The 114,802-nt window shown below is 38.7% G+C and overlaps 2 protein-coding genes across 10 annotated transcripts; one reads left to right on the forward strand and one right to left on the reverse strand.

Moving 5' to 3' along the window:
• Positions 1-11,485: 11,485 nt before the first annotated feature.
• LOC135698735 (uncharacterized) lies at positions 11,486-109,029 on the forward strand. 9 transcript variants are annotated; one of them, XM_065218826.1, is made up of 18 exons: positions 13,287-13,556; positions 50,261-50,353; positions 50,428-50,654; positions 50,719-50,865; positions 51,035-51,118; positions 80,524-80,735; positions 89,206-89,374; positions 90,622-90,668; positions 90,732-91,522; positions 91,688-91,749; positions 91,943-95,623; positions 95,683-95,962; positions 96,021-96,126; positions 106,267-107,073; positions 107,131-107,319; positions 107,941-107,955; positions 108,261-108,511; positions 108,572-109,029. In XM_065218826.1, exons 1-18 carry the CDS (start codon positions 13,447-13,449, stop codon positions 108,702-108,704), a joined length of 7,404 nt encoding a protein of 2,467 aa, XP_065074898.1. In that variant the 5' UTR covers positions 13,287-13,446; the 3' UTR covers positions 108,705-109,029. The 9 variants fall into 9 exon arrangements, 8 of the variants coding, with proteins under 8 accessions (XP_065074898.1, XP_065074900.1, XP_065074902.1 ...); XM_065218828.1 differs by having other exon boundaries at positions 13,297-13,556; positions 90,735-91,522; XM_065218834.1 differs by having other exon boundaries at positions 13,309-13,556; positions 95,513-95,623.
• Positions 109,030-111,647: 2,618 nt separating this feature from the next.
• Positions 111,648-112,763, reverse strand: LOC135698705 (queuosine 5'-phosphate N-glycosylase/hydrolase-like). The gene is made up of 2 exons (XM_065218784.1): positions 112,652-112,763; positions 111,648-112,593 (listed from the first exon to the last, which is right to left on the reverse strand). Exons 1-2 carry the CDS (start codon positions 112,748-112,750, stop codon positions 111,679-111,681), a joined length of 1,014 nt encoding a protein of 337 aa, XP_065074856.1. The 5' UTR covers positions 112,751-112,763; the 3' UTR covers positions 111,648-111,678.
• Between the last annotated feature and the right edge of the window lie 2,039 nt (positions 112,764-114,802).

The following is a 114,802-nucleotide window of genomic DNA, read 5'->3' on the forward strand; positions in this document are numbered from 1 at the left end:
GACCGGAAATAGATGTCAGATGCCATTTTGTAATCCAAGATGGCGGCCATCGGGTCAAGAAAAACTGTCAAATACTCTACAATATGAGTATTTCCGGAAAGGGAACGACGTGTAGAGGCCGAAAATCGATGCCAGATGCCATTTTGAAATTCAAGATTACGGCCATTGGTTCAATAAAAACTGTCAAATACCCTACAATATGAGTATTTCCGGACGTGTAGAGGCCGGAAACCGATGCAAGGCTCCATTTTAAAAACCAAGATGGCGGCCATCGGTTTTAAGAAAAACTGTCAAATATCCTACAATGTGGGAATTTCCGAAAAGGGACGACGTGTAAAGGTCAGATATACATTCCAGACGCTATTTTGGGATCCAATATGGCGGCAACATGTTTTCCATAAATAAGGCTTACCAAGCATATTGCGTATAATTTATTGTGTATAGCGTATCATTGAGCAAGATCGCAACATAACGTGGAAAATTCCGCAAAACAATAAAATGCTTTGCTACAGATTTATTCCACATTTTATTTTCTCTTTCGATAACAAAGAACCAACCAGCGCTGTCATGTTTTATGCATTCTAGTCACTCTCGTTCTTCCACACCGTGAGATGGGTCTCGACTTCCCTTAGCAAATCTTGCATTTTTGCACTCCGTTCCGTTCAACATTGCTGTCCAATGTGTAGAAACTTTCGACCTCGGATAGTTGATTTAGTTTTAACTCGATTTCTGCCGCACCAGGTGGTGGATGAAAATATCAACCATATTCACTGTAGAGTGGTCCAGGAATAAATCTGTAGTTTACGATAGAAAAAACAAAACAATTAAAAGCGTTTTATTGTTTTGAGGAATTTTCCACGTTATGTTGTGATCTTGCTCAGTGATACGCTATACACAATAAATTATACGCAATATTCTTGGTTAGCCTTATATATGGAAAACATGTTTTTTTAACTAGTTCGTTTATTTGGAAGGCTCAATCACGTTAGCTTTACGGAGCCGATACTTCATTGTTCTTTGTTTGTAACAACATTCACTTAATTCTATGTCTAGTAGGAGTTGGGCCGAATACTCGCGGCTTACTCGAGGTAAGAGAGGTACATTGTCGAAGGATAGGATCAGTGGAGGAGCTTGGGGGAAGGTTTCGTTGTCTCATCAGAGCGTTGTCACCAGTATGAACGGTAGTGCGGTTCTAGTTTCGTCTGGAGTTCGATTGGCTATGGTGACAATGGAAAACATGTTGCCGCCATATTGGATTCCAAAATAGCGTCTGGAATCTATATCTGGCCTCTACACTTCGTCCATTTTCGGAAATTCCCACATTGTAGTGTATTTGACAGTTTTTCTTAAACTGATGGCCGCCATCCTGGATTTCAAAATGGCATCTGGCATCGATTTCCGGCCTCTACACGTCGTTTCCTTTCCGGAAATACTCATATTGTAGAGTATTTGACAGTTTTTCTTGACCCGATGGCCACCATCTTGGATTCCAAAATGTCGTCTGGCATCTATTTCCGGCCTCTACACGTCGTCTCCTTCCAAAAATATCCATATTGTAGGGTATTTGACAGTTTTTCTTGAACCTATCGTCGCCATCTTGGATTACAAAATGGCATCTGACATCGATTTCCGGTCTCTACACGTCATCTCCTATCCGAAAATACCCATGTTGTTGGGTATTTGACAGTTTTTCTTGAAACGATGGCAACCATCTTGGATTCCAAAATGGCGTCTGACATCGATTTTCGGCCTCTACACGTCGATCCCTATCTGGAAATACCCATATGGTAGGGTATTTGACAGTTTTTCTTGACACGATGGTCGCCATCTTGGATTCCAAAATGGCGTCTGGCATCGAATTCTGGCATCTACACGTCGTTCCCTCTCTGGAAATACCCGTATTATAGGGTATTTGACAGTTTTTCTTGACCCGATGGCCGCCATCTTGGATTCCAAAATGACGTCTGGCATCGATTTCCGGCCTCTACACGTCGTCCCCTTTCCAAAAATATCTATATTGTAGGGTATTTGACAGTTTTTCTTGAACCGATGGCCGCCATCTTGGATTCCAAAATGGCATCTGACATCAATTTCCGGCCTCTACACGTCATCTCTTTTCCGGTTCCTGTTCTAACATTGCACAGCAACATCCTATATGGAAAAGTTTGGAGACATTACATATTAAGGAAGTTCATGTGTACACTAGAGCCGCGTAGTGTGAGAGTTCTGAAATAATATGACGATCATCCGAAAGGACTTAGTCACCTGAACAACTTTGCTGAAAACAGCAACTTTCTATATGGCCAGGCTCTCGATATACAGTTTATATAGGAATTGCACATGCACACTAGCGCCGCGTAGTGAGCGTGTTTTGAACTAATATGGCCACCATCCAAAAGGACTTGATCACCTGCACAACTTTGCTGAAAACAGCAACTTTCTATATGGCCAGGCTCTCGAGATACAGTTTATATAGGAATTGCACATGCACACTAGCGCTGCGTAGTGACAGAGTTCTGAACTAATATGGCCACCATCCAAAAGGACTTGATCACCTGCACAACTTTGCTGAAAACAGCAACTTTCTATATGGCCAGGCTCTCGAGATACAGTTTATATAGGAATTGCACATGCACACTAGCGCTGCGTAGTGAGAGAGTTCTGAACTAATATGGCCACCGTCCGAAAGGACTTGATCACCTGAACAACTTTGCTGAAGACAGTAACTTTCTATATGGTCAGGATCACGAAATACTCTATGTTGGAAATATGATCCATATATTATAGCGCCCGTCATAAGTAACATAAAAGTGAAGCGCCTCTAGCGGCGTAGTTCCCAATTTAACCTGAATCCAATGGCACAGGCTTGTTGGTCTAACCCAGTACAGCAACTTTGTCGAAGACAGTATAGCTTTATGTATTGAAACAAATGAGATAATCCACTACAGCCCCCATTAGTGAAAATCCCATAAGCTGTGGGTATCCTTATTCGCGGATAGCCCGGCAATAAGGATCCGGCAATAAGAGATACCGGCAATAAGGAATCCGGCAATAAGGATTCCTGACTGTAGTTGTGTTAGTAATTTGGGTTTAATTTTAGATCTGAATTTATAATTCATTGTGGTAAGTGATGCAATCAGCAAAAACAGCCGAGTGTTTTTATTTAAATCTAATGGGGATAGAGTGAAAGTATAGTGAAACGAAAACCACTAAGCTACTGAGCCTCGTCTTCTAAACCCTGATAAAAATATTATCGACAATGTATGGCTTTGTTATCGGTTGCTTAACTTGGTATTGTTTCCAATATCCTAAATAACAGTTATTTTTATAGGGAACCTTACCGCCTAAAAAAACGATTTGAATTTTCTAAAAATTTTGGAAAAATATATTGGAAATCTAAAACAGAAATAACTTTCTTCTCCAATTCTAAAGAAAATTGAAGTGTAAAAACAGTTTTTTCTATCCTGAATCCTGATGAATGTGGGCGTTTTAGTGGAACCTGTATAAAGAAAGAGAGAAGGATTAGTAATTTCCATTTAATTCCACTACCGCATTTTTGTCAAGGATAAGAAAATAAGGTAGTGGAATTTAATATAAATTACTAATGTTGCTCTCAATGTTTCTAAGTCATCATAGCAAAAAGTTTTACTCGAAAATCCTAATAACTGTTATTTAGGTTAATGCATTTTTTTTTTGATCTTTATTTAAGATATTTTTAAGCCATAGGCTAGTTCATCTCTAGAAGGTTAATGTATTTTGGTTGGACCTATTTATGACATTTTTACACTGCCTCTAAATGAAACCGTGTTTTTTTTCTATGAATGGAACATATGGACATGAAAAATGTTTGTTTGGTGAAAAAGTCTACCTTTCTAGTTTCTAATTATATTGAAGAATGAATAATTTACTCAAAATTTGATTTTATTGAACGTTAGTAATGAATTTGAATCATGGTTGGACCTAAAAATACATCATGGTTGGACCTATTATTTAAAGTTACATTTGTACGCTTGGGAGCCCCCAGGGTCGAGTGCCGAAATGGAGACGAACCACCCCAGGGCTGGAAGTCTCCTTAATAAAGATATAAAAAAAGTGTCATAAACCAATCGACACAGTTTGACGACATCGGAAAATTGTTTTGGTATCCGTGTGTATGTATGTATGTATGTATGTATGTATGTATGTGTGGTGTGTGTGCGTGTCTTTGTAACGAAAAATGTGTCCTGATGAATGTGGGCGTCTTAGTGGAATACCTGTATAATGAGAGAGAGAAGGATTAGTATTTTCCATTTAATTCCACTACTTTATTTGCTTATCCTTGACAGATACGCGTATTTCGTCTACAATGTGCAGACTTCTTCAGTGTCTTGTACTAATAGTCGAGTATTAGTACAAGACACTGAAGAAGTCTGCACATTGTAGACGAAATACGCGTATCTGTCAAGGATAAGCAAATAAAGTAGTGGAATTAAATGGAAAATACTAATCCTTCTCTCTCTCATTATAACGAAAAATGTATTAAAACATGTTTCTCGGCAACCACTAAACCAAATTGATCAATTTAGATGTTCAAGTTTTGAACCCACCACAGCATGCTTTTGGCGCTACAGTATATTAACGACCAAATGTAAAATAATGTGGTAGCAACATCATACACACTTAGAAAAAATCACAGACTTCGGTAATTCATTTACCGAATTCTCAACAGCTGAACGGTCGGTAATATTTTCGGTAATCGAGAACATTGCCGAAAATCTGTAAACTGGATCAGCTAAATTAGCTGTAAAATTTACCGAACGACCGGTAACGTTTACCGTTGTGCATTGCTTGATTTGTAGTCGACTTTACCGGAGAACTGTAATTTTGAGGATGGTATGCAAATTGAAAATTACCGAGAGATCTGTAATTTTTTAAAAAGGTCACCGACTCAACTGTAATTTGCTTTAATATTGTTTCAAGGTGGCGGTCACTGCAACCCATGCAAAAAAATTTCTGCAGTCGTGATCAATAAGTTAGTGTTGCAAATTGCACCACCAATGAACAAAACCGTTGGCGACGATCTGAAAACTTAAGTTTTTGTCGGAAAGATTCGGCGCTACACTGAAAACAAGGAAGCATTGGAAGAAGATTCCAAATGCTGTTTTCAGATCGTCGCCAACGGGAATGGAACTTGGGCCGACAGAAAAAAAAAACAAGCAGCAACATCGGCCATCTGTAATCGGTATTTATTTAGATAACGAAAGTTAATAATTTCACCTTTTTTTATTTTTCACAAGCACGAACGCTTTTAATGTCGATCGAAAATAAGAATATGGTGGATTTGACGTTTACCTAGACCGTTACCGAACTCAGTAATAGAACGCTTTGTTTACCGAAACTTCAGTATAATATTTCACCGAAGTCAGTGATGAAGCTGATTTACAGACCTGCCGGTAAAAATGTTTACCGTTTTCAGTAAATTAAAATAAAATTACCGAAATTCGGTCATTTCATTTACAGCTTTCAGCAATAAAGCGAGAAAATACCGAAACATCTGTAATTTTTAGCATTACCGATCTAAGACGGTAATTTTTTTACCGAACTCAGGGGCTCTGTTTAAGTGTGTAGTTCTGTCAAAACCTCAGCATTTTCATTGATCCATTGGACGCAACAGACGCCAAATGAAAGGTTTTATGGTCACATAGAGCACTTTTGAAGACTGCACATTGTAAAGGGCGAACACGAAATTATTGCAACACATTTAGTTTGCTCTCAAATTTGTCATTTGCATTGTCATTGTCATTTGCATCCTTTACTTTCTCCTTGGTCTTTCATCCCGCTTCATCATGACCCAATAGCCCAGCACGCTTTTAGAATAGTGACAGGAACTAAGTTCGATCAAAACAATGGTTTTTCACTTTGCTCCCTTAAAAATGGCAGCAGTCGTTTTTGGAGGCATTCATTTTTGTAAATTTCACCATTGATGGTGCCCTTTGTGATGAATATTTTACTACTGTTTTCCACAGGGTTCAGATAGCCTACCAAATAAGACATTTTGATGGTAATTTCGACATTTTATTTTTCTTGAAAGGATCATCCACTTAGAACTTATCTTTTCCGGTGTAAAACTCTTGTCCTGGTATTTGTTGAAAGTCAGCTTAGACGTATTTTTCATCATCCATCACACAGAAATTGTATCTGTTCAACATTTCCGTGTAGAGCTTCCTTGCGCTTCCAGTTTGCTGGCGTTCATCGCAGTTTCGGAAGTTTTGAATCTTGAATGCTCTTGCCTTGACCTTCTGCACGTGACTTTGCAAAACACTGACTTTTTTGGCAATATTACGTGTTGATATGTTGGGATTTCGGGTGAAATTACCCTTCACCTTTCCCTCCGCCTTCCTACATGCTGCTCACGGTTTTGTTTGCTCCGTGCTTGTGATCCAATGTCAACCGGTTTTTAAACTTGTTTATAACTCTTACTTGATATGCAGTATTTTTCCTAAAGCACTATGAGACAGCTCCAGATTTTCCATGTGAGCGTGCAATATTGTTTCACGCGTCTTCACTTGACTCACTTCCATTTTCTTCTTCTTCTTCTTCTTCTTTGCTTTTCAAGCTTATTGCATATCGCATATTAGCTTATTGCGTGCTCTCAACTTAGTGTTCTAGATGCACTTCCACAGTTATTAATTGAGAGCTTTCGATGTCTGTACCATTTTTGCATTGGTATAATTGTGTGGCAAGTCCAATCATACTTCTATGCCCAGGGAAGTCGAGAAATTTTCCAACCCGAAAAATTCCTAGACCGGACCGGGAATTGAACCCAGCCACCTCCAGCATGGTCTTGCTTTGTAGCTGCGCCTTTACCGTCTGAGCTAAGGGAGGCCCCACTTCCATATTAGCCGCATCGATACGCAATTTACAGGATGTATACAATACACTTCAAAAAGAAACTATGCAAAGTTTGATTAATTTCCGCCTAGTAGGAATAAAAATACAACCAGATGTAAGTGTTACAATAATTTCGTGCTCGCCCTTTGGTCGAAATACGTATCTGTCATAGGTACCAAAATTAATTAAGTGGAATTAAATGGAAGACATTCTTTTTTGCTTTTTTCACTTTGGAATATATTGTAGGAATTGTTAAACCGGTTCCGGAAATATGGCCGAAACATGCTACGGTTCATATGGGGCATTAGGCTATTTCCGACCTTAAACGAATAAAACTCATCATGTGACACCTCAAGTCAAATTAGAATTCAAAAACTAGTTCAATGGTAGTTATTTGGAGGGCCCCATTGGCTACACCTGGCCATGTTTCGAATTCTTATAAAATATTTGTATACCATTAAGAAAACCCTTTTCTTTACAGTAATGAACTTTTAGAAGAAGTTTCATGGAACATATGGACTAAATTAGTGTCGGTAAAAATAGGTCCAACCATGATTCATTTTTGGATAGGTCCAACCAAAATTCATTGTCCTCTTCGACCTTCCGTTTTTGTTAGAGTTCAACTTTTTTCATGATAAAATAGAAAAAAATGAAAGTGGTGTTGAGTACTTGGCACTGATGAAGTCTGCAAGTAGTAGACGAAATACGCGTATCTGTCAAAAGATAAGCAATTATAACGGAATTTAAAGGAAATAAACCAACCCACTGAAAGCTCTTCAGAAAAAAATGTTTTTACATTTAAATTTTCTCAAGAATCTAAGAAAAAACTGGTAAGCTTCCTGTTAAGGTTGTTAGTGTTTATGTTAAGAAGCATAACAGCTTTGATTGTGTCTCTGTCTTTTTCAAGTATCGATTATTAACTAGTTTTTAAATTTGAGAAAAACATATGCACCTCAATTTATTCAAATGTTATTATTCCATGTACCTTCATTTATTTGACATCCATTATCAATTTTTGTTGTTACTCTTCCCTTCATTCGTGAGATCGAAGCTCGCAGTGTGAAATAGCGACAATTGTTGAACAATGGAGAACGATTCATGTACACATGCTAAACCTACATTTTGTTTTCACTGAAATCAACCCGTGCATCTAAATAGCAAATAAAGTAAACCGCAAACGAGCAGAAACCATCTGTGGAACAGTGTCGTGAACATGAAAATCGTAAGTGTAAAAGTGAGACAAGAACTCTGTACAAAATTCACACCCTGCAACCCGCTTCCAAAAAACCCCACAACATTTCGCCTGAGGAGGAAAGCGCACCTCGTGTCGGCGTGAGCTTTCCGACCACAAAACTGTAGAAATCAGCTGCCCCTCACCCCGTATGGTTTGCGAAAACAGAACTGGGGAGTAACGAAATCAAACTAAAAAAAAGTCAGAAAATCGCAACCAATTTTCCCACGCTTATGGTCACGTGCTACTTCGGTTGAGATAAACATGTTAGCCTGGTGTCGAACAGTAGAGAGAAAACAGTAGTTTTCCACCGCACTAGCGCAGTAGGCTACAGAGGAAGGCCACCAAAAAACAAGCACCGCAAAGCATGTCTCGGATGATGACTTACCGTTGCTCGGCGTTGGTAACGAATGTGGCGTGTGTGTGAGGAAATTTCATGAGCCGTGACAATGCACTGAATTATTGTTCTCACCCCTCAGGTGATAATTGTAATCGAGCGTTCAATATTGTCTAACTACAGCCATCTATTTTTGGTGGCAGTCAATCAGGAAGTTTGATATGGGCTGACTGCCACCAAAAATTGATATAAAATATAAGGTATACCTTCGCGCTTGTCTGCTCGCGTGAATGAAACCGAAGGTTGCCACAGCAACCGCCAAAAGAAAAAAAAATCTCAGAACCAGTCAATGCCATCCAAGGAGGCTGTGGCGTAAAAGTTTCACCACTAGGATTGAGTTTTTTGTGTGCGTCTCTTTTGGTTGCCGGGCTAAAGTGGCTAAATTTAGAGCTTTCCCCTGAGAGGAAAAGACTCGAAAGACATTCAAGATCGCATGTTGCTTTGATAGTCAGTTGCAAGACGTAGGAGAAAAGAGAACTTTTCATAAGCTTTTAAGGCATCGGAAGGGGTCAGTTTTGGTTGGTTTGGTTGAGGAAGTGATTTCCGCTTCCGGAGAGGTTGACTTTGATACATAAGGAGGGTTATGGTTAAAGCACATGAAATCGAGATCCGATAGCCGTTTGCTTGGAGTTTCATGGGGTGCTTTTTGTGTTTCGACTGTTCTTCAATTTATGTAATTTTGATATATAGATGTTTGGTTTGTAGTGGATGATTTTTTTTAAGTTCTTTATCAAGGAGATTTTTAGCCTATGGCTAGTTTATCTCCGCTTGTAGTGGATATTATTGGAAAATTTAATATTTAACTTCCCAGGAATTAACCAAATATGTGTCTTCCCAAATACGACAATGGGACCATTACAGTAACCAAGAAACAGTTTTAGTTTTATTATAGTCTTGTAGACACTGATTTGTTCTTGAAAAATGCTTTAAGACTTCAATAAAACTTGCAATGTAACATGGGTATGATCCGAAAGGCTTTGTGAAGGAAGAAGTACAAAGGTTGCCCACACCTTTTACATGGACAAATTGATGGCAATGGCAATGATGGCAATGACAATTTTGGATATGTTAAGCGGCGCCAGTGGTGTAGTGGTAAGCGTGATTATCTCTCACTCCAGCAGGCCTGGGTTCAATCCCAGTCGGCGCTGCCACGATGTTCTGAGGCATAACATCTCTGATCACGCCTTTTTTCGGAAGGGAAGTAAAGCCGTTGGTCCCCGGTTCATGAGTTGATGGGTCGATACGTAGGGTCCAGGTGTGGAAGCTGCCTCCCTGGCGTCGGTAGCATTGTTGATCAGCACGGAAAATAAGTTCGACGGAAAACAAAACAGGGAAAATTCAAATTTTTGATAAGGCCTGTTAAAAAAAAAGGATAGACACCCTAATAAACATTTTTTTTTTATGTTCTTTATTAAGGAGATTTTTAGCCTATGGCTAGTTCATCTCCGAGACCCCTAATAAACATATACATATACAAAGCAAGTGACACTCTATTATTATTTTTGCATGATTTGTTTTCCGTCGATCTTGTTTTACGTACTGAGTACCGATGCTACCGATGCCAGCTCCCACCGATGACAGCTCCCACACCTGGATCCTACATATCGACCCATTTTCTCAAGGACCAGGGACCAACGGCTTTTGGCGTGATCGGAGATTTTATGCCTCAGAAAATCCCGGCGGCGCCGACTGGGATTGAACCCAGGCCTTTTGGGGTGAGAGGCAATCATACTTACCAGTACACAGCCGGTACCGATAAAGAAAAAAAAAATATTCAAAGTGGGCACACCTGTTTGAACAACGATTGCTGTCTGAATACGACGTCAGTGGATGACGATAAGAGCTTATTCATATTTTGCTTCCCTTATCTCACGGATATTATCCCCGATGAGTAGGTCTGATTATGTCCAATCGTGAGAGGAAGCTAAGTTCCGCTGAGATTTTTTTAAATTGCAAGGTTTTGCGTACAATAAAATATTTGATAACATTAAATATTTCTTAAAAATGTGTTTATACAATTTTTACAATATGTTACAAACAGTTCGATCAGGATCAATGGCGAAGGTAGCACTTTTAGCTCGTTAAAAGACCATAAAACTGTATGATAATAGCTGGAAGTGTTTAGCCCATAACTACAGCTGGAGTGTAGAATGGGCAATTGGGAAGAACAGCGCAAAACACACTACATGTACCGCAATTAATTAATTCGAGATAAACATTAACCCTCTCAAGGTTGAAACCGGCTCGCTCGGGTGTTGTAATAGACTACAAATAGCAGCCATAGAAATGGTTACCTTACACTACTAACTGTAGCTGTAGGAAGAGAGAGATGCAACTTAAGTACCGTCTAATCTGATGCTGGTACCCACTCTAGTGCACTCGCTAGGTGTTATTGTTTCTCCGACTTTCAGTTATTGAATCGAAATTCTCCCATGAAATCTGTGGTGTGCGGGGAAGGGTGTCTCGATTAGTAGAATGTAATAAATGGTTTAGGCATTTCTTTAAATATGATAACAACTATCATAATTAGAAAACAGTTTTGTTTCAAAAGATGACAAGGACAAAAACTAAACGTGTAATATCAAACGGTATACTATATTTCATATCACACAATAATTGACATGAAAATACTATTGTCCGAGACTTTTAAGATTAGCGATCATTTTTTGTACTGATTGAAGGTACCATTCCCTTTCGGATACCCCCCGCATCATAAGCCCGGATGAGCGAGAAAACTCGACCACAGCAGCAGCCACAGTGGCTGTAGCAAGTGTTTTGCTGCTGTTGTTGTAGATACTTCGTATTTCTCTTGATTGCTCCTCTAATTGCACGTTTAGACAGAGTGAGACAAGCGAACAATTCTTTACATCTTATTTTTCCGACGTCACCTGCCTGACGACGATGGATTGCGCGCCTTCATTCGATCGTCGTCTCGTCGGAGGTGGTAACGTTTTTTCGACCGTTTTGAATTATTACCCTAGCTCAAGATTTTGCAGATCGCGAGATTTTACTTGCAAGTCAGTGCTGTAAATCTCTTGCAGAAATCAGTGCTTCAACAGTTCACAGGTGCGAAGCTTATTCATAAACTGTGATTGGGTCACTTTAGGAACTGAAATCGCCCCAATATTACCAACGATTGTCATAAAGCTTAGTGCTAATTGGTCGAAACTGTGCGATGACAATAAATGCCGAGTGACACTCCAACAATACGAATCACGCTGGAGTCTTCGTCGTTCAGTCCGGTGGTCAAAGTAGGCCGAGCAGAAGAGAGAGGCACACATTTTTATTTATCTTCTGTTTTCATTGTCGGTTTTTTTTGTGTGTGTACTTTTGTTGCTGGTACACGTTTGCTGCATGGAAGACACACGGCGCTTTCAGTTGTTGTTCTGATATCCAAACTGTCATGACCGCAGTAAAGATAGTGAGTGTTGTTGGGAACGCAGAAGAAACGTAGTAGGCTGCTGCTGTTACGTTCCAGCTTGTGTCATCAGAGTGTCCACTGGGGAAGATAACGAGGATTCATGTGTTAGAAAAGTTTTCGCACTATGTGAGATTTGTACAAATGTAGGGAGATTTCGGATAAGTCGTGTTCCATGTTGTCTCATTAACTCAGCGGAAAAGTTGCTTCCTTGATCTAATGCTAGGGTAGTACAAATGCTAGGGTAGTACAAATTATCCAATTTGGTCCATACATCTTAATCGATTTCAAATTATCCACTATTGTCACATTAATTACCATAACATAAGCGTAAATGTCCTTTTTCAGATGTAACCAAATGAGCTCAAATAGATTTGAAAACGTATGCGCTGTTTTAAGCAATATGCATCGTTTGAACCACCCAAATGAGAAAGAAATCAAGGACGCTTGCTTACTTACAAGTATAACAATAAGTTTGCTTATTTTCATAGACACACACTACCAGTTGAATTCTATGATTTATTTTTAAAATTTATAAATTAGTTAATTTTATAACAGTGGAAAGTTGTGAGTTAATTTTGCGATCATTTATATACATTTCCATCAATCCATTTACCAAGACAAAATCCTTCTTGAAAGTAACCCCTCTGAGAAGTATGCCAAGGTCTCCGCTATTACATCTAATGAGACAAGAATTCAAACGTTCAGCAAAAGGGGGTGACTAATTGGAGGGGAAAAAGCGCAAAATAAGCAATCCGACGCGAGTGATGATGAACGGGCGAGAGATGCTGTAATGCTAGAAAAACCGCGTAGAATCGAAGATTGATGGTTCTTATGGGTGACGGATCGGAATTGCTACCACCGGCACCGGTGTGGCCATCAACAACGGGAGTGCATCAGAAGAAGCTTACTGCCAAAAAGCGACAACACTGGAAACTATTATAAAGTGAAATTGCTACAATTAACCTCGATATTCGTTTCGTCTGTGTTTTTATTTTATTTTCGTTCGTTGATGTTGTTTCGTGTTTCGCGTATTTTATCCGTTTAGGAGTGAATGCGCCGCCGCGACGTTGCAGCTAGCAGGCACGAACTGACCGCGCGAACGGTGTGAGACAATGTCATAATTGCTTGACAAATCAACTGTGACTGGGCGCTTGCTTAGCTCAAACGGCTCCACAGTAGTGCTTTAATCACTATTAACCGATAATAGCGATCCAATCGAAGTGTGATGAACGTGAGGAAATGTATGAACATAAACATACATTGTCGAAAGGTGACAGGCTCATTTGGTTGAAAACAGTGTTCAGCTTCAGTGCCTGTTGTTCGAATTTCTCGTCTACATTCTTAAATCGAATGCCCTTTCTATTTAATTGTTTCTAGATGAGCCAGGAAGTTTTCGAAATTATGCGCGTGCCAATAATTGACAGAAACATTCCAGTGGTCAGTGAATCGAAGTGATCGAAGGCAGCGTGTTGTGTTATTAAATCACAGCAAGCGGTTACCCACCAGCAGCAGCAGAATAAAATAAAAATGCTAATCGAGTTGGCTGAGTTTAGTCAGAAGCTCCAGGAGTACCGGACAATCTTGGAACGGTTGCGAACCAATCAAAAATCGTACCAACAAAGGCGGGAGCGACTGAGGTGAGTAACCAAGCAGATTATTATTGTGCAGTGTGATCGTAAATTACCGCAGGGAACCTGACTGTGTTCAATTAATGTGACTTCAAGCATGGCTTTAAATTTATTGCCTTATTTGAAAATGTTTTGCATCACTTGGCAGTTTTATGGATTTCAAATTTAACAGGAATTTAATTTGATAAAGTTAAGTAAAATTTATTGGAAGATGGATACGGTGGTTCAGTATAAATAAGTGTTTAACTAACAGATCCTTATCAATTATGAGGACGTGATTATCAATAAATTAGCCCACTAGACCGTTTGAAGGGACCGAAATAACCATCGACACATAGAAAAAGTGGTTACATATCGAGATATAAAACATCTATATATGGAGAATTGACTGTATTATGTAACCCAACCAGGAAATGCAAGATACTACTTGAAAATCTATTACACATTCCAGCCTATGACTGAAAGAAAGATAACCTAACCTCTATTACACATTTGCACAAAAGATATACAGAATTTGCAATGTTTCACCGCATGTATGATGCATGATGATGCATGACAGTAGTCTACCACTTGTTATAACACGGAAACTAACTCCGGCAGCTGTGGGTTTTCCTTACTTATTAGACTCGAACAAGCCTAATAATCTCTAATTGTCAATTTAGTGTTTTAGATGTAATTCCACAGTTTTTAATTGAGAGCTTTCGATGCTTGCATTAGTATAGCTAGTGTGGCAAATACAATCATACACACTAAGAAATACCTAATCTTACACGTGACGTAATCCATCTTTGACATAAAGGGTGAGACGTAAACAAACTTGTCATGTAAAATTAAGTGCTCCGAGACTGAAAAGTTTGAAAGTACGTTTGATTGAGCTGAATGTCCCGTCTATTATGACTAAATTTTATGTCAAAATTTACGCTAGAAGTCGAGAAATTTTCCAAGAAGTCCTAGACCGGACCGGGAATTGAATCCAGCAACCTTCAGCATGGTCTTCCTTTGTAGCTGCGCCTTTACCGACTGGGCGAAGGGAGGCCTCCGTTTATGACTATCAACGGAACAATATAAAGACTCATTTTATCAACATGATCTCACAATCGGTCAAAATACAACTCATGTAACAAGAGGATGCACCAAGGAATATTTCACACAATTTTCAATGTTTCACAGCATTAACATTTTCTGATATGTGATCGTCGGATGGTTTTTGAGATAGTTTTGCAAAATTAATATTGACTACAAAGTTTGTTTTGGGTTAGTTTTGGGGCCTCCCTTAGCTCAGTCGGTAAAGGCGCAGCTACAAAGCAAGACCATGCTGGAGGTGGCTGGGTTCAATTCCCGGTCCGGTCTAGGAATGTTTCGAGTTGGAAAATTTCTCGACTTTCCTGGGCATAGAAGTATGATTGTACTTGCCACACATATCGAAAGCTCTCAATTAATAACTGTGGAAGTGCATCTAGAACACTATGTTGAGAGCACGCAATAAGCTAATATGCGATATGCAATAAGCTTGAAATACGAAGAAAAAGAAGAAAAAGAAGAAGTTGGTTTTCTCCAATGCACTATGGCTAGAAAATCATCGTGTGAAGCGTATCGTTTCCTTTCCCTGGAACTAAGATTTTTCGGCAACACAATTTTAGTTTTCCAGGATTCCTGAATTTCACGGAAACAATTGGTTTTTATCAATAAAAAGATTATGTGTTGAAAATATAAACATATACAATATTACCTGCTCATAAAACTGGTTTCGTATTTAATTCCAACATAAGCAACATCATGAACACAATTTAGCTAGTTTTTGCTGATTCATTTTGGTGTTCAACTTACTTGAATTGTGAATTGAAAGTTCAGAAAGTATATCGATTGCGTACTTTTTCTATGTACCTATGTACCGAATTCCACACAGTCTTTTAAACCAGACCTTTTATTTTAATTAAATATTACATCCACAAAGAAACATAACAATTATCTAATCTAATCTAATCTAATCTCATACAAACGCAGCCAGTACAAGAAAGCATCCTGTAAATTTATTAGGTTAGATAACCCCTTACCATTTTACTTGTCAATATTGATGTTTGTAGCATATCTAAGATATAACACAATCATGCGTTATATTTGTCGCAAAGATGATTCTTGAAAATGATTCGAGTTTAAATAAAAATATTTAAGCAACGATGCATTTCTTGAAGCCATGGGGTGGGAGGATGCGTGGGCATATTTGAAAAAATCCATTCCCATATTCGTGAACGGCAGCCATGAACCATGAACGGTCCGCGCGTAACGGGTGTTCAACAAATTCAGTATTTTTTTATTAAAAACATAATGTTTATTCTTCAAAAAACGTCAATGAATATTGGAAAAGGGGCCCTGGTCAGCCGTACGACGCACTTAGTCGTGATGCTCTCACAAGAGCGGCACTGAAATCATTCTCTTTTTTATTGAACACCCGTTAGAAGGAAATGTACACCGTGAACTATAGTTCACGGCTCTTGTTCACGAATATGGGAACGGATTTTTTTGCGAGTACCGTACCAAACGCTCCAATCAACTTGGAAACAAAATAATTATGTTAGATGAACATGGACGACAGGGTCATCATATAATTTACGTAGCCTTTTGATCATATTTGATAATCAAGTGTCCGGGTTTGGTACATAATGGTACTTTTAAGCCACTTGTACTTATCATTTAGCGTCAACCAGTGCAGTCTTCATCAGTGTCATTCCCACTAAAGAACTTATCAAAACATAACATCCTTAAGTACTCATCCCCTAGGTAAAAAAGTCAAGATCACAGGTATACCAATGTGTTGAATCGGATCCTACCTAACTAATAAAAACCAAAGATTTAAGTAAAGTAAAGGAGAAAAATCTATACAACTCTCTAAAAAAGAAAATTGACTTTTTTATCTAGGGGATGAGTACTTAAGGAGGTTAGAATTTGATAAGTTCTTTAGTGAGAATGACACTGATGAAGACTGCACATTGTAGTCGAAATACGCATCTGTCATGGATACCAAAATTAATTAAGTGAAATTATATTGAAGATAATTTTTTTTTGCTGTTTTATTTAAGCATTCCGCGAACAACCCAATTTCATTACTTCATTATGATGGCTACCAAGCCTTTGAGATTTTCCTTATTAGAGAGTTAGCTTTTTTTCCCCTATTATCGAGCATTTTTGCCTAATAAAATTTGACCAAAAAGATCTTGAGTGCACTTTTCATCATTAATTGCTGAGGTCCTTCTGATGGTTGGTATATTTAAGTGATATCCCAAAACCTTTGCAGCGTAAAACAAGTGAAAGAAAATCTGTTTTCGGATGGGTTGATCTAAATTTTCAATCATTTAATGATACTGAATGATGCATATTGACGCAATTACGCGCATTCTAGTTATATATATCTAATCATTATCTGCTATATAAATTGTGACTTTGTAATACAATAGCTTAGATAAACAAAGCGGAACGGAATTTCATTCATTTTTTTTTCAGAAAGTGCTAGTTTTCCTCGTTAATTGTAACCAGCGGTTACAATTAAACGTAGCAGATGACTTTGTCACCTTGCGATTATTTTTTTATAAGGTGTTCCATCCCAATACAGAACCCTATTCCCTAAATATCACAATCATGTCTGACTCTCACTGTTTGTTGGCAGCGGTTTGAACCAGCGAAATATATCGTTTGCCGCTCCGCGGCGCCGTAAATATAAAGCATGACCACAAATGATGCCACGGAAGAAAGTGACACAAAGAACATCAAGTGACAAAGACTCGATGTTTCATAGCATGGGTTGATCGGCTCAGCCGTAGAATTGTTCGCTCTCTTCTGTCCGTGAACTCCGTAGGAAGTGGAAGTGCGCGCGTGTTCCTAAAATAAAAAATAAAAAGTTGATTTATATTTATGTGGTGTTATAAAGTTAATGGCAGTAGTTAAAATCATTTAAAAGGTAGTGAAAATTAAAAGTGATTAAAAGAAGGATATTGTAAAAATTAAAGCTAGGGTAAAGTAAAGTTAAAAAGAAAATATTTTCTAATCTCCATTAGGTTTACTGCTGATACTGCATTCAATAAGTTTTTCGTGTTATCCAACGTAGAAATTAGGAAAAAGGTAATTAAATTGTTAAATTATATAATGTAACCCCGGACAGCCTATTTTGTGACGTCATAGCACTAATGGGTTGGGTAGGTCCATTATCTGGGCCTTTTCTCCTATTCGGACAAGTTCCGAAACTCTCTTCCGCAGAAAGAGCCAAGAGGAGCCAAGGATAGTGGCACCGGACCATTCGGCGAGCGTTCAGACTAGTCGCCACTTTAGTCACCGATACCAGCCAGGCGATCCACGTTAGTCAGTGGTATCGGAATCGATTTCTTCACGGACAGGAAACCCCATCAGCGTCCAGGTCCACTATCCTCATCAGACATTCTTGGAAGAATCAGCGTGGAGCAGAAGATCCGCCATTGCTCTCGACGATCAAAAAGGCCACTCGAGAATAGACGAAGGACCGCCATCTTGTTGGCATCAAGCAAGTGGCATCATCCACATCGTAACAACGATTCGACGTCGGCGTTTTCATCAGCCTCACCGCCTCACAACCGGCGCTCTGAACGGTCGATTGCGCCGATTGATCCACGTTGCCACCGGTGCTTCTATCGGCGATCACCGGTTAATCGTAGACTCAACGGCGACCTCATCATCAGCTCCGACGGCAATTCACCAGCAATCGAGACAGCAGAAACAACGCCGAAATGTCAGCGATGTCATGCTGGTCGCTACAGCCGAATCATCGATGATCCTGCTACGAAGGTCGACCTACCCACCTACCAGAAAACCGCAAGTACCCAGTGCAAGTGCATGTGACGTCACCCTAGGTTAAAATAAAAACAGCTAAAATGTTATAAAAGGCGGCTATTTTTTAGAGAGTGCAGTCCTTTAAATTTATTCCACCATCTTTTCGTTTGTCCTCGTTTTCCCGGACCCGAAAGGGGTCTTCAGGCCTCGTCCGGGAGTTCATAGTGCAGAAATTGGAACTTCGTTGGCTTTTGAGCTTCCCCATGTGTTTTGTGTTATTCTTTTTCAGGTTCATCGTTTGTGGTTATTGCTTACTTTTAAACAACATATACGTTCCTGCTGTTAACAGGTGGCAGTTGGATGTGAGTGTGATATTTAGTTCCGTAGGCGACCCTTAGATTTTCCCCGAGTTAGTCTAGAGGCTTACATAATAATGAGAAAGAATGATGCCATTGAAATTAGCTATTCATATACAATGAATTTATTGAAAGATCAATTACAATTTTTCATTACATTCTTATAATTCTTCTTTGCATTTGAGGCTATCTAGCACTTAACAGGAACATTGCACATCTACCGGACTAATAAAAAAAAATATTGAAATAATAATTCACGAAAAAAAAAATTACACCCGGCTTCGAGGTTTTCAAATATTGATTGAGTTAAATTAATCTATCTCTAAAAATCCATGCATAAAACCCTGCTGTTTGCATACTATTTGAAACGGAAACTTCAGGACTTTGGATTGATTAGAATTTTTGGTGGTGTCATATTAGATTTTTTTTCTTCATATAAATGAGTCTTTCATAAGCTTATTTCCCATCAATTTAAAAACCAAGCACACCATTTGAAAGCTGAAGTTGTTTCCTATAAGAAACAAGTTTTATGTTGATTTTGGTACATTTCCAAGTCCAACTTATCCCAACAAACATTGAATCGAAGACTACAAATCAAGAAGACTGGCAATTGTTCTCTTCTCCCATACAAATGTCAAAAGACACTGATAACAGCGCCTCTGACAATCAAAGGTGGAACTTTGAAGCACAAGTGTTAGTGAGACTGCTCATAAACAGTGACTGTGTATGTGACCTAATGTCACCGAAACGAAAAATCATAACACGGTACTCGTTGTTGTTTTTGTTTTGCTCTACAAAATTTCACGGCAATTTGTATCCTAATCCCAGCAAGCCGGTGGTTTTCCAACTCCAAACCGAAATACTTGTCATGGTGGATCAAGTAGCGGATTGAAACTCGGATCGATACCTAGTGAAAGTAACTTTTACGTGTGAACGAGGAATCGAAATATTGTTTATTTCGCCTGTTGGAAGCAATCAATTATAAGGAATTGGCAGCTTCCATCACCATTGAGTGAACTACCGTCATTTGGAAGCTGCTGAAAATTCAAGGATTCTAAAAGAAGAAAAATCCAGTACCCCTATCACGTTCCGTTGGATCTAATGTTGGAAAAAATGAAAATGAAAGGTTCAAGGACTATAATCTCAAACGGTACGAAATTGATAGAGAATATATTTCCATTTTAGATGTTGTCAAAATAGTGATAGTGATCCTCTGTATGCTTTAACAATTCTTCGAATCGACCAACCCCTTCCAGAAAATGCCAGAGAATGATAACAACAGTGTCGGATTGGCCAGTTCAAATGGTCAGCGAGTACTGTTTCAAGCTGCCGAGCGTCAAAACTTAACCCCCTCCCTGGCGAAGTTCCAAAGTCGTGCGGAACGGGTATGCATTTTACTAATGCACCATACGAATGCTCAAAAATGCATCACTAAAGGGCTTAGGAAAAGTGGAAGATAATTCTGAGATAGCAAATTAATGATCGAGAAAGCTCCCACCATTATTGTAAATGGCATCATTGCCATAGTTTTAATTTTCAAAACAAATTTTATTACGCATCTGTTCAATTTCAGCTGGGATGCCACTCCAAGCTCAAAATAAGAGAAACAATCGCAACTACCTACTTGTGATGGTGATGGCAGAGAATTTGACTCCAAGCTCAATCTATTCTATTTCTACGGTTTGGTCTTTTTTCCTGTGTTATTACTTTAATTGAGCTTAACTTTAGGTAGAACTTTCAATACATGTTTGAGCTTATGCTAGTAATTTCAAAATATGTATTATTATTAGGTTAGGTTAGGTTCCTTTATTAAAGATATTTTCAGCCATTGGCTGGTTCGTCTCTGGCATTATTATTATTAATCGAGCAATTTCTATAAAACATAGCTCAAGTCAAAAAAAATATTTTCTCTTGTTGGAATAAGCAATCCCTGAGTATTGACGCCGTATGCCAACGATGGCAAACCCAATCAAGATGTTATGTGTTGCCATGCTTTTTTAAATAGCCGAAGATGGCCATGCCAATTGTTTCGTTATTTGTATTTACCCTCTACTTAGGCTGTGAACCATTTGCCGAGTTAAATTTAACTTGTGGTTAAAAGTGACATTTTGAAAGTTATTTTCTATGTTCGAAAATCCCCGTGCTGTCGATCGACCGGTTTTCGAGCCACGGTTGTCAAAATTTAACTTCTTGTCTGTCAGAAATAACCATGCTCGGATAGCAGGGTTAATCGATAACTTTCCATCTGTCAAATTTTAACCAAAAGTTAATCCACCAAATGGTTCAGAGCCTTAAAGTGTTGTACAATACAATATTGTATGGCTTCGCTCACCCTTTAAAAAAATATTAGCAAACCATGTTTCTGTTGACAACTTATCTAACCTACTTCGATCGATTTAAATTTTCCACCTTTTATCTCCAAACAAACGAAAAATATACGCCTACCTGTAGGCTAAAACGAACGAAATGCGAAGCACAAGGAACAGCCGGAAAACGCAGCGATATAAAATCGAGCTTTTACCGAGGGGTGGTAAATTCCACGCATGGGTTGATTCCACTTCATCACCCCTGAGATACAAGCACAACACCATGAATAATTTCGAACTGCGAAAATCAATGCTCCCCTCAAGAGGATGGCAAACTTGAAAGGATCTTGTCTGGGGGGTAGAGAGACTGGAGAAAAATATCTTATTGATGGCTCGTTTTTATCCACCTTTTCTCCTACTCTCAGTTGGATTTCGATGAATATAAATGAAGCTTTGATTGAGCTGTCTTAGGCTGAATAGGCGGAATGATGAACGCGCACTTTGATTTTACTTGTTGATGCTGAATTCTATAACTGAATTGAATATTTGAACTTCATGGAAATTCTGCACTTAACAGGAACATAAAATCTAAATGTGCGTCCTGATTCGTTGGCGAATGTGGGTTTCACGGTTCACAATTTTACATGACATGTTCGTTTTTTGTATCAGTCTTTAGGGTTTTTGATCTAATTTCCGTCCTACTAAGGACATCGCGCACTTTACCACGCTTTTTGGAAAGGGTTTGAACAAAACATGGAATGTTTTCATCAAAGATAACTTCTAAATTTATCCACCTTTCCATACGTACCGTTGGATTTGATAAAGAGTCAAACAATGTTGAGATATTATTAAAAATCTAACAATGCTTCTTGCTTCTAAATTCGTCCTACGCGTTTCAATTCCGTCCAAACGCATTGAAACGCCATTAGATTTCCTTCGTCCTATGGATAAACGGAGAAAAAGGGGATGCGCTAGGAGCGCTTCTTTTGTTTTGAGAACAATGAGCGTGAATATACATACAATGAGCTCTAATAGGATTTATGTTGTAGCTAATGAAATAACGCATCGGAACAAACGTATTATTGTTTTGTGCATTGTGAAATCATTGAAATTATTGATGATTTCTGCCCGATAGAACGGAAACGGGCGATTACGACGAAGTAGCGCTCTTCCCTATGTCAAAGATGAATTCGCGTTGACTAAAGACTGATACAAAAAACAAACATGTCATGTAAAATTAAGTGCTCCGAGACTGACAAGTTCGTTGCTCGATGAAAACTACATTTGATTCAGCTGATTTTCGTGTCTTTTATGATTGAATTTTAGGCTAAAATTAACGCTCGTATATGTCAGTCTCAGGGCACCTAAATTAACATGGTTTTTTTCCTCTAAGTGTGTAGGCGATTTCAACCGAGGTTGATAGCGTCGTTTTAATATTTTCTTCGTGATCAAAGTAAGTCTTAAATGATTGCTGCAGAGACTGAACATGCTATAAACGTCAAATTTGGCTCCTTTCACTCCCAACATTTGCGATTTTGCAACATTTGCTCTCGATTTTATTCCCCGGAGGGCAAGACCGTTTCTTGTTAACCCAACATTACATCACGGGGCCCAACATCTCTTTCTCGCTACTGCATTGAAAATAAATCTTTGACATAATAATCCATCATAAAGTGTGACACTCACCTGAACAGGACGGGTTTTTATTTTTATGAAAGTGTTTAATGATTGTATGATTGAATGACACATCGAAACTTCGCATAACGTGCCGTTCGCTACGCCAATGTGTTGCAAGAAAAGTTAAACTTCCTTTAGGAAAAAAAGAGGTCTTCTCGGTCACACTTGGCAACAATATATGATTTTAGGGGAGAGAAGAGCATGTTTGGAAACAACTTTTACTCCTCCGTCTCGGGCGGTCCGAGTGCCTCCTTATGAACATCGAAAACGGTGGAGGTGTGACACGCGAGTTTTGGTGAGATTGATTGGGAGCTGGTTTTCAAGTTGAATAAATAATCAATGAATTGAATGTAATTATATAATTGGGCTTTGTTAAATCCTGTTGGATGTGTTTTTGTTTTCGAATTTATGCTCCATTGTAGTTAATTTATTCATAGTTATTCAGCATCCGAAATGTCAAACACAAAATCGTTACACAACCACGTAAGGAGTCTATCTTATCAGATAAACTCGCTTGGTAGGCGCAGACATCCAAATATTTGTTGCGTGAAGATACATTTTCTAAAAGTCAGTGTACAACATTTCTGAATGATTATTTTGTTTATGTATCAAATGTTTTATCCTAAGTTGAACAAGTTTACAAGGTAAATAATACCAATAAAATACAGAAGCTTGTGTGGGCAATTTAGACACTCAAATTGTATCTATAAACATCAAATCTATCTCTGCTTTGTCGCAGCCAACTGCAATCAATAAGTCACCGGGACATAAATAACTCCTCCATCCATGCAGTGAGCCTTTTCCTTCCACTCTGAGATCGCAGTCAACCGGTCGGTAGTAAGAAGATAGGTAGGTATAGCAGTAGCCTTTGAGTGGGGGTCATTATGCGAATCAAGAGATGAGCTTTCTTTCAACGCTTGCTACCACCCAACAACGACTGCTGGACAACTGGTGAATGGATGTGAGAAAGCTTGTGTCGCATGTTGCCGCCACAGGTATTTTGCCTAGTTTGTTATAAGGTATTTCTTTTTTTCGGGTGCTGCACGCAAAATCATGGGATGTTGTCGCCGCCATCGTCATTTTAATCACATCTCTACGGACGGTGGACCCGTTTGCTCGAGGTGGATTGTCGAGGACGGTGGAAGCTGAAATCGGTTTTGTCAGTCGCGATATTTCCGCAGTCTCCGTACATTCGTCGCTTATCTTGAACCTGAGTTTGGCGAGTGAATTGTGTTTCTTGTCCACGAGATAAAGTAAATTAGAAAAAAGGAAGATCTTGGTGTAATCATTACGCGAATTGAGTGACACCCCGTTTCCAGGGTCGCGATATAAGTATCGTCGTTCTACACGAGTGTTTACTTAAAAATTATCTCGCGACTTTGCATCACAGTGTGTGTTGTTGAGCCGTTCGAGTATTGAACCGTTGTGACACGTGAGAACTGGGATAGCCTCTCATTTAAGACAGTTTATTAAGTTTGAGAATTCGCAGGAGTTCATACTATGTTTTCCTGATCCTGCTAGATAAGAATACCTTCTGTGTATTTTTATATAGTTCTGTGACGTTATAAGTGTATTGTTTGTTTTTTTGAATTTATTAACAGTGTTCAACGCTATCACCTTCGCCCGTCGTATGTAGTAGATTGCTGCACATGTGATAATTGACGACGACGGCGACGATGGTGGTGGCTAAGTGGTGAATTCCAGTAAAAACAGATAACAGTCAAGTCGTTTGCAACGGCTTGAGAAGGTGGTCTATTCTTGATTGGCTGTAAAGCTTGTGAAGTTGGTGAGCTAATTAATCTGAAAGGCCTAAAATACCGGCATGTCAATGCTGTTATTTGTTTTAAAATTGAAAGAAATACTTACCGGTAGTGCTATCGAACGCAACTTTGGAGAAGAAAATTCATATGAAAAGAAAATTTAGTGAATAATCTGTGGATTTGAAGCATTTCAGTTTATGTGTGCTATGGTCAGAAAAAGTCATTCGTCTGCATCTGCTCATTTAAAATGCAGCAGGCTACATATTTCCATAGCAAAGATGATCATCGTTTTCAGCAAACAATTAGATCATCTGACGAAAGAAGTCATCTTTGATCTAGGGTAACTGCCAGTGTTTTCGTCCAAAGACTTAATATGGTGAGAAACTTTGGACTCTGAAAACAGCTAAAATTTATCAAAGCTAGAGTTTTTTTTTTAACTAAAAGAGGTTTTGTCAACGCAATGCAATCATTGCATTGAACAAAACTGCAGAGCTAATCGTTTGATAAGAAAAACACGATATTCCATTGAGCTTTGCTTATCGCCGCTCATCGTTCATATCTATCCGATTTAAGGATTAAGCCGTTTGCCCTCAATCTTCCAGCATTATACCAAATCATTCACATTGTCGAATTGTTTACAGTTCATATGATTGGCTACATGGATAAGCTTTTGAATATACGCCGCTGTAGAGCCATTTTTTTGTATTTATCGAATTAATAGTGAAAGTACTTGTCACAAGCAAAGAAACAACTAAACCAAACAAGTAATTAGCATCCTCGCCAGCTCTATTAAGTGCGAATGTTTTTATTTCTGTTTGCTTCACCTCTTCTGACATTGCCTGAGAAACATAGAATAAATTAGCGTGCTACCTTTTTCTCACTTCACGATTCATCTATGATGGCCCTAATGGATGCCTCCGGCCGTTAGATATGGACGGAAAACCACACCAAGTCACTGTTGTTTTCAAATTGTGTAACTTTGGTTTTCTTACTTTCATCTCGGTGTTTGATCGGTGTGAAATTTAATGGATCCTACGAAGAGATGTTTCTAAATATAATATGATTGGCTTTTGACCCATTGACAAATGAAAACATAAGGGCATTGAGGTGCGATCTGAACACCTAGATAACACTTCCAAACAATAAAGGCAAAACGACGGAAGTCTAAAAAATTCGGGTTGCTTCATTTTGTGAGCTGTGAGAAATTTCGCCCACAAAATAATTGTTTATTGTTCTGTTTTCAGAGCCGAATTGTTATTTTCAATTGTTTTTTCTGCCCGAAAAAAATGCAAATATACTATCGCATGGCATTACATGTTTAAATTCATAACAATAACAATCACGTGTGTCGTAAAGTGTTAACCATGGGAAAACTGTGCTCACGAGTGATCAAATCCGCAGGTCCACCGATGAAGAAGTCCAATGTCGAAATCTTGCCTGAGCATAGCACAATTAAAGACCGTCAAGAGAAGTGTCAATGAGTTCCGGTGGAAATAAAACACTAACAACGATACATACCAGTAAAAGTGTGGTGACTTAATATCCCATCCGGTACGAAACACAAAACGACAAAATGTTCAACGAATTGAAGTTTACTCCGGGTGTCGGTTTTTCGCTGTTAATTGGAGCCGTTGGCAGCATCTACCTTATCGTGCAGAGCCGTAAATATTTTAGGTAAATATAAATGCTTTTTAAGTGATTATTAAATGTAGCAAGCGTTGATAGCAACAGCATCTTAAGGGGGTATTCCCGATCTTTTTTTTTTCAAAAAATCAAATTTTTTTTTTCACGTATTTTTGTACTTTAGACTATATACTTTCATCCCCCCAAGCCGTTTTCCGATCAGCGAATTCGGTGTCCAGGCATAGCTGACTAATGGTAAGAACCCCCAAATGGTTTTAACTAAAGTAAAAACTTTAAACGCGTTTTTCTCGAAACCACATTTTTTTATCGGGCGAAGATTTTTCTCAGAAACTATAAGAGATATTGACTTGAATCTTTGCGCATTTTGTTCCTTATTAAATTCTTTGGAGCTTCTCCCACTTTCAGCCAAAAATATTAACATTTAACATTGTTTGAAGCACCTTAAAGTTGCAAAAAAGCGGGCTAAAAATCGCCTGTTTTTTTATATGGCCGCCATTTTGTTAATTTGCAAGATTTTTTGCTGCCAACGGGAGAAGCTCCAGAGAATCTTATGCAGATTATTAATTTCATCACGAATCTGTTTCAGATGAAGCCGTTCCAGAGAAAAGTCTTCGCCCGTCCAGGCGTTTGCGGCGAACAGGGGTCTGTTTGTCGCCATTTTGTGACGTCAAGAATGTCTTTTTTTATGTCGAAAAAAATTTATTTGTAAACTTTAATGTTCAATAAACAAGAATCCCAAAGAGTTAGGCGCATTACTATTCATTTTCCTTGAAAAAAAAAATAATTGAAAAACAGGCCGAAAAAAGGCAAAAGATTGGGAATACCCCCTTAAAGGAAACATAACAATTCACAGCATGCTAGTTTTTCATTTTACCACACTTCTTTACTGAAGGTCTACTAGATGCATCTGTCATTGAGACATAATGTGGGATGTGGGTATGCTAATTAGCTCTTGTCAGCTTGTGCTGTGCAGAACCTCAGGCAATAATAAGCCACTGGGTCAAAATAACGTAAAATGCATGAGCTGGGTTGCCGTTGCCTGCGTTGAACGAGCGATATTGTGATCTCATATAATTAGGCCTGTACTATCACGTTCCATCCGCATTTATGGCGAAAATAATACAATTTTGTTATTAATTAGAGCATTCTAGAATTCAAAAGTATATTAGATTGTTAAACTTGCCCGCCCTACTAAACATAAACGATCTACTTTGGCCTGCGTTGGGAGTAAACATACTCCATTTCAGTCATATTGTACCTACCTTCGAGTAGGTCGTTTCGCATAGACAGCCTTATCATTATCATTACAGCTGATGCCGGCCCCACCACAGTCGGTTGGGTACGTCATAAATGTTTACGTCCTCTACCTAATGCCAGAAAAAGTAGATAGAAGACGATTCTAAGCTAATACGACTCATTCCAAGTAGGGTAAACGCTCCTATAGTTGCGGTACGTTAGAAGCGTTAGGTTCCTATAGTTGTGTATGGAGACTCCGTACATAACTATAGGAACCTAACGCTTCTAACGTACCGCAACTATAGGAGCGTTTCCCCTAGTTGCCTAGTTTTCAAAAAGCTACTCGTTTCACCGTGATGAACAGCAAAATTTTTGAAGCTGCGTTTGGGTAACGAAATGTGTGGGTGTCCGTGGGATTATTTAATTTTTTTCGACTGTTAAAAATCATCATTTTTTATTATTTCGTTTCTCTTTAATCTGCAGTGGTTTTCTTATATTGATGATGGCCCAACCATATATTGGTTTGCATTACTGGAACTTTTGAATTATCGAGATATTGAGATTTTTTTCCGTATCCTTTGTTTAGCGTAATTGACAGAGCTATCGTGGAGAAGGCGGAGCTGGACCGGGGACTATCAGCTCCGAAAATTGCGAAACAGATTGAAAGCGAGTTTTCCATTCTAATGACATCACAATCCGTACGAAAGTAGCTCTTAAGAAGCCATGGTTGTCCGCAAAAACATTAAAAAAAAGATTGAAGTGGGCCCAGGACCACATTTCATGGACCAGTGATGACTGGAATAAGGTGATCTGGTCAGACGAGACGAAAGTAATGCTATTTGGGTCACCATTGATACCATCAGACCATACCATCAGATACCATAAAATTTTGGTCCATGAAATGTGGTCCTGAGCCCACTTCAATCTTTTTTTGATATATATTGTGGACAACCATGGCTTCTTAAAAGCTACTCTGCCCTTAAGACTTTATGAAGACGATTTCGTACGAATTGTGATGTCAGTTGAATGGAAAACTCGCTTTCAATCTGGTTCGCAATTTTCGGAGCTGATAGTCCCCGGTCCAGCTCCGCCTTCGTCACGATAGCTCTGTCAATTAGGTCAGTTGTCTTTGAAGGACGCCCCAATCGCTTAGCTGGTGAGATAGAACCACGCTTTTTGTACATCTGCACAATTCTAGCGACCGTATCTTTGTGAAGCTGGACAATATCGGCAATATCACGGTAGCTTTTGCCAGTTTTGTGATGTTCAGTAATCAAATTTCGGATACTGATCGAAATTTGGTCTTTTTCGGGCATTTTGAAACAAATAACTTCCAATTTTGAACACAAAACTGAAATTTTGAGCACGAAAACTTCAAGAGCACTAAATGACAGATAGACACAATGTTTACATTCGATAAAGTTGCAGAATACACACTAAAACCATAGAGGTAACTCTAAGACCACTGGGTCCCGAAGAAAATCATTATTATTTTTGGCTCACTCAGTACCAGAACAACGGTCCCAAGCAGTCCCAAGCTATTTCACTCACCCCTGCATGTTCTGCATGAATCCACACACCCCTGATGTTATCTTTCAAACTTTCATAGCGAATCAAAACAAACATAGTGTAGTAATAGAATTTCAACTAGAATAGGGTACGTTAATCGTTTGCTTGGGACCAATAGGCTACTAAAGTGGTGAGCCAATTTAAAATCGTTAGTTTCGTATTGATTGTTGCTAAAACTCTGTAAAACACACTTAAATCATAGTATCCGTTTGGGGGTGGATAAACTTTTTTTGCGTAATTTTTTACCATTTTTCATCATTTATCACATGAAATCTCAAGAAAAGATATAAACGCCGTATTTTCAATGGCAATGTGATAAATAAACATAAATTGATAAATCATGGAGGAACACTCATAAAATTAAACTGATTTTCACCAGAAAAACAAAAAAATGTAAATTGGTAGGGGGGTGGATAAACTTTTTTGCATACTGTATGTATACCTACCTCAGTTTTTATTTCATAGGCCTTGCGTCGTATAAAGTTTAAGTTAAGTCGCAAAGAATGCAAACTTTCGACCTATTGGCGATGATGCATTGTTGTATTGTATTACAAATAAACTCGGATGAAGGTTTTTGAATCTGACATTGTTATAACAGATTAGATCGTAAATTATGTCTGAACAAATCGATTAAAATTAAGTGCCAAGTAACTCTTATATGGTTTCTACAGATAGCATAAGAATGTGCACACTCGATCGCTCAATCCCAAAAGACTATAAGAGCATTCCATCTTGTTGCAGTTCAAGTTGAAATTAATGCAAAACTAAAATCCAAATGAGATTTTCTCAACTGCTCTTCGAAAGACCATAAATGGTTACACCTGTTTGGAGGTGCCGTAGAATATAAACCGACTCAAGATCCAAGCATTAAGGTGTTTCGCTGTGAGATCCTTTTTCTCATAACCACTTCGAAACTTTAAGTTCACAAATATCAGCTCCCACGACACACACCACAATCAAACTTTTACTCTACGTATGCTGCACTGCTGCATACATGAAGTAGCAATTTCAGGTGAAATGGGACACTGATTTCCGAGATTTGTGTGAATGAAAATTCAAAGTTGAAGTGAATATATAGCTTTCGGGCGGCCATTTGTGAACCTTACAAGGGATCCCCTTAACATAATCAAATGTTTTCATCAACATCAAAATCTTTCCAAGTCCAAGTAGGCTTTTTGACGCGCATAATTTATGACTGATATAATACTTCAAACTTATAAATGCTTATATGGTGTAGTGGATTCAGTACTGGTTTCGAAGGTAAAGGCATCGAGACCAGCTGCAAGAAATGTTTTTTGTTTGTTTTATTTATTTATTTATTTATTTATTGCACTACGTCGTACATACTGATTTCTTAAAACTAATACTTGTTTAATCTAAACTTCTTATTCTATTACTAAACACATTTTTGGACAAAGTAAAATCAAACTCATTACAAACATCATTAAAGGAACGCAAACATGAATTAAAACAGATATTGAATCCAAAGTTAGTTCTGTTAGTATGTTCCATGGAATCCGTTCCAGGAATTCGGGACAGTCCACATTGCCGGTGATTAGGTCGAAGATGAACAGTTTATATGGATGATCGTATTTCTAATATTGAAATCGGCAAAATCGTTATTGGAAAGCCGCGGAGGCGAACAGGCCTCAGGCTGAAAGCCTCCATAATAAAGAAAACTTAACTTAACTTATTGGAAAGCCAGTATGTATGTATATGGCCTCCGCTTTAGAACATACAGTGGTGGTCTTTAAATTAGTTTCACGAGATGAACTACCCTACGGCTAAAAATCTAAAAAAAAGAACTTTAAATTAGCACAATAGGCCGATTTTCATACCAACTAGCAGACTTTGGCATGTTGCAACTATGTTTTATTATCATCAATTGAGCTGAAACTTTGACACAGAACTACAAATATGCTGAATTTTGCGTGTACGTAATATCAAATTATTGGAAGCGCTTGCCGGAAATTGACGGGCTGGTTGAAAATAGCCAGCTAACTAGCACATTTATAATTCGAAATTTCCGAAGTTTATTGTTTTGGAAATTTTTGACCGTAGCGTAAAACACTTTCTTAAGGGGGTAGTACACTTTGAACGTCCAAAAAGTAAGGCATTTTCGTTAATTTTTTTTAAGCGATAAAACACTCAGGGAGGGCAAATATATTATAACCCATTTATTAGTCATCCTTCGAACTACAATTTGTATTTTTTTGAACTCGATTGGCGTCCCCCCGTGGCCGGTGCACCAGGTCGCGCGGGCGTCCTCGCGCGGAAATCGGAAAACGGCGCGGGAAAATACTCCTTTCCATGTGATCCTGGAACATAAATCGAACAAAAATCCTGATTAGTAATGAAATTTGGGTTAGAAATACGCATTCCGATTTTTTTTAAATTAATTTTTTTCAAAAGTTGTGGCCTTAGTCCATTTTTTCACCCTAAAAATGCTTACAAAATCGTGGATTAAAAATCCATTTTTGACAAAATCGAAAATGTGGATACGTATTTCTAAGCAGAATTTAATTCTGAACAAGAAAACCTAGGCGATATCCAAATTTTATGATAACTGGTTAGAGTTATTTTCCACGCCAGTTTGAAAAACCCCGTTTCGAGATAAACGCGTTTAAAGATAAAATTGCTCTCTCAGCGCGCCGGTACATGTTTTAGGAAATCGCTTCGTAAAGCAGTAAGGAATATTCTGGCGGACTTAAAGTCTTTTCTAAATTAAAGTATACATCCCAAGAAACATTTTAAGCCAAAAAAAAATGCATTTTTTTTTTGAAAAATCAAAGTGTACTCCCCCCTTAAGCACACTGTCGTTTATTGGCAATATGGTTGAAAATTTAAAACTTTAACACTTCGGAAATTTCGAATTATAAATGTGCTAATTAGTTGGCCATTTTCAACAAGCCCGTTAATTTCCGGCAAGCGCTTCCAATAATTTGATATTACGTACACGCAAAATTTCAGCTCAATTGATGATAATAAAACATAGTTGCAACATGCCAAAGTCTGCTAGTTGGTATGAAAATCGACCTATTGTGCTAATTAACCATTGTATATAGCAAATCTGTACATGTTATTCGACTTGTTTGGTTTGTATATCACTGTGTATATCCGGAATTATACGGACCAAAATGTTGACTGAGATATTTGCAAACATGACAGCCACCTGCCAGTTCATTTCATAACCGCAACATATAATCTAATATAACCTAATCTAACAACAACACAAACAGTTCTTAAAAGCATCGCACGGAGATGAAAAACTACCCAAAGCTAAGTACTTTTCCCTCAATTCAGCTCAAAAAAATCAGCCCAATAACTCAAATTTGAGTAAATCGCATATAGTCGTTTCCATTCAACACCAGCAAAAAAACTAACTCTTAAGTATATTCTACCCAAAATTAAGTTTAATTTACGCAAATTTGAGAACATGAAATTTACTTGAAAGTATCTTATTGGGCTGAACTATATCGTTGAGTCTAATCTCTCGTACCTTTTTGACATCAATAACGAGTGCAAGTGCGAGGCTCAACTCAAAATTAAGTGAAAAGAGCAATGATGGATATACCTTGTCTATTTGATGCACATATAAAACATATAAAAACGGCCAGGCCCACTGTGCGCCATTTAAGGGGCAAGACGATTTGGAAACATCGAGTCTGTTTGAATGTAATATTTAAGCACGATGCTTTAGAATACAATCAATGAATAAAACGTGTATGTTGATAACAATAACGTGGTATTCGATAGAATGTTACAACATAGATTACTTTTACTTGTGTTTACTAAATCTTTTATGTTTTTAACTAATGCTTTGTATTTGAGATTTTTTAACGTTCTTTAACTAGGGATAAGAGAGTTTTTTTTTTTCTTTATTTGAGAGATTTTAGAGGGATAAGAGAGATAAAACTAACAATACGACAGCAAGATGTTACAAGTCGACGATAAACTGCATTTTCGATTAGCTTTCATAACTCTGGGAGATGGTTTAAATATAGGTCAATAACTTTCAGGAGAGGAAGGATCCTTCCCAGGTTTCCGGATGGGTACGACCTTAGCCGACTTCCAACATGAGGTGATGTAGCCAGATCTAAAGCACTGATTTTCAGGTGACGATACAGTTTAGATCTGAAATATTTGAATTCTAAATTAAAGATTAAATAAAAAAAGGTGTAAAAGGAACAATTATTTTCTATCGAATAGATTACATTTAAGAAGTAGTGCCTATTTAAAGCTCTATTTTCAGTCTTGTGAATAACTCATTTTTTACCAAAGCAGCTGCTTCAAAACGTGATTTCATATGATACAGTCATATTTATAAAAAGAATAATGCTAAATTGAAGAATTTCATTAGAAAATGTTTGAAATATCAGTAGTGCTCATATTGCTCCGAATGGGCTTAAGTAATATTTTGTTAAGAAAATCTTTAATGTTTAATGCAAACTAGAAAAACATCGTGTCATATTAGAAACCATTGACCATTTATATAGCTGCTGCAGGAATATTAACGATAAGTTATAAGTAACTGCTGATAGACCTTATTTTCTGATTCAGAAATCTTATAACATTTTTGATATTTTGAGCTAGTCTAAAAAATTTCGAAAATTCGCACTAGAGAAAAGAAATTTTTTAGTCTATTTTTTCCGTAAATATATATAAACACCTCATCACTGCGACCATTACTTGGATCTATTGTGATATATTCCCCGTTTTATATTGCTTTATTAGTATGTCATATCACTATTTTGTGAAGCGTTTTCCCAGCAAGGTATTACATTTCGAAAGGAATGTACTACTTGACTGGGACCTGCATTCCAAATATCAAAGGGTTCTGCCAGCCCCTTATCCAGAGAAATACACCTTTTATTGATGATTGCAGCAGCACAAGAGCATATAGCAGGTGTCAGAGTCTTCCTTTTCTATGCCACACTAGAGAACTAGAGAAAAGTAATTTTTTAGTTTAACATGAAATGGAGCGGGTGACCACATTGCCCCATTGGCGAAATTGCCCCACTTTCCCCTATCACTTAAATTTTTGAAAAGTCTTGCCTCCCCATGATTCGTAGTTTGTGGAACAAAATTAACAAGCATAAAACGAGTTGATGGCAATCGACCAAATAGCATTTGCTACCTAAAATTTTAAATCATTAAGATTTTCTCAAATTGTTGGTTCTCGATACAAACTTGATTATGGTGGTTTTGAAATCCCTAGCCACCGCACGTGCTACGGCTATCGATAAAAGTTCTATCCGTTGCCTATTGAACTTTTTTTTTTAATTACGTACGTACCTGGTTGAATGTATAGAACGAGGAGTGAAAGAGGATAACTGATTAATTCACCACTGTGTCGGTGGCAGCTTGGTTTGCTGGCGGCGGTAGCCAATGGCAACTAGGAAAAAGAAGCCAAAATACACTCGCAGGTCTAAGTTGAGTGAATTGGTCATGCAACCTGTCGAGTGTGACATTAAGCGGAAGTAAACGCCGGAACAGTACGCTCGGGGTATTGGTGAGATCTGTGGACTCCGGGGTAAAGTGGTCTTGCCGTGGCAGTTAGTCTCTTCACCGTTTTGTGTTCTAGAAGAAGATGGAGTAAAATGCGAGAACATGTTATGTATGAGCTGTCAGGTCGGTGATTATATGTGTACAAGGGGAAGTGATCTTTGGTGATCGCGAAACATGTGTGCTGTTACGTTCTGCATAAATGAATGAGGGTACAACAGTTGAGCGGTTTTGCTGAACTATGTCCCGAGTGGATGGTGATGAGAAGTTAGGTACCGGTGGAAACTAACGATTTTAAATTGGCTCACTACTTGACTAGCCTATTGGTCCCAAGCAAATCGATTAACGTACCTCATTCTCGTCGAATTTCTAGTACTACACTATGTTTGTTTTGATTCGCTATGAAAGTATGACAGATAAAATGAGGGGTTCGTGGATTTTCCTATTTTTCGAGGGGTGCACCAATTAGCTTGGGACCGATGAGAGTACCAGAGCTGAGCCAAAAAGTTGAGCACGTTTCTTCGGGACCTTCTAGTCTTAGAGTTACCTCTATGGGTGTACTGTTTTAGGTTTTCATATTTTGTCATAAATTCAAAAAGGGTTTACTTAACTTTATAATATGAGAAATAATCAGCATGCACACACTCTCTAATACTTCATTAGATTTATTTCATCCAAATCAGATTTATCAGTGAACAATTAATTTTTAGCCATAAAAATTCATCTTACATAGTTTTCCATACATCCCGCTATTCGGAACTAAGCTGCACCCCAATTAAAATATATACATTCAACTACCTACGATTCATTCCAGGTGCGATCTTAGCGCCCTACACCACCGGTCACCGGTTAGCCAGGTATGTGCACCATGTTGGTGTGCATCCAGTGGAACCCGGCTAATGTTTTCCATGTGTTTCAAGTGTTTCGTTGCCTTGCTGCGATCTCTCTGGCTGTGACTACCTTTGTGCTATCCTATGTAGGCTTTGATAGTGTTTCATGTTTTGCTGGCTATCTGTTTTATTCGTTTTATTCGCATGGCCATTCATTCACTAACCACCGTTCTTTCATTCTTTCTTTTTCTCGCACACTACTTTCACACTGAATGGACTGGGTGCGGGTGTATTTGGGCGGCCATCCATTTTCAGTTTGGTTATTGCGTTCCTTCCTCTGTGGATTTGCGCAAAACATCATACTGCTCTGTCAGTTGATGATAGAATCTCGTTGGGTTAAGCTAGAGAGCGACTGACCAAGTACAGCCGCTAGCTACGCGGCTCTAATGCGGTTAGTGCAAGTGAAGTTCAACGTCGGAAACGGTGAACAAAGCATTGTGAAACCTTGATTTTTTTTGCTAAGCTTTGTGGAGTGGAAGTTCTCGTAATAGTGGATGATAATTGTGAAAGAAAAAAACTGTGTAAATGAATTGGAACATAGTGCTGTGACTAGGAGAAGTGATGTGCTCAAGACAAATTCTCACGTTTGGAATATTTATGTAAGCCTTTTCGGATAGGTTTTCAGTAGAATTTTCCAGCTTGGCTTTTTGTATAGTTGAAGGTAGATGTACAAATTGAACCGCTTAAACTAACCCGTGCTCAGTACAACCTATTACTAACGTAGAAATTTGGAAAAACCCATATCGATTTTGACATACTTTTGGAAATTCATACTAACGGTTCCTCGACCATACCAAAAAACCGAAATATCCTTTTTTGTATACGGCTTATTTTCCTTAAAAACATCACCTGGGGGGAATAACTTATACCGGTAGAAACAACCAAACGGAATTAATTATTCCCTCCTCAGCAGTCGGTAGTGCAATGACATAACACTCCAACTTTGGTCAGCAATGGTCTGCTTGTGTTGTCTAGTCGATGCATCACGTACCTACGGAACATTCAGCCTGTCACCATTCTATTTAGAAGTTATGTCTAAGTACCTGTATATAACCATTGCTTCCGATTCGCTGGACGGCCGATGGAAGGTTTGCTTGCGGTTTAGTTTGCTATACTAACTTGGAAGCCATTTCTAATTGTCCAAAAAAGGTGGTGTAGGAATAAAATTAGCGCTGGAGCTAGGTTTGATTGGATGTCATTTGAATCGATGAATGGAATGGACACTGCAGGATGGGGAGCTTCAGTGATGGAATACTAATTAAGCCCTTGTGAGGGAGCTGGTGGCATGCTTTTTCTTTTTGAGTATGTTTTATGCGTATCTGATGACGTCACGTTTTTGATCAGATATTTTATTATTTTTTTTATGGTTGCAGTCTGATGACTTTCAAGAACTTACTTAAAATTGTATGCACATAAAATTTGTTAATTATGATGTAAATAGTAAAAAACTACAGAGATACAATGTTGAGTTATAATAACATAAAATATTAAACTATAAGTAAATCAAGGAAGGATTTTTTAACTTCCATTTTAGTTACGTTAGATTAGATCTATACCAGTCAACTCTCCAGAATCCGTTTGATAGAATAATTTTTATACTAAATATTTGGTAGGGCCAGCAGAATCTTTTCATTTTAAAATTTACGGCTTTTCCTTCATTTTGAGGATGTGCTATTTTTATCCTTCATTTTCGGACAACTACTTTTATTTATCAGGATCTCTTTTTCATACAGAATACGAGTCATCGTTTGAGCGTTTGTTGCTAAAGGTTACTTTTCTCCTATTCCTTATATATGAAATATATCGTTATAAAATTTCAGGGAAAAGATCATTCTTTCAAATTGAAATGGTTTTCAGAGTGCTTAATTTAAGGTTTTGTGATATTATTATCATTTATTATTTGCTTAAGTGCTGTTTAAAACAAAGACTGTTATTTTTTGTTTCAATACATTGGACTGAGAAAAAACAGTTATTATAATTAATAACATACAAAATGCTAAAACAAGTGAGTTATACCCCTAAGACTACCCAGAAGATAAATAAAATCTGGAATGTTAAAGTGGAAATTGGAGGTATGTTTACCCACATTGCAAATTATGAAATTTTTGCTCCACACACTTAGAAATTATCGCCGCCATCGGTAATTTTTACCGAAATCTGAACAGCTGAACTTTTCGGTAAAATTTATGCATTTTGTTTATGTTTTTCAGCTATTTTGAATCTAAATCTCCACTAAAATGACAAGAGTTGATCATTTAAACAAGGTTGAACATGTTTTGATATTACATATTTTCAAATTCAATAGCCTTTAAAATGAAGGTCAAAGTTTTACCGAACGTTCAGCTTTTCTGATTTCGGTAAAATTTACCGAACATGGAAACACAATCTTAGTGTGTACAATGCTCGAACGACTCCAAATCGGGTCCTAATTAGTCTTCCCTTATTTGAATTCATTTAGTTAGCATCTGACTTTGTATAAGCCATTTGATGGTCATATGGGAACCATATTGTTATGAGAAAAAAGTTCCATTCTTATTATTGGTAGAAATTTTTTCAGTTAGAAGTTTGCTGAAGACCATTTTTTAGCCAACATAAAATGAAATACAGTCAACTCTCTCTTATTCGATCTCTCATTAACTCGATTTTCTATCAAAATCGATCGAAATCCAGGTTACTTTAATCACTTTACCCATACAAATGTCCAAAATTTTCAATAAGTCAATCAAGTTAAGGAGAATAAAACATCAATGTTGTCTACTGAGCAGTTAACTGAGCATGTCTGATGGTCCCTAACGTCTTCAATAAATAATAACACTATGCAACACGGCATTCTAGAAGAGAAAAATTTGACCTTGTGGTCCCCAGAGTTAAAGTGTACTTATGCCAGACACACGTCACGTTTTCTCGGACCATCATCTTTGTGGATTGGGACATTTTTCACTGTTTCGGTCATACTGCCCATCCAACCACGTGGCGTGATTGTCGTGCAAGAATTTAGAAAATAATCCATGACACATTTGCTTAGAACATTTGAATACACTATCCTTTACCGTTTTACCGCTCAAATTGATGATATTTCAAATATGGGTCATTCCAGCTCAAGTGGGTACACCACCTGTGGTCGATGTCACCTAGTTGAGCCAAACTTGGCCAAAACGCTTATTTTGGCATTATGAACAAATGACTTTTTTGATTTTGCTCTGAAGTGCCTAGATCCCTCTCGGCTAAAACCTTGGATTTCCGATATTTAAAAAAAATCATCTTTCAGAAGAGATTACTCTACAACCACATAAGTTATTCGTGATCTTAGAACGTCAAGCTGAAGGTTTTTGAATGCAGACGGATAGGTGTACCCAAATTTTGTTTTTGTTATAGTCTTCTTCTTCTTCTTTTTCTTCGCATTTCAAGCTTATTGCACGCATATTAGCTTATTGCGTGCTCTCAACTTATTGTTCTAAATGTACTTCCACAGTTATTAATTGAGCGCTTCCGATGCCTGTACCATTTTTGCATAATTGTGTGGCAAGTCCAATCATACTCTATGCCCAGGGAAGTCGAGAAATTTTGCAACCCGAAAAATTCCTAGACCGGACCGGGAATCGAACCCAGCCACCTCCAGCATGGCCTTGCTTTATAGCTGCGCCTTTACCGACTGAGCTAAGGGAGGTTATAGTAACTACAGTAAATAGGCTGATTACCAGCAGGTATCCAAATTGTCAAAAAATTACCTATTTTCACCATGAGTGAGATTTTTTATTTCTTAATATTTTGGGCTCAAATTTTCACCTAACTTTGGAAAACTCTTCTACTTGATAAGCAATAAGCTTCAAATGCGTAGAAGAAGAACATGACACGTTCATGAATGGAAAGTGTGTTTTCAAAAAATGAAAAATAAAGGTCGAACGTTTATTTTTCTTTTTAACTATAATAAAAAAAAAGCATTCTTGCTCGTGAAATTGACTCTAAAAAATAAATTAACTTCTCAAATAAGGGTATTATTCAACTGAAATTTTATATACCTGCTAATCTATCTGATTTCATCCTACTTCTAAAGCACGACGTTTTGGCTGTATCCCATAAGGAATGAATTTTTCACTTTTAGGACCACAATTAAATTATGGAAAGAAGTAAATAAATTAGCTAGTTATGATTTCATATAATGAGAATTCTGCCATGTGAAAAATAAATAAAAATATTATTGTGCCAACGGCGTGAAGGAATTCAAGAAAAAAATATTTAAGACCATTGATTTTCCACCAGAAAAGCTCAAAACTACCACTTAATCATCTGGTCATATCTCAAAAGCTATTTTTCCAAATCATTTGCCATTGGAAACACATCCCACCCATGGTGAACATAGGCTATTTTTTGACAATTTGGATACCTGTTGTTAATCAGCCTGTTTACTATAGCCACTATAACAAAAACAAAATTTGGGTACACCTATAAGAATCTGCATTAACAAACCTTCAAATTGACGTTCTAAGATCACGAATAGCTTATTTTGATGTGGAGTAAACTCTTCTGAAAGTTGAAATTTTTAAAAATCCCGGAAATCCAGGGTTGTAGCCCAGAAGGATCTAGGTACATTAGAGCAAAATCAAAAAAAGCGTTTGTTCAGAATGCCAAAATAAGTGTTTTGGCCAAGTTAGGTTCAAATCGGTGACATCGACCACAACTTTTTAAAAATTCTGTACCCACTTGAGCTGGAATGACCCATATGGCAGTGTTGTTCAGACTAAAAATCTCCTTAATAAAGATTTAAAAAAAATGTTCAGAAGTCGGTCACCTCCGCATTGCAAGCTCGCTGATCTCACATGAACCTGTAGGTGTACGCGCGGTACCTTTTGCTCCACGGGCAGAACATGGCATGGAAATGAAACTGTTTTCATTTTTCAAGCTACAACGGATTACAGCTACCTGTTTTCCAACATATGTGTCAAATTTTAAGGAATTTGGTTGCGATCTTGATTTTCGGGAGCATTTTTCATTTAGTAAGATTTAGAAGAACAATCTTTTAGTCTACTCGAACCTGAATTTCCTTTTAATTTCGTTTTAATACTACTTGCAGACTACAGACAAGTGGTGTTGAGTACTTGGCACTGATGAAGTCTGCATGTGTGTGTGTATGTGTGTATTTAATCCAACCCCCACTGGCCGGCAGTGTTATTAAGGAAGAGCTCTCTCTACAATGTCGCATTTATGGTCATTGTAGACAGCTTTAGTCCGGGAGTTAGAAGGTGATAGCTCTATTGCATATCCAGCAACCCCTTTCAGAATGTCGGGAGAGTTACGCCCATTCCGAGTTTACTTTCACTTACAATAGCCCCGCATGTATGCATCACCGTTATCAAATGGATATTGGTATGACATACACGCTTCCAGGTTCGAAAATATTCTTTTCAAACCAGGCATGTTTATGTTTTTTTTTAATTGTAAAATGTATTTGGACTGGTTTCACCATGTTCACTTGATCCTCCAATCCATGCGTTCCGTAATTTTGATTTTCTCTAAGCTTTGCATTTTTTTTTTTAAATTTTATTAAAGAGATTTTTAGCCTTAGGCTAGTTCATCTCTAGCTAAGCTTTGCAGCTCATTTCGTGATGCACCTTTATCATAATACTTCCTTCAACGAACACTAATTTTCTTGCATTGCCATGGTCATCTAGGAGGTGGTTCGCGGCTACCAGCTACCACACGTCCAGTCTTGGGCTTATCCAGCGATGCATCTTTCATATTGCTCGCAATGTCCGGAACCGGCGAGAGACCAGCAGCCGAGCACTTTTGCGAGTGGAAAATTGCTGATTCACGGCTGAATCACGACCAAAACTCGCGACGTACACATTATCAACACGTTCCCGGGCTAATTCACCAACCGGACCGGGTTCAAAATCGCCCACGGTGACGAATAACTCAAAAGAACTACACGCCGAAAGTGTGCCATTCGAACTCGAAGAATCGGGCTCAATGAGGCGAAGAATCGGGAGGCAATGAGAACCTACACCGAACAATAGAATTGAAACTGCGTCATAGATTCTGGAAGTTAGATTCAAGGTCAACCGAGTCACTCAAGGCAATCACAGGCAAAACACGATACATCACTAAATGATAACTTTATGAACACTTGAAACTAAATTTCAGCACACAAATTAACAAATTTAAAATACAAAAATGTTTAATTCGCTGTCGAAAAATACACAGCAAAAGAAAAACAGTTCAGCTTTCAAACGCAGCCTACTGTGTCATTCACCATGCAGCGCGTATATGAACTGAAATTACAAATTATCACTTGCGATGCCACTAATTTCTGGTCCGGGAGAAAAAATCAAACAACGCGATTGCGACATCTCTTCTGCTGCTTGCAAACATGATGAATCACGTTTTCTTTCTCGATTCTAAAACTTCCCGGAAAGCGAGAACACTGCTAATCACACACGTATAACCGTCCGGGAGGCAGAGCGCCAGCGCTAATCCGGCAAATTCAGCCGAAAACTATGAAAGCGAACGCACGCACAAAACAGAGACCAAACTTAAAACACAACCGTATCCAAAGGCGTTCGAAACTCGAATCCACTGATGAAGTCTACAAGTAGTATACAAAAAATATGCGTATTTGTCAAAAGATAAGCTATTATAACGGAATTAAAAGGAATTAAATCAACACACTCAAAAAGCTCTTCATGCAGAACAACTTTGCCGAAGACCGCAAATCGTTTTGACTTCTGTGCATAGACTTATCAGCTGTTTGCTTGTGACCAACTGCACCGCGTATACCTACAGGCGTACATGAGATAAGCGAGCTTGCCACTCGCAGGTTGTTGATCGATATTTGAAATATCACCGATGTGAGCTTTTCTTGTTTGTTTGTTTTTATTATTATTATTATTATTATTATTTTAAAGGCTTTAACCTTTATTGGCTGTGGTAATTCTCCTCTGTAATAAATTTTCATATTCAATTATTCGAATTTTGATATTGATCTTAGTTAATTCTGCTTGCTATCAAAACACAATATTTTGCAAATATTGTGTTCTCCTCTTAACTGGTTTCGGATATCTTTATACTCCCTGCATTCAGTGAGAAGGTGCTCCACTGATAACCGTGCTAAAAACACGGACTCTTCACTTCTTTATACAACAGTCATCCATGGGTCACGATGCCCGATCCTTAACCGGGTCAAAACAACCTGCTCCTTCCGGTCCTTTTTGTCTCTACTAAAGTCATACCGTCACTAGAATCAATGAATCTCTTTTGTTTACCAATCAGTTTTTATTAAATTTTCAGAACTTTCGGGCAATATTTTACATAATTTAAATTGAAATCTTTTGATATTTGGGAGACTATGGGTCTTGAAAATTTAAAAACGATTGCTTTACAAACAACACGGCTCCAGGGAATGTTGTAGAACATCATGGAACTTCGTAGATCTTTAGGAAACTTCATAGTTTATCAGAGAACTTCATAGTTTTTCAGGAAACTTTCTAGAAGTGCAGGAAATAGGCAGTGTAGAAGTTCAGCGAATTTTATAGAAGTTTAGCAATTTTTTTAGAAATCCGGAGAACTTCAATGATGTACATGAAGTGCAAGTTACTTCGTATAACTATAGGGACTTCATAGAAATTTTTTGAACTTTATAGAACTTCGTATCAGGGAGCATTGAAATACATCAGATGTTGAAACTTTGTAGACGTTTGGGAGCTTCATAGAAGTTAAGGGAACAATTTTTACCCAGACAACCAGAATGCAAAATTTTATCTATGATAAACAACATATATACAAACAAACAAAATTGTATAGAATGCATAAAAAATGGCTTAAACGTTCAAACAAGAAAATTATTAACTCGTTTTTAGATTATTTTTAAACAAGTTGATTTGACATCATATACGATTTAATCTATACTACAAAATTTAATTTAAATGCCTTACGATGTAATCAGATTAAATTTGTGGTACAGTACGATGGAAAAATAATTCATCGCATATAAATCGAAAATTTGCATTCTATACGGTTTAATTTAAACATAATGCATTGTATATCATTTTTATATGCGACGTTAAAATAAGCAGTACATTGTTATACGATTACTAGTTGTCTGGGTATTAGAGAGAACCTCGTAAAGTTCAAGGATAATCTATTAATTTTAGGGCACTTCAGTGAAGTTTGATGGACTTGAAATTAAGTCAGGGGATTCCGTACTAGTTCAGTACTACTTCATATAACTTCACATAAAATCAACGAGAATCGCAGAAACGCAGTGTAGCAAATTACGAAGCAATTCGAGAAACTTGGTAAAACTTCATATTTATAAGATCAGTTATTTTTACTTTGTACTTATAACTTTGTAGAAGTTCAGCAAACTATGTAGAAGTTCAGGGAATTTTATAGAAGTCTTAAACAATCTTAAAGTTTAGCAAATATCTTAAAATTTCAGGGATCTTTGTAACTTCGTAGCAGTTTATCAGGCTAAAAATCTATCCTGATGAATGTGGGCGTCTTAGTGGAATACCTGTATAATGAGAGAGAGAAGGATTAGTATTTTCCATTTAATTCCACTACTTTATTTGCTTATCCTTGACAGATACGCGTATTTCGTCTACAATGTGCAGACTTCTTCAGTGTCTTGTACAAGACACTGAAGAAGTCTGCACATTGTAGACGAAATACGCGTATCTGTCAAGGATAAGCAAATAAAGTAGTGGAATTAAATGGAAAATACTAATCCTTCTCTCTCTCATTATACTAAAAATCTATTTAATAAAGCAAAAAAAAGCAGTTTATCAGAGATGGTATTTCAAAAAAGCCTAATGAACTTCCTGCAAGGATTAGAAACTTCGTTTATTTTCAGTGAACTTCCCAGCTGTTCGGAAATATTCATAGAAAAGGTTTAGGATCTTCTCGGTATTGAAAGTTAATCCGACTTTGAGTTTACCACCCTAAATCCCGAAGCTCTTATAATCATTCTACGAAAAGAAAGAGGAAAGAGGATAATCACAAATTCCTTCCACTACCTTTATTGCTCGATAGGCCCACGTATTTCGCCTATAATGTGTATGCTGCGTCTGTGTCAAGCTGCTATGACAAGATAATAATATTTAATAAATAGCAAATGAGTGTCTGAAATTATAACTGGAATTCCCCTCATCATTTGAGTATGACCTTTCACGTATTAGTGACTATTAAATGAAATTCAAAATCATCGTCATCAATGGGTCAATGGAATTTGTGAGATTTTTTTTTAATGAAAGCATGAGCCATTAATTTGTTCATCCACACCAACGACATCTATTTAGCTTGTTAGAACTAAAACGGAATAAACGCAAGGAGTTCGGATAAAATGTAAATCGCACTATGCTATTTTTTTTGTTATCAAAATCAAACGTCATTTTAATTTACTCTCACAACACTAATATCACTTAGAATAGAAGCACACTTAAACTCACAGCAGAATCTCATACGTGTCTTTGGCAATACTCTCGTTTCAACTAATCCAATGAAAATTGCACAACCCCAAAGCAGAGCATTGCAGTCCAACTTCCAATTCTGTTGCTCTTGGAGTTTCGTTCATCAACTGCAATCACTTGTCTTAATGTCTACTATTATCTCATTCAGCCCAACCAGAGCAATGTATTCCAAATGGATATGAAGTCTTTTTTTTTTTGATCACGTCTCACGCGCTTCATTCAGGAAGTCCACAGTCGTTTCGCATTTATTAACAGCATCATCATCGTCGGCAGCGTGATTTATCCTTGAAAAATAACGGCACGAGAGATGAGTGCTCCTCTTATCCCCGGTCCGGTTGATCCTCGGTCGGGGTCACGGACCCCACCGGTACATTATTATTGTTCAATTCGTCTTCCTCTGATAAGGTTTGAGTTCCAACCGTGGCCGATGTGTTCGTGTCCGACTCGGTTTGGGTAGCGTACGATATGAGCTTGATGAAGACTACCTCGATGGCGCAGAACATAAACAGGAACATAAACACTCCAATGTTCGCTTGAGGTTGCACCTTCCCCAAGGCTAACTGTTGCCTACCAACTATCCCTCCAATCGCTGGTGGGGGCTCCACCAACACGGTAAAAGTTTCTACCAGGAATGCAGAAAGAATCATGATGACTTGTTGATTCTCAGCACATTCTTTCGCGATAGTTCAGCTAACTTACGTTAGATACCGTAATGATCAAGTACGATCTATTCGTGATGCAATCGTTTCCTAGCACTAGCACTGTCACTGCTGCAACGGTTCAGTTCACAGTATAGTAGGTACCACGATTTCTGTTTAAAACACCACATTAAGTCACTACGGTTGCGCTTGCTGCACTATCGAGTGTATAGGAACGAGACGAGCTGTTCACTCAGCAAACGATTGCGTCCTCTCAACACGACGACGACGGCGGCGGCTCAATCGCAGGCTATGACGCCGTACAGTCCAGAAAAGGTACGACCCGTTCGCACTGCTAAGCCTACTGCTGCTACTTAACATGTATAATGATATGCTGCCCCACCTTTGAGCCGTATGGACTCGCTCTCTCGCGCACGCGATCGACCACACTAGGGCTGGCAGTAACCGTTGACTTGACACTATACCGATTGCTCGTGCAGCGATCGCGTCCATCTGGTAGCCCTAAAGTACGTATACTGACGCTCTGTGAGACGGGCAGACTGGTTTTCTCCAGCCAGTGGACGCGCTCTCTTCGATCGGGTAGGTCTCTACATTCAAACACGAATCAGCTGTGAGCGGCATGCGGAAAACACTAGGCCCCAGCAGCCAACGAGCGACGTGACAAGCCGAATAGTTTGCGCCTTTGAAGTGGATCGCAAAAGTAAAAGCAACCTCGCGGTTGGTCTGCGCCTCTTGGGGTTACGCGACTAATATCCTAGGTAGTGAGTCGGGGGGTACATCGAAGATTGCATTAGTGGTGATAGGTTATCAATGTTTACCCATTTAGGTCAACATTTGTGCGTGTTATGAACTTCGCTTTCAAAATTTAGTCACATAATCAGATAAACTTAGAACTACTGAAAATTTAATGAACATTGAATTACCAACATTTTGTTTCCCACACTGTAAAACAACGTTATTATGCACCATGGTTCAACGGTAGTCAGAATAACTAGTTGACAGACGTAATACATCAAGCTTGTACAGTTACTGTACTCTCGCAATCGACCTGTTAATTGTGCATATTGGCAGAGTGACCTATCTTATGGTCCTAATCAGTAAATTTAAACTGGAATAAAAAATGCATAGCCTAGTTTGTGTGTCATTTGTCAAATGAACACCCAGTTTTTGTTTGAATACGTCAACGGTCAACATTGAAATTGCATATCTAACAAAATGACCATCGAGAAGCCATTAAGCTGCTCTATAGATCAGAAGAGCAGTTCAAACAACTATGTTACCGTTGATTGTTTAACGGCCATTATTCTATTCTATGAAAAACCATACTGTCCTCTCTTATTTAATCCTCTTGTTCAATAACTAACCACTTTCAAACGATTGTCTCTCCACCTCTTTCTCCATATCCAAGCAAGCCACGCCGCATGATGCTGGGTTGCAAAATTTTCACTTCACTTCATACCCTACGCCAACTTTGTTCTCCCGACTTCACCCGATCAATGCACTCGCACAAACTGAAATCGAATTCCCGTGGAACGTAATCCCCTCGCATAGTTTTCATTCATACTGAAGCATCCTAGGAAAAAAATGAACAGATTTGTCGTCGTCAATCGTTACCGCACATTCGCTGGGATAATCTAATGCTCGGTGCCTATCCCTTGGTTGCAATGGTGATCAACCGGTTAGGCAGTTGATTAAATTTTTAATTAATTCAATTGATTTGCGGAATAGCTCCAATAAATTCAATGCTATGAAATGAGGCGACAAACTTGTACGAGGTCACAGTCTTTCTGCTTTCCACTGTGATCTGTCGGGAATGATACCAACGAAGAGATGTTATATGAAACTACTATCTCCTGATAAACCAGTCTACCTGTTGGCTTCCTCATCAAACTCAGAACTTAACATCCGACTGCAAGTACATGGGTAGTACATTCTCACTTGCGACGACTGGTGAAGGGAATTTGATTGGAATATTTTTCGCGTAGTCTCCAATTTCCAACGAATACTTGCGTCAAACTGTCTATAGCTATATTTTCAATAGGCCATGTGACGGAGCACTCTTTAAAAGCGGTGTTTAATATTCATTAGGCAAATCGTGCTAATAACGAAGTACAATGAATGCTATAGAGGGCAACTAAACTGAAAAACTGACCAGGGGTAGTTCTGAAACATTTTGAGTACATTGCTTTCTTGAATCGACAGAGAAATGAAACGACGTCAATTATATGTAGATGATGGATCCCCTATTGGTGCTGCGTTTCTATATAGTAGCGCGCGTGGCTGTCTGACCAGGGCGAATGATATTCGTGTCAACCACTAGTTACCAGTTAAAGTAAAGTGCCAAAATTTGATCGTAATGAGCATTTATTCTAGTGCAGTGCTCTGTGGAATTACTTATTTTAATTAATTTTGAATCGCTGAATCCTTATCAGAAATTAGATTTAAGTAAACTAAAGGAGAAAAATCGATACAAATCTCTTATAAGGAAAAATTCCTTAAGGCTTGGTAGCCATCATAATGAATTAATGAAATTAGATTAGATTGAAGTTAGATTTTGATAAGTTCTTTAGTGGGAATGACACTGATGAAGACTGCACATTGTAGTCGAAATACGTATATGTCATGGATACCAAAATTAATTAAGTGGAAATAAATGGAAGACAACCTTTTTTGCTATTTTATGTAATTTTAAAACTAAATTCATTCATATTAAAAAGCATTTGCTAATCAGAGAGGTATTTGTTTGAGTGCCAACATATTCAAGTTTATCGGTAAAAATTGACCAACCGTTTTATGGTACCATAATTTCTTGGAGATTTCAGGAGTTCTAAGCGTTTCTGAAGATCGAAAAGTTTCTTGACGTACTGAAGTTTACCTTTTTAAGACTCAAGAGATATGAGAATTGATAAAGAATTCCTTCCCTGTTTCATGGGCTACGGTAAAAATAACTTCAGATTCGAAAGATGCTGGATGTTTTGAATGTTTTCAGAGTACCAGAATTTCATTATCTTAGAAAATGTTGCTAGAAGTTCAGAAGATAAATTTTCCTAGATTTCCAAAATTTCTCAGAGTTCTTGCAGTTTTTAATTTTCGTGTCGTTGATGGAATTTTGAAAGAATATAAAGTATTAGTAAGTTTCAAAAGTCTTTGGAGGTATGAATTTTGAGTTTCGGAAAATTTCAAATTTTCATGAGTTCAAACGTTTGCTAGCGTTGCAGTGGTTCCAGGAGTTCGTACAGCTTTTATTATTCAAGGAGTTATAAATTTTTTATAGCCGTTGATTTTAAAATTTTCAAGAAGGTTTATCAATTTGCAGGAGATCGAGAAGTTTCTGGAAGAAGAAGAATTGTTGGAAGTGTGAAAGCTCCCACATCACTATAACTAAGAGATCTCAGGGATTATAAGTGTTTCTGCGAAGTTTATGGAGATCTGTAGTTACTGTGGAAGTATTGAATGATTTTAACGTATAAATTCCCAAGAGTTAAGAGTTGTTCGATTCCCTGAAATTCTTGTGTTTACGTGTTCTACGGTTCTTTTATGCGTAGACCTTAGAGTAACAGAATTTATTAGAATGACCAAGAGCTCTAAAGTATACTGGAGATCAAATTCCTGGACTTCTTAGAGATGCTGGATGTTTAAGAAGTTCTCAGAGTACAATCATTCATTGGAGTTCTAAACGTTGTTCCCTGATTCGTTTCTAATAGTTCGTTAGAATTACTGGAGCTCAATAAGTTCCTAGAGTTGTGATAGTTTTAGCTGCTCTTAATATTCAGGAAGCTCTCTAGTTATTTTTGTTTGTAAAAGTTTTGCAGAAGATTAAAATAAAAGGTTTAAATTCTAAGGATTGATAAAGATTTGATAATTCCTGAATTGTTCGCAATTAACATAGTTGTTTGGGTATTCCAAAAATACAACCCTGCACCCTTACCAAGCACAGTGTCGTCTGTTTATATATTTAACATTTTTTTTTTCTGGATTGTTAGTTTTCAAATATTCTCTCAAAACATGATAAAATTTTCCAACCTCCCGTTGATTACCCATTTGAATGTTGTATAAAGTGAACACCGATCTTTTAAAATTTTCTACCAAACCTATGCGCTTTTTTCAGTGGTCTTATTGCACCATAGCATACCTTTCATCAATCTCAAATATGGATGAGAATGATTTGGATTTACGGCTATGTGATGCGTGGAGGGGCTGACAAAATTTGGTCATTACTGTATATTGAATTAAAGCGTTGATTTGTATTGTCAATTTAGAGAAAAATAGCCTCCTGCGTCAGTTTATTTGACAACCTTAGATTTAAAGGCATCCTGCCATTGTCAGTTGGAGTGTTATTTTTTTCTCTGAACTGTCAATAATATACTCTTACAAGTTTTTTTTTACGAGAAATGTTATGATACTATATAGCGTACTAGTAATTTTTCACCAAATAATAGTTCGTATATTACGCGGGACCAAAATCCGTTTACCTTAGGCCCCTGGCATAGCTTATGCCCAAGCGGACAAAAGATTTAATAAATAATTTTTATTCCTTTTGCTGGTCAGCTCGGTCAAGCTGGTGACTTGCCAAGGGTCTAAGAAATGAACCGAAATCCGTACACCTTATACAAAATGCCTATTTTTTGTATGAGATGTACGGGTCCCACATGTAAAAACTGGAACAAGATTATTTTCCAGGTCGGGCTATATTTCGCGAAGAAAAATCATTTAATGAAACCAATATCACCATACCGTATAAATACTTTTATTATCTTTAACGACAACATCGTCTTTTCATCTTTTACATTGCAAAAACAAACTTTCAAAAGTATTAGGACAAACTAACAAATGTTTTCTCTCCTCATTTCCAGCAAACTCAGCCAACGGCGTCGCTCGGAAATCCGGAAGCCAGATGTTGCATGCTACATGTGTAACGCCAACATTGAAGTCGAGGACACAAACAGGTAAATAACTGCCTTGAATAGAAAAAGTTGGCCATCATTAGGTCACGTTTATTGATTGATTCTCAAACCAACAGTTTCGCAACATGTCGTGGTTGCGAGCGACTAGTGTGCCGGAGCGAGGGAAAACAATGCAGCGAGTGGATCCCTGCGATCGGCATTTGGGAGTGTCAAAATTGTCACTCAAGTCGGGTGATCCAGCAAAAAGCAGGCGAGTGGTTGCTAGGTCAACTCACCAGCCGATTGCAGAATCCTGGTCCAGTGAATTTGAAAAACGATGGCCTTCTTGGATTGACTGCTACCGGTATGTTGTCATTTATTATGCTTGCATAACTTTTTGTTAAGGGTAACTTTGAATCATTTTTCAGACTCAGATGATGCCCAAAGCTCTACGTCCTCGATTTCTTCGAACCAAAAGGTCAAAGTTCGGGAGTTCGTCGAAGAGTTGCTTTCTTCGATGTTAAATGGTCCGTTGGATGACGTGCCCGTTGGGCAACTCATGAAGAACGATGGCTGTAAGTATTGCATATTTCTTTGCCCTAACCATTCGTTAGCGAACTAACATTGAATTACACCTAACACTGAAAATCGAACAAGTGCCTTTTTAAGCTAAAGGTAACAATTTAGCATACCTGTAGGCGATGTTCCATTCATTTCATTTACCACGCGTTCCACTTCCCACAGATATAAAGTTGTTCCACAGGTATCATTCACGTTTGAGCAGGTGTCTGTACAATCTGGAGCTCTCGATACATCAGTCACTGTCCGGTAAGAGAGTAACAACCATTTACACTTGCACGAGAGAGAGAGAGAATTGTAGTGAGCACACTCTGTCGTTAATGCTGTTGCCGTTGTCTGTCTGTCTGTGTTTATGTTTGGCTAGTTATCTTTGATTGCACCATTTAAACAGCACGTGCATGTTGAACTTCACCTCTTTCTGTCCTCGAGTTGTTTCCCATAGATGTCTACCGAGTAAGCTACGCTGGCAGTGGGACCAGTGTTTACGCGGTAAATTAGTTTGATTTCTGGCAATCGAAATCGATTTGAGCAACGTTGCTTAAATTTGACTGATCAAACTGATTTATCGATTTGTCCGTGCTACATTTGAGCATTTTATCAGAGAAAAAATGTGTCCACCACCTGTAACCGCATAGTGACATTCATTTAAGTTGTATGTATGAAAGTAGAAAACCAACTGACGCTGAAAGCTCAACATTTTACTCGTGCAAATTGAATGCCATTTTTTGTTCACAAGCCCGATGGAATTTCTACATTGATGCAGCTTTTTCAGGGGGAACAGAAAAGTAAAAATCTTTTTTTTTTTCGTTAACTGCCTTTTCACTGTAGGTCATAAATAAGTGTCCAAAAGAGCCATCGTGTCACAAACAGCTTCATAAAAAAAAAACAATCTGCATGAAAAGCATGCTGCTCGCTCGTTGCTTGTTAGTTCAGACTTCTGTTTTTTTCGCAATAGGGTAGTGCTTCTTAGTGACATTAAATTTCAATACATTTTCAGAAAAAATAATTCGATAAATTTCTGAATTTTATGTTCTTGATTTTTTTTTTATTTTGATTAGCAAAATTATTAATCATGGATATTTTGCTAAACAGTACTGTGTAGTTGATTGATATTATGTATATACATTATGTATATTGAGATCTTGATAAAGTCCCCTCGAATATTTCAATCGTCACATTCTGATTCGTTTGTTTTCTATGTCTTGAGAATTAAAAAAAATCACCTAGCTTGAAATTAATTTCGAAATGCTTCAAAGGCTCAAAATCCTAGTTGAATGTTTGATTCTGTAAATTATTCAAAATTCACAGAATCCTTGGCTTTGAAGAGCTTTTGAGACCATGGACTTAGTATCTAGGTTTTATAAATTCTTATTTTTTCCTGTTAATTTATATATTAATTTGTCGTCGATCAGTGTAGACCGTTTTTCAATTTTACTTAAACGCTAATTGTTACAATTTTACTTCAAGTATTTGCATAACATTTATATTTTATTATTGATGCCTAGCTAACCTCGTGAAGAAAGTTTTTTTAAGCGTACTTTTATTGATTGTTGTGTCAATATATTCACAGTATGCATTATAGCAAGACATCATTCTATTCAGTGGGCTGTTTTTGGCATAATCTGTTCTTTGATTGTTGATGCTAAACAAATTTCTATTCCGCAGTGAGCGAGAGGGAGCATAAAAATTTATATTTTCCAAAATCTCTGGGCTGTTAACTCTTTGCGAAATCACATCGTTTATAAAAGCAATCATTGCGAACTCTCTTCGCTTTTTGAGCTCATCTAAATTAATTAGCATGCAACGCGATTCATAAGATGGAAGTGGAAAACTCGTCCAACCCAACTTTCTTAGAGCAAACAACAAGAACTGCTTTTGAACTGATTCAATGCGGTTTACATGTGCATCATGATATGGAGCCCAAACTATGCTGTGTTTTGATTGTGTAGGGATCATTGAAGTGCAAACTAAATCTTTTAATGAACCCAAGCATGTTGCTTGCTTTGTAGATAATGTTATTGTAGTGATCAGCAAAAGTTAACTTGGTGTCGAGGATAACACCTAAGTCTCTGACTTGATAGGATCTCTGGATTGTTTTCTGGCCAAGAGTAATTGTGTTGTGTTTTACAGCGTGCTTTCTTGTGAACGATATAGAATTGCATTTATTAATATTTAGTTCTAACCAATTTTTCTAACACCATGTGTAAAAAACGCCAATTTCATGTTGAAATATTTGAAGATCAGGTGCTTTAGATATCTCCATGAAAAGTTTCATGTCATCAGCATATATAGAAACGTGAAGAAATTTAAAAATATGTTCAATATCGTTGACAAATAAAATAAACAGTAATGGACCAAGATGTGAACCTTGTGACACACAAGATGTTACATTAACTATGGTGGACAGATTTCCTTCAAATGATGATACCCAGCCCTTCAGAAGAAGCCCCAGATAGCCTAGTCAGTAAAGGCACGGTATTACCAAGCTGGAGGCGGCAGGTTCAATTTTCGGTCTGTTCGAGGAAATCTTTTAGGTTAGAAATTTTCCTGATTTCCTGGGCATAGAGTATCAGTATGCTTGAGACACAATATACAAACTCATGCATTGGTTGGCATAGAATGTTCTCAATTAATAACTGTGGAAGTGCATCTAGAACACTAAATTGAGAGCTGGCCAAACGCTCGCTACAGATGCGTAAAAAGCCTTTCAGCCTATCATTAGGTAGAATTTCATGGCCGGTTTGCAAACCATACCTAGGTGGTTTCTAGCAACACTGCCAATGCAATCAAGATAGGCGCTGCTCGATTGGCTCTGGCTTTGACAGGTCGTTTGGCTCAAAACCCGCCAGTCCGCTCCTCTCTTATACTAGACCCTCTCTACTCAAATAACAATTTTGGTTTTATGAGAGTTCTGTAGACTATGATATAGACTTTTAAAATGCTTTAAAACCTCGATAAAACTTGCAATGTCATTTTGGTAGTTTACATAATGCTGATTAACCATAATTGGATTTTTTTTCCTTTATTTGAGAGATTTTTAGCCATAGGTTAGTTCATCTCTTAACCATAATTGGAGTAAACCGGTCAAGTTCGTTGATGCCTCATCAGTTGTGAAAAACATCATGCTGACAGGCTCCAGCAACATAGGTGTAAACGGACATCAAGATAGTGACAATGTAAGCTGAATTTCGAGATCCAAGTATGAAGTTGCAGAACATATATGAAAAACATAGTTAACAGCGAAAATTTCTTATATTGAGACTTCGAGTAGTTTTTTTCCCCTTGATTTTCTTTCCGTCGATCTTGTTTTCTGTACTGAGTACCAATGCTACCGACGCTAGAGAGGCAGCTCCCACACCTGGACCCTGCCTATCGACCCATCAACTCATAAACCGGTGCCAACGGCTTTACTTCCCGAAGGAAGGCGTGATCAGAGATTTCATACCTCAGAAATTTTGCGATTGATAACTTCGAGTACCTAAAGTAGATAAAAATTTCCTTAATCGAGTAGCTTTTGAAATGTCATATTTCAATAAAAATTTTAGGATCCCGAATGGATCTAAGAAAAATGTTAAAGATTTTTAAACCTACACACAAAATCACGGCCTCCCTGTTCGGTAATTTTTTACTGGGTTTTTGAACAGCTGAAAAAGTCAGTAAACTTAAAAAAATTGTAAAAAATTGTATAAAAGTGATTTTTTCTTGAAATTTATACAGACTGTGTTCTTATTACATTTATTTGATGATAAAAATAAAATATGTTAAAATTGTTCGTTGCATTACGTGTGACCGTTATTTTCAGTTTACTGACTTTTTCAGCTGTTTGAAAACCCAGTAAAAAATTACTGACCCCAGTAAAATAATCTCTGTGTGTAATGCTTGACGTACAGAATTTGGATTTGGAAGATGACAAACTTTAGAGGTTGTTGATATTTTCCTCATGAACTATCATCGAAATACAAGAGCCTCACAGCAAATAGTTTATGTTGCTATTAAGGCCGGTAAGCATATGTTTATCCAGTTTCTTTTATAAATATGATATAACGCGTTCATGTATCTTTAACGGGAATTGGAATATTGAATATCCAGGAAAAGTTTTGAAATCTTCTGATAGGAAAAAGAACCCTACAATAAATTTTACATCTAATGGACACTGCAAGACTTTTGAAGAAAGTCACGGGCCTATTCTAACCTTACCGAATCTCACCTATAACATATAGCACCTCTAATCTTCTCATAAAACTTTATTAAACCACGTAATCTAGTAGACCCTTGAATTCCCTAAGGAAAGTTTCCAATATTCTGTGGATGCTCTTTGTATGTAACCTTAGGAGGAAGATCCTAAATGTTTGCATGCTTTACGCTGAAGGTCATCAATTCTTAATAAATAGCCATGAGGAAATAATTTTCACCGATCCAAAAAGGACTTAAAAGTGTGTGTGAAAAATGTCACTTCACTGTTAACTTTCATGCTGGGTGAAACGGATTGAGGTCTGTATCCGAATAATTTAAGACCTGAATTGAGCAAAATCTAACCAATGTCACCAACCATCAAAATTATTTCTCTAAACGTTTGCATAACAAAATGGTTAATTATGCTTCTCCCTTCTCTTAAACGAATCTTCAAACGTTAAAAAACAATCGAAGAGTCATGATTAGGCTTTACGCAAAATGTAGTTTGTTGGAGCTTGTTGCCATCCGAAGGCTATGAATCGATTATTTCAGCGCTGCCAACGTTAAAAATAAATCTCTCCGCATCGCCCAACTGTTATGTTAGGAAGATTGTCGAATGAATTGAATTCTGTCCAATCAGATGTCAACGATTATATCATATTATATTTCCATTGCAATTTAGGTTTATCAGAACTATTAAAATTGTAATTTCGTATCGAATTTCGAATTACAAAAAATGTTCTAATTATTAAAATTGTAATTCAGCACAAGAATTAAACATTCCAGACCATCTTCATTGTCTTAGAAATAAAAAAAAAATACTTAGTTTTGCCCGATTGGATATTCAAAATCAAATTAAATTATTATTTAAATTACGCTAGTAATTTTTTTATACATTCTTGGACATTTTTTGGCAAACCATGAGTAGTTTTTCTAAACTAGTTGGTCATTAAAGCCATGGTTATTGAGCTACAAAGCAATACCATGTTAGAGGTGGCTGGATCCGAATCCCGGTCCGGTCTAGGAATTTTTCGGATAGGAAAATTTCTAGACTTCCCAGGGCATAGAGTATGATTGTACTTGCCACACTGATTGTACTAATGCAAAAATGGTACAGGCATCAAAAGCTCTCAATTAATAACTGTGGAAGTGCATCTAGAACACTAAGTTGAGAGCACGCAATAAGCTAATATGCGATAAGCAATAAGCTTGAAATGCGAAGAAATAAGTAGAGCTAAAAGCTTGCCGAAGATAGCATTAAGCTAAACAGTCAAATGAAAAAGTTGGGATAGAAAGTGTGTGTGAAAATGATCAATAGTCACACATAATGCTGCTTGGTTAATCAGTCTAAGCTGTACCAAATAACTTGTTGGCCGGTCGATAATTACCCATTCTGCTTGATTCTTTCCCGAACACCGTAAGCAGATTCTTATGCAGAGCAAATTAATCGCACGAGCATCTAAATCCTCATCACCAACAAAGCTTTTAATCATCGCATGTATCCAAGTAAAATGATTTATCTCAATCTTTACGATTTCATCTCCGAACGCGTCAAGGTCAACCCTATTTTCCCTGACGTGATTCGAGCCGAGAGAAACAGTTCAGTAAAAAAGAGCAACTACCGCAGTTGAAATAATTGAAAAAAGCGCGAACTGCGTCTAACGGCGAAAACTTGCATCATCCGGATGGATCTCGGGTGAGACCCGGAAGAACGTCCACGAAATAGCGTGTAGCATGTAAGCTACCGGTAGAACATTTATCAATTTCGCTATGGCGAGAGAAAGGGTGCTTGACGTTCATTCAGGGCAGTATGGCACCTGTCAAATAGAATCGATGTCAATATTGCTGATTTCACGTTGGAAGTATGCCATTTTGTCCGTTTTTTAAAGACTTTCATCTCCATAATTTTGTTCGTAGCATGAGGCATCAATGGTTGTGGCCATTTCATGGGAAGCAGTTCTAAGCTGTTTTAGCATTCAATTTAGATGGGATTTTATTTTTTATCGACACTACCAAGTATCTTACGTCCGGTAATGATAGCGTGTGCGTCATATGGTTTGATGATAGGAGGAAACATTTATACATATGAAATTTGATTTTCACAAGTTTGTTTTTCAGGCATCTGGCAGGCATGAAAGGGCTTATCGCTACTTCCTGGTTTCTTCAAGATGACTCGAGGTTCAATACGACAGCCCTCCTGAGGCTATTGCGTGATCATTTTGGATCGCTTCCTAGGTGGGGCTTTGAAAACGAAATGATTTCCCTCGCCAACATTAGGGTCAGAGCCTGTCATTAACTGAGAGAAGGTGGAAGGGATTACTAGGTGAGCCTTCAAAGACTGCGGGAGTTTTTTTTTCCTGCTGTTTGTACTTTGGACAATCAGCGAGAGCGAATTTTCAAACAATAAGGACATTTTGGGGAGCACGACAAGGACCCTCCGTATGTTTCTCCCCACATTGATCACAGCGTGGCTTGATACCACAGCAGGCCGCAGTGTGCCCTAGTCGCTTACATTTTGTGCAGTTCATTACCGTTGGTCGGATCATCCCAATCGCGACGTAATCTGATAGTACCGACCCGGCGAAGGTCATACGAAACGAGTCCGAAAGCGTGTAGGTCTTCTTCGTTCCAGCGAAGGACATGAATGCATTTTAATGCAGTCTATAATTTTAATTTTCGCGAGGTGACGGTTCTTTAAGATACCAAACCCGCCTTTCAGGAAATCATCGTGAGTCATATTCGCTTGGGTAACAACCCCCTCGATTTCAACTTCGTTGCAACCAACAACAGCTAGCGGCTAACGGTCAGGCCTAGGGTTCTTGGGTAGCTCTAAAACCTTAAGACATGCCCTTCAATTTTTTATCATTTTTGTGGACATCAATTTCTAATGAATTGCTAGTAAACTGACCAGCTTTATTAATCATTGTCGTAGCAATCATTATCGATAATTGGAATTCACGGCAAACCTCGATGGGTTTTTCAAAATGGTGTATGTTTCGCTTTTGTCAAATTTAAACTCATCGGCCTCATTTTTTTTTTTTTGGCTTTATTATAGAGACTTTCAGCCTGTAGCTGGTTCATTACTCGCAAGTAACCAGTTTGCGTTCATTATGGAAGTAATGTTTCAAATATCAATTATCAAACGCGGTTACGATAAAAATAATGCAAGTAAAACACAAACGTAAGGAAATCCAATTAATCCAGTTATCATTTCATTTAGCCCACCTGTTATCTGGATATTACAGTTGACAAATTTCGCAAGATTTCGTGCGAGCATTAGCGTAGTCAGTGCTGATAACGGCGCCACCGCACTGCTGCTTTACTAAGCTGGTATATCTGACATACAGTACTACCATAAATAGCATTCCGATTTCAATTCCTGTGCTCGCTTATTTTACGCTTCTCATTCAATGTCACCGAACGGGGAAGCCGATAAGATAAAACGAGTATCGATAGGAACTAATGACGCCGCTGCTGGAGATAAAGCGCAAATCAATTTCATCCATAGTCTTTTCGACTAAAAGCAACCGAAAGCTTGGGATGTTTGATATCAAAAAATCCTCCAGGTCGTAAAATAAAGGCATAAAAAAATCTATATTAATAAAGTGTCATGGTCAAACCACCGTAATTCGGGGGCAAATTGATCATCGTTGTGAACTTGATCATTATGCATTGCGTTTTTTTTCTCACTTATATCATTTTACTAGATAGCATTTCATCATGAGACTCCAATGATTTCAATTTTAATCAACTGATGTTCAATTTTATTCACCATCAGCTTTCAAACAAACGATCAAAGGGCTGCAACGATTGTTTTCATTTGCTTGAAAGTGGGATTCTAAACTAATTGCCAATCAATCTAAATTATATTAAATTTGACACTTCGAAAATAAAATAAGATGTTCGAAAACCCCTCCGTTGTTGATGGGTTGATTTTCGAGAAGGTGTCTGTAAAAAATTGATTCCTTGTCTGTCAGAAATCTGTCAAATTCAAGTGAAAATTCACCTAATGGAACACATCCTAAGTAATTTTAAAATGTTTCCAATAGCAAGAGATCAATGGATTCTCACAAGATTTCCAGTGATGTTCTAAAAATTTACTACATTTAGGTGCAACTGTGCATTTAAGGAAATATTTTTTGAAATTTCTGCCTACAAAATACACATTGTACAGGGATTCCATTGAAACAATGTTTTTTGAATTATTTCTAGAAATGCACTCGGCTGCAATTTGAAGGGTTTATTAATTTCACCCGTTGTCGTGATGAATAGCTTTAAAACAAAAAAAATAATCATTCGCGAAACCTTCTCCATTCGAAAAAAGATTTTTCCCGTCATTTTGACATTAAGTTTTTCGAAACATTTTTTTTTTTCGATTTTCCACGCTTGACCCATATTTAGTATGAAAAAATGTCCCGATGAAAAAATTAGGTAATTGCTTCAAAATGACGGGAAAAGCCCAGTATTTCGAATGGTGAATGTTTCGTGACCGCCGATTTTTTAATTTTCTATTTAATTTTATTCTAACAAAGACACTGTGTCATCCCATCCTGATAGTTTAAAATTTGAGATTTTAAAAATGTCCTACAATACAAAACATCCAATATAATAAGTAATCATGCAGAACGATAGAGCTCTCATAATTTCCGATTTTAATATAATTTGTTTGTCAGTGGCCTGTAAATAGAAATGTATTTCTATATTTACGGTAATTAGTGACCAATTTGCCCCCGTATTACGGTACTGTAAATGTTCACTGACAAATAACACACCAGGTAACACGAGCCAAAATCTACTATCAGCGACAAATGATAAAATTCCTTCCGAGATTTAGACAAATGGGGATTTCAAGACAGAAGAAGAAAAAGATAATGGAATCGCTCGCACCCATGTCTGCAATAAGCAAAATGTATGCAAATCTTTTGATTGAAAATTCTCTTTGACAAGCATAATTCCACGCACATCAAGTTTTGGCAATACTTTGGAAATCGAACAGGTTTCATAAAGAAAGATGTGATGTGATGACGAATTAAAATTTATTCAATCTGAAATATAAATCACGTAATGTCAGAAAGTTTTTTTTTTGTTATAAATGAAATATTTGAAAATTTAAATTCGATAATAATTTCCAGAAAATACTTGATTAATTTCTCCTGGGCATCTTTGATCGATAACCTTGTCCCATATGACATTCCATCGAACAACACACACGTAACAGTTGTCCTCAATAGGATCAGGCCAATCAAAAGGTTCATCTTGAAATGCTACTTTTTCGTTCCCCTTTGAATCGGCCGTCATAACAACCAGAAAATCAACAAGTTACGGAAGCACGTGTCTTCTGCACTGGCTACTACACATACCTGCTCTCCAAGAGCAACCGCAATCAATCTGCAATGTCTGGAAAATATTGCCGAAGGGATCCCCTGATGGTTCTCTCTGTTTACCAACGGGCTTGTATGCCTTTGAGAACGTAGCAAAAACAAAAAGTCACCGACTAGCACCCCTTTCCTCAGCAACCTGTTCAGTGTTTGGAGCCACTCCATTCCTCTTGCGCGTGGCAACGGCTCAGTCGCAGTAAACCTTGCCGTATCAAAGGTGCAAAGCTTTAGAGCCATCGCTCGCGTCATCCACCGCCAAGCAGCAGTAGTAGGCTGAGGCACGCAACTCGCACGCGCTCCGTCGTCAGTTCTGAATGCGGCGCGAACGGTTTCAGGCTCAAAAAAGCTCTCGCCGCCGGGTTGTGCGAAATCAAAGTCGTCTCTCTATTTTTGTGTGATTTGCAGTTTGTTTTTGGTGATAAGCGTTTGAAAAGTGAGATTTATGTTGCGATGGAGATCATGAATAAGTGGACGAAAATCGATGAGCTTGATTGCAAAAAGTGACTAATGAATGAATTCTTAAGAAATTTTCATTGAATACGAATCAGACAGAATGGTGAATCAATTTGGAAATGTTCGTAGTCGGCTTAAGTGCATATCCTAAAAAATAATAGTTATAATTGTGCTAAAACTACCTGAAATGGAAGCAGAATGTCTACTGCATCCAAGCAGCTCGAAAAGCAAACAAAACCAACCCAAGACTACTTAATGGTGCGACAACTTGAACTTGAAGCAAACAAGTGCGATTGTGGTGTGGCGCTCGTTATTGTGGAGTGCTTATCAGCGAGAAAAATCTTCTTGCTAGATAAAATTCAATGGAGAGAAGGTTCAATGGGTCCAATTGGGAAAGGTCGTTTCTAATTAGGGACAACACCGGTAACGTGTTGTTAGGAAAGCTATGGCGTATTTTTCAATTATTTAGAAAATATTCGGGTATTGTGTCTAGTGTTCGGAAAAATTCTAGAACTCAAATTGCATGCGTGATTTTAATCGCTTATGAGTTTTGCCATGCAAAATTCAACTACGATAAAATCACCCATGAGTTTTCATTGATCGGTGGTTTGGCATTATTCACTGTTGTTTTTGAATTAGTAGATGTAAAACTAACACAACATTCATGAACATGCAATCAATTGACGTTTGACCGGTTTTAAGCTGAAATGATTTTTTTTGCGTTGTGAGTGTGAGTGCGTAATCATGCATAATAATATCAAGCGTGAGGTTTTTCGCAAGATTTACATGCGAGTTTATTTTCTATATTTTGAGAATAATTTTTCGAACACTGCGTGTGTATCAGATCAATCATACATGAAAATATATACAAGTCCAAGTTAGGTTCAATCCCAGCTGAGATTGTTTGGATTTTTTGAGACGAAAAATATTTGGTCACAAAACTTCTTTCTTCGAAAAGGAATAAAAGTCGGTGAATCCGGTTTGCGATCTAGTGTCCTTAGTGTCCAGGTATGGAGTCACCTCCCTGGTGTTGGTGATTGGCACTTGATTGCGGAACGGAGACTGGCAGAAAATAGCCAAGTGTAATAACATCCAAGTGCCTGTTGTGAATCTGAAGCCACTTAATCAATTTCTAGAACACTAAGGGACGGCATCGGCGAAGTGGTTAACATTTATACATCTCACGCCAAAGCCACGAGTTCAAATCTCATCTTAGGAAAAGTCAGGAATGACCCAAGAGTTGGAAAGTATCTTTAATAAAAAAAAAAATGGTCATGTGGATCAATTGATCAATTTTGTTCAGGCTCAATTTTAATTTGCTGTATGATATGCAATATCATGATTTTTCACTTTTATTTCTTAAAACCCAATTAAACAAATTTGCTGAAATTAACCTGATTTTTAATTGAAATAAATTATTAACTTAATACATATGTTATAAAATTCACAAAAAAGGGCAAATCTGCTTTTTTTCAACATCTAAGAAAGTTGGGAAATTTTGCTGCTTCGGATTTTTATTTTGCAGTCATTTGTCTCGTTATCAAGCTATTTTGAAAACTGGAAGTGATCATTCTGCATTCCAAAATACATTAATCATACATTTTCTTTGATGGATAAAAACCAATCGAACTGCTGTAACTTTTTCGCAGCGATCAGAATTTGGTGAAATTTAAAGCATATGAACGATACATACATGATTTCAAGCAAAAAAAAAATATGAGTTAATATTGTAATATCATACAGGCTCAGCCAATCAAGCCTAAAACGCAACCAACAAATCTTGAATGTTTGCTAATCAAACAGCCGAAATTACAGAAACTCTGTTTCGGATTTTTCTTCATCAAATGTTAGTATGGGTACTTACATTCCGAAATCGGGTGGTGTATGGGGAGGTTTAGACTCTGCAGGCTATTGTTTGTATGTAAAATTGTAAATAATTCAATTTGCATCCAAAAGAATATTTCACAACCAACCGATATGTAAGTGTGTCAAGCATTAACTAACTAAACTAACTTTTGATGAATAAAAACCCGATGTACATGACAATTGATTAATCCGCGACTTTAGACATGGGGTGTGCATTTAAACGGAATCAGAGCTGATAAATATTTCGGCCGTCATGTGAAAATGAGAAAACAGGTCCTCTCACTATCACGAGACGAAACTACCTATCATTAGATTTCTTGTCATTTTCCAACGATCAAGCATTCATGAGAATAATTTTGAATAATAATGCTTAAAATGGATTCCAGTGCACCAGAGATGCATTGAATTTGATACAGTACATATTTAGTACTTAAATCATCTTGTATTTTACTAAACTTTCGTGGAACTTGAAACTCTCAGCCGATTTCCCACATAACGTGATTCCACCACAAGATTTAAGCCAATCTCTGCAGTTCACCAGTTGAAATTTACCATCAACAGGATAGAATTTTCGCTTTTTTTTTCGCGATGCTCACTTGTATTTTATTCAATTTCATATGCAGCTATCCTCTCATTCCGTTCAACATTCCGAAATTCTGCGAACATGTACTTGGACAAGAACGAAACATAAAGAAACGAACACACCAAAAAGTTTAAATGAAAAGAAGCAGCCGGTGTCCTGAGCCCGTGCATCGTTCACAAGACAGAGATCAAATAATTGAACAAATTCAAACACCTAAATTAGACATTCCGTGCAACTGTGAAAGTTAGCCCATTACCAGCCGCGGTGCGCTGCTCGGCCGGAACGATATACCACCTTAAAGTTTTGCAATCAAGTTCCATCGGAAATAAAAGAAAAATCGAAATCAGTATCCTCTACCTACCATCCTAATCGCAGGAGGAAAGTGCCATCGGAAGCAATCGTGCGTGCGTATGTAGTTACATATTTATAATCACCAAAGTAAAAGAAGAGAGTGAGAGTGCGATTTTCCCAAAAGTGCCAACGTCAAGGAAGACAAATGATGTGCGTGATCAGCATGTGTTCCGTCACTGAATGGTACCTGGTGATGGCCGTCGTGTCCTATCTCATGGCTTACCTCATTCAAGTAGTCCTCGGTAAGGCTTAGTGATCAAATAAGTATATAAATCTTGTATAGGTTATGGACGAATTGGGTAACAAATATTGGGTGGACTTACGTAAGGTCGGCAATCTGATTCCTAATAAATTTCGGCTGCAGTGTGCCCAACAATTAATCATTTTACAACTAGCCGATGTCAGCTCCGGTTGGCTGATCTTGAAGACACGAGCATTTTCAGCTTTATCTGATTGCATCCCCAATGGATCGTGCAAAATTGTTCAACGTCTGTCAGTTTCGATCGATCTTTTCACCTTCGCCTAGCACAGACTACCGCATGACAGTATCAGTGTACTCATCATTATCTCTAATTGGAGGCGAAATGAACTTTACATCTAATGACCTTTAATCGTCTTTTGTAATTTATCCGGTTCGAAGTCAGCCAGCAACGAACGCTTCGTACGTGTGATTTTGATAATAAATTCATCTTTCGCATGAGATGAAATCGAAACCTTGCTCAATTTTATGCAGTTCACAGTACGAATGAATTACCTGTTTCCGACTCTAGCGTGCGTAGTCCAACGGTGGAAGGGAGGGGAATATCTGTTTGATATTTTTTTACATATTCATTCTATTTTTTGGAGATTTGCGGCATAACAGAATCGATTATCAACTACTATCACTTTGCGCTGTACACAAATGTATGCATGTAAGGAAGCCTCCATCCCACAGTGGGGCGAAGCTGGTCATATTTATTAGTCTTATCTCATGAATTATTATATTTTTGATTCTACGATAGAATTTAGGTTCAAATGCTATATTTCAGGATAATCCAACAAGAATTGAATTTTGTGCATACCAAGGCATAATACGTTGTAGGCGAAATACGCGAATTAAATGGTAATTACTAAACCTTCTCACTTAGTTTATGGAGGTATTCTACTATAGACACCAATATTTATCAGGAATCTCGGAATATTATGACAACATAAGACGTAGGCTAAGCACAAAAAAAATAGCATTCGTAAATGATGAAAATGTATAAACTTTCTTTGAAGGCTTTTTCAAAATATTATTTCAATACTTGGAAACTTGACAAAGTACTATTTAAAAAAAAAGAAGACGATAAGGCAATTCAATGCATTTGGAGTAAGTATGCCAGTTATGACACTAATGTTCCAGTTATCAGCCCTAGGGACAAATTTAAATTTGAAATATAATTGGATATAATCAAGGATTTTTTTCCGGCGATATATGTCAAAATATATGTTCTAACTGCCCAATCCCAAACTTTACATCAGTTTTATATTGCAAAAAGGGTGATACGCGGTTCTTGATGGGTCATCCTCTAGACAACATAAGGCGTAGGCTAAGCGCAGACAATGGAGTCAATTCATCGGTGGGTTCACCCATTCCAGCTTTTCAAAATTTCTCCCTGTTATCCAGGTCCTGTGTTGTTTCCTCTCGGATGTAGAAATTTTGTTAACTACCAGGACACTCAAGTTAGTCAGCCTGCTCGTTTCCTTTTACACCAAAGTACTGTCGTAAAGTCCCCTTCATATAGCAAACTTCAACAGGAACAGCTCTGAGTATTGTGAGTATTCAACTAACAACCTAACTCATTAACTTCTATTGATTTAAATAAATACTGACTTGCATAATATAAAATTATTTTAAAAAAATATGCCCATCATCAATGCACAGCTGACTCAAACCCGTATTCAATAAGGAATGAATTTGTACGCCTGATTTATTAGTTTGTGTATGCGAAAAATCAACCACTTCACCTAACATTTACCGCAATTTCCCGGAGAAGGTGTCCAATGTACCTACCAAGTGACTGAAAGTTGCGGCAAGGAACCGGTCGATCCAGTGTCTTCTTCCGCAGGTTTCAATTTCACGGATTTGAGACACTTGAATGATGGATTACAGCACCAGTAGAACTGGTTTAAGCATTTTTTCCCCGCATCGCATCTATCAATTCTGATGAGTAGTGCATTTCAGGCCAAGAAAGGATGCTGCTAACGCAAAATTAATATCGTCATCACCCCCATCCATTCCAATCTGCTAACTATTTCCTCAACGGACAAATCAATTAAATTAACTGCCCATGCATTTGTTAATCGGGATGGGAAATTGGCACCGGGCGCGAAGCAAGCAGCACGAGGCGCCAATTTGTTTAACATGAATTATGATTGGATTAGCGCTGTTATGCCATACTCTTCTACATAAATACCTGCATACTCATATGATATGATGAACCGTTAAGCGGACCGTCTGCAGTTGGAGTGTTGTACTGTTCACACTTTTCAGCGCCGGCGGAAAATGAAAGGGAAAACCTTACGCGAGCCGTTTACGTTGCGATCGGGTAAAGTGAAACGTTTTCGTTTTACTTTCAATAGATTAGGGATTCACCCTCGTAAAGTGGAGGAAAAATGTTGCATAATTCATACCGCTCATTAGGTCAGTGCTTGTTTAATTAGTTACTAAACTTCAGTTCAAACGGCCAGTTAAATTCAAATCAATTCAACTAAGTAAACTAATTGTACCGAGGTTCCAAAACCTGTTCGTTTAGTGCTCTTACTAACTTGTATGGTATGAAATTAATAATACTACGGAAACGATCTTGAACCATTGATAATTGTTTACCCTTACATGGAATTGAGAAACCTGCCGCGACGCTTGGAAGTTGTCAACCTTGCTCACCAGACGAAATCAACCGGGACTGCACCGTTTATGCTACAATGATTTTCATCTCCCTCAGTGTGCATAGTCTTATTTTCGGACTCTTTCTACTCGATTGCAATCAACTGGTAGGGTGGATCTTAATGATCTTCCGCAATTCCATCGGCCACGGGGTCAGCATCGATTTCCCGTTTCATTATTTCATTTTTCTCATTCAGTCGTGTAGTTCACCGGTCTGGAATTGTTCCTGTACCTATATAATTTGTTCGACCTGTTCATTCACAACCCTAACCTGATGTATGCGGGCAATGCGTTGAACATTAACAGCAACAAGGTGAAGGTCGTGCAACACCAAGCACGTAATAACCGGACCTGTGCAGAATATTTAAGCTGACTCCGCGTGCAGTAAAAAATCTTCCACGAAACGGATTGTACACTGCTCTGTATGACCAGTATCATGTTTATAAACATTGTGCAGATCCACAGAAAAGGTGAAGCAACTTGAAAAAAAAACAACAATGCTACCAAAAACCGTATACAAGAGTAACCTTTTGAGGCACTGCATCGGTGGTCCTCCAAACAAAATTAGTATAAACATTCACAGCGCGCCGCCCATCATCAATAAGAGCAGGTTCATATGCAAACTTAACTGTTGCATTCTCGCACCTGAGGGCAGAAGTTGCAATGATTGGTGGTTTAGTATGAAGCGCAGTACCCAGTCGGGAATTTGATGAAAATGGGATTGGGTTTCCCGATTTTAATATGTTAATTAATTTCAAATAGTAATTTCTCATGCTTGTGCATCATGATTTAGATATATTTGGCAGCACTGGATAGCTTATACTGTTAGGGTAAGATTTAAACAAACAATGTTGAGTAAACGTAAAGATGTCGAAACAAGAGAGCAATCTGTCAGCCGTTCTCGCTTTGTTGCGCGCCGGAGTATGCATGAAAGAAATAATTCGGTCGGTAAATGTGTCTGAAAGGACAGTGTATAATATTAAAAAAGGCTTGAGAAAGTGATAAGACGGAGCACCTGCTCATACTGCTAATAAAGCACAGAAATGGCTTACGGAAAATATTTCGTAAATTTGGGAGGAAGAAATTTGGCCCCCAAGCAGTCCCGATATCAATCCGTTGGATTATTTTGTATAGGGCGTCGTCCAACGGGATACCAATAGAACCCCTCACACCACACTTAAGTCGCTAAAAGCTAAAATCAAGGCAGTGATGACATCTATGGATCGAAACATTTTAAAACGTGCATACTGCAGTTTCCGGAAGCGTCTAACTACAGTCGTCGAAATGGAAGGCAATTTTTTTGAATAAGTTTACTTACAACTTCCATATGTTGCGAAAGAAAATAAATCGCACAAAATTCATTGCTAGAATAACTAACTGGTGTATTTTTTCTCAAATATGCCATTTACTGCAAAAATTTGTCACGCACCCTGTAGATGGAATATATGAGGAGTATTCAAGCTTTTTCATTCACAGACTTTTTTAAGCATATTAAACATTGGTGCATAACTGCATTTGACATTCTACCAGGATATATCCATAGGTTTACCTTTTTAAAAAAAATATATTTGGCTCCGTAACTTTAAAAAATATCATTGGAAATTTGCAAGGTGCGATAAATTTCATCAGAGAATCTGAAACTTTTGATCAAATCGTTCGTTGCCAAATTTGCAATAATATTTAAGAATGACTTCTCTTTTTTTTTTTGTTGCAGTGCAAAAACTGACTAAAACTATTGTAACGTTTTAGAATGTGCCTTTTTTAATATAAAAATGTAACTACCGGCTTAAGTTCAGCATTCCAAACAACTATTTCATGGTCAACTAAGAAATTGTCTCCATAAAAAAAAAACAAATGAAATTTGAAAAAATATGCATATTACTCTTGAAATTAGAACATTGTTTCAAAAGATCCCGATCCCGTATCATGATTCTAGGACTAACAAAAATTGAAGGTGTCGTACTTGCGAAAAGTTTTGTGGTTTAGAATTTTGCACTACACAAATTCCAGATTGTATGTGTGGAAAACCGAGATTTCCAATATTAGACAAACTTTGTAATGTTCAACTACCAACTGGAGCAAACATAAAATTACACTTTTACCGATATGAAATTCAATTCTGACATTTAATCGCTCATGTTGTTTGTTGTCTCTATATCGTTGTTCGTTGAAAATGAAATCAACTTCAATTGAAAGCTCAATTCAAATGCATTTATTATTAAATTCATTGCAACTTTTATCGAGGTTTTAAAGCATGCTACTAGACTAAATCATGTTCTACAGAACCTTCATAAAACCAAAATTGTTATTTGGGCAATGTTTTATTGCTGTGTGTTTCAAGTATTGCCAGAAAATCAATGTGCCACAGGTAAATTTACATTCTTTTTACTGTGTGTATTAAGAAATTTTCGTGACCAAATTTAAGTGAAGCTACATAGAACACGATTTGAAAACGTCTGCAATACACTTTAGGGTGCCAATAAAGGCATGGGATAAAGATTACCTTGGAATTTCCTAAACTGACCATATAGAAAACGTATGTTGCCTCGAAAAAAGACCCTGTGAAATTTTGTCTCCCAAAGAACCTATGCTCAATCGGACATGAACATCTCTTTAAATACTACATAGTACACACCGAGATTCTTTGACGCGCAAAAATGTCCCGATCGTAGCGAGCTGGCCGCCACCTCAAAGGATCTAGAGATGTTTTTTATAGCTTTATTTGGGAGATTTTTAGCCAACTGGCTAGTTTATCTCAAGTACTAGCTTTAATAAAGACAACCAACCTACCGGACATGCCTTAGCGGTGCCGCCAAATCTTAATTTTTTGAGTACCAAAAAATCACCGGTACATGAAATGAAAGTTTTAGATTTATTTTTATATTTGCTCATGGTCGTCTTTTTGGAGCTTAGAAGTTTTTCGTATCCAGAATGTGAAATATTGCTAAATTGGTTTATATTGGCATGATCCAATTTGGAAATCGTCTCATTTGGTGCCTACACACTTAGAAATAACTAATTTTTTTTTTTTTATATATAAATTTAGTTTTATTGTCAAAGATGTATCACATTCATTATTATTTAACTATCAAAATTTAGTTCGAACTCCAGTGCTTGTAAATTTATCACTCCATTACAACTACTTATATAGCTAATGTACTTTACAAACAATTTTAATATTGTTAGTTTGTTTGTTCTGTTGATTCTCTTCAAAGCCGGTCTGATTAGCTCCTCGAACGACAGCCGTCTCCACCCATTCAGAACAGTAGCTATTGTCCGCTGCAGGATTTCCCAAGCTGGAACAACTCGAGTGCAGGTACAGAATTTGTGTTCTAGTGTTTCTATTGCTTGGTTGGTGCAGTGTAAGCAATACTCGCTGTCAACTCTCCGCATCACAAACCAAAGTTTTCGGTGCTCAACTTTTTCGTTAACTGCAACGTACAGCCTGCTTTTCTGTTCCGATGAAAGATTCTTGAGTCTAATATTCCGCCACGTGCATGGCCAGTCGTTTGTCGGACAGTTTCGTTCCACCCGGGGCTGCTCCGTCTGTGCCACGAAATGCTGGTGGATTTGATCGGCGGAGGGGTTTTGTCGAATCTGAGGGGGAATTTGGGATAAGTTTGAGAGGATCAGTTTCAGGTCGGGGAGGTCTATTGGTATTGCTGGGCGGGGATTTTGCAGAAGAAGGAATTTATAGTAGGGAAGGGATTCGATCTCTTTCAAGTGCCGGTTGATAGCGAGCGACTTGCACTTATACGCCGGAAGTTGCAGCTTTAGTCCACCATGTTCGCGGTTTCGCGCTAATTGTGCCATTGGAACGCGAGCGATCATCCCACTCCAGAGGAAGGTGCCCATCCTCGATGTAATTTTCGCCATGTGTACACTGAATGGTGGTAGAATTGATGAAAGATACCAGATCCTGGAGGTGCCGAACGTATTCAGCAAAGCCACTTTCTGATGCAAAGTCAAAATCCGCGTTGATTGAAGCCATATCAGTTGCGCAAATTTGCTAACCACCGCATCCCAGTTTATGGTCGTCATCAGCCGGATCGAGTTGACGAAAATCACGCCAAGGATCTTCACCGTGTTGGCCGTCCGTAGCCATGGGATGTCGATGCGGTTTCCCTCGCAAAAACCAACATCAATGGCAACAGTTTTCCCCACATTCAGCTTGGCGCCAGCAGCTATCTCGAAACGGGTGAACAGTGTATTCATTGCTTCGATTTGTGCTGCTGTTGTGACGATTACACTGATATCGTCGGCATACGCAACCAGCAGATCATTCCCGCATGCTTGTTCGAGTCTGCATATTAGTGGATGGAGGTACAGCACGAAGAGGTGCATGGACAACGGGTCCCCCTGCCGCACCGAGCGTTGGATGTCGATCGGCCGTGAGAGGTGCCCATTCACGAGCAGGCGAGAGGTGGAGCGACTTGCAATCTGGGAGAGCAGAGTGATGAGATGCTGGTTGAAACCAAGCGAGCGCATGGTCCCGAAGAGGAAAGAGTGCCGGACCCGATCGAAAGCATGATCGAGGTCGAAGCTGATCAGCTTCCCGGTGCGACGATGATGACGGAGGCTCGCAATTCGATCTTTCAGAGCGAGAGTGGCTTGAAAGATGTTTCGATCTGAGTTTGAGCATTTCTGCCCGTCGCTCAATATGCGGTGGGCTCGCATCACATTCTCCAGACGGGTTTTGAGGATACGAGAGAACAGTTTGTAGTCGGTGTTTAGAAGAGATATGGGACGATACGAACGGGCTGTCTCGTCGCCACCCTTCTTTTTCACCAACACGATGATGCCGTCCACAAACGTTGCAGGGAAGTTGCCAGTGAGCGCCTCATTCATCACCAGATTTAGCTCTCGGTGGATGACGTCGAAACAGCGATGGTAGAACTCTTTCGTAATCCCATCGCAGCCGGGTGACTTTCGGGATGCGCTAGCTCGTATCGCGGAAAGAATCTCGGTTGTGGTGATCTCGCTCGTGCACGCCTCATTTACCGGGTCGTTGGGTGGTATGGCGTTCTCGCAGTCGAAAGTGTTCCCACCGTCTATTCTCTCTTCTTCGGAGTAGAGGTGGGAGAAGTAATCCACCATGTGCGCCTCGATCGCGTGAGGCTCGTCGATAGTCCCGTTCTGCTCCGTTTGCAGTCGAGTGATGACGGTTCGCTTCCTTCTCCGTTCCCCCAGATGGAAGATCGAGATGGGTTCTCCCGCCACGTATCTCTCGTTGATGCGCATGAACATGTGCGAGAAGTTGTGCTGAAGCGCCAGCATCTCCCCCTTCAGTCGATTTATCGTTGTTAGCATCGCAGGGTTCTGGTAGTAGCCATCGTACGCTAGCCGTAGTTCGGCATAAAGCCGTTGGTGCTCGTTATGAAAATCGTCGAAAGCGGCTCGAGATTTCCATTTAAAAAATGATTTGATTTTGGGCTTAGCGTACGACAGCCACCACTCCATCCAGGAGGCGTAGTTGCGACGCTGGCGGGTCCAATATTGCCACCTATATTGGAAATCCGCCACATTATCTTCGGTCAGCAGATGGGGGCGAAGGGACCAGAAGCCTCGGCCGTGTTCACGTCCGAGAAGGGGAAGACAAAGCCTGAGTGTCAGAGCTTTGTGGTCGGAGAATGAGACCACATGCGTGTGCGCCGCTCGCAGCTGTTCGCGCAACCCGTTGCTCACGTAAATACGATCGAGACGGGATCGAGCATTCCGACTGATAAAAGTAAAACCGTCATCTCGTGGGCACAGCTTTTCCCACACATCGAGAAGCTGGAGTTGTTGGACGGTCGTTTTGAGCGACGGGCTTGAATTCGGGCTGGATGAATCGCATGGGCGAAGCACGCAATTGAAGTCGCCCGTGAGTATTACGTGTTCGGTGCGATGTCGGAGATAATAGGAGAGTGTGCCGTTGAAGAAATCTTCTCGAGCGGCACGCAGCGCAGAGCCCGACGGGGCGTAGACATTAGCGACGGTGATGTTTTGCACTCGCAAGGCAATCAAACGACCGTCCAAGCTTTTCTCGACGTGTGAGTATTGGATGTGCGGCTTTAGTGCGATAGCCGTTCCCCTCCTCGCGTGATCTACGTTGGCGACAACGACGAAGCCTGGCAACGAGAGCTGTTCGTTTTCAACCTCTTGTAGGCACACGATGTCGAGGTTTTGGCTGTTGACGAAGGTGCTCAGAGCGTTTAGCTTTGTGGGACTAGTAATCGTGTTTACGTTGATAGAAGCGATGTTGTAGGATGTGTGAGCCATTACGAAATATAATCCTCACCCATCTCGTCGTCTTGGTTTTCGCGGCGGAGCTTTTTGCCAGGCGGTCGCTTTCGGTGTTGCCTGCTGCTGCTTGTCGATGTGGTCGATTCGTCCGTCTCATTGCCGTTGTATTTACTGCGCAGAGTCATACAACTTGGTTTTTTGAACAGTTCCACAGAAGCCACGCTAGTGTTTGGTACCTCGGTGGATTGTGGAGGTGTCAACGACAACGCCGGTGTTTCTTTCGGGTGAAGCGGTTTCACACTTGGGGTTAGCAATACCACCGCTGTTTGTTGGTTTGTGGTGTTTGTTTCCCCGATAGGTTGCTCGCTCTGACTCATAGCCTGCGGTACTATAGGGGGGAAATTTTCCAGCGTTACCGTTGGTGGCGCAGCGGGTTTCGGACCGGCTGGTTTCGGTTGTGGTGGTTTCGGTTTTCGCTGCTGTTGCTGCTGCTGCTGCTGCTGCTGTTGTGGTCCAGTCTTTTTTACCACATTTGCGTAGCTCTTCTGCACCAACAACTTTTTGTTTTGGACACACGATATGCCCGAGTGTGCGTGCTCTTTGCAGTAGCGGCACGACTGCAGTTGCCCTTTGTAGACGATATATGCCTGCTCTCCGTCGATGGTGACCCACGAGTCGATGTTAGTTTTCACCACCATACGGATAGACCATATACCGAGCGGCACGCCTCCGAAATCGTACCTTTCGCCCCACATTAGTTCCCGGATCGAAAGCACTTCACCATACGCGCTGAGAAATGCGACGATCTTCTCCTCCGACACATCTTCGGGTAGATCGTGTACACGCACTTCGACACTACCATCTTCCATCGTTATACGAAGTTTGTACTTCTTCCCCGAACACTCCACTTCGTGCTTCTCGTTGTGTTCTTCGACCACTCTCTGGGCCGTCTCGAGGTCACCGACCTTCACGAACGCACATGACCCACCGCGATGGCACTGGAGTCTCTTCACGTCGTCCCTCGTCAGTCCAAGTACCGTACGACAAAACGCGTGGATTTTTTCGTATGAGGGCTTCAGGGGGAAGTTCGAATAATCAATCCGAAAAGTATTTTCTCGCCTCATCGCGGATCACTACACGCGACGCGGCACAGCGACACCCGAAAGAATAACGATATTTCAAAATGCTTGACTCACTGATAAGCGCAATCGAGAAAAAACGTCTGCACGTCTCAGAGGCTGAGCGATAACTGATCGTAGCGAGCTGGCCGCCACCTCAAAGGATCTAGAGATGTTTTTTATAGCTTTATTTGGGAGATTTTTAGCCAACTGGCTAGTTTATCTCAAGTACTAGCTTTAATAAAGACAACCAACCTACCGGACATGCCTTAGCGGTGCCGCCAAATCTTAATTTTTTGAGTACCAAAAAATCACCGGTACATGAAATGAAAGTTTTAGATTTATTTTTATATTTGCTCATGGTCGTCTTTTTGGAGCTTAGAAGTTTTTCGTATCCAGAATGTGAAATATTGCTAAATTGGTTTATATTGGCATGATCCAATTTGGAAATCGTCTCATTTGGTGCCTACACACTTAGAAATAACTAATTTCACACGTGACGGAATCCGTCTTTGACATGAAAGATGAGACGTAAACAAACAATTCATGCATTATTACGTGCTTCGAGACTGATAAGTTCGTTCCTCGACGAAAACTACGTTTGATTGAGCTATATTTCGCGTCTTTAATGACTCAAATTTATGTCAAAATTGATGCTCGTATATGTCACTCTCAGAGCACCTAAATTTACATGTTTTTTTTTCTAAGTGTGTATTTTCAAATCAGGCAAGAAATCTGACATCCGTAATTATCGTGGAATTGCCATTATCTCTTTGATCCCAAAACTTTTTGAATCATTCGCAAACGAAAAAAATGTCAGCAAGTAAAAAATCAAATTACAAACTAACAGCACGGCTTTTTTAAAGGTCGCTCAGCTACCTCTAATCTTCTTGAATTTGTAACCTTCATTCTTAACGCAATGAACAATGGCAAGCACGTGGAAGCTCTTTATACTGACTTCATTAAAGCATTTGACCGAATCGACATACCATTATTACTCTTTAAATTGCAAAAAATAGTAGTGGAATCTAGGTCCAGAACCTATTTCGGTCACCTCTAGGGTGCCCCAGGGTTCTCATTTAGGCCCAATTCGATATGAACACAAATAAAAATTTCGAATTTTAATAGTGATGTAAACATTCATTCACGTAAACTAGCTACTTGTAAACGCATCCGAGCAACTTGTAAGCAATGTTGTTTACAACAATGGGCTTTTGTAAACAATATTTGGTACATTGTATGAAATGTCTCAGAACTTTACATGATATATAATGTAAACTTATATGATATGTGACGCTCCATTTATGTGCATCATACTGAACAGAAATTAACACTACTTTTTCGAACTCTGAAGCTCTTCATGGAAATAAGTAATTCTAGCGACACGGAAGAATTCCAGAATGATATCAACTTATTTAATGGTGTAGTAAAAGTCTAATTCAACGCAATGTAAAAAATGCAACGCATGCATTAAGCAGAAAAATAGAAACACCTCTTTTTGAAATATTTTAGGCAAACAAAAAGTAGAAAAAATGTAAAATTGTAAGGGACCTAGGTGTAATCCTAGACTCCAAACTCACTTTTGTAGAACATTATAATAAAATCATAACGAAAGCTTATAGTATGTTGGGTTTCATTAAGAGGTTCAGCTATAATTTTCAAGACCCATACACTATTAAACTATTATATATTACATACGTAAGACCTATTCTGAATTAAGGCGAACCAGCCCAAGGCTGAAAGCCTACCTAATAAAGATAATAATTCTGAATTACTGTAACCTAGTATGGAATCCGTACATTACCTTACACGAGGAACGCATAGAATCCGTCCATAAACAATTCCTTTTACATGCCCTTCGCAAATTGAATTGGACCGCATTTCCTCTTCCATCATATGAAGCACGCTGCATGCTCATCAACTTAGAAACCCTTTTTTTATAAACTACATTTGTGACGAAATTAACAGACACAGAATGCACGAAATTGATCTTTTTGTTACTAGGCAAATCTTTGTCATTAAAATGAATGAGGTTTTGACGAAGGATGGAAGTGATTCGTATAATTTAATTGTGTCTTTCTTTTCCGGCTTTGGTTCAAATAGCTAAATCTATTGATCTAGACTGAATACTTTCAGGCCATCGATAGTGGAATAGCGTAGGATCCACATTGTAAAGATGCCCTATTTTCAGCTTTTCTACAGGCTGGAGTTGTTGTTTGAACCATTTAGTTTATCAATTTAATTTATCTGTATAAAAATTATTCACAAGCATTCTTCCAGGTTAATTCAAGAATAGTTTGATGATGGTAAATCTTCCTAATGTTCACATTACAGTTATGACGCGGTCCTGTCAGCCTCTCCGCGCATCAGGCTGTTATTTTTCAGTAACTCCACATAATTGTGATTTCATATCTTCTTCCTTCAGGATGGATGTTTAAGATACACATACTTTGCTAGCTGACAAAATGGGGTCATTGCTGTATAATTATTCTCTTTTTTCAGCCTTCATTCACAGTGGATCTATTGATTTAAATTATTTTGAATTGGTTTTCTGCAAATTTTGCTCATGCCCATGCTCTAAGTTTATTTTCAGCTTTTCGATGATGGAAAGTCTTCAGATTTATATTATAATGATCCACCATTTTGTTTAGGCTTCAGGAAAATCCAAGTATAATGCATAATAACACTGATTCATTTAAAACCATGGTCGTATCACTTATCAAGGTGAATTCTGATCTAACGCACCCAACTTACTAACAAAATCTCCAATCCTGTGTCTTTTGTTGGGGTGCAGACATAAACACGGCCCACAAACAACAAAGGTCACTCTAATATTCCTTCCCTACTCCCACCTTATTGCAAGGACGTGGCCGGCGCCGTTATTTATCTACAAAATATGGAGTCACTGAAACTTGTGCAATGAGAATGGACGGTCACTCCCAGTCCCATTCAGTTGATTAATCATTCAGCAACCATTGATATGTGCAGTCAGTCTAAGCTAAGCTAAGCTACGCTAAAATGAATGAGATTTTGCGAAGGTTACTTTGAGGATCAAGTCTGTCAGTGACTATGTGAAAAACAATATTGTCAATATCGTATGGATGACAAATCTCAGCACTGGCTATCTACTACTAAACGTTCAATTTACAGTGTACTAGTCACCTTTCGTGTCTAGTTTCGGTAAAAATCGTGTCTTAGGGATAATAGAAGAGTGAACCATATTGTTAATTTTAATATTTGCTTATAGATAAATCTTTATACGCAAAACAAATTGCATAAACATTAAATGTAAGGGTCGATTTCTCTGCATTCCTCTGCAATTTCAATTCTTGCAATGGACTGTAGCGTACAAGCAATTTATTTCAGAACGAATATTTTCGTATTAAACCTTCACAAGATGATTTTCTAGCCTCAGTGATTTGGGAGAAATAAATTTAGCTAACATAAAAATTACAAACAAAAATTAACAAACCTTCCGACTACATTGTTCATGTGGTGCAGCATTACGAATTCTGCATAGTTTGAATGCAAATATGTTATAGAATCTTATATTTTCCAGTTGAATGCGGCTTAATTTATTGGCGTTTCATCCTTAAATTTCTAATTGCACTGATATTGGGTGTCACGCACAACATATCAAAAAGACTGACAACTCTGAAGCTTTAATATACAAATGCTGAAAGACAAGCAAAATCTCAATATCTATCACTAAATTCTTAAAACTTAAAACGAACGAACAAAGAGGTTGGGTATTTGTCCTTTTTTTCCACACGGCCACTGATACTAGCTCAGTGAGAGAGCCATTTTTTGAAAGAGATGTTTAGGAAGGTTGCGCAGCGCTGAGGAACATAAGTTTTTAGAAATTTCATTTTCATCTGAGTAGAAATGACGCTCTCTCTCTCTGAGATAGTCTCATCGGCCATGTGACGTCAGGCACATCCCAACAAACAATTTTAGCTGATTAGAAGCTGAAGAAGCTTATTTTCGCCTGAATAAGTTTTAATCCAGCTTTCTGTTTGTTGGGATGATGGGACAGCCAACTTTGGAGCATGCTCAATGATTTCTTCGATATTCGAAGACACTGTTCGTTTGCATACAAAAATTAACTATTCTCCATTGTCATCGGCTAAACTGAAATCCTGTGACGAGGATGAATATGATTATGTATATATGTGATTGAAAGTATCTATAGTTCATGGTAAAAACATTAGCATAGTGTAATAATATCATACTTATGCCGCGGATACACTTGGATGACAAACTATGAGCATGAGCATGATTTGTATAATAATTAGAATTACTATACAACAACTATACAAGTGTGACCATGGATGTGCTCATAATTTATTATACAAATAATGCTTATGTTCATAGTTTGCCATACAAGTGTATCCGCGGCATTAGAATAATAATAATTCATAATAAGTCAGTTAGGACTGGTTTAGCTGATCATCTTCTTCAAAGAATTTCGACATAATAATATGAGAAGACGGTGTTGGCTTTTCTGTACCACCAAATTACAGTGACGGGCACAAAAAAAGATTCACCCTCAATAAATGTAAACATTTAAACAAAAAAATATTGCCGTAAAATAAAAACCAGAGGTTAATTTGGCCTTCATAGTATTAATTAGTAAGTCATTGCAGAATTTCAAATAAATAAGATTTATGTTAAATAGTATTTTAGTTGGCGTGACGTAAAAAAAGATCCACTTTTTTTTAAATCCAAACCAAAACAAATGACTAATAGTCAATGTGACTTCCCTTCGCTTCGATGACAAACTGCAACCGCTTTGGCATGTTTTCCACCATGTGTTTGAAGTGCTGAGGACCCAAATCATCCCAGCCTTTTGCAGTGCTGCAAAATATGTTTGCTTGTTGCTAACACCGGTTTTCTCCACACAATTCTCGAGGATAGCCCAAAGATTTTTGATTGGATTCAAATTGGGGCTTTGGGGCTGGCCATTCCATGGGCTTTATGCAACAGGACCGGTAAGTGTTTTATTTGCCGTGTGATTGGGATCGTAATTCTGCTGAAACGACTCTTCCAAATTTTCACAAAGAATATCGATATCACGTCTTGTTGAATTTTTAGAGATGAACTAGCCAATGGCTAAAAATCTCTTAAATAAAGATTTAAAAAAAAGTTTCTTGTTGAAAGCTCGAACTTTGATTCATCCGACCAGACAACACGTTTCCAGAACTCCTGCGGCTTGTTAATGTGATTTCTTGAGAAGATCAGCAGTTTTTTTTTTCTTGTTGGCCTTGCTGATAAATGGTAGCTTCCGAGCAAAATGGCTCTTCAAAGCATGTTCAGCAATGCGTTATCGAATGGTTCGATAAGAAATCGACAAATTTAGCCTTTCTTTCACTCTTTTTGACGTAGGAATACGTCTGTGATTTCTATTTGGAGGTACACTTTGTGACAACCGAAAATGGAACATGTAACAAAATAATGAAAGATTTTGAACGTTAATAACTCAACTGCCCCTGGACCAATTTCAATAAAGTTATCATCAGTCAATCATAAATATTCCAACGCAACTGCATCTGTCATTTTTCAAAATTTTAATATAGAATATTGCACGAATGTGCAACTGTTGCTATGATAATTAAAATTATCACCGATTGCCTGCCAAAAGCGATTTCCGTAACACAGATTTCAAAGTTGAATTCCATTCGGTCTCATCAAACGGTGTTTATTAAATCACCACATTGTGAGTGGTGGTGTTCCAGTACACAACGAAAGGCTGCCTGTAAGCAGCGGGCTGCAGCCCACATAAGCATCCATAGAAAGAGGATGAAGCCACACCACTATTGATCGGAATCAGTAACACATGCTCCTGCTGCAGTTAACAAATAAGATTTCTTATATAAGACTACGTAGTCCTACGTCACCATTGCGGTTTTTAATCTCACGGATTATACTGGTGTCTGTTCGAGAATCACTTGTTCGTTTTTGCCCTCTTCCAGATTGATCAGCAACACTTCCAAGCAATTGATACTTCAAATAGATCTTCTGAACTGCATCACGGCTTATCCCATACTTTTCGGCTATTTTACTGAGCGATTCGTTTCTTTGGCAAAGTGGTATGAATTTTAACAAATTATACTAGAGCAGACTTAAAACAAGTTTTGGAAATAGCTTTGATATGATAAATAGACATTTATAGGCGTTTAACTTATATTTGAGTGGGTGGATCTTTTTTGTGCCAGTCACTGTAAGTATAGAATAAATCTTGGTATGTAGACCCCTAATAGCGTTCAATCGTAAACAAATGATTTGTGTTTTTTCCACTAGTAAGATTTCTGCACCATTTACAACTTTTTCCCTCCCTAACTAATTTAGTACCTACCCGTTAATGTTTACAATTCACTCAACTTCCCTGCACGTTACTTGAACCACTCACCTTCAAAGCACATCTTTGCATGTCATCACCGCGCAATTACAACTCTTGAATCACGACAAAAACTCAACGCACCGTCACTCTAAGTAGAATGAAATGTGTAGAGGTCAATTGCCTCGCATATCCATTAAGAATTGTACGTCACTAGCGTGTACCTAATAGTAGCTAATTCTACCCATTCTCGCAATTTCAGATCTACCCATGATCGAAGGCCAAACCGAGCCGGCTAGTCCGAGCGATACGCATTTTGAACTACGCAAGATGCTCCAGAAGATCCTGGATGAGGTCACCAAGTTACCAGAACTGTTTAATCAAAGCGGTCTTCCATTGCGACCGGAGGAGCATCTGCCGTATTTCAGCCCCAAGAAGTACGAGCAGCTGCTGGCGAACGCTGTGCTCAATAAGGTAGGTTCGTTTTTTAGCTTGATTCAATTATCATTATGGTTCATTGGAGTGAGTTTTGTTTTTTAATTTTAAATGGGTCATTGGGCTAACGTAAGCCGAATGTGGAAGGTGGGAGTTGATAATTCCATTCACGAGCGTATATGGATAGAAGCAAACTGAACGAATATCCCTTGACCATTGGCATGTTTGTTCGGGTTAAGCGTGTGGAAAGGTACCGATAAGTCGTGGTTAGCCGCAATTGTTATGGGGTGTCAATTTCGTAATCGCTTACATTTGAAACTGTTCCGTATATGTATGATGGTTTTCCGATGTTACGCGACGAAGGAAACGTGACAGGCACCCTATTGCAGTGGAAGTTGGAAATGATTGATTTTCTTTGAATGCGCACGTGAACGCATTTAAAATAATCCTTTCCAGTGAAGGTTTCGGTGTCAAGAGCGGACAAAACATAGAAATACATAACATATCGTTACAAGCGGTTGACAAAATGAACAATTAAATGCATTTGTATGACTATGTAGGTACTCACGTTTTCTATCTATGTGTATCTAGGTATTCATGTTTTCAACGGTAAATCTTCACGCATTTTTTTTATTTGACGTTGGACCGGTTTGATCACAAATTTAAGTGTCGGAAATTTTATAAAAATAAATCTTTGGCTTCTACATCAAGGGCTATCATTTTTTAGAAATTAGCTTGTATACAATAGCCCTTTTTAAATGGTAGTCTAAACCATTTTTTTTGTAAAAAGAGTATGCATAGTTACTCAAACCCATAAGGACTTTGTTTTCTGCGCGGAAATGAAAAAGTTTAAGGATAGAGAGAAGACTTAGATCAATTTAATTCCACTACCTTAATTTGCTACGCACCAACTATTTGCAGACTTCTTCAGCGTCTTCTGTTTCTTTACTTAGGTATTCCACTATAGACGCCAACTTCATCAGGATGAAATAGTTTTTATTTGAAATACTTTTTTCCTATCAAAATTGCGCTGGTAGATAGTAAGTTGCGTTTCAAAAAAAAATAAAAATAATTCTTCAAAACGATGATGGTTTTTAGAAAAAACAAGTGTTTAAAATCTTTTTTTTATACGCGCTGTAAAAATCTCATTGTTATTCCATTTTGATTAAACTGGTTGAAAATTAATCGGCTCTATGCACTGGGGGAGTGCAGGATACATGACGTAGTGTTTGGCCCTAGTAGTCATCATATTGGTACTATTTATTACAAAAAGGGACCTTATCGGGCTATTAACGGCCTCGGGTATTTTTTGAAGCGGGACGACGTATAGGTCGACAAATCAATGCTGGATGCCATTTTGGAAATCAAGATGGTGGCCATCAGTTTTAGAAATACTTTCAAATACCGTTGAATATGGGTACTTTCGGAAAAAAAAATCGATCGAGGCGTGTACAGAAAAAAAAATTCTATGTTTGCAACCAATTTGGATCCCAAGATGGCAGACGCCTGTTTTATAAAAAAAAACTGTGAAATACCCTACAATATGGGTGTTTTCGCCGTCACTGTGGAATTAAAAAACCTTACTAAATAATAAAGTCCCCATTCTGAAAATACTCATATTGTAGGGGATTTGTAAATTTTTCTAAAACCGATAGCCTCCTTCTTGGATTCCAAAATAGGCATATTCGACTACTACGCGTAGTTCCCGTTTCGATAGTACCCATATTGCAGGGTATTTGACTAAAACTTTTACACTTATTAGAAAGTGTGATAAAAGTTCGAATTTCCTTGTATTCATTCTGGTGTCTTCGATGCACTTATTTCTTATTGTGCAAGCAATAAGTGCTCTGAAGACACCAACACGATTGGACCGAAACATGCTCTTTTATCACACATTTCGAATTTTTAAAGCAGTCTTGTTTCAGATGCAATAAGCAATATTTTCTACCACTACACGTCGTCTCCGTTCTGAACAGACCCATATTGTAGGATTTGACAGTTTTTTTTTTTCAATTATCGATGGCCGCGATTCATAGAAGTGGTGTGTCATAAAATAAGGAGCTCGTTTGCCTGGTGGCAAACGTTTTTGCTTACTGAGCACAAACCGTAGGTTCAACCCCAAGCTCCTTCGCGTTATTGGATTGTTGGGACATCAATTCAGCTTATCATTTACCAAAACTAATCCTGCTGTAAACCCAACCATTTTATCCAACATCCTAGTGATTTCTCGTGGATGTGCAGAGGAGTTCTTGCCTTCCAACACATTCCTACCCATTCTTTTCTTGACCTGCGTTCGTGCGTGGCTGGCAATGATATTGCCTAGTTTGAAATATCCTGTTTTTACTCATTAAGGATGAAAGCTAGTCCCAAGCATCGTCTATTGGTTCTCTGTATAATTGCAGCTGGTTTGGCAATAACAGAGTAAAGGGTGATACGGTCAAAATTTGGTCAATATCAACTTGACGTATTTCTTTCAATTTTGCATTTAAAAAACCTGAACACCCCTCATTTTGAAGGTGTGTATGTGTAGAATGTTGCTCCTATTTTGATTTTGGAATTCACTCTTCAGTTGTCAAAATGCCGTCCAAGCAAGAAGAGCAGCGTATCAAAATTTTGCTCGCGCATCGCGAAAATCCGAGCTACTCGCACGCAAAGTTGGCAAAATCGCTAAAAGTTGCCAAATCAACCGTTACAAATGTAATTAAAGTGTTTGGGGAACGTTTGTCGACAGCCAGGAAGTCTGGATCGGGGGGAAATCGAAAACCGGAAGCCGCTGAGACGACAAAGAGAGTTGCCGGTAGTTTCAAGCGAAACCCTAACCTCTCTCTCCGAGATGCCGCAAATAAGCTGGGTGTATCGTCTACAACCGTGCATCGAGCCAAAAAACGAGCCGGACTATCGACTTACAAGAAGGTAGTGACTCCAAATCGCGATGATAAACAAAATACGACGGCCAAAGCGCGATCCCGGAGGCTGTACACGACGATGCTGACGAAGTTTGACTGCGTGGTAATGGACGACGAAACCTACGTCAAAGCCGACTACAAGCAGCTTCCGGGACAGGAGTTTTATACGGCAAAAGGAAGGGGGAAGGTAGCAGATGTTTTCAAGCACATGAAACTGTCAAAGTTCGCAAAGAAATATCTGGTTTGGCAAGCCATCTGTACCTGTGGCTTGAAAAGCAGCATTTTCATACCTTCCGGGACTGTCAACCAAGAAATTTACGTGAAAGAGTGTTTGAATAAACGTCTGCTGCCTTTCCTGAAGAAACACGGTTGTTCCGTACTGTTTTGGCCGGATTTGGCATCTTGCCATTACGGTAAAAAGGCCATGGAGTGGTACGCCGCCAACAACGTGCAGGTGGTTCCCAAGGACAAGAACCCTCCCAACACGCCAGAGCTCCGCCCAATTGAGAAATACTGGGCTATTGTCAAGCGGAACCTAAAGAAGACCAAAAAAACTGCTAAGGGCGAGCAGCAGTTCAAGGCAAACTGGCTTTCTGCGGCGAAGAAGGTGGACAAGGTGGCTGTACAAAATCTGATGGCAGGTGTCAAGCGTAAGGCCCGGCAATTCGGATTTGGAAAAGCGGAAGCCTAACTGAATATTTTTCCTGAATTTTATACTAATTGAACTTGAAAAAGAAATTTAATTTGATTTTTTAAATAAACGATTTCACCGATTTACACGCGTTTTCCCTTGACCAAATTTTGACCGTATCACCCTTTAGCAAACCGTGGGCGATTAATTATGCTTATCAAAAATTCATCAAAAATGTGCCACAACGTTTCAAGAAAAAAAAAATGTAGTAACTGTTACAGTGTTTTTTTTTTTTGCGGTTCTGATAATTTGCTGTGCTAAAAAAATGAATCACCAAAAATGTATGATCGTAAAACTAAATTAAAGGGAATTACCATAAAAAAATGCTTCATAACTCGGAAAATACTGGACAAAGAATTTTGGATTTTCCATCGAAGTTGCTAGTTTTTAAAATTTAGCAACTTTTACTGAAGCCATGATTCCTCTATACATACCTTCAAAGATTAAAATTTGTTTTTTCATTGTTATCATCGTAAGACATGACTAATTTTTGTTACTTTCAAATAGTGGAAGATGATTCTGCAAACAAATCTTCAGAAGATACTTTATGGATAAAATGAAACGGTCAGGATCTAGGATCCTCATTGGTATTGAAATGAAAGGTATTGTGGTCTCATAATATTCTATTCCTTTTTTTTTAATCCGTCAGCCGGTTCGGGAGATATGGCTGGAACATGTTCCGGTCAATACGGGTTACTAACAAAAATTGAATGTTGAATAAGAGCAAAATCAGGCTTGAATTTGCGTTTTTAGCTAAAAATTGCTGATTCAGCTTTTAATTAGCTCATATTGTTTGATTAGACGTGAGTTTATAATTAGCCTGAAACTTGTTAAACCCATCAAGTGGCATCTCAAATGACATGATAATTCAAAAAGAAGATCAATAGTGGCCGTGTTGAGTGTTCTGCGGAAGTGACCAGTATCTAACTTGTGTCAAAACCCATAATACGACGTCTTAAATCACATGATAAATGTTGTGCATTGTGGTTAAATCAAGTGCCCAGAACCACACTGGACACAACCGAATATGTTCTTCCTGGTCTGCCATGAGCTATTGTTAAGATCAATCAAGCGCTTTGGAATTACGAGTACTGCATATAAATGGTTTGAAAGCTATTTGTCTGACAGAACTTAACAGACTGTTTTTAATGATTCTTTTTCCAGTCCCGTGGAGAATAACCTTGGAGTGCCCCAGGGAAATGTATTAGGGCCCCTGTTATTTATTATGTATATTAATGACTTGCGACGTGTTTTACGATTTTGCGACATTAATCTTTCTGCAGATGATACTGTGTTATTCATTGCAGCTAAGGATTTAGATGATGCCGTTTTACACTTGAATGAAGATTTGCGTTCTCTAAGTAGATGGTTGAAGTATAATCAGTACCCGTAACGTGGGTAGATCACCTTTTCGTGGTACGTTACGGGATGTAAGATGTACCACCGATTCCTAGTCCTGATTACTTCAAACTAGGGGAACAGGATTTTTCAGTAATCCAAGGAACACATCTTAGTCCTTATTACTTTTTATGCCTTGTTGATAGTGAAAAGACTTGGCTTTGTGCACGGAGGATGATCTTAAAACAAGGAAAAAAATAAGTTAGTTGTCTTCAGATGAACTACTTCAAACTAGGGAACAACGAATAGAAGATTAGGAATCACATAGATATGTGATTCCTAATCTTCTATTCGTTGTTCCCTAGTTTGAAGTAGTTAAGACTAGGGTTCTGATGCATGGTGATTATCGGTGTCATACCTTAATTTTGTTGTTAAGGAATCCAATTTTGACTGACAAAGGAGCGCGCCTTTGGAGGGTGTTTCAACACTCCGAAGGGTATAAATAGCGGGACCTTTCAATTAGAGTCGGATCCTTGCGATAAATGCAAGAGTGGCAACTGTAAAAAAATCGAATACTTCATCATTTCTCAATAATGATGGAGTAATACGACATGCACTAAACTAAGGACACTGGATATACTACAATAGGTCAATTTACTGGTCGCAGTAGTGTTAGGTCCCGAACAGAGGGGAAAAAATAAATAATCAGTTGAAATCGAATACAAGTAAAACTAAATTTATTGTATTATTGCGAAATCGATTAAATATCTTGGCGAGATTATTGATGACAAACCTAAGTTCAACTCTCACATTGACAATTTCATCAAGAAAATGGCCAAGAAGTATGGAATTCTATGTCGGCTGAAAAACGATTTAACTATTGCCAGTAAAATACAGCTATACATATCAATCACCTCTCTCTTTTGCCCTTCCATTTTATTTCTGGCCAATGAAACACAAATATCGAGATTACAGCACTTGAAGATTAAGATAAGGCGAGTAATAGATTTGAGGTGTAATAGATTCACTCTCTCAACTTTGATGCTAAGCAATTGGTGAAGCAAAGAATTGTACATTTGACTATGGTGCTCATTTTTAAAGCAGGTAACGGTTTGCTGCCTCGATATTTGTGTGATCGAATTGAAAGAGGAAGGGACTTTCATAGATGAAATACTAGAAACGCGGTTGAAATAAGAACACCGCATATCATTGGGAAATTATGTTACTTCGCATCCCTGAATGCAGACTTGATCAAAATATCAGTCGGAATTTCAAAAGGTAAGATGGGTCAGATCTCACCATAGGTGGATGAATTTAGGTCTTCAATCGATTTGAACTCCAAATGCGAGATCGGAGGTGAATTGTATCTTGAACCGTGTTTGTTCGCCTTAACTTTCCAATAGAAATTGAATTGGCATTTCAAATGTTAGGACGATCCAATGATAAATAATTCCTTTGTTTATAACGAACCTATTTTGGGCTGTCCAGTAGCGTACACAGTATTTTAAGAATTCGTATGCGAAAAATAAAACAGAAAAAAATCTCTCCTAAAACTCTTCATGTTAAAAAATACCTGGTCTCGACTTAGTGTTCTTTTCAACACACATTCACAGCTATTGCATACGAGCTTCCTGATCGTATTATGACTAGGGACTAGGATAAGTGATCCAGTTATTGCACTAATTCTCCAATGTTTGGCCCTGCGGCCTAACTCAAATTTCAAATAAGTTATCATGCTATTATTCGTGTAGATATAATCCTTGCATGGAAACAAATTTGGTAAAGGAAGAAAAAACTCCTGGGCCAAAAACTGGCTCACTTAACCTATGTAAAGGGTTATACGGTCAAAATTTGGTCAATATCAACTTGACGTATTTCTTTCAATTTTGCATTTAAAAAAACCTGAACACCCCTCATTTTTAAGGTGTGTGTGTGTAGAATGTTGCTCCTATTTTGATTTTGGAATTCACTCTTCAGTTGTCAAAATGCCGTCCAAGCAAGAAGAGCAGCGTATCAAAATTTTGCTCGCGCATCGCGAAAATCCGAGCTACTCGCACGCAAAGTTGGCAAAATCGCTAAAAGTTGCCAAATCAACCGTTACAAATGTAATTAAAGTGTTTGGGGAACGTTTGTCGACAGCCAGGAAGTCTGGATCGGGGGGAAATCGAAAACCGGAAGCCGCTGAGACGACAAAGAGAGTTGCCGGTAGTTTCAAGCGAAACCCTAACCTCTCTCTCCGAGATGCCGCAAATAAGCTGGGTGTATCGTCTACAACCGTGCATCGAGCCGAAAAACGAGCCGGACTATCGACTTACAAGAAGGTAGTGACTCCAAATCGCGATGATAAACAAAATACGACGGCCAAAGCGCGATCCCGGAGGCTGTACACGACGATGCTGACGAAGTTTGACTGCGTGGTAATGGACGACGAAACCTACGTCAAAGCCGACTACAAGCAGCTTCCGGGACAGGAGTTTTATACGGCAAAAGGAAGGGGAAAGGTAGCAGATGTTTTCAAGCACATGAAACTGTCAAAGTTCGCAAAGAAATATCTGGTTTGGCAAGCCATCTGTACCTGTGGCTTGAAAAGCAGCATTTTCATAGCTTCCGGGACTGTCAACCAAGAAATTTACGTGAAAGAGTGTTTGAATAAACGTCTGCTGCCTTTCCTGAAGAAACACGGTTGTTCCGTACTGTTTTGGCCGGATTTGGCATCTTGCCATTACGGTAAAAAGGCCATGGAGTGGTACGCCGCCAACAACGTGCAGGTGGTTCCCAAGGACAAGAACCCTCCCAACACGCCAGAGCTCCGCCCAATTGAGAAATACTGGGCTATTGTCAAGCGGAACCTAAAGAAGACCAAAAAAACTGCTAAGGGCGAGCAGCAGTTCAAGGCAAACCAAATTTTGACCGTATCACCCTTTATGTCGCCAGAAACCATATATCTTGTGCTTTAGAGAAAAAATAGCACTGCAGACCAAATTCGTGTTCCATAAAATTACTATGAATAAAATTGCATAGTATACCATGTTCTGCGTATAATTACGCATTGAAAAAGACAGTCGTACACCTTCAGTAGACCCCTCGGTGTGGTTGCAACCGAACGAAACATACAAAAACTGAACTTCTAAGGATTCCATATGACCACATTTGCAACGTCTTCTGCTCACCTATTTCCAGTTTGTTTTCCTTCAGTTCGCATGCGGTTCCTCCCATTCGATTTAAAAAAAAATCGACGACTGTGAGCCATTACCTTCCAGTGGAACGTATCAGTCCAAATATTACCTCCGTGCCGTTGAAACGTTCATTTCCTCAGTTCCAGACGCGAAAATAGCCTATGAAGTGCGATATTCCACTTTCCCTGTGCTATTTTATCTAAAGATTTTGTTCTGCGATAACAAGGAACACACCACCAGGAGAATTTAATTAACTTGTACCCTAGCGAAACATCACATCAGTGAACCATACTGAATCGAAGAATTCTGTGTCAATACGGTTGAATTGATCATGACCGTGCTGGCCATAGTACTGTGCACCATCTATCTATACTTTGTGTGTGAATATTTTCTCCTAGGTGGTAGAGAACTACCGCAATCCGCAAAACTTTGAACACGTGGAGCAGCAGCCAACGAAGCAGCAACCGGAAGTGGACAAAGCTGGCCCTCCGACGACCGGAGCGACATCGGCGGGTTCAGCACCGGCCACCGGAACTACCTTCGACATCAATCATAACAAAGTTCCTGGTAAGTGTGTGGGAAAGCTTTTTCCCAAATCAATTACACTGGCAATTGTTGTCCTCCTCTGTTGAAATGTGTCCTGTTCAAATATGTTTAAAGTGTAAAAATGTTCCATATTAATGTGATAAGTTGCAAAAGTTTCGTAGGTTCAATAGGAATAATTATTTAGAATTGCATGAATCTTATACTAACAAACACTGATCTGTAGACACCCGACAAAGAGTTTACCGATTTCATCGAACGCATGTAAGATACCAGATTCTACGTTCTAGCACCATTTGGATCAGAGGTAATCAAACCAATTTTATTAGTTGTGCAAAGGTGTGATACGCTTACAGATTGATGGTTTGCAGCGGATACATTTTGAGGCCTTTTGAGAGCTTTGTATATATTCTCGTTTTGAAATTGATTGAAAGGAAAAAAAGACAAGATATTTCGATTACCAAGCAAATCTAAAGAACTCTATGTCCATGGCTATAGATAGAAAGATTAGCCTACTTTGGCCATTGTTTGCACAGGGCATGCTGAGACTAGGAAATTTGCGAGTAAATCCTCTTCGCGTCGTTCAGTATCATGTTTTCGTAGAAGGCCGTGCGCTGGCGCCCCTTCGATTTTCTTTTGCTAACTACATATCTAGCTATAGATTAGACAAGTTGAGGTACCGGTACTTCTTAAATTTTATACTCTCCTAATTACGATACTTACATGCTTATTCACTATTGAATTACAATATGGTACACCAAAACTAGGAAGTACGAAACTTGACGCTCTTGGCCCTGACAGGTAAACCAAATAACCAAAGTCTGGAAGTCATAAACTGAACCCAAATGACAACAGTGGAAGGGAAGAATAATTGCATTAAAGTTGTCACCGTCTGAGGTTCGCCATGTGTAGAAAATTCGATTGATTTTGAGACTTTCGCAAACTTGCCTTTCATGGGCGTGGGTTGTAATGTAATTATAGCTACGCAGTGATTTGTTATTTTGTACAATCAATAAAAAAAACAGGTCAAAATTTTAAACGCTTCAAGGACGTGGGCTACTGCGATTGGCAAAATGCTAAAGATGGTTGAGGTTATGGTTCTGCATATTTCGCAATGACGCTTTACTTGCTTCCCTTTATTGAGGTGGATGCGCTTTATTGAACTTTCTTCCTTATAGGGATCTCTTAAATCCAGATTTTCTAGTGTCATGAAGTGGTATATACTTACAATGGAGAATGTTTTGTTTTCTTTTCATTTTGCAATCATTAAGGTAAAAGCCTGTTGAACGAAGCCAACCTAAGACAGATGTCGTTGGATGTAAGTAGTATAATATGTTTCCAATTTACGCCCATTATATACGAAATGTTGCTTTCCAAACAGAAGGAGTTGAAGGAGGATCTTTATGGCCGGTCGCTTTCAGAATCAGACGAGTCGTATCTGAGTGACTACATCCAGAAGCATACAGTGCCTTTGCCGGATTTGTCAGATACCACAGGGTCGGGATCAGGCCCTGAGGATGATCTACTATCCCTCAAATCAAACACTACCGATGGAACTTGGGAGGAGAATTGGTTATTCAAAAAACGACAGCTGAAAGCAACCGAATCTTCAATTGCCATGCTGGTGCCATCTCCAACCGAAGAAGTTAAGGCTCTGATCGGCGATAAGAATGCTGATGAAGTCAGTGATCTTTCTGAGGCTGGATCCGATGTTGAGGACTACGATTCAGATAGCAACCATAAGAATACTACCACAGATCCTAGTAGTTCCACTAGGAAAACAGAACAATCACTTGAAGACCATGTCCAGGACAGTTTAATTTCGATAAACTCAATCGCTTCCAATGAGCCGGTTCTCTCGGAAGCCAAGAATGATCTGTTACTGAAGGAACAATCTTTTCCACTCGAAACTTCTAATCATCTGGTAGACGACCTTATCAGTATCGATCCCAGTTCGGAGAAAACGGAAGCTGCCAATCCGGCATTGGTGGATAGTGAATTGAATTCGTTCCTGTTCGGTCCCGAATCGGTACTTGTGGAAGAAAACAATAATATAGTCAAGCAACATGAAGTGGAAACAGATGACGTCAAACTCATGCAGGAACTTATCCAAAATGCTCCGAAGCACAGTGACACCGATGGAAATGTACAATATCCAATCGGTATCGCTAGGTAAGTGAGATTAGAATTGACGTAATCAAGCTTCTTGTAGCTTAGCAAACAGCTTGTGCCTGTGCTTTATCTTTCAATGTTGTCTTGTTGGGTTTCGTGAACATTGCTTGTGTTTAGGACTGAAAAATGTTCTAATCAATGAAACTATTCTCTCGAAACTTTCAGAACAATCCCAGTCGACAGACCAACCGCTGAGTGTGACCGAAAAGAAATCCCAATAGAAACAGGTAAGCGTGTATTTCAGTTCACTGTTACATACGTAGATAGAAAACCTGCTAGTTAACCCTCTATAGCACGCTTTCACGAGCTTATCCATTGTCAACAAATAATAAATAGAAAAAATATAAAGCTTAATGTTTTCTAGCAATCACACTAACACTCTTACTCTATACACTCTCCCCACAAACTGATCACACACAGCACCACATAACACCGAACACAAAACTAAACCCAATGTAACCGTATCCGAAGTAGATGTAGATAACCCTAGTAATCCACGTAGCAGAAATCTTAACCTTAGCATTAGCCCTGATCAAACCCACCTGGAAGGCAAAACCACAACGATCCTAGACAACATCAGGAAACCCGATCCCAAACCTCCAACTTCCGCTGAGCCGCTATCACCACACCCGATCGCCCTTAACATAACGGAAGTTTACGAACGCTCCATGAAACCTCCGCTAATGTCTATTTCAGAGGAAGACCTGGAATCGAACGCTTCAACAGCCTTCCGTTCGATCCTATCGCCTTCCGACAGTGTGACTTCTACGGCTGATGAAAGTGATTACAAAACCGTCTCCCAGAATGAATCGAGTGCGACTACCACAGCAGAGGCCGACACCGATAACAGTTTGATGTTGGATAGCCTACCATCGCAACATTCGTTGGATTCTTCCGCAGAAAGCAGTCGGCATTACAGGGAGGAGGAATTTAGTTCGATTAACATCGGCCATGAGGGACAAGAGTCAGACGAAACATCGAAACCATCCCTGGAGCTGCTAGAGTTGAACGAAGCATCTTCGGGAGCAGTTTACGTATGCGACAAGAGTAAGTTGGAGTTTGCCGAGCAGTTGAAGGAACTGAGACAGCAACAACAGCATCATCCGGAGTCTGAGGAAAAGAAAGAAAATATGGACAGAAACGAAAGAATCTACGTGGGGCATGATTTAGTAGCATTTAATAACAATGCTTCCAGTCCGGAAGAAATGAAGGAACAAAAAGATCGATCATTGCAAAATTCGCTAACCATAGATCAAACAAGAGATGAAGTCACCATACTTGAGCAACAAACAGCAAATACGACAGAATCAGCAGGTGACAAAGCAACCATTGAAAATCCAAAGGATCAGCAAACCACCCTGATCGAAGAAGGCGTTGAAAAACCGTTGCACGTATCGCTTAGCTATGAAACTGAAACACAAGTCATTGACTTGAAAGCTGAATACGAGCAACCTGAGAATCAATGCTTGCCAATCATTGCAAATCCTACGCAAATCATAGATCCTGATTTGCTCGAATATGTGGAAAATCCAGAACTAAATGACAAAACTGCTGCGGAATCTGCAACAATTCACTCAAGTTTGATCGATATAGATTTTAACGATTCAACTCATAATGGATTGAAAGAGAAGTTAGTTGAATCAGATCACCAAAAACAAGATCTTATAGATGAAATCACTGAACAAACACCTCAACAAACTTTATTGCATGCTACAGAAGTATGCTTAGAAACAACCAAAGCCAAAACTGAAGAACTTGTTATTGTTTCTGAGACTGCGGTAGAAACTGCAGAATCAGCTCTATTACAAAATGTGGAATTGGAATCAAGTCCCATAAAGACGTTGGAATGCATTGATCTACTGGGGGACATACAAGCCAGCGATCAAATAACAGATGGTTCATTGCATTCACCTTCCTTACAAAGTGCACCATTGCCAAGCAATGACTCTATAAATAAATATTACTTTGATGAAATATCAGCTCAACTTACGATGGAAGTAAAGGGCGATAAAAGTCAAAGAGATTCTTGCGCTACAGCTTTTGAAGAAAATAATAGAAATGAAGAAAGTGAATTCGAGAAGTCAAATTCAGAAACAGAAACACAGGAAAAAGACAAGAAACCACAAGAAATTGAACCAACTCTTGACGTGACTCATACTGAATCCAAGAACGATTCCAAAACAGACCCAGATCGGAATTTGGATCAGAAATTATCATCGCAAGAAATAATCTTAGAACAGAATCACACAGAAGATGTAAAACCTAAAAACGAAGAGAACGTTGAAACAAAAATTGTATCCGATGTTCTGAATGCTCATTTGTATTCCGAACAACAGATCTCGAAACCTTGTGAGAACCTAGAAACATTCAGTGTGGATTCGAATGATGAAGTTAAGAACCCCGAAGCTACATTTTTACACTCCATTTCGGAGGAGTCAACCTTCAGTTCTTCTACGTCTGAGTTCACCTCTACAGAACCTGAATCGATCAAAAGCACAGAAAATAAAACAACGTTGAACACTGACCCATCTAATGAACTTACAGATCAATGTGAACAAGCTACAACCACAAACGAACCATTGAACAAGAACGAAGTCACTTCTGATCTTGAGCAAAATTACGCTTTAACTGTTCATGAATACACTGGTGACAAAAGATTAGCAGATGTTGTTGCTCCTACTACCTCGGTTGATTCAGCTGTAAAACTTGACGATGAACTAATTTCCTCTTCAAACATCGAAACTACAACTTCAGAAAACCTCGAGAAATCTTCTGATCCACAAAACCAGCCTCCCGAAAGAACTCAAACCTGCGAAGCAATCGTGACAGACTCTGAACATCATGAGCGTCTCAGTCCCACTCCTGGTTCAGTGCCTAATCCGCCTGACATTCTTCTAGGTACCACTGAAGCATTAGATGAGTCCGACAGTGAGCATCTGAAATCGAATGACGGTTTACCAAGTCAATCTGGATCATCTAGCCCGACGGACACGTCAACGGAAGCCATCGCCGGATCTGTCGACAGAGCATCTAGTCCGGAAGAATCTTATTCTGCTCTCACAGACGAAAAATCAACTATTTCCAACGGACAGCTGAAGCTACAAGACTCAGAACAACTGTTTTCCTTAAGCCGAACCCCTTCTCCAGAAAAAAGACGCCATTCTACTCCGATCGCTATTGTGACACAGCAGATGCGACAATACTGCGAGGAGCTGAAGGGTATTCTTTATCCTCCAAAGTCACCTGAGACTGAAACAGAAGTAAAGCCACAAACACCTGAAAACCTTGATGCTCTACAGCTCTTCCAGGAAGAACTGCGTGCAGCTAACGAGGATCCCTCCCAGTGTGATGTCAAACCATGCAAGGATCATCCTATACAAGCAATTCCACCCAATGAAGGTAACGTTCCTGTTTCGGGAAAACTACTCACACCTATGGAAGAATTTGCTATTAGAACAGCAAAATACAATCACATTTTACGTAATATAGACTACGTTGAAGAGAGTGTTCCCATAGCAGAAGAAGCCGAGTGCTTGATGACGCAAAATGTAGAACAATCCACCGTTGATGCCGTATTAATGGTTACCCCAAGTGCAGAAGAACACGCTGTTAATGAAGCGATCGTTGTTGAGCACACACCTACACCAGAACCAGTAGCTTTGACACAAGTTTCCTACGAACGGCAGACCACCTCCACTGTCGAGGAGCTGGAAACCGTTTATCATCCAAATGATTCATTTGATTTTCCACCACCACCACCTCCAGAGATCCTGGAGAAAGTTGACGAACTCAATCAATGCGATCCGGAGATTTCTTCGCTATCAATACCGCTTGCCACGGTTTGTGTTTTAACTAACAACAGTGACACTAACCTCACCATTATTGTTGATACTACTAACAACGCGAATGATCAACAACCGCCGAGCTTCCTCTCGGAGGCATCTATTTCGATAGAAGAACCAGACTCATCTCAATCCCAACAAATTCCAGCACAATCTGCACCGGAGAAACAGAAACCATCGGAACTGGCCAATGGTCACGTTCCAACGACAACCAATGGTTCCACGGACGATTCCGGAGAGGAAGAAAAGCTTATACCTGGTAAGTGGGAACTAGTACAAAATCATAAGATCGATCATTACAGTTGATCACACCATTAGGATCCATTGCCGAGCGTGAGCACTTGAAATGGCGGAACGCTTCACCTATCGCCAACAATCCGTATTCTCCAGATGTGTTACAGAAACGGCTGGAAGAGTCGAACAGAAAATCAAGTATGTTTGACTTTGATCGGTTGGCAGATAGAGCGCTCACATCCCCGACCATGGAAGTGCCTGATGAACCTGAACTCGTCTTGGCTTCCAAGGATGATGATGATACTGCTGAGAAGGATCGTTCGTTGCAATCCGTGGTTGGAAGCAATCCAAATCGATATCAAAGGTAAGAAATATTGTGACAACCTTAGTACTCAGCTATGTCAATTGAATCTTTCACACAGATACGGTAGAGATTACTACATAAATGACGCCAAGCGTGCTTGTGGATCGCGAAAGGAGACACCGGATCTATCGGGTCAATTAACGCACAGTACCGACGACGAGAAAGTGAGTCAACAATCCTATTACCTAACAACCAATTCCTACATCATGGACAAGTTCTTAAACAACGATCATACTCCATCACAAAGTGGACCAACCTCTGTTTCAACATCGGTTTCCCCTCAACCACCACCGTCCCTCCGATCTACACGTAGTATTCCTAGACAGAACCGAGCCTCTCCACGTCCGGCTTCAGTAGATCTAGGTTACTTTACGAAAGCCTCATCCAACGCGGATAGTGAGGTTGATATCCCTGCAAGTGTCATATCTCAATTTGAACAGGAAATGCTTCACAGCAATTTCAAGCGAGACAGTTTCCGTGCTAGAAACTCTTCTACGCGACAGTTTGTCTTGAACCCCATTTTTGATGAATCGTCCAATCCTGTATGTCTAAATGAACAACCGATCGAGCCACAAGAAAAAATCCGCACTCTTCCCCGCAGTTCTTCCACAAAGCAGTATGATCGATTCTTTAGCATTCCTGTGCAGGTCAGTCCCGTAGTGGAAACCGTATTTACCGATCTGGGAACGCTGCGCCGAGGTGCCAGTGTTCGCAGTCGAACGGAAGAACATTCACGTCCGTTCGTGAATAGAAGTAGTAGTTGTAGATCCAATATCAGTAAATGATAACGGTGGTGGTTTAGCGCTGAAACTATATTTGAAAGTTTAGGGAACTGTGCCAAAACAAGTCTTTATTAGGAATACAGGTTTTTAAACAGTATACATTATAAGTAGATATCCATTTATTCCCATTACCTACCATAGTGCAATCATAAGTTATGCATGTAAATATGTCCAACATATAAAATAATACTGCTTTAGACCAGTGTTTAGTGATTATTAGAAGATCAATTGGTGAAGAATAAAAGCAAATTTTACAGTTATCGTTACGAACCAAACAGTTTTTCTACGTACACACAAACAGAACAGAACACAACACAACCAAAGAAACACTGTCAGTGATCATTTTCAGACCTGATCCAACCGGTAAGTCCACCCGCTCAATGTTATTAGCTTCGTGAAAATGTTCTAGCGTAAGTCCCATGTACCCAAACCATGTTTAATTTCGTTCAAGTCCGTAGTCTAGAGGTGACGGTATAGATATCATTTACACAAAAATAAACAGACACCGGTAAATGTATATTCACACGGTTCTACAGTCATACACCGTCCTAAATATGCATAACTAATAATCTTAGAAAAGCGACAGAAATCATATTACACTGGGATCATGTAAAAATTTGCTTTCTAGTTCTTCTCCAAGCGAACGTCTTCTAATAATACTAACCATTGTTGTAATCGAAGATTTAACCAAATCATAGGAGAAGAAGAATCCCATCAGAGTTTCATCTACAGCTCTTAATATCTCCCCGAATTTCGCGCACAATTGTTTCTGTGATGTACATACTGATTCAATATTTTAGAACTCCGCTTCTCAGTACTAAAGTTTAAAATTTATATTACAAACCTTCGGATCATGTTACCAATATGCTCTGAACGTAACTCAAGTGGCACGCTTCCGTCACAATAAGTTGCAGCAACTGGGATGTAACCTGCACTATCTTGTGAAAAGGGCTGGAGCACATCATAAAAAATTTATAAAATTATAAAAATCAGATTGTTTTGACCAAATAGTGGATTTTTTACCATGTATTTTTTATGCGATAGCCATCTATTTGCCTATAACTTTAGCTCAGACGTTATTCCGATTTGAAGTTATGTTTTCATGCAGTGATTTATTCACAAAATATCGAATTCGCCATCATCTTATCGATTCGTAAGTTGGCGTGGAAATGCTCTAAATTCAATTATCAACTGTCCTCTTTTTAAATATGCGTTCAGTACATATGTTATGATTAATTCAAACCTTTCTTAATATCAATTTCCATAAATGTAATTTCAAGTAAAATATACCGATAATGTATTCAAACACGGGAAAAAATCTGATGCCATTTTCATGAATAAAAAATCATGGAATCAAAAGACATGCCATTCATGATTTCATAATGCAGCGGAATCATGACCACTTCAAGCATTACCTGGAAAACCATGTTTACCGCACTACATAGGTATCTCTTATACGCGTTTTGCCTTCCTGATAGTCTAGTGATCAACGTATGGGTTTAATGATCGTAAGGTTCTTGGTTCGAATCCAGCCTGTTGCTTTATTTTATTTTATTTTTTTTACATATGATGGTTAAAATCTAGAAGATAAATTCATGAATTTAGTTCATGGTTTTAACTCGGTAATCTTGAGTGCGTTACGCAAACATAGCTCATGATATCATGAATATTATTCATGGTGTATTTTCATAACAGGAAAATACGCTTTGTTCATGAAATCATGAGTTATTTTTCTCATTTCGGAGATCGGATTTTTTCCCGTGTACCAAGATAGCCATGCTACAATATGAACGTAATATAATCATATAGGTAACTAGAAGGTCCCGAAGAAACGTGTTCAACTTTTTGGCTCAGCTCTGGTATTATCTTCAATCCCAAGCTATTCGATGGACCCCTCGAAACATATGAAAATCCACGAACCCCTCATTTTATCTGTCAAATTTCCATAGCAAATCAAAACAAACATAGTGTAGTACTGGAATTTTAGCTAGAATGGGATACGTTAATCGATTTGCTTGGGACCAATAGGCTAGTCAAGTAGTAAGGCAATTTAAAATCGTTTGGTATAATGATTCTATATGATATTGCATTATATATAGGCTGTAATGATATCAAACAAGGGAAAATGGCTCAAATATTTATCGTAATTAAAAATTGAACTAAACCGTCCCACTTCTAAACATATATGTTTTTTTTTAATGCTTTATTAAAGAGATTTTTAGCCTTAGGCTAGTTCATCTCTAACTTCTAAACATAAGCTTGGATCCAATTTTGATGACATTTAGGCAGACGTTAGGGACATTAACCTATATTATATTATATTCATGGCAAATTTGTCGTATGGGTATTCAAGTTAGCTTACAGTTAACAGCTGTGAAAGTATTTGAAGAATTACTGATGAAAGCAGGCATAAAGTGCCAGTCGAGCCAAGGAGAACTTTACTAGGAATATAATAAAACCTGTGCACGGTTAGAATTGCACATACAAATATAGCTGTAACTTTTGAACTGCTTTACCAAAGCCAAACATTTTCAGAGAAGATTATTAAGAGACTACAAATCATGTAAAAAATTTATTAATTAAAAAACGATCTTTAGCTCAGGTTTTAATCAAAATAACAAAAAGTTGAATGAAAAATGTTACGGATGAAGTGCATATTGATCATCAATTTAGCACACAGGCCTTTCAATGGAGGCATCGTGGAGGGATAGCCTTTTAAATTTACGGAATGTTATGGTGTTTCACTAAAAAAAACCCCAAAGGTTAATTTTACCTCCAGTTTCCTTACAGTTGTGAAACTTTTTTTTATGATTTAACAGCTTTTTTTTTCATTTAATGTTTAATTTGTTTACAGATTTTGGAATCTGTGATAGTGTGATAGAAATTCCTGTTTTTGTTTGAATTGAAGTTGATTTTTTATGTAAAAATCATTCTGAATTGTGAAGTATAATTTCAGTCCAATATTTATTTTGAAATAGAAAATTTACCAAACTCTATGGGTCGTGCCTTCTCGCGACAATTAGTTTATACCTGAATTGACTGTTGCTTTGTGTGCTTTACTACCGCTTGCTACCGTACGTTCAGATCTGAATTCGAAGTGTATTGGCAACAACGCACGCACGAACGAATGAAAGCTGTATTAGAACAGTCGCATCTATACCCGCTTTGCTAAAATCACCATACGTGGTGAACCGAATTGGCTGTATTTATACATTTCTTTATGACCATGTTTTCAATGTTTCTGTCACCATGACAGCCTTCACAAACCGACGACATCCCTCAGCTTACCCCATGATCCCGAACAGACATGTCGGCCCGATGTTGGATCAATGCAAGGTCAATTTATGATCGACGTAGGCCAAATATCGTGCCGATGTCTTGTCAATTCTGTGTTTATGTCGGGTCAATGTTGGGCCAACATCGGGTTGGGGTTTGGTAGAAGTCAGGTTGGTGTCGAGTAGGCTTATTTTTTTCGCCGGGATGTCGGAATGTCTGATCTGCTCAATTTTAAAAAAATATCGGATGCAAATTTTGCAATGGGCAGCACGAACGTGATAGCAACCGAACGAGCTTCGGCGTCACACTGATAGTGTAGTAACGGTCTCACGACATACGAATAAAAAATCAAAGACAGCTGCAACGAATCGGCAGTTTGACGGACTGCTTGTTGTATGTACGAGGAACGTTACGAATGACGATCCGAGGCTGGCATACACTGAGGCAGATAGACTACAGAATTTCATAAGGCTCGACTTATTAACGACACATATGAATTTCATAAGCACGACTTATGAAAGATTTTCGTCTAACCTAAAGTAGCTCCTATAGAGCTTTTTGACGTTTAATCGGCGCACACTACTGTACCATTTAAAGCGAACGAGTGCGAGCAAGAGGGAAACAGATTAGTGGGGAAACAACCGTCCATTCATCCATGGGTGCTAGATAGACAAAGATGATTAAACGTCAAAAAGGTCTATACGCCTTTAGCCTTTTCATTTACTCAAGCGTTGACAGACGAGTGATCTAGACACAGGACCCATAATCTCAACGTCCATGATTCGGTTCCAGTCTGCTCCGTTTGATTATTTTTCATAAGGCAAATCTATGAAATTCATATCAATTTATTGGGGCCTCCCTTAGCTCAGTCGGTAAAGGCGCAGCTACAAAGCAAGACCATGCTGGAGGTGGCTGGGTTCGATTCCCGGTCCGGTCTAGGAATTTTTTGAGTTGGAAAATTTCTCGACTTCCCTGGGCATAGAAGCATGATTGGACTTGCCACACAATTAAATATACCAATGCAAAAATGGTACAGGCATCGAAAGCTCTCAATTAATAACTGTGGAAGTGCATCTAGAACACTAAGTTGAGAGCACGCAATAAGCTAATATATAACGGAGGCGAACCAGCCTAAGGCTGAAAGCCTCCTAAATAAAGCTAAATTAATTAATTAATAAGCTAATATGCGATAAGCAATAAGCTTGAAATGCGAAGAAGAAGAAGAAGAAGAAGAAGATATCAATTTCTTGTGGCTAAAATTCATAAGTGGTTCTTATGGAATTCGCTGTTTTCTAATTAAAGGCTTTTCAGAATGTTTTAAAGAGCATCCTGTTACCTATACCTGTTAGCCGAACGCTATCGGGCTGAATGGGCCATTTTACTGAATTTTAGATAAAATTAAGAAATTGTTTTAAAAATTTTGAACTTGATGCGACGCAAGACATTTTTTTTTAAAGTATTTGGAAAAATACAGTCCCAGGAATATTGTGTTCGCTTGGAAACATGTTCAGGGTTCTAACAATTTAAAGAATTTTTATAGAATTTTGAAAATTTAACGGAATTCTGACAAGAATCCCAAACTAATTCTAGGATTAAGTCCTGACGAATTCTTAGAAGAATTAGAAGGGAATTGTGAGGAGAACTTCAAGGAGAATTCCTAGTTGATTCTGAAGAGAATTGTATGCGGATTGTGAGGAGAATTTTAAAAGAAATATAAACAGAACTTAAAGAGTTTTCTGATAATAATTCCAAATGAATACTCAGGAAGATTCACAAGAAAACTTTAAGCAAGATCCGAGAAAAATGCCGAAGGAATCGTGTTTTGAGGTAAATAAAGAAAAATGCTGAAGAAATTAAATTTCATTCTTAAGAAAGCTTCGTGAAAATTCAGTATAGAATTCCAAGGTATTCTGAGGAGAATTTCAAAGGATTTCTGAGGAGAGTTTTGCGGAAGGTCAAATAATTTCAAAGGTTTAAATAATTCCAAAGGTTTTTGAGCTGAAGAAACATATGTTTGCTTCATTCAGCTCAAGCTGTTTCTATTTTTGTTAAAATATGTTAAGGTTTATGGATTTTTCCCGGTTCTCCCGTCAAATTCCCGGTTTTTTCCCAGTTTTCACGGTTTTTCCGGGTCGCTGGCCACCCTGTTTCTAGTGTGAACAAAATATTAGTACTTTTTTTTTTAAAGCGTTTATTTTTCCAGGCTCATTTGCCGTAGCTTTGCGGAGCCAATATTCATTGTTTGGATGACAAAATTTCTTAAAACTAACGTTAGTAAAGCGGGGGCCGATTACTCGCGGCTATCTCGAGGTTAGGGGTAACAAATTGTAACAAATGGATGGCAGGGTAGGGATTGAGAACACAAGGTTTGGAGAGCAATGTGCTTTTTATCTCGAACTAAGCGACCAACTGACGAAAAAGTCAAACATGGGGTACACCGATGGGCAGCTAACAACTTGGAGGAACACAAGATGACACTAACTACTAAATCCTCAGATCGATCCGTTTTAAAAACACATAAATTAAATTAAAATATTCGAGATCTTGGCTCGCCAAGATGTCTCTAACGGGCCGCATAGGTTGTTTTCCTCGGGCCCTGAGGGATGCGGATAACTCGGATCTAGCAACACAATGTAGAGTGCATGACCAAAACACGTGGTCGATATCGTGATAGCCACTACCACAAGCGCACAAATTGCTGCCTGCGAGCCTGATTCGGAAGAAATGCGAGTCTAACGAGTAGTGATTGGACATGAGCCTTGATATGACACGTATAAAGTCACGGCTCATGTCCAATCCTTTGAACCATGGCTTGTTCGACACCTGTGGGAGAATAGAATGTAACCATCTTCCCAGATCACTCTCATTCCATTTTTGTTGCCAGTTGGTGAGGACGTGCTGACGAGTAATTGAGAAAAATTCCGCAAAGGCGATTTGTCGATCAAAAATATCGCCTTCCATAGCGCCCACCTTAGCTAGCTAGTCCGCTTTCTCATTGCCCGGAATTGAGCAATGAGATGGGACCCAAACTAAGGTGATAGTATAGGAGCAGTTAGATAAAGTACTCAATTTAGCTCGGATTTCGGTCAGGAAATACGAGGAGTGCTTCATCGGCCTCATTGATCGAATAGCCTCCAACGAGCTAAGGCTATCAGTAAAAATAAAATAGTGATCAGATGGTAGTGAGGCAATTTGCTCTACTGCGTAGAATATGGCTGCTAGTTCCGCAACGTATACGGAACAGGGTTTTTGCAGTTGATATGAGGCGCTATGAAATTCGTTGAATACTCCAAATCCAGTGGAAGCGTTTATAGTTGACCCATCTGTGAAAAAACTCTTATTGTTACTAACATGGTGGTACTTGTTTGCAAAAATTAAGGGAACAACCATCGACCGATGGTGATCTGGTATTCCACGGATTTCTTGCAACATGGTCAGATCAAAATTTACAGAGGAACTATAAAAGTCTTGGAGGCAAACACGAGAGGAATTGAATGAAGAAGGGCCAATCTCCAGCGTCATGTACTCGTAATAGAGACTCATGAATCTTGTTTGAGGATTTCTGTCGAGCAGCTTCTCAAAGTTTTCTATTACCAATGGGTTCATTACTTCACAACGGATAAGAAACCGGTAGGACAGTTCCGCGAAACGATCTGTCAGTGGGAGAACACCCGCGAGTACTTCGAGGCTCATCGTATGCGTCGAGTGCATACAGCCAAGCGCGATTCGGAGGCAACGGTATTGAACTCGTTGCAGCTTCAAGATATGTGTTTTCGCCGCGGATTGAAAGCAGAAGCTACCGTACTCTAGAACCGACAAGATGGTTGTTCGATACAACCTGACCAGATCTTCCGGGTGTGCTCCCCACCAAGTTCCGGTAATTGTACGAAGAAAATTGATTCTTTGTTGGCATTTTTGTTTCACATACGCAATATGTTTTCCCCACGTGCTTTTGGAATCGAACCAGACACCTAAATACTTGAAAGATATACTTTGAGTGATTGTTCTACCCTTTAGTTGAAGCTGTAACTGTGCAGGATGATGCTTCCTAGAAAAAACAACCAACTCAGTTTTCTCCGGAGAGAATTCGATACCCAGCTTCATAGCCCAAGTAGACAAATTGTCTAAGGAATCTTGCAATGGTCCTTGCAGGTCCGGTGCACTTGGCCCTATAACGGACACAACGCCGTCATCTGCAAGCTGCATTAGCGAGCAATTTTCATCAAGACAACCATCAATGTCTTTTACATAAAAATTATAAAGAAGGGGGCTTAAACATGAGCCCTGGGGAAGACCCATGTAACTAATTCGTGAAGTTGTCGAGTTTCCATGAGAGAAGCTCATATATTTCTCAGACAACAAGTTGCTCAAATAGTTGTTCACAGTTGGTGAAAGCCCACTATCGTGGAGTTTATCCGAAAGGACATCGATACAAACAGAATCAAAAGTCCCCTTAATGTCCAAGAAAACTGAACCCATTTGCTGTTTTTGCGCATAGGCCAGTTGAGTTTCAGTTGAAAGTAACGCAAGACAGTCGCTCGTTCCTTTGCCTCTCCGAAATCCAAATTGCGTATCTGAAAGTAAACCATTCGACTCGACCCATTTGTCTAGACGAAAAAGAATCATTTTCTCCAACAATTTCCGTATACAGGACAGCATCGCGATGGGACGGTACGAGTTATAATCCGACGCGGGTTTTCGAATGGCGATAACTCTTACTTGACTCCAATCATCCGGAACAATGTTGTGCTCCAGAAATTGATTGAATAAGTTCAACAAGCGTCTCTTCGTGACGTCTGGGAGATTTTTGAGCAAGTTGAACATGATTCTATCCATTCCTGGAGCTGAGTTGTTACATGAAAGGAGAGCAAGTGAGAATTCCACCATCGAAAACGGGGAATCTATTTCGTTATTACCCGACGGACGATCACGAACGTTGGTTTGAACCGGTACCGAATCCGGGCAAACTTTCCGCGCGAAGCTGAAAATCCATCTGTCCGAGTACTCCTTGTCTTCATTAATCGGTGATGACGCGTTTCGCATTCTCCTGCCGACATTCCAGAGTGTTCTCATGGAAGTCTCTCGCGACAAACCATCGACGAACCGACGCCAGTAACCGCGTTTTTTGATTTAATTAAGTCCTTAAAGGTTTTCTCGAGGTCGGTGTACAAAATATTAGTACTTGGCACGGATTAAGTCTACAAGTAGTAGAGTAGTAGATCAAATCTGCGTATCTGTCAAAAGATAAGCAATTATAACGGAATTAAAAGGAAATAAACCAACACACTCAAAGATCTTATAGATATAGGCATTCCGTTAAGAGATTCGATAAACTTAAAGATTTAAAATATGCTAATCATCGGATAGGGGCAACTCTCACCTTTCCGAAAGTGGTATTGGTTTGGGTGGGCGTAATTTGGTTCGTGTGTTAAGGGCCTTAGAAAGTTTGTTTACAAATGCTTTTGTTCCGTTATCGAATGTTGCGTCTGATGTGATATTTTGAGCTTTGGTTCAAAAGTTATAAATTTTTGAAACAAAAAAAATCGAAAAAAATCGCTCGGAAATGGTTACAATAAAAAATACGGGTCTGATATTTTACGATAAGGAACAAAAATACCAATTTTTACGAAATCCTGAGAACCATTGTATCGTTTTGCTATGGAATGGCTGTATATATATACAAAAAATAAAGAAAAACAAATGCTTCCCAAAGAAACAACTAGGTTTAAATGGATGTAATGTCGGCCTAAATGCCCCTAATTTGGGCCCATACATAAATTCAGCAATGGACTAAATTTTCAATAGCGACCAAAAATATCCATGAGTGCTGTCTCAATGACGCGTTCATCTAGATAAAACTGATAAATAGCAGATTTTTAGCGATGGGACCAATCTTAGTCCATAGGCCAACATTAGAGCCATTTCCCCTACATACACAATAGGAGACGAACCAGCTGAAAATCTCGATAATAAAGTAAACTAAACTAAACATGTTATTGAACAACTTGCAGAACACACTTAATGTATTGCTAAACTTTGGAAATGAGAATATAAAAAATTAAACATCTAACGTTTTCGAAGTCAAATCACCTTACCAAAATTAGTTTATCACTTGTTCACATGAAGTATAGATATCCTGTGGCTAATTATCCCATAATAACAAATTTCACTAACAATTCCTCTAGCTCTTTCAGTTCATATTCATTCCTATTCTGACCTATGTACACTTTCCACATTCAACTCCAGTCTCTACTGCTGTCACAGAAACAGGATCAACCAACTAGCCCTACCCACAGTAACGGGAATGACCTGCGTCCAGCTGGTGCATTCCCATTCGTAAAGTCCAACAGCTGTGGCAACGTGATCAACAACAATCAATCGGAGGACATCTTCTCTGCGGCTCGACCCATTGCAGTTGCTCCAGGTGATCCCATCCTGAAGAAAGGCACCAAAGTGGAATGTCTCAGTACACAGGATCGGGAGGTCTACCTCGTTCCAACAGACGAACCCATCACTCCCTGTTCGTTGGGATCCTCTTCGGAACTAAGCATGACGTCACGACCTGATGATAGTCTAACGTACAGTGAAGACTCGGACGTGACTCGGATCTATGAGATCGGAACAGGTGAAAGCAAAGTTATTCATGGAGATGCTATCGGTAGTGAAAAGGACACAAGTCGGACACCTCCCTCGACTCCAACTAATGACGAATCTGGTGTAGTGAATTGCATAGACGAAGAGCAAACAATGAACAAATTGAACAGTCTGATGCAGCAAGAGACTGAACTAATTTCAGAAGAAATTATCGGGATTATTCCTCAAGTCAGAATGCCCACACCGGTTGAACCGGACCCGATAGTTGAACCTCCTTCCAGTCCCACTATAGACCGTAGTCATCTACTGAAACCTCATCTCGTCAAGATGAAACCTCTATCGCCGGAAACGATAAAATTTTTCTCGCCTAAAAAGCCTTTCGCAGCCAAAGGGGGCAATCTTTCTGCGTCATCCTCGCTTTCCCAGTCGTCGACGGAAATTCGAGATCTACCTCATCATGTAAGTTAGTCAAGTGTTTGAAGTCGCAGATAGTAAGTTATAATGTAATACTTTCAGCCTACCAGCCATTACCATTCGTCCTTGCACATCGATTATCCACCCAATAGGGCCGCACCCATCCATCATGATTTCATCATCGAGAAGGAAGTGATGGAAGTGCTTCCCTCGGTTAAGGAGCTCGCCAAGTGCTATAGCAGCAGTCAGCAGGATGTCAATGCAGTGCCGAAGCCGCTTCATAAACCAAAGGTAAGGGTCGATGCGTTTTAAAAACAGTTCAATTCTTTGAGTGAAGTGTTTGGATGGATTGAGTTTGGTAAATTGGACAAGTTTCACCATTTTTGGAGCACAAAACTATCATTGAAAACTATCAATGATAAGCTATTATTCCAAACATTTTAAATCAACCAACTAAAGTTATTTTACATAGGATGACGAACGGCTTTGGCCCCCTCGAAACTCTATTCCAAGCATGAATTAAACAATAGCTTACAATGCTCATTTGTTGCAGCATAATATTCCACATCATAGTCTTTTTGATATAGTTTTCTGATTAATTTTCTCTAGAAAGACCCCGTGCTTGGGTCTTGGAGGGGCTGAAACCGTTCTCCACCCTATCTAAATTTCAAAAAAAAAAATTGAGTGGCGTGTGCGTATGTTTAGGAACGATTACAAAATGACGTCTCTTCTTGAAGGGGAAGGGGGTCCCAGAATTTGAGAGAACCGGAGTGGGGTCATTTTTTAATCGCACCTTGATGCTTCTGTTCTTCACGGGATTATGATTTTGATATAATTTCTTTTGTTCCACGCGACAAATGCCATTCGAACCATTGCAAAAATCGTCAAAATATTAACCACATTGAAATATAGGTCAAGCTCCGCAAGGTAATTCATTTGCTTATCGATTCAAAGTGTAGAATAGTTCATTTGTGCAAATTACCAGTCGATTGTTGTATGCCCTCCATTACCACACAAATGTAACTAACAAAGCAAATGATTTTCACAACATACATGCCTTAATGCTGCACCATGTTCACAAAACTCTAAACTGATACAAAGTCTCACGATTGTTACTAAACGCTTGACAGCTTTTAGCATAACTTTTGTCATCACTGTTTATCCATCATCTGCAGCGCATTTTTAGTCAGAAAATTGAATTAATTTTCCCTGACCTTGATACCACTGTATAGGACTTCATTCGACAATCGTCGGACATGCTGCACGAGGAGGAAAACCAGGACACTCGCACCGGAATGCCGCACGTCCAGAACAAGAACCGTCGAATATATTGCAGTACCGGTAGTATCAGTGCCGCGGAGGAGATACGTGAAATCCGCCGAATGAAAGTGGAAGCATATAACCCACCGACGTTTGTTCCGATGGCCCCGGGACACAGCATAACGGCCCGCAGTCTGTCCAAGCAGATTCGAGATGAGTTGAAGTATGTTGACAAATTAATAAAAAATGATAATCTCGTTCTCAACTGCAATTCAAATTCTAGAACCAATGCGACGGATGATCACAAGGTGCAAGGTGGTGGCCATGCGTCACCCGAGCGACCCAGCAGTCCCGTGTTTGCTCCGGGTCATCTGCGAAGTAGTATACAGTTCTTTGAAAATTTGAAGGAAAAATAGTCGGGGAGAAGGATCAAAGTCAATCAGAAAAAGTAATCAGTGCCATTGTTCTTAAAATCTGTAATATGATACCAAAATGTCTAAAGTAGAAACTATTTCTCGAGGAGGAAGCGAGTCGCTTTTTTGCCGTTCGTTGTGTTGAAATTATTGATTTATGTGCAGTGGTTTATTTATTAATACATTCTTAAACGCATTTACTCCTTTGGAAGCAGGAAGTATTTTGAACCGCATTACAAAAAGGTGGAAAGTTGTGCTATTGCTTTTGACAAGGGCAGTCAAGTTCAGAACTATCGAGTCAAGGAAATATAGTCGTTTGCAAAATTAATAGGTATTGAGAGTAAATTTAATATGTGATGTCCGAAAATCCACTAAATTACAATTTTTGCATATCGATACAAATGTATAATTACTGCAGATAACTAATGCAATGTAACATGTTTTAACAATTTTGATAAAAAAATAATATCAAAAAAAATGTTTTAGCTCCCTAGTTTGAACATAGAAATAAATTACAGACAACTTGCATGCCTACAAAACCCTAGGAAACACATTTTCGCGAGTTTGACACGAATTGAAATTGATGTCCACAATTCAATCGTTTTTACCACTATGAAAACCCTGAGTTCGACCATTTTTTATTTTATTTAGAGACGAGATAGCACCAAAAAATCGACATGAAACTTATACTTAACTCTTGATCGAGAATCTATAGCGGCTGATTCAAATGTGTAAAAACCATAGAAATGTTTTATCTAGATAAAAATAATTTGTCCGAAAAAGATTAGACACGAACCAACTAATAAATTTTACTTTTATTCATCGTCATTTTATTATCTTTTGAAAGGGGCGTACTTCTTAATGAAAATCGGTTAAATTAACAAAAGGGTCTTGAACATACCATTTACGAGAAATCAATTTATATAAAATTACTGGTGGTACTTGGCACTGATGAAGTCTGCAAGTAGTAGACGAAATACGCGTATCTGTGAAAAGATAAGCAATTATAACGGAATTTAAAGGAAATAAACCAACCCACTCAAAGCTCTTCATAAAGGGATTCCGTTAAGAGGTTCGACAAATTTAAAGGAATAAAATTACTGTTGAAAACTAGTTGTTCTACAACTTTGTCCAACATTGTGCTAGTCTATCTCCACCGACAAACCGACATCAATGATCATACAAATTACAATGAAATTTCTGATAAAATCACAAAACTGACATCTGCCGCCGTGTTCGTGAAAAATGTTTATCCTAGCCACGAAATGTATAAGTTGGTTCGAGTCTAATCTATTCCGGGAAAATTATGTTTATCTTAATAAAAAATGTCTATGGTTTTGACAGATGGGATCGCTGCACATTTGAATCAGCCGTTATAGATTCTCGATCAAGAGTTAAGTTTAAGTTTCATGTCTATTTGTCGGTGCTATCTCGTCTCTAAATAAAATAAAAAATGGTCGGACTCAGGGTTTTTATAGTGGTAAAACGATTGAATTGTGGACATCAATTTCAATTCGTGTCGGTATGTCGGTGATAACGGTGATAACACATTGAATATTTCTCACTGTAATACATTACCGCCATCAGTTGGGTACACTTTGGTGGGCAGTACGCTGAATAGATGGCGGTAGTGTGTAAACGTCAAACGCAAGGGAATTGACTATAAGCGCCACAGGTGGCGGTACTACCAACAATCAATACGAAACTAACGATTTTAAATTGGCTCACTACTTGACTAGCCTATTGGTCCCAAGCAAACGATTAATGTATCCCATTCTAGTCGAAATTCTAGTACTACGCAATTTTTGTTTTGATTCGCTATGAAAGTTTGACAGATAAAATGAGGGGTTATTGGTTTTTCCTATGTTTCGAGGGGTGAATCGATTAGCTTGGGACCGAAGAGAGTACCAGAGCTGAGCCAAAAAGTTGAGCACGTTATTTCGGGACCTTCTAGTGTTAGAGTTACCTCTATGGTACTACCAATTACGGTACCGCAAGACGGGGTGACATTGCCAACGATGTCATATATACAGACTTCTGTACACGAAAAAAGTGGTCACCCTATTTTAATTGTATCCTAAAAATATCAAATGAAGTATTTCGTGAAGCTAAAATTAATGCTCAACTAGTTTGCAACTATTGTTATATCTAATGAGATTAGAAAAATCGTTATTATAATTAAAGTTACTAGTGTTCAAAAAGATAGTGTCCACCTTTATCGTGTACAGAAGTCAGTATATCTGGCATCGTTGGACATTGCGCCAAAATTGAAAAATGTTTATTGATGTAAATATCTTTAATGCAGAAAATTATGACTAGAATATGTTTCTTGAACTCCTGGAGTTCTGTGTAACCTGTTGTTTTATTAAAATTGTTCTATGAAGTTAAGTGTCATACCAAAAACACGATTTTTAAAATGTCCACAAACAAACATAAGCTTGAACACACTTTTTGTGGATATACGAGAGTTACACACAATCATTAGCCATAAATACGAATTACATTGTGATCATCGGTTAAATGTCACCCCCCAGGGTTTACATTAGTCTATTTGTTACCTAATTCAAGCTGAACATTGCATTAGGTCCTAAGTAACAGTAACAGACTCTCTTCGTCGACTTTTTTGTGTATCCCCACAGCCATCTTAAGACATTCCCAGGTATTTTCAGCACACATATCGATAAAAGAAGCTTTCATCTAGCATCTAAATCTAATACGACAAACACAACAAGAAACGGTTATATGCGCATGTTATTAACGAAAGAGAAAGTGGACGAAGAGAATCGATAAAAGTAAAAGTAAAAGTCCCAGAAGAGACGTCATAATGCAAAAGAAGAAGAACGTGTTTTGACGCAATTTTTAATAAATTTATTTTTTTCTTATTACAGTATTAGGTAGCTGTTCAAGAGTTGATTAAATGCTATTGAGGTAAGGCGATTCAAAGAAAAAAAAGAATGCCCAAAACTTATGCCCTCACCTAGTAGTACACACTAATCGACTTGTGGAACGGGATGTATTCCAACTCAGATGCGTGCTTGCGTCGGTAATCCCAAAGGAAATGATCCAACAGAACAGCATTCACATTTTTCGTCGAAATATCTGGATGATTCGCCTTCAGTTCCTCCGTCACAAGGTCCTTCAGCCGCTCGACAATGTAGATCGAGGCACCTCTTATTTCAACCTCCTCTGGACATCCATTTTCCATGATCTTATCCGATTTCAAAACATCCATCAGTTCGTCTGTATATTCTAGTGTCTTGAAATGCACCAGCACCTGAGGAACTCGGTAATCGGCAAACATGGTAATTTTTTCGATGTCATCAAAACGTCCCAGACCTTCGCCTCGGTAGCAGGCCCACAAATCGCCAACCAAAATCTGAGCCCTTTTGTAAAGCGATACTCGCTTGCCATTGAATGTTGCCTCATCTCGGAAACATGGAAACTCATCCGTAACCAATTTCAGCAATGCTACGGCCGAATTGTTGCAAGCTTTAACACAGTTTTCAAAATTTCCTTCGTATTTCTCCAGCAGTACTTGCCCAACTTCGTGGAGACATTGAACGCGTTCCGGCAAGAGTGGAGCTTTGGTTTGTCCATCATCCGAGCGGAGAATTTTCTCCAACTGTCCTAGGGTGATTTTGGAATAGTACGAAGGGTTTGTAATGTCAATTCCCTCTTTCAAAGCACGATTGATTGCAGCACAAAGGGAAAAGTAACCGGTCTGCTCATTCACCTTCCACTTGGTTGCATCGCCCGGGGTCCAGAAGCAAAAGTTGAGCGTATCGATCAGGAAGATCCAGTTGGGTGCATGAGGATCGGTCGGCTTTGGATGGTGTTCATGTTGAGAGAAGTTATCGACATCAATCACCTTGGATTGAATCCCTGCTATCACCTGTACGGAGCACAAAGAATAATCTCTAACTGATAACGCTTTTATGTAAGGTACTAACCTCTTTGACGAAGCTCTTGATCCCATCTTCATTGACTTTCAAGAATTTAGCATTCTTTACAATGAACTCACCGGATTCGGCTGGTGTAAGGGTGGCCATATTCGAAAAATTTAAAAATTGACAATTTTGAATATAAACGAATCACGGTGCGGAACATCAACCGTTCTTTTTTTTCGAGTATCAAAACAACATGGACAATCGATACTTTTGACTGCTTTGCCTGTAGAGCCCGTCACTGAAAAACATATACGGTTCAAATAAATATCGAAACACATGATGGCGCGCAGGCGCATATTTTTCTTCGTCCTTGATTTGTTTCTCCGGTTTCTCCCCATCAGCTCTCAGTAAAAACGTCAATCTGAAGGATTTTCTTAATGTTGTGTGTCCTTATATCGAAATTTTCTTAATGCTTTAAAAATCTTAATAATAATGCTCAAATTATACTATCAAACTTGGTGCCTCCTTTCGGTAGCCTTCCTCGTGCCACGTGCAATCTGTGATGCTAATAAAGTGATATTCCAATTTCCAGAATACGATTATAAGGAGACGAGTAAAAATGTAAGTTAGCTGCTTTGCAAAGAATAAAAAAAAAACAATGAGTGTTCATTTATAATCGTTAGGAACTAGCATTCCGAGAGTACGAATCAGCCTGCGATCAGAGCACACGTTGTTCGATCTTCGAAGGGATTGAGAAAACACGGTGCGTTCGGGAATGTATGTCCCCTTCTTGCTATCAGGAGATTTACAAATTTGATGAGGTGAGGATGCGCCGTATTTGACATAGATTTGACTGAGATGCTTCATCGTTTCCGTATTTTAGCTTGAGGAGGGCGAAATAGACGTAAGACTCAATTCGTTTCGAGCATGCTTCATGCAGCGGTTGAGTAGGAATCGTGGATAGACGGTTTGAGGTTACACATAGTATGAACTAAAAATATCAGTATTTTAGACGATTAAATGCAAACGGTAGGTTGAACAATGCAATATTATTCGTAAACATGAAAGAAAAACCCTAATTAGCTAAACTTGTAATACTGTATGAAATATAGAGTATGTGGAACATGAAGCTTCATTGAGCTTTATTAGCTTGAGCTATTTTGACTGCAAAGTTAAAAGCCAAGATTGTCTCGAGATGCTAAAGCATGGTCTATTCGTAACTAATTCCGTATTGAAACAAAAACGCAATAAACCGGAATTAAATTCACAAAGGTACGTTTTTTTCATGGAAATTTGGTTTGCATGCTCTGTCAACTTAGATTTCTGCAGTATACTGTGTCCACTAAATGACAAAAAAGAGAAGCCGGTTATGAACCTCACTATTCTACCACCTAGTACGAGCGTTACTTTTCTGTGATAACGACAAAAAAGCGTCCAGTCACTTGATTCAACACTAAGTGACAGAAAATGATATTTTAGTGATGCTTATAATCGATCCTGTCATGTAATTATTCACTCAATGACGATCGACATTTTTCATAATTATTGAGGATTTTAAACTCATTTTTAATTAAAAAAAATATCCTGGAATTCAGAATCCTTAGAGAATTTTATTTTACCGGGAAAAACCTGAAATTCCTAGAGATTTTTAAAATTGCTTTATCAAGCAATTTTTTAAGAATAGAATATATTGATGATTGTATGACATATTCCCCGGAAAACCATTCCCCAGAACGGACCCAATAAAACCACTTCACAGAATACACCATTCGATAAAATGATAAAATGCTTTTTTTCTCGCATTTATGCCAAATGGGGTACTAACCTGGAAACAAGGTCAGAGTCGTACACGCTATTCCAAATCGACCCAGATTGATCAAAACTGAATATACCCAAAATTGGGTAAACTATGTTGAGAATAACAAGTTGACAAATGAACAACGTCGATCAAATTCATGTCGATGTTGTCGATTTGTCCTTGTCATTCCTAACACAGTTTACCCATTTTTTGGGTAGGTTCAGTTTTGACCGATCTGGGTGAATGGGCATTGGGTAGTTTTAAAATTGCGTGTAAGCCTTTTCAAATCTACTAAACTCATGGGTGTTCTGCATTATTGAGTCTAGCAAGATCCTATCCGAATCTTCGATGATATGAGAATACACAATTGGCCGTAATAAAATCACTGATTGTTTTCACAATCTCTCAACAACAAA

Source organism: Ochlerotatus camptorhynchus, unplaced genomic scaffold (genome assembly GCF_037179485.1).
Source record: "Ochlerotatus camptorhynchus isolate MF236.1 unplaced genomic scaffold, CSIRO-AGI_Acam_v1.1 ptg000094l, whole genome shotgun sequence".
In the NCBI taxonomy this organism is placed as follows: domain Eukaryota; kingdom Metazoa; phylum Arthropoda; class Insecta; order Diptera; family Culicidae; genus Ochlerotatus; species Ochlerotatus camptorhynchus.

Coding starts and splice junctions, on each gene's coding strand:
- LOC135698735 (XM_065218826.1), top strand. CDS start 13,447: ATGCTAATCGAGTTGGCTGAGTTTAGTCAGAAGCTCCAGGAGTACCGG. Junction 50,866..51,034: donor ACTCATGAAGAACGATGGCT/GTAAGTATTGCA, acceptor CACTTCCCACAG/ATATAAAGTTGTTCCACAGG. Junction 80,736..89,205: donor CGAACGCTGTGCTCAATAAG/GTAGGTTCGTTT, acceptor ATTTTCTCCTAG/GTGGTAGAGAACTACCGCAA.
- LOC135698705 (XM_065218784.1), bottom strand. CDS start 112,750: ATGGCCACCCTTACACCAGCCGAATCCGGTGAGTTCATTGTAAAGAAT. Junction 112,594..112,651: donor TCAAGAGCTTCGTCAAAGAG/GTTAGTACCTTA, acceptor TGCTCCGTACAG/GTGATAGCAGGGATTCAATC.